Source organism: Rosa rugosa, chromosome 6 (assembly GCF_958449725.1).
Source record: "Rosa rugosa chromosome 6, drRosRugo1.1, whole genome shotgun sequence".
Classification (NCBI taxonomy): Eukaryota; Viridiplantae; Streptophyta; class Magnoliopsida; order Rosales; family Rosaceae; genus Rosa; species Rosa rugosa.
In genome coordinates, this window is record NC_084825.1 from 54,710,946 (window position 1) to 54,831,917 (window position 120,972).

The 120,972-nt window shown below is 41.0% G+C and overlaps 10 protein-coding genes and 3 long non-coding RNA genes across 35 annotated transcripts; 8 read left to right on the forward strand and 5 right to left on the reverse strand.

Moving 5' to 3' along the window:
• Positions 1-8,488: 8,488 nt before the first annotated feature.
• LOC133715307 (origin of replication complex subunit 3) lies at positions 8,489-14,988 on the forward strand. Of its 3 annotated transcripts, none has more exons than XM_062141751.1 (16): positions 8,489-8,745; positions 8,845-9,196; positions 9,274-9,443; positions 9,563-9,693; positions 9,813-10,086; positions 10,211-10,288; positions 10,448-10,503; positions 10,617-10,707; positions 10,985-11,199; positions 11,592-11,661; positions 12,456-12,538; positions 12,670-12,753; positions 13,093-13,168; positions 13,413-13,540; positions 14,202-14,375; positions 14,629-14,988. In XM_062141751.1, exons 1-16 carry the CDS (start codon positions 8,674-8,676, stop codon positions 14,732-14,734), a joined length of 2,160 nt encoding a protein of 719 aa, XP_061997735.1. In that variant the 5' UTR covers positions 8,489-8,673; the 3' UTR covers positions 14,735-14,988. The 3 variants fall into 3 exon arrangements, with proteins under 3 accessions (XP_061997735.1, XP_061997737.1, XP_061997734.1); XM_062141753.1 differs by having other exon boundaries at positions 10,457-10,503; positions 12,667-12,753; XM_062141750.1 differs by having other exon boundaries at positions 8,490-8,745; positions 12,667-12,753.
• A 612-nt stretch (positions 14,989-15,600) lies between these two features.
• LOC133714054 (dual specificity protein kinase YAK1 homolog) lies at positions 15,601-24,103 on the forward strand. 2 transcript variants are annotated; one of them, XM_062140061.1, is made up of 18 exons: positions 15,601-16,355; positions 17,222-17,436; positions 17,826-17,979; positions 18,100-18,209; positions 18,342-18,411; positions 18,519-18,601; positions 18,685-18,763; positions 18,859-18,899; positions 19,620-19,742; positions 19,986-20,136; positions 20,396-20,510; positions 20,621-20,703; positions 20,790-20,864; positions 21,206-21,280; positions 21,359-22,179; positions 22,753-22,905; positions 23,349-23,641; positions 23,815-24,103. In XM_062140061.1, exons 1-18 carry the CDS (start codon positions 16,230-16,232, stop codon positions 23,889-23,891), a joined length of 2,844 nt encoding a protein of 947 aa, XP_061996045.1. In that variant the 5' UTR covers positions 15,601-16,229; the 3' UTR covers positions 23,892-24,103. The 2 variants fall into 2 exon arrangements, with proteins under 2 accessions (XP_061996045.1, XP_061996046.1); XM_062140062.1 differs by having other exon boundaries at positions 15,602-16,355; positions 17,237-17,436.
• Positions 24,104-25,021: 918 nt separating this feature from the next.
• LOC133718740 (RNA polymerase sigma factor sigA) lies at positions 25,022-29,290 on the forward strand. 2 transcript variants are annotated; one of them, XM_062145606.1, is made up of 11 exons: positions 25,022-25,235; positions 25,647-26,465; positions 26,852-27,050; positions 27,161-27,253; positions 27,377-27,505; positions 27,682-27,735; positions 27,818-27,895; positions 28,002-28,064; positions 28,427-28,539; positions 28,939-29,051; positions 29,136-29,290. In XM_062145606.1, exons 2-10 carry the CDS (start codon positions 25,759-25,761, stop codon positions 29,045-29,047), a joined length of 1,545 nt encoding a protein of 514 aa, XP_062001590.1. In that variant the 5' UTR covers positions 25,022-25,235; positions 25,647-25,758; the 3' UTR covers positions 29,048-29,051; positions 29,136-29,290. The 2 variants fall into 2 exon arrangements, with proteins under 2 accessions (XP_062001590.1, XP_062001589.1); XM_062145605.1 differs by having other exon boundaries at positions 28,939-29,290.
• Positions 29,291-30,536: 1,246 nt separating this feature from the next.
• LOC133718742 (maltose excess protein 1, chloroplastic-like) lies at positions 30,537-34,177 on the forward strand. 2 transcript variants are annotated; one of them, XM_062145611.1, is made up of 10 exons: positions 30,741-30,896; positions 31,009-31,042; positions 31,221-31,394; positions 31,716-32,006; positions 32,144-32,233; positions 32,986-33,087; positions 33,155-33,273; positions 33,386-33,448; positions 33,552-33,613; positions 33,791-34,177. In XM_062145611.1, exons 1-10 carry the CDS (start codon positions 30,874-30,876, stop codon positions 33,871-33,873), a joined length of 1,041 nt encoding a protein of 346 aa, XP_062001595.1. In that variant the 5' UTR covers positions 30,741-30,873; the 3' UTR covers positions 33,874-34,177. The 2 variants fall into 2 exon arrangements, with proteins under 2 accessions (XP_062001594.1, XP_062001595.1); XM_062145610.1 differs by lacking the exon at positions 31,009-31,042 and having other exon boundaries at positions 30,537-30,896.
• Positions 34,178-34,312: 135 nt separating this feature from the next.
• On the reverse strand, positions 34,313-39,374 carry LOC133718737 (pentatricopeptide repeat-containing protein At5g14770, mitochondrial). Of its 2 annotated transcripts, XM_062145603.1 has the most exons (3): positions 36,050-39,374; positions 35,364-35,639; positions 34,313-35,129 (listed from the first exon to the last, which is right to left on the reverse strand). In XM_062145603.1, the coding sequence occupies exon 1, from the start codon at positions 39,315-39,317 to the stop codon at positions 36,282-36,284; it is 3,036 nt and encodes a 1,011-aa protein (XP_062001587.1). In that variant the 5' UTR covers positions 39,318-39,374; the 3' UTR covers positions 34,313-35,129; positions 35,364-35,639; positions 36,050-36,281. The 2 variants fall into 2 exon arrangements, with proteins under 2 accessions (XP_062001587.1, XP_062001586.1); XM_062145602.1 differs by lacking the exon at positions 35,364-35,639.
• A 138-nt stretch (positions 39,375-39,512) lies between these two features.
• On the forward strand, positions 39,513-44,241 carry LOC133718741 (small ribosomal subunit protein uS5m). The gene is made up of 8 exons (XM_062145607.1): positions 39,513-40,124; positions 40,819-41,339; positions 41,701-41,751; positions 41,834-41,941; positions 43,436-43,531; positions 43,675-43,773; positions 43,859-43,918; positions 44,005-44,241. Exons 1-8 carry the CDS (start codon positions 39,659-39,661, stop codon positions 44,071-44,073), a joined length of 1,470 nt encoding a protein of 489 aa, XP_062001591.1. The 5' UTR covers positions 39,513-39,658; the 3' UTR covers positions 44,074-44,241.
• Positions 44,242-44,412: 171 nt separating this feature from the next.
• LOC133718738 (probable folate-biopterin transporter 7) lies at positions 44,413-47,578 on the forward strand. Its single transcript, XM_062145604.1, has 4 exons — positions 44,413-44,749; positions 44,842-44,929; positions 45,077-45,583; positions 46,247-47,578. The coding sequence occupies exons 3-4, from the start codon at positions 45,088-45,090 to the stop codon at positions 47,320-47,322; spliced, it is 1,572 nt and encodes a 523-aa protein (XP_062001588.1). The 5' UTR covers positions 44,413-44,749; positions 44,842-44,929; positions 45,077-45,087; the 3' UTR covers positions 47,323-47,578.
• Positions 47,579-54,390: 6,812 nt separating this feature from the next.
• On the reverse strand, positions 54,391-56,529 carry LOC133715893 (uncharacterized). Of its 2 annotated transcripts, XR_009849263.1 has the most exons (3): positions 55,370-56,529; positions 55,185-55,239; positions 54,391-55,055 (listed from the first exon to the last, which is right to left on the reverse strand). It is a non-coding gene; the product is annotated as an uncharacterized LOC133715893 (long non-coding RNA). The 2 variants fall into 2 exon arrangements; XR_009849262.1 differs by having other exon boundaries at positions 55,185-56,529.
• Positions 56,530-57,018: 489 nt separating this feature from the next.
• On the forward strand, positions 57,019-61,935 carry LOC133715918 (uncharacterized). The gene is made up of 2 exons (XM_062142614.1): positions 57,019-57,778; positions 61,134-61,935. Exons 1-2 carry the CDS (start codon positions 57,246-57,248, stop codon positions 61,750-61,752), a joined length of 1,152 nt encoding a protein of 383 aa, XP_061998598.1. The 5' UTR covers positions 57,019-57,245; the 3' UTR covers positions 61,753-61,935.
• Positions 61,936-62,266: 331 nt separating this feature from the next.
• LOC133715919 (uncharacterized) lies at positions 62,267-65,254 on the reverse strand. Of its 4 annotated transcripts, none has more exons than XM_062142618.1 (4): positions 65,100-65,254; positions 64,154-64,415; positions 63,963-64,070; positions 62,267-63,199 (listed from the first exon to the last, which is right to left on the reverse strand). In XM_062142618.1, exons 2-4 carry the CDS (start codon positions 64,320-64,322, stop codon positions 62,454-62,456), a joined length of 1,023 nt encoding a protein of 340 aa, XP_061998602.1. In that variant the 5' UTR covers positions 64,323-64,415; positions 65,100-65,254; the 3' UTR covers positions 62,267-62,453. The 4 variants fall into 4 exon arrangements, with proteins under 4 accessions (XP_061998602.1, XP_061998599.1, XP_061998603.1 ...); XM_062142615.1 differs by having other exon boundaries at positions 64,148-64,415; XM_062142619.1 differs by having other exon boundaries at positions 64,154-64,268; positions 65,100-65,242.
• A 121-nt stretch (positions 65,255-65,375) lies between these two features.
• LOC133715920 (uncharacterized) lies at positions 65,376-70,144 on the forward strand. 10 transcript variants are annotated; one of them, XR_009849273.1, is made up of 9 exons: positions 65,376-65,627; positions 65,766-65,811; positions 67,314-67,475; positions 67,605-67,699; positions 67,889-68,054; positions 68,129-68,205; positions 69,090-69,625; positions 69,725-69,806; positions 69,891-70,144. It is a non-coding gene; the product is annotated as an uncharacterized LOC133715920 (long non-coding RNA). The 10 variants fall into 10 exon arrangements; XR_009849276.1 differs by having other exon boundaries at positions 69,725-69,801; XR_009849274.1 differs by having other exon boundaries at positions 65,378-65,627; positions 69,202-69,625; positions 69,891-70,143.
• Positions 70,145-79,991: 9,847 nt separating this feature from the next.
• On the reverse strand, positions 79,992-81,992 carry LOC133713403 (uncharacterized). Its single transcript, XM_062139410.1, has 4 exons — positions 81,622-81,992; positions 80,856-80,944; positions 80,471-80,528; positions 79,992-80,317 (listed from the first exon to the last, which is right to left on the reverse strand). The coding sequence occupies exons 1-4, from the start codon at positions 81,651-81,653 to the stop codon at positions 80,170-80,172; spliced, it is 327 nt and encodes a 108-aa protein (XP_061995394.1). The 5' UTR covers positions 81,654-81,992; the 3' UTR covers positions 79,992-80,169.
• Positions 81,993-83,102: 1,110 nt separating this feature from the next.
• Positions 83,103-88,320, reverse strand: LOC133718913 (uncharacterized). 4 transcript variants are annotated; one of them, XR_009850654.1, is made up of 8 exons: positions 87,995-88,320; positions 87,439-87,541; positions 86,556-86,643; positions 85,487-86,403; positions 85,343-85,387; positions 83,657-83,794; positions 83,433-83,565; positions 83,103-83,275 (listed from the first exon to the last, which is right to left on the reverse strand). It is a non-coding gene; the product is annotated as an uncharacterized LOC133718913 (long non-coding RNA). The 4 variants fall into 4 exon arrangements; XR_009850655.1 differs by having other exon boundaries at positions 83,747-83,794; positions 85,343-86,403; XR_009850652.1 differs by having other exon boundaries at positions 85,343-86,403.
• Positions 88,321-120,972: the final 32,652 nt, after the last annotated feature.

Below are 120,972 nucleotides of genomic sequence, written 5' to 3' on the forward strand. Positions count from 1 at the left end.
TACAATTAGAATTATCGAAGACATAGCTCAATGTAATACAATTTACTTGCAATAAGTGCGTCAAAAGAATACTGTGTTTAATAGAGTAGAGTGCACATATCCTATATATAATGCAGATCATTTGATCAAGCTATTGTTGATTACTTGATTTATATATGAAGAAGGAAACAAACAACATGTTTAATAGAATAGGGTGCACATATCCTATAATGCAGACCATTTGATCAAGCTATTGTTGATTATTGATTTATATATGAATAAGGAAACAAACAACATGTTTAATACACTAGAGTGCATATATCCGGCCTATATATAATGCAGACCTTTTTTTTTATGGCAAAGAATATAATGCAGACCCTTTGATCAAGCTATTTTTGATTACTTGATTTATATATGAATAAGGAAACAATCAAACTACTGATTCCCTACAAAACAGATCATATATATAGATGATTCCCTACAATCCAGCTGCTGATTTCCTACAATCACGTCAAATAAAAAAGAAAATCAGGCATATAAGAGTAAGAATTACCTCATAATAGAGTACCAATATAATTAGGGACCATCATGAGTATATATCAGTACCAACTACCAACACAAAAATCGCATAAATTGATTAAGAATCTTACCTCAAATGTAAAAGGCAACCCACGAAAGTAACTAAGATAGCTGGAAATTGCATCTCAGAAGCTTGTTCTTTTTTCTTTCTAAACCAGGGATCTCAAAAGTTTACTTTGAGGTAATTAAACTTTTTGGCACGAGAAAATTGAAGCTTTAATTGGCTTGTGGCGGGAATGGAAAGTAGAAGGAGGAGGGTATCTCTGTTTTCCAAAACAGGGGTAGAGATGGAAAAAAATAAATTCAAAGTAGCTTTAATTGTTATTGTGTAATTAAATAGTAGAAAACCATGAGAAGTTGACATTTATCTGAGTGTGGCTCACACACACTCAAGGAGTGTGTAGCACTCCCCAAGGAAAAATCATATGTTACCTACTTACTCATCTGATCACTCAATTGTGGTACGATGAAAGTAGAGAAACTTTGAAAAATGACCAAGTTTGGGTCTTTTATGTTGTTTATTAACCTTGTTTTACAAAATCATAAAAAAAATAACCATATGATGAGTAAAAATTTCTTAATTATCCCTTAATTGTAAATTTTTGTTTGTTCATTCATTTTCTCGTTCAAATAAAAGAAAATATTTAATTCACTTGTAAATTTTTTTTCCTTCATTCATTCGCTCGAAAGTTCATTTGCTTGGATGATGAGGGTGGAAAGTTGAGGAGGATGGAAAGATTGATCCAATGTAATCTAAGAAATCACTGCAAGCTTATGAAATGGAAACATAAAGTTTTGCATTTGAAGGGCGAAAGTTCAGAATGTCTGAAAAATATATTGCTCTTACTTTAGGATGGCCAGAAGGGGGAGACATGTTTCCTTTGCCTAGACAAGGATCATATCATTCAGTTGTTGTGGATAAGTTTCATACGAGGATAAAAAAGTCTAACATTGACACTGCACTGAAGATGGCATTAGTTAATACCCCTAGGCCCCATTTGTTAGCCAGGAAATCAAATCTGGAATGTGAAATAGTTTCTAATTCCATTAAATTGTCGTGTTTGATTAAGTCATAAGTCTGGAAAGGAAAGTAAAATAAATGAATTGAAAATTTACTTGTTTAGCCCTTCATAAAATCTTGTCAATTAATAATTCTTATCTCCACTCATTCATTATCAATTATCTCAAACCATTTTCTAATCTCAAACTTTGAATCCTTCCAAACACCATAAATGGAAATGCTAAATCAATTCAATTCCATCCTTAAAAGGAAAATTAGTACAATTTCTTTTTCCACTGTAACTGACGGGCCCTAGTGATGATGAGGCAGTAAAGGAAAGTGATAAAGATGTGGTTAGGTTAGTTGTGTTAGAGCTCTTTATCACACTACTCTTTCCAAACGGGGGGATCTTTTAGGTTGGGACCATGTAAGACTATGTGAAGATTTGGAGCTGATTGAGATTTATTATTAGGCCAAAGAAGTCGGAAATTTATTAAATAAGTCGATATAAATCCTAAAGAAAAAGGATGGAAGCTCACGTAATATGGGTGGTTGTGCCTTATTAGGTTTAGTAGGTAGAAATTCAGTTAATAAAGATATAAAATTTCTGCTCTAATATGCAATTTTTGGTATTGTAATATGTATCATTTACTGTTTTAAAATTGTTATTACTAATTTTGTGAGATAACAAAACTCATACCGCCAATAACGGGAAGGGAGCATGAAGAGCTCAGAATGACAAAACTCACTCCTCTTTTTCTTTTCATTTGGTAAGTGAAAATGTTTTAACTATCCCTTAATGAATTCATAATCACTCTATATATTTAACATCTTTTTTTTTTTTCCTTTCGACTTATCTTTCTACTTCTGTTACTATTTTTCATATTGATTTACTCCCTATACATTATGAAAAATAAACTTAGGCATACCAGCTTTTAATCCTATTCTTAGCATTCTTGTGCGATTTGACTCCGGTGAGTTATGCTTAGCATTATTAGATAATTTGAATTCTTGTTCAACCCCGTAGTGGCATCCATCTTATGAGTTGAAGGGACTTTGTTTTTTTACCCCTCTTGGCCTCATAGCTAGCCCTCTGTTTGAAGGTAACCTAATTCGGTGAAGTTGGATGTTCTGCATAGGCAGATTCTGGGACTTGAGATTGCAAATAACTTTTCAATCCTAATTAGCTCATTTAGCTTCTTTTCTTCTTGGGAAAATGCTCATTTACCCAATTTTAGCTTAAAATGTGCCCACTTGCCCGACTAAGAGTTTTTAAACCCCATTTACCCAAAACACTCTAAGAGATTATTTCCCCTTTACCCAATTAATTCTTTTTATTAATTTTTGGGACTTTTTTGCCCTCTCCTTCAATCTCTCTACTCTCAGTTTCTCTCTCTCTCTCTCTCTCCCCCTCACCGATTTCTCTCTCCTCCCCCCTCACCGATTTCTCTATCTCTCTCTCTCTCCAGAAGACGTCGGATCTCTCTCTCCCTCCCTCCATCGCTCCGGCAGGTCGCCCACGACGCCTGCTCTAGCCATCGCCGCCCCGAAACTCGTCGTCGTGCTCTCCGCTGCCAGGCTCGACGCCAAGCCGACGGTCCTCGTCGCTGAGAAGCTCGGCGAGGCCGGGGTTGACCTTCTGAAGGAATCGACGACGGACTGAAAATGGCTATCTGCTATTGTGCAGTCATAACCATAAAAGTTGTAACATTAGTGCCCCCCAGTAGACTTTGTATTGGGGGCCAATGATGACTGCTTTATTTATTGACGGACTGAAAACTGCTATTCCAAAGTAAATGTAGTGTTAAATTGCAGTAGTTGATAAATGAAAAAAATTGTGTTGTTTGTGTCAGTCTAGTGGGGGGCAGTAGACAGAATATTGACCCTCATAATGTGGGTTTTTAGACATTATCTGTTGTTTTGAGTGTGAATAACTTGTATAATCTGCGAAACATAGGAAGCGGTGTAATGTTTGATGGTCTATTGGGGGGCAGTAGACACATTAGTGCCACCCAATAATGTCTTTCTTAGGAGACAGTAATCATCTCTTGTTGATTTGTTTGTGATAAAGTGCAATACACTGTGAATCCTTGAAACTGGTGCAAGTTTTAATGGTTTAGTGGGGGGCAGTAGACACATTACTGCCCCCAAATAATGTCTTCATACGAAGTCAGAACCCTTCACTTAACTGGTGCAAGTTTTAATGGTTTAGTGGGGGGCAGTAGACACATTACTGCCCCCAAATAATGTCTTCATACGAAGTCAGAACCCTTCACAAAACTGGGGCAAGTTTTAATGGTTTAGTGGGGGGCAGTAATAATGGTTTAGTGGGGGGCAGTAGACACATTACTGCCCCCAAATAATGTCTTCGTGTTAAGTTTAGGGTTTAGGGGCAGCGTTAGGGGCAGTAGACACATTGCCGATGAACTGCGACGAGGACGTTGGAGTGGCTGGATCGCCGATCAATCGAACGGCGACGAGAACGTTGGATCGCCGACTGGAGCTTCATCGTCGTGTTCAGATTTGGACTGCATCTCCGGCGCGGCGATCAGAGAGAGAGAGACAGACTGGAGGTGGAGATCATGGGGAGGAGAGAGAGAGAGAGAGAGAGAGAGAGAGAGAGAGAGTTTGGGAAGGAGAGAGAGACTGATAAGAGATGGATGGGTTTTAATTTAATTAACAGGGGCTAAAATGTCAATAGATGTAAGATTGGGTAAATGGGGTTAAAAAACTCTTGGTGGAGTAAGTGGGCATTTTTTGGGCTAAAAATGGGTAACTGGTCACAGCCCCTTTCTTCTTTCTATAAAATATACCCACAAAAACACTAAAATAACATAAATGAAATCATAAATAAGGAGAACTGAACATAAATACCAAGAATAAGAGGCGTAGATATCTAGGATAATATGAACACATCATAACCCCCTCAGTCGGTTCCTCCATCGGGACTAATCCTGAGCTGCTTGCGTCCATCACTGACTTTCTGACTGTCAAACTCAACAGGAAGGAGCAAGCTCAGCTGCATCATCAACTCCAAGCTCTAGCTCTAGCAAAATCTTGCTCTTCTGCCACTGGATGACAGCCTGACGACGCTACCTCACCAGAGAGATACTGCTGCAAATAGCTGAGGCAAAGGTAACCTTGATTGGTGAGGAATTATAGGCTATGAAGACTATAGTGAGCATCCATTTAGCAGCTAGTAGGGTTAGGAAACCTTAATTGAGTTGATCCGCACTGCACTTAAATGCCGGATCTATCACCTCCTCCCTCGACAATGCTAGCCCCACACAAGGATTCCCTACATGCGTTAATAGCCCACACCGCAAGCACCACCCCACCAGATTCTCATTATTAAAGCTAAATTGAAGGACCAAGTCATCCTCGATAGTTAAACTATTCTTGATTAAGAGTGGCGCCTAGCCAAGGACGTAGCCATGTATAAGGCAACTTGGGCTGCAGCCGAACCCAACTTTTTTCCAAAAATGTTTTTATATATGAAGTGTACCATACTTGCATGATTTTCTCACAGACTAGTTGGTTAAAGCTTAGGTTTAACACAACTCAAGTCATTGGTTCAATCACCAATAGAATAGGTTTCTTCTATTTTACTTTCTTTTCTTTCTTTCTTCTTTTTCTAATTTTCATTTTCTTTTTCTTTTATGGGTCTATTCTTTTTTACTAATTGTACATCAAAATATTTCTAGCTTTGATTCGCCGGCGGTGGTGTCGAGTCAGGCTTGGCTGGCGTCTGGTATATCTCCTGCTTCCTGGATTGGGCCTTGGTTTTGGGCCCTTTTCTGGGTCCAAGTCTGGGCTGGTTGTTTTATTTCTGGTTTTAGTATTATTAATTTTAGTTGGTTAGTATTGTCTCGCCTTTGGCGAGTAATAAGTCCCTGCAGGTATCTTGTAGGGCTAGTCGGGCTATGTGTCTGTGTGTGCACTCAAAGTGTCTTGTCTGCTCTAGGTAGGCAGCGAGTTCCTTGCTTTGTCAAATGGTCGCTACCGCCTAGTGGTAGGGTGAAGCTAAGTGTCGTCGGATTTATCCTCCGGCGGCAACATAGTAGGAAAGCTGTGCGTATGGTAATTATGCTACGTTGTAATCGGGTTAAATATCGAGTTATCTTTTCGTTATGTCACCGCTATGTCAAAGCAAATAGAGTCGCCAGTAAAGCGCTCTTTGCTAGTTGGTGCCTAGTTGAATACAATTATTTGGTCGAAACTCGTGATAGTATTTCAGGACGTTCTCTCATTGCTTATTGTAATCAGGGGTTTAGGCTCAATGTCCCCCCTTGTATTCGACAGTTTCATTAATCAAGGCTTGAGGGCAGCCGCACCAGCCCTTTATTTCAAAAAAAAAAAAAAAAAAAAATTTCTAGCTTTATCTATTCTTTTTTATGATAGGATTGAGTATTATTTTTTTTTTTTTGGAAAATGAGTTGATTGCATTAGTAATCAAGCCATAATACAGGCCAAAGTCTAACAAAACTTACATAAGCAAGCTGGTCGAACAAACCATAAACCTATCTAAGCCAAAACTAAACTCATTAAAAATCTGAGGGACGCTCACTAAAAGTAAGCCTGCACTAAGCAAGATAACCTCGCTTCCTAAGGCAAAATCAATCAACTAGCCTATTCTTGCCAGCACACAATTGTGGTACAAAAATAAACTAGAAACATCTTAGAGAAGCATATATAGATTAAACCCTACTCAAGAACAAGACTTACATCCAGAATGACTTTTGAGAAAGAACCCTAAAACAGTGCCAACTCCTTCCCCTTAGGGTCAGGATTAGCACCATCTTCAGCAGCTAACAACCTCGGCAACAGGTTGGTCTTCTTGCTATTTTTTAGAGTTTTCTTCTGCTCCTCATCCTTCTTGACTGGTTTATTCTTTACAGCAGTACCATACGGCAGTTTGTTGAGACTGCCTACAGGGCGACCTCGTTTTCTCTTTGGTTGATCAGTAGTGCTAGGAGTCGCCTCAATAAGCCCCATAGTTATTGCATCCAAATTTTTCTTTCCCACAGCCAAACTAAGAAGAAGCTTCTTTGGATAGATAATTACCTCATCCCCATCACGAGGACGACGTAGCCCAGCAATTGGTGGTACCTCCTGTCTTGATTCCCCAATATCCTTGATCTGTATCTGCCTTCGAACCCGACCCATTTGCACCACGGTTTGTGGCAAAAATGTTTCTGAAATAGACCGAGGGACTTGTGCCTTAAAGACTAAGGTTGAACCATGAGGCTGAACCCTAGTTGCCGCGGTGCTTGTTTCCAGCTCTCCACGCAACACCGCCAAAGTAGAGGGCGGCTCCACCATACCAACAAAGCCCTCCTCTTCCTCCAGTAACTCAGGCCCAGAACATGGTAACCCGACATGCGTAACCAGCCCACATCTTCCACACCGACCAAACATCTTATCTTACTTGAAGTTCACCATGAACTGAATGACATCTTCAACCCATAAACGACGCTTGAGCAGCAGTGGCCTTGTATAATCTATCTCGACCCGAATCCGCAACACCCTGGTCCGGAAATCCACCTTATCATACTCCATGAACTCACCAAGCGTGCTTCCAATGAGACGCATGATTCTCTCGGATCGGAAGGTCGGAGGAACCCCCATCAATGTCATCCAATACGATGACTTTTTCAGCGGGACTGACATCACCGGGCTCACACCATTATATTCCGCTAAAGCAATCGGGGCTCGATTGAATCCCCAAGGGCCTCCCTTCCAAACCCTAGTTCGATCCACCGGATCTGAAAACGATATCAGAACACGATCATCCTCCCAGCTTCTTCGACACTCATCGTGCCATTGATCCTCCACGCTGACCTAAACACGCCCAGAAAAAAGCGGCGTGTATACTCCCTAGCAGTTAGGAGCTTTCCAAGCATAAACACTTCCGGCTGTCGAAGTCGCTTGGACGGACGAAGATCCACATGTCGTTTCCCTTTCGCAATGGCAAGGGAGGAGGCAAGCCTGGCTGCCATCGCATCAACAGAGGCCATGCTGCGTTGAAAAGTTCTCACAGACGCAAAAAACCCTAACCCTAGAGGAGAGCAGAGTTTTGCGGCTTCTAGTTTTAGGATTGAGTATAATAAATGAGTTGTATTTCTCTAAATTCATTTATTTACAGTTGATACAATTATTATTAATCGATAAAATGTGTACCATATAACTATTAAAAATAAACTCCATCATTTTTTAAAATTTATATGCTTTTAGCAGAAAAAAAAAGATAACTTATTGTTCTAGCCTATCCGAACTTGACATCCTGAATCCGTCTCTGGCTACAATTAGCCTAACCCATTATCAATTACTGATTACGTCCCTGGGCCTAACAAGGTCCACCAGCATTCATGTACGAATCCTCCAAGTAAACAGCTCTGCTGGATCAGTCTATGTACCTTCCCAGCGCACCACCAACAAGCCGAATCAACCGAGTAGAACGAAAGGCCGGAGTGATTCCTCTAGGGTAATTGGTATAGTAATTGAAACATATGTGTATGACAAGACAATGTCTCACAAGTGCCCTATTTCTTGTGGTATTCATTTATTTTGATGCAAGCGGGTGAGTGCAGAAACTTGAAAGGTATTTTTACAGATTTTTCCTCTTGGGATACAGTATACACAGAGAAATGATTTGAGTGGAGTTTGGGGAGCAAAAAGGTACTAGACTGGGAGAGTAACATTAACATTAACGGGTGGCATGCAGTGGGCAGGGACCACGCAATGTATAAATTCAGGGGCATGTGGAGCCGGGGTCACATGTTGTTGGCGGTGTTGGGTAAAGCCAAGCGAAGGACCAAACGACAAGAGGAATACGTCGGCCTTATTTGCCCATCATTTTCCTTCCTTTTATCCTCCCAAGACAAATGATATTATTACTAATAATTAGGGAGAGGCCCGAACGGATTAGAGCCTAATTAATAAGTAACACACAGATTAAACAGCAATGAAATGAATGAATTGGGAGTCGGTTGGGCCGTTGAGGTGGCATTCAGCCCAACAAGACTCGACTTTCCCGCCAAAATAGTCTAGCGCCAAAGGAAACCCTAAAATTGGGGGCTAGATAGCATAGCAGAATTGAAGAGAAGAAAGCATCAATGGCGCCTTCCTCATCTGCAAGTTCGGGTGAAGATTCATCAACCCCGGACACCACCCAAAGCCACCTCCAGGTCCTTAATTTCCTGTTTTCCTTTTATGATGCTGTGGTTAATTTCTGCTTCTAAATTCAGCTAATGTCTTGGTTGGGTTTCTCTCTAATTTATAAACAGCATAGTTTCCTTCTTCACAAAGCATCTGATAAATTAATTTCAAGTGGCAAAGCCCGGAGGAGGAGGAGGAGGATTGATCTGTCCCCCACAAAGACCGACGACGACAAGAAGCAATCCGATGATGAACGCTGGTTGAGAATGGAAGCTTTTCAGTTAGTTTGGTCAAGAATTGAATCCACTATCAACCATGTTCTGCGGAATATCAATGCTCGGGTTTTCGATCACATACGCCGCTGGGTCTGGGATTCCTTCAATGCTGCTATCAAACCACTTGCCACCATTTCTCCTGGCCCTTTTCCTATTGTCAGCCAAGTTACCTGTACACAGCTCTTCACTGGGCTCCTTCTCACCAGTATGTTCTCAGTCCTCCCTTATCCAATTGGAGTTGAGTTAATTGTAATCAGTGCTATTGCTTGATGAATTGGGCAGATAATATGGAGTTTGTTGATGATATTTCGACATTTCAAGAGCTGGGCCTCTGCTTGAAATCCCATGGATGCCATGTGGCTAACCTTTCCTCCTTCGACTTTTCATCCAAGAATGGGATCGCTGGCTGTCTCACAAGTTTATTGAGACAGTTTCTCATGTCTACTTTTGATGTACGTATATTCATTTCCTTATTCCATCCATATGTATATCGGAAGATTCAGATTACTATTTTATTGTTGTTTATCCAATCTCATTTTTGCTTCCAACCCTTTTCTTTTTTCTTAATCAGGCTGCTGATATGTCCATACTGGCATCATGGTACAGTCGGCAAGGAAACTATGGTTCCCCTGTGGTTGTCATTATAGATGATATGGAACGATGTTGTGGTGCTGTCTTGTCTGATTTCATTCTTATGTTGAGGTATTCTAACCCCAAGGGCCGTACTTGTTCGTTGTACACTGTAATTCTTGATCTTCTTTTTTCTGTTGTTTCACTTACCTTGGGTTGTATCTTGTATCTTGCTTGTGGGTTTCTTACAGTGAATGGGTTGTGAAGATCCCAGTCATCTTAATAATGGGCGTTGCGACAACTCTGGATGCCCCTAGAAAAATACTTTCTTCAAATGTACTGCAGAAGTTGTGCCCTTGCAACTTCAAGTTGGGATCACCTGCTGAGAGGATGGATGCAGTTGTTGAGGCTGCTCTTGTGAGGCAGTGTTCTGGTTTTGCTGTTGGTCATAAGGTGGCTGTTTTTCTGCGGAACTATTTCTTAAATCAGGATGGTACATTGACATCTTTTGTTAGAGCATTGAAGGTTGGTGGTTAAGTTTTTTTTTCAGATATCATTTTACCATTGTATTCTATACCATGTTGTATTCCATCTCATGTGTTCCTGTCAGCACGACTTGGCCTCTGCTGATGTTAATAGTATTTTTCAGATAGCATGTGTTCAACATTTTTCCACGGAGCCTTTAAGCTTCCTGCTTGGATGGTTGCTTGTTAAAGAAGACAGTAAGGTAGCATACATAAAAAATCGCTCCTTATTAATTGCATTAATGTGATGGTGCATATTCATTTATAATTTTACCAAGTCATGGATCCTTGATGATTATCTCCACCCTACCCCCATCTAATCCAAACAAGTGGAACATTCTTACTAAACTGTAACATGGCAGGGAGTTCAGAGTGAGAAAGCGGTCAAGCTTGCTTCTGAGCTTTTATCTCTTGCAAGGTAATCCAGAAAGGTCAATAATATATCCTTATCTATAATTATTTATATGAATGAGCCAAGAATTTATATCAAAATCATAATGTACTGACTTCTGTTGGAAAATTTATCACCAGGAATCAAATAGCTGAACAAACTGAAGTCACTATAGTTCATAGTTTGACAGAGTTGACGAAATTGCAGAAGCTCTGGAGCACCGTTGTTCTGGTAAAGTTTCAGATTCCTTTTTCTTTTTATGTTGCTAGTGATTTTCCATGTTTCAACATTCCAAAGCATAATCATTCTCCAAGCGTGCAACCTCAATAGCATAGTTTGATTTGTCATTAGGGATTTGGGCCACATGCCAAATTTTGCAGCTAATGCCTGATGTTGGGAAGAAACCAAATTATTGTTTCTCTCTTCTTTTTTATTCTAAAGGCATTGTATCTTTCTGGTTTACCATCCAATTGGTCTTTATGTTTCTTGACACAAATGTCTGTTGCAGTGCTTATATGAAGCTGGGAAGTGTAACAAAACTCGATTGATAGACTTATTTTGTGAGGCACTTGATCCAGATACTTACAACTTATTGGCTTCTGATGGTCTTACTGGAACTGGAAAAGGTCTTGTTCAATCTTTGTCAAGTGATCACTGTATGCTTGAGCAGAACTTGAGCTACAGAAAGGGACGCTTTATTTGCCAATTATTAGGTAGAGTGAGGTAAGTGATGAGCTTCTAAGAGTACAGATCGATCGAATTATGTCTCAACTATCCTTGTCTTACTGTTACTGGTTAGAAGAAAGTTCTCACATTCCATGCAGGGTTTAGTTCTTTCGTTTTTTTTATTTATTTTATTTTTTGTTAAAATCTAAAATCTACTCAGCGCTCAAAAAAGAACCTTTTTTTTTTTTTAAAAATTTTTTTATTAGCACCAGGCTACTTTAAAGTCAGTTTAGATGAGTGTCATTTTTTCTGTTCCACTATTTTAGATGTCATTTCAAATGTTTTTCCATTCATTTTCATAATAAGAACTTTATTATTGTAGTTTAGATTTATTTTTTGCTTAATCAGTAGACTCTATTCTCTAAACTGTCTAAACTTCAAACAATCAGGGATCTTCCTGCAGCATTGCTTTGTCAGCTGCTGAATAGTTGGAAAAATCTCACTGTGGATGTTCTTGAGGTACGACTGCATTTTCATGCAGGCTATAAAGTAGCCTCAGGGTTTTGCTTTTTCATGTTGTTTATTCGAGTTTTATTGTATTCTTTTTCTTTGCTTTCTGTAGTCTAGTCCCTGTTAGTTGAGCATGAGTACTAGTCTTGTATAAGATTTGCTTTAGCATATGGGTAAATTACTTCAGTGAGAGATTTTATAAGGGTTATTTCATTACATACTTGTTAAATTCTCCAAATACATGGGTCTCTAAGAAATTTCCATGGGATTCTTTTTCTTAAGAGCTTTTGATAGAGTTCTGTTATTACCTGTGAGCTTGTGGATGATATTTACATTGGTAGAGAATATTGTTTCATAACCTAGGAGATACTTAGATTCTTCGAGTAAAATGGGTAAACAAGAACAGTAGTAGCTTGACGAGTTTGTCTCTGGGAGAAAAGAAGACTACTTTTTGTGAAAGTATTTGAAGGAATTAAATATGGACAGATTCACAGAAGATAATTTGGAATCTGGTGCAGATTTTATCCTTTTGTCTTTCATTTTAACCCAACATATACTTTGTGCCTAACTCTTGTAGAAGAAAGTTTATATATGCTTCTTAACAGTTCTTTTCTACTGGGTGGCCTAAGCGTCTACTACTCTGAATGCCTTGTAGTGGTTGAGTTTTGTTATAAATTTGTTACCTTATTAATTTCATGTTTCTCATCTAGTTGTTGCTCTTACATACTTTAAACTGTGATATTTGTTGATACTAAATTTATATATGATTGGTTGAGTGATCATCATTCATGTGCTTGAAATAGATTCATGCCAAGGTAAAGGAGCTACAGTCAATATTAAAATTAGACGAAGGAAGTTGTAAACCAGATTTGAAGGAGATATCCAGGTATTATTTTCATTTCACCTCTCTCTATCTCTCTCCCCTCTTGGTTTCCACTAAAACATATATGACAAATATGTTTGAGAGTTGGAACTTCTGTTTTTAGTGACGATTTTGCTTTGTTCATTTGACAGAAGACATACATCTCGGAGTCCCTTAAAGATCGGTGAATCACAATCAATAAATGAAAAAGCCGCTATACTAATGGATTGCATGGTTAGGTAATTATTGTAACAAAGCTCGTCTTTTTTGAAACTTACTACTTAAAGTCTTATCTGCTTTACAAGAAAGTTATAAAAGAAAGGGTTTAGTTCAACTCATTTTCACAAGGCATTGCCTGTTTGAGTCAGTACAAGGTTTCTTATACATTATATGTCTATCTTCAGTCATCATGAGAAAATTTTGGGGTCTGTCTTTATATGAACGGACTTTTGGAAGTTGAGGCTAGACCAAAGTTCTGGGCTACCATCTGAGGAAACCAAGTTTCTTTTCAATATTTGTATTTCAACCATGACTGGGATTAATATATTTCTATTTTCTTGTTAAATCCTTCATGATAGGGATTTCATGAAGCCGATTGAGTGTACAGCTTTTCACGAAATTGTTTGCTATAGAAATGTTGAAAACCTTCAATCGGTAAGCATTCTGATGGCTACTCTGACAAGTATATAAGCAACTTGTTATAATGAAAATAGGAATAGGTATCTTTTGGCAGGTTTGTATTTATATCAGGTTCATAAAATTGAATTGATTAGCATTGGCATTTCTTGTATCAATGATCTTGTGTCTTGATCTAGCATGCCTGTACTTCTGTATTTTGTAACTTAGTTCTGAAACTCCAAAAACCTCCTTTCAGTTCTCAATTTCTTACTTATTTCAGGCATTAATTGGAGACTCACGGAAAATGATTCAAGTTGATCTTTTGGAGTTTCATAAAACCCTACAATGCAGTTGCTGCAGGAGGAGTGGCAACATACCATTGCCATCAATGCCTGATACGTCTATTATGTGAGTGATTATAGCTATGAATCCTATGATGCAGCAATTGTTGATGCAGGCTATCAGCCGCAAATTAAATTTGCACAGTACTTTCTGAAAATTGATGGTAGTTTCATTGCATTGCGCTTATAGCCAACTAATTTGTGGTCTAGATGTGGAGGATTTTTCCTACATTATCAGATGAAAAATCAAAATGTTTGCTGCCTTCTTATTGTTAATCGATTATTGTAAATCTTTAGTCTTTCCCTATTCTTCTGTTTGTACCTTACAATATATTTTATCACAAGAATTTCCTTTGTATCAGTGAATTACTTAATAACTTATTATCTCTCTTCGGTAGTTTTTTTTTTTAATTTTTTTAATTTTTTAATTTTTTTTAAACATAGTTTCCTTTTGTGGATAATTTAATCAGTTGAGTACTTAAAGCGGTCTCATTTATGGTATGCCCTGCATCGTGTTCGTGTATATATATGTGTGTGTGTGTGTGACACGAACAGGTCAAAAGCCTACATGTACATAGATATATCTTGCCTTCTCAAATTCTGATACTTTATTACTATGACTTAAAATCCTTAAGATAAATGATTTTCCTTCATTTAGCAGTTAACTTGTGCTCATAATTCAAAGGCTGCATTCTGCACTTGTTGCTAATGTTCACCATATATTTTAGGTACACCCTGGCTCAGGAGCATGGCGATCTTATCAATCTTCATGACTGGTTCCAGTCTTTTAAAACCATTGTCATTCAGTACAGCAGAAAAGGGACAAGCAAACTGAAAAAGTCCCCACTTAAGAAAAGAAAGGAAAGGAATGAATCTGAAAACAAGAGTGAAGCATCCATTCAGTATCCTTTTGATTTTTGATCTGCACAGTACTGATTATCTTTGTATGCAGTTGCAATATGAATATATAATGCATCCAAAGGCGTCATATTTGTAGAGATAATCTATGCTCTAGCTATATATCTGTATGCTGGCTGTAAAAAAGTCCCTGGGAGTCAATTGGTTTTTCTCTGCTGTGTGTTAGTTCTTCCTGCATCAAGAATTGTGTTCAGGCTGTTAATTTTAGCTTAAAGTTCCTTAACCTTAATTTCACAGAGCCAGATTTTGCAGGGCAATCACAGAACTACAGATTACAGGTCTCATTCGGATGCCCAGCAAAAAACGTCGTGATTGTGTGCAGAGAGTGGCCTTTGGGCTGTGACAAGTAATAGAATTTTGGTTTGGTGGGCGCCCTTTTGGTTAGCGACTTGTTGAAGTTGTGTTTATGCGGTTGGGTCGTTCCCTCTTGGGCGTTACAAGGCTACCATGGTTGAAAACTTTACGTCATACGTTCAAGTTTTACTAGTGTAATTACTAAAGTAGACTCGATATTTAAATTGTTTATTAAACTTGTTTGATATAAAGCATAAGTGACGTTTTTTTTTAATTTTTTTTTGGTGCAAACATGAGTGACATTTCACATTTTAGAAAGATAAGTTTTTTTCAACTAAAAATGCCAGCGATAATGGAGTAATTATAATCACTTAGAATGTAAATAGAGTATAGAGTTTGATGAGACGATTTTTTTTATCACATAATAATTGAAAATACACAACTTATCCGTGACGTTCGGAAGGGATTAGTCCGGCTCTGCAGGGATATCTTCCGAAGGGTGTGTGTGTTGCTAATTGTTCTAACGCTAACCTCCTCCAATCAAAAAAAAAAAAAAAAAAAAAGAGACTAAGATCATCTAGTCTAGTGATATCGGGTTTATTCTTAAGCAAAATCTGGACGTTAATAATTGATTTGAGTGTAAACAAACGAGATGATTTTCTGCTTTAAAATTATATCCCGTTAAGAAAAAGATAGAAAGTTATAAATGATTGAGCGGGTCTTAAAATAATTACAGAATGAATGGATGTACCGGTACAGATTACAGAAGGGTGTTTTATTTACTTTGTACTGTTTTTTTTTCTTTCTCCGATGATTTTTACTTTGTACTGTTATTCTATATGAAAAAATATATATAGAAAAAAAAAAAAAAGGGGAAAAAGTAAAATAAATACTCCCAATCGGAGGACGAAAGACGGTGACCCGTGGCTTGTCCCTCACATAACACAATTCCTAATTGGTTCTTATGTATTATTAATTATTTGTATGTATAAGCCCCAAATCGCGGTTTCGTCCGTCTATCTTCAATCCTCGTCTTCTTCTTCCTGAATCGTCATTGGAGCATAATCTATCTATCTATCTATGTTGTGAGAGCTGCTGCTGCTGCTGCTACTGATTATTATTATTTCATCATCAATCATACGACTACGACTACGACAAGTATATAATTATTAGGGTGAGAGCCCTCAATCTCGATTGCTACTAAGAAGAACAATCAGCATCATCATCATCCAATAGTTGGTTCTTATGTTGATCGATCTCCCGCTGATGGTGTCGTAATGCTGTGGGATTGAGAGATGAAGGATGGGATTGGAATCGGTTGGTGGGTTTCCTGGGCTTGATTGGATTGGAGCATCCAGTAGGTCCCTCCCAATCTCTGGTTCATCATCATCATCATCATCATCCTCAGTTCGGTAATCGGTAATAGAAGAAGAAGAAAGTGTGTTTCTTGTTGCTCTTGTTGTTGTACTTGTACTTGTATAGGATCATCTTCATTAATGGAGGCATTGGCCAAGCGCGACTAGCTTGATTTTGGGTTTTGGACCATGGATGAGCTCAGCCCTACTCCTGCCTCTTCGTGGCGTCCCAGCCAGCTGGTCTTTACTCCATATTCCACGCAGGCTGAAGCTGCGAGCAACAAGTCCCAACCTTTACGCGTTATCAGAAGACCGGTGAGTCCCCTTATCCCAGATAGATATAATAACAACTCCATTGCTATGCTATGTTAGCCACCTGCATTTATTTTTTGGGTGCACTGGGGATGCTCTAATACTTCGCCTATTATACCAAATTGAGGGAGTAGAATGCAGAAAAAGAGAAAACTCATATGACATACAGAGGGCTAAGTAGTAGAAAAGATTATGCTTTGCTCCATAGTTTGCGTATCATCGATGGGTCAGAGAAATTGCACAACTTTTTGTGACCTTACATGTCCTACTCCTATAGTTAGAAAATTTGTCCTACTTGCATTCTTGCTTGGTTTGAGTTTGATACTGAAGTTGAGAATGCATCTCAAATTTATCCCCGTAGAAACTTTGAAGTCTGGCCTGATTCTTCAATTACATTAGTTACATTTCACCGGACTATTTGCCTACCAAATCTGATCTTTTGCTTGATTGCAACTTTTAGTAATAATTGCTAAAGAAATTTTATTTTCTGTACTTTGGGGTGATATGTAGCTCTGCACCCACCTAGAGATGTTGATGCAAAAGAATCAGGCTGCTATGTGTGTACAATTACTTAGTTGGACTCTTTATATAATTGTGTAGGTCTGTTATACTGTATCTTAATGAGCATAGCCTCCGCGTTCTGTTTATTCCTGAGTATATGCGTTATCTATGTGGATGCATCTCATATTTCTTTCCATTCAATTACCTACCTTGATATTGTGTGTGCGATCTTCTTGAACTAAAACTTTTGGGGATATCATTTTTTACCTTGATATATGACGTGTTTATGTCATTACATCTCATTCTTTATACATGGACTGATGGACGTAGTGTTGATTATTTCAAGCAGATTTTTCACTGATGCACAGTATTCTGTTATGCAGTTTGTGGCAAGATTAACTAAGGACATAGTTGAAACATACCGAATCTGCAATCCACAGTTTAAGTATTCAGAAGAACTGAATCCAAAGAGATATTTGACCAGCCCGTCAATTGGAGTACTCAATGAAGGCCACGATAATGTTAACTCGGATCTTATTCTGACAGTAAACTTTGTCTTGGTCAATTTAGACACACATCGAAGGTTTGTTATTGTCTGTATTTTCTCTTGATGCTATGTCTACAGGCTCTTTGTAGAATATGTTCAATATACAGTTCATAGTCCCTTTTTAGTCAACTTAAATTGAGGAGGCTATAAGTTCACAAATTAGCATGGTGATACTTCACTTTACATCAAGTTTGTTAGTTACTCTGTTTGCCTGTAACTTTGTCAAGTTTGTCACGTCTCACAGTTAAACGTCGATGGAAAGTTGGAAATGGGAATATATGATAAATTATGAAAAAAATACCAGAGATGTGAATTTTTATTACACATTTATGTTGTAATTTATACTCTCGAACTGTTTCCTGCCATCAGATTAGCTTAGAACTTGGATAGAATTTTATTTTAAGATTTTCGCTTTATTTCTGCAGATACATCGTCAAAGATGTTCTTGGCCATGGGACATTTGGCCAGGTTGCTAAATGCTGGGTTCCAGAGACTAACAGTTTTGTTGCTGTGAAGATCATTAAAAATCAACCAGCATACTATCAACAGGCACTGGTTGAAGTATCCATTTTGACAACGGTAATGCTGTTTATTATTACTATTTTATTGATATTATTATTATTATTATTATTTTTTGGTTAACGTAATATTATTATTTATTATGTCTTTATACTGTTTGACTTGATATTTATTTTGCAGTTAAACAAGAAATATGATCCTGAGGACAAGCATCACATTGTTCGTATTTATGATTACTTTGTATATCATCGTCATTTGTGCATTTGTTTTGAACTGCTTGATACTAATCTGTAAGTCACACTATCTCTTTAGTTGTGAATAAAACTCTCTTTTTTTGTTCCCCCACCATTTTATCCTTAATTAATCTTAGTTGTTTTTATTTTATCCCTGCACACGGGTTTGACATTTATTTATTTATTCAGGTATGAGCTTATCAAGATAAATCAATTCAGGGGGCTGTCCTTGACCATTGTCCAATTGTTCTCTAAACAAGTATGAGACTTCTTGCTTGGAATTGAATTTGGACTTTTTGTTTGTTTGACGACTTAATATCTCAACCCTTCTGTTTTTCTTTCTGGGTTATATATGATATAAAATAGATTCTACATGGGTTAGCCCTGTTAAAGGATGCTGGGATAATTCACTGTGATCTGAAGCCAGAAAACATTCTTTTATGCACAAGGCAAGTTACTTTTTATGATAACTTTTACCTATCTGAGTGATTGTGTTGAGTTAAAATTGAACATTGTCCCTTGAAACCAACAGTGTTAAACCAGCAGAAATTAAAATTATTGACTTTGGATCTGCATGCATGGAAGATCGAACTGTTTACTCCTACATTCAGGTTTGTTTTATTGCATCATGCGTATCCTTTGCCTATCAAATTCTTTATGTGCGGAGGAAGGTCTTATAGATGCATACTTTTCATTTGTTCTGCAGAGTCGTTACTACAGGTCCCCTGAAGTCCTGCTTGGATATCAGTATCCTTGTACATGAAGTGAAAGCTTTGTACTTTTTTACTATATTGTCTCTTTTGTTTTTATTGGTTCCATTAAATATCTCTATCTTGCTTGGAATTCAATCATTCTGACCCCACTTTAGATTGAACTTATTGGAATAACTATGCTACCGCTTGAGATCTAGGTTGGGTTCCTCCTTTTATTTCTCATTTTCTTCGGTAAATAAGGCGAAAATCCCAATCAAAACAGAACTACACCAGAACAAAAGGTGGCCTTGCAGCTCCTCACATTGGGTGTTACTTTAACCAAACCAACAATAACTTGGCCATGGGTTTCTGAAGTCTGGGAAATCCTCAGTTGACTTTTCTTTTGAAGTTAAAGTTGATCTGCATGCAGATTTTTTTGTTATAAAATAAATAAATAATTCTGCAAGCCCCTTGAAAGAGAAAAAAGTGTAAGCCTGTTACCATCACATTAGCATGCAAACGGTGGTTATCTAACCCCAAACTGAACAACTTCTGGAGTTGGCTATGGCTCTGTGCCCCTACAAGTTTGGTCTTCACACTATACGAGTATTTGAGCTGCAGTAGTACTATCTTGCCTTTGTTTTGCATGCTGCAATTTTACTAAGAATATCTACAGTTTGTGCTTTTAAACACCATGAATAATGGTTCTTTTTTAAGTTATGATCCAGATCCTTTGCTTTATTTCATCCTATTAGTTGGTCCTTAACCCTTACAGATATACTACTGCTATCGATATGTGGTCTTTTGGATGCATAGTTGCTGAACTGTTTCTAGGATTGCCATTATTTCCAGGAGCTTCAGAATTTGACCTCTTAAGGAGAATGATTGAAATACTTGGGTATGCTCTTTTCTTCTGTATAGGTTAACTAATTTATATAGCAACCACCTAACTGGAGATATGAAGGGTAATAATTGCTTTTCTGGATATGGCAACCGATAACATGGGGTGGATATTAGCACATCTTTTTTGGGATGATATTCATCGGTTTTCAATCTTAAATTAATTATTTTAAGAAGATAGTTCTTTGCCTTTTGTTTAATTGTTCCAAACAACTTTTTGTGTATGGTTGCAATATTGTAGAGGGCAACCCCCTGATTATGTACTTAAGGAGGCAAAAAACACAAGCAAGTTCTTTAAGTGCATTCGGAGTGTGCACAGTATGGAGAATGGAGAATTTTCTGCAACTGGCAAAAGTTCTTATCAAGCTTTAACAGAGGAAGAATATGAAGCTGTAAGTGCCAATATCATATTCATTAGGGAAACAAATGTGATATCTGAAAAAAAAAAAAAAAAAAAAAGTTGCTATGAAAGATACATTTGAATTTGTAAGGTTCATCTATTTCTCTAATTAATCTCATAAAAGTTCTAGGATTTTTTAATAGTGGAATCATTGTAAGCTTTAGTTGTATACTTTCATTGGGTTTAGTATTCAAGTACTTTGTGTTGTATGTTTTTTGGCTTAGTTCTTATGGTGATTGGTTTCTGTTCAGAGAGAATTGAAAAGACCATCAATTGGGAAGGAGTATTTTAATCATATGAACCTTGAAGAAATTGTTACAAAATATCCATATCGGAAGAACTTACCTAAGGAAGATATGATTAAAGGTTTGGTCAATGCTATTTAAATATTCAATATTGAATACACCGAAACAGTTTTGCTTACTGCGTTTAATGAAGTTACTAATGGCTGCTGTATGGTATTAAATACATGGCAGAAAGTCAGATACGATTAGCTTTGGTTGATTTTTTGAGGGGCCTTGTTGAGTTTGATCCTTCAAAACGCTGGTCACCTTTTCAGGTGGTTAAATTTTCACCACTCGTTGAATTTTGCTGAATTTCATAATAATTACATAGAAAGATTCTGAGTTGTACTTGTACCTGCAGGCTTCAAAACACCCTTTTGTTACGGGGGAACCTTTTACTTGCCCTTATCAACCTCCATCAGAGACTCCTCGCATGGTAAGTGGACCCATACATGAACTTCCATATTTTCTGATGAAGTTTCACTTTTAGCTTTGGAAACATTATGACCTTAATCAACAGTCTGAAAGAGTTTTCGAGCCAGATTCAGATATCAAATGTATAAGTGTTCGGTATAATTCTTAGTTGATGCATCAAATTATGAGTAGGGTTTATCCAGTGTAATTTGTATACATTTGTTTTGCCTAATTACCTGGACTTGGTTATAGTAGTTAGTTATTGCTGCATTTTAATTATGCAGGAGGTAATACTAACTACGTATATTTTCTTTTTCTCTTCTTCATGGTTTTTGTCCTCCTTGCACTCTTCTCTTCTCTTAGCCTGTTGCTCAAAACATAAGGGTAGATCATCATCCTGGTGGTGGGCATTGGTTTGCTGCGGGTCTCTCTCCTAATGTAAGCTCGTTGCTCTAACTGTTTGGTTGTCCACATCTTTAACCTATCTTCACTATAACAATGCTTGCTCCTTTGCAGATTCCAGGCAGAAACAGGGTCTCCATGCATAGCAGCCCACATTTTCAGGTGGTGCCGCCATATGCACATGCTAATAGCTATGGTAGTGTAGGAAGCCATGGCAGTTATAATGATGGTACTGGACTTGGAAGCAGCTATGGGAGCTATGGAGATACTGGTAATATGTTTGCTTATTATTCACCAGTTGGTCCATCTGGGATGAACATGCATGCTCAAGGCAATGCGTCAATGCTTGGAAGTAGTCCCGATGCAAGACGTAGGATTATCCCATATTCACATGGAAATGGACTTGGTATGAGCCCTTCAGCAGGAAGTTTTGCTCCTCTGCCCCTAGGCACTAGTCCTTCACAATTTACTCCACCAAGTTCCTACGGTCAAGTTTCTGCTGGCTCCCCGGGACATTATGGTCCAACTTCTCCAGCAAGAGGCAGTTGTCACGGATCACCTTTAGGAAAGATGGCTGCAGTTAGTCAGTTCAATAGAAGAAAAAGTTGGGGATATCCCGGAGGTTCTCAAACTCAGGAGAGTTCGTCTTCTCATTGGCAAGGGCAAACTACAGATGGCATCAGTTCTGGCAAAGCTGAGGGGAATTCTCAAGTAGTTGGTGGTTCCCCATCACATCTGCCTCTAAGTTCTAGTGCTGGAAGCTGGAAACAGCAGCGAGGAGGCAGTGGAAGTTCTGCTGGCTACTTAGCCACTCCAAACATGCCAAGCTCCTTCAAGGTTGGTTCCAATATCCCAAAGACCACAGGAGTGGCTCATGACAATTCGGAGGCTAGCCTGTCATTGCCTGATCCTGGGGATTGGGATCCCAATTATAGGTATAACTGGACAATACCTTTTAATTGCTACTCAAATATATGCTAATTTTTATGTAATCGTGTTGCATACTTCATTGTCATTTATGAATGCTTGCTGTCAAGATTTAGGTATTAATCATGTTTGCATGCATTTAAATCTTGTTTCATATCTCAAAATAGGAAAATTCTGCTGTTAGTTGCATAACACAGTTTTTTGCTTTCTTCGTGGCCTATAAGATTCCTCCGGCCTTAATTGCTCCAGTAATGGTATATCTCTCACTTCTCCAAGGTCTGTAGAGAGTAAGATAGTTGTTGAGGCGTGCATCAGGGTGGGCTCCACAATTCTAGCCTTTATGTCTTAACTGAAGACATTCTAGTTGGCTGATCAATACATGATCATGACTATGATGGTAGTTTGTACTATGTATCAAGCATGTTAAAGTTTCATGCCAATTTCATTGTCAACTATTCGATGTGCTTCCTCACCTGGAGTTGATTCAATCTCAAGCGGCTTGTTTACTTGTTAAATGCACCTTGGCTTGTTTACAATTTGATGTGTATTCCTTTTCTTTTGTGTTTCTATTCTCATTCCAGCGATGAACTTCTTCTGCAAGAAGATGGTTCGGATACAAGCTGCTTTACTACTGAGTTCAGCAATGGCATGCATCTTAATTCGGCAGAAACTTTGGGTGGGGTTGGAAGATTCAGCAGCATGTCAAGTACAAGCTCCGGTCTTTCCTTACACAGGTAAGTTGTATCATTATCAAATACTTTGAAATCATCTGAGCAGGTCTTGTGTTCGTTAACAAAAAATTAATTATATGTTTTCAAGTATATTCCACACAACTTAATAAAGGTCAATCAATTTGCAAACTGATTTTTTTTTTTTTTTTTTGCTTTTCCTTAACTGAATAATGTCTAAAAGTACAGTGCAGATAGTGGATGTAATCTTATGTAAACTTAAAAAGCTTGTGGATGGATCTGCAAGAAGACTCAAATGTTCCCATTTATATATTTTGGTTTGTAATTTTGCAGTTAAGATTGGAGGTTTTTGGCAGTTAACTTTTTGGCTTTTATCACTGTTAGAATGCTATGATTGACACCTTTGCTGTCTTTTGGAATTGAATTTTGATTAAAATTGTCTACCATTCTCTCCTGATTTTGATTACGTTGTGTACGATCTGCTTCAGACAAAGTGGCCCAATGCAATCATTCTCACATGCAGAGGTGGGTAGCCCTCCAACTGGTGAACCACTTGCTGGATATGTGCGTTTGTCAAAACCTTCTCATTTCATGCCTCATATATCTCAAAATTCTCCTAGCCGTTTGGGCCAGCAATCTCAGCGGTTCAATCACGGAAGACCGAGCAATTCTCGGGGTAATGATTGGAATCATATGAAGGTGCAGCCCCCTCCTCCCAATTTTAACTCTGGAGGCCCACATTCTCCAGGAAATAGCTCATTCAGCAACGGCATGTCATGGGGTACTCTCTGACCAACATCATAAGCCATTACTACCTCAGTTTTCCTTTATTAAGAACAAAAAAAAGAAAAAAAGAAACCTGTCATATAATGTCTATGTAGGAAAATGGGGTTTGAATTGGGGGGGCGCTAGGGAGCTGTGATCAGTAAAACTAATTGTGGCACTCTATTGTAGGGCGTAGAGCCAGTCATCCGGTCATTAGCGTTCCACCTGCATCACGTGGAAGAAAGGACTATGGACGAATTATCTGATGTTGGAATTTTTTTTTCCGCTGTCAAAGATCAGATTCAGATTCTGAGAGTTGGCAAGATCAATGTGCTTGCAAAATATAGTTTGTGGTTAATGAAATTCTTATGCTCGTGTTATGTTGCGTGCAACTATTATTGTTTTTGTGAATGGCCTCCCTTTCCTGTTTATCAAATGCCAGACTTTTAGATTTAGATAATGTGCTGATTCTGAAATTGCTTTTGATGTGTTTGAAGGAATTTAACCTAATTACTGAGATAAGATTGCAGCTGCTGAAAAGAATTGGTTGAGTTCGTGTAAAATCATGAATGGAGTTCAGAATTTGCCTTGGGTTGTACAATAACTTTTCTCTCTTGCTTTTCATTTCAACTGGTTAGAAAATAAAAGAGAGGGAGAGAGGTTCAGGTTGACAAATCAGGTAGTTTAATTGTTGAGTTCTGCTATGCCAGCAATCGGCTTTACAAACCTTGTTGTATGTTACTAGATTTATTTATTTTCATGATATGTTAGTCATGGAGAGAGGCTTAAAAATTTATTAATTCATGTTCCAGCCGCAAAATTTTCTAGGAAATTGTTGTAATTCAGTGACATATAATACACTCTTCAATGGTGTATCATTATTTTCAGTAAATTTATTTTGCTTGTGGAACTTTATGTGCCCTTTGATACGTCCCAACAATCTAGGAGGCTTTGCTACAGTGTATTCTAAGCCAAATGATACATAAGTGTGTTTACGAGGAGGGATGCCTAGGGGTTTTTGTTTGTAGTTTTATATTAGTGGTTTGCATATCAAAATAATAATAGACCCAAAGGAGCACAACCAATCTATGGAACTACTGGTACTGGAGCATATTAAATTCTGATTTTGGGTCCAAATTATAAAAGGGGGGGGGGGGGGGGGGGCAAAAAAAAAATCTAAGAGGAGGACAGAAAAGAACAGACACAAATTTCCCATTTTATGAAAGAAGTTTCTACACAAAAAGGGGAGGCAGGCTTGCAAGCCACACAAAGCTGGACCCAATCTCTTCCAACCAATAGCACCTCTTCTTTCCATTATCTTGTATACCTCTCTGATTTTTGTTTTATTTTCATCTCTATATTTAAAAATATATATATATATATATATATATGAACTTATGAGAACCAAAAAAGATGATAAATAAAATAAAATTAAAAGAAACAAAAACCATTCATTTTCATCCCCGAGTATGAGATTGAGTCGTCAGCCTCTCAGTCTCACCTGTTATGTACCGACTCACTTTGTGTTCAACGACGTCATATTCTCTTCTTGTTTTGCTCAACTAATCGTAACAACATTCTCCTCTTCCCTGCGCCCACTGATTCTCCAGGTACCGTCAATTCTGGACTCTGCTCTTCCCTCCTTTCCCAGTTAGAGATATGCATGCATGTTCAACTCTTGGCTTGTAGTTTTAATTCAATTCCCCATGATTTTTAACACCTCAAAATCTCAAAGGATGTTGTTTTTCTTTTTCATTGGATATATGTATGTGCTATTCATGAGCTTTATCAACTGTTTGTTACGTCAACTTCATATGGCGCCTGGGCTGCTGTTTTCCATTCCTTGCCTGGAATGCTCATACTTATTGTTCACTTTCCTTTCTAATCTGCTTGATTGGATACATTTTACGTGCAAGGATTTGGAATTCCTTTTACTAATTTTGTTTTCTGCTTCTTCTGTACGTCTTATTACTTCTATCTTTTGCAACAATTGAAATTTGAAATGTGTTGTTGGTTGGCAGATCATCCTCTTGGGTTAAATAAGAGAAGCATATGAAGGAGTTGGTTTGTTAAGAATTAATAGGGTAAGAAGGTGTATATGATAATTTTTAAGTGCACGCAACAAGACGCCATATGATGGCCACAGCTGCTGCTGCTGCTGCTGTTGGGCTTAGTAGTACGGGGAAGAGGCTCTTTAGTTCTTCCTTGTATTATTCAGATATCACAGATAAGCTCTTTTATCTCAATGATCATGGCTTTGTAAATTGTCAATTGTCTTCAACAAAGAATGTTGTCACTGCCAGAAAGTCGTCTTCCAATTACAGTAATTCCAGATTTCCATCTTCAAATAGACATCAAGATCAGTCCATCAGGGCTTTAAAAGAGCATGCAGATACCGCATCTGCTCCTTCATCAACCACACATCAATTGCTAGAAGATTACAACGACTTGGAGGAGGAAAGCTCCGATCTTGAATATTCAGTGGAGGCGCTTCTTCTGCTACAGAAGTCTATGCTGGAAAAGCAGTGGAATCTTTCCTTTGAGAAAAAACTGTCAAGAAGAAAAATAACTGATAAGAAGATACCTGTCACTTGTTCTGGGGTATCTGCTCGGCAGAGGAGGATGAGTACTAAGAGGAAAACTTTCAGCAAAAATACTTTAGAAATGCAACCTAGCATCAACAAGCATCTCAGAGCAAGTATCAGTCCGAGGCTGCTGCAGAATCGTATAAAGGGTTATGTGAAGGGCGTTACGAGTGAGCATTTGCTGACTCACACTGAGGTCGTACGCCTGTCAAAGAAAATTAAGATCGGGCTTTCAGTGGAGGAGCATAAATCAAGGTTATATAACTTTGTTTTTCAGTAATATGAATCGTAGGCACTACTTGAATAGGCCAATGTCTAAAAAAAAAATTTAGAGTGATCACATTTCTGAAGCATTGATTCATTGTTTAAGCTAGATGCCCATAGCACTTCAATATGCTGTTTGACAAAAGACTTATATACTTCCTAGTTATGAAACTTCTGCACAGATAGCAGGTGGTTTCTCTTTTTACAGGGTAAGGTAGGTGTGGGGGGTTAAGTAGGGTGGAGTATATCTGTTTCTGAATGTTTTAATTGACTACTCCTTCGGAGTGAGTTTACCCTATGAAGATTGGATACTTAACATTCCAGTTTTGTATGGATGTATTTAATACTTAATTCTAATCCTGGTATTTTATTTCCAGACTGAAGGAGAAACTGGGTTGTGAGCCCTCTGACGAACAACTCGCAACTTCATTGAGGATTTCCCGCACTGAACTACAGTCAAAGTTAATCCAATGTTCTTTGGCAAGAGAGAAGCTGACAATGAGCAATGTTCGTCTGGTCATGTCCATTGCCCAAAGATATGATAACATGGGTGCTGAAATGGCTGACCTTGTCCAGGTGATTTTCTGTTTTCACTTTAAACATGAGATGCCAATATTATATCCGACAAAACAATTATAACTAAAACGGAAATGTAATCCAAATCTCATATGAGAAGCTCATTATAGGGTGGCTTAATTGGACTACTACGCGGGATTGAGAAATTTGATTCATCAAAGGGGTTCAAAATTTCTACTTATGTTTACTGGTGGATACGTCAGGTGAGACCACTCTTTTCAATTTAAGTGGCTAACAACTTAATAAGTAGCAATATGTATCAACTATCATGAAAGATTGATTCCTTGGCATGACTAACACTGATTTACATTTTCCTTGCATTCCAGGGTGTTTCAAGAGCACTGGTTGAAAATTCAAGAACCTTAAGACTGCCTACACATTTGCATGAGAGGTTAGGGTTAATCAGAAATGCAAAAGTTAGATTGGAAGAGAAAGGAATAACTCCGTCTATTGATGTAAGTTTTTTTTTTTTGGTTATCATCAGAAAACAATTACTTTGACCACTAAAGTATATGTGAACATGCCGATGCCAGCAATGTTTCTTTATTTATATACATAATAAAATGTTATGATCCATTTGTCATTTTTTTCTTGCCTGACGTGCATTTCTTTTATTACACTTTGTTTTCAGAGGATTGCAGAAAGCCTGAATATGTCCAAAAAGAAAGTTAAGAATGCTACTGAGGTACTAATTGTTTTATTTCTTCTGTTTTATGGGATTCCTCAGTTGTTCTCTTATACTCACCATACAGTTTCATAATGCGTAGGCAATCAGTAAGGTTTTTTCGCTTGATAGAGATGCATTCCCCTCTTTGAATGGCCTTCCAGGAGAAACTCATCATAGTGTAAGTGCTGACTTCAACTTTCTGCAAGTCCCATTCAGTAAATTATAACCTTGAATGCCAGCTTCTATCTTGTAATTAATGTTTTCCCTTATCATTTTTGTTACAGTACATTGCTGATAATCGCCATGAGAACATCCCATGGCATGGGGTGGATGAGTTGGCACTCAAGGTAAGCAATATATGGAATGGTCTGAACTAACATATAAACTGTTAGAGTCCTAATTACAAGGAAGTAGGTTCAAACATATCACAAAAGTTCCCACCTAACAGTTTACTAGAAGAAAAACCAAACTAGTTTGATCTTCAGAAAAATAAAAATAGAATACTAAAATGCAAACAAGTTTGATCTGCACAAAAAATAAACAAAATAATAAAAGCCTCATGAAAGTGTATATACTCACACACACACACACACACACACACACACACACACACATATATATATATATATTTGGAATCATGCGACAACTGGTAAAGGATTACGAGAGTCAAACTGAGGACCTCCCACTCACAATGTTAATATATTTGCAGGATGAAGTAAACAAGCTCATAAATATGATGCTTGTGGAGCGTGAGCGAGAGATCATACGGCTTTACTATGGTCTGGATAATGAATGTCTTACATGGGAGGACATTAGTAAACGGTAAGTTCAAATAAGTGCTTGAGATAATGGGCATAGCTTATATTCGCAAAAAGAAATGAAGTGGACATTTTTTTTTTCCTGTCGATGAGAAACACCTATGGTGTCCGTATGCGCTAAACTCATAACAGTCAGATAACAGCTTGAATGGCAATCATGGCTGCCATCCATCTAACATTCTAATGAAATGTATGGGAAAGGAGGTGTAGTACGTACCTGGGGTATCTGAATGGTAAACAAAAGTTGGATGGACTAAACACACACACGCGCGCGCATACACACACACGCTCACAAATGCGTGCTTCTATAGTAGATCCAATTTATAGATATCCATTTGTTTCTTCCATTCATCTAATTTTTTCACTCACTTGATTTGACTATGTTGTCATGTCAACTATACAGTATAGGATTGTCCAGAGAAAGAGTTAGGCAAGTCGGACTGGTTGCTCTAGAGAAACTGAAACATGGTGCGAGGAAAAAAGAGATGGAGGCCATGCTAGTCCAACATTAATTTGGTCTGTATCATTTTAGACACCAAACAATGACTGTATATATATACAGAAAAGGAAAAGATAATTGTACCTTCAATTTGTTTTCAGGTCAGTATAGAAGATTATAGGGTCCATGACCCTAAACGTTCTGTAACAAGACCGGAAAACACTCACTAAGAACTCGTTGGTGCCCGTAGCTTGTTGTTTATTTTTATATGTATTCATCTTCAGAGAAACATTTAATGCCACTCGGATTATCTTTAGTTATGAACTTATAAAGTGAACCAAATAATTTTCCCTGTGCTATATAAAGAGAGTATTTAATGTGTACTTGCACCAACAAGAATAGACAGTTGGATAACATCAAGTATATTTTTGTTGTTATTAGAAAAAAAGTTGTTTATAAATATCAATGTTTGATATTTGTTAAATCTGCTGGTTCACTTGCACTGTCGGTGCATAGAAGAATTTTATGGCTATACAAAACATTTCCTCTTTACTTTTTCTCAGTTATGCAGCCCAAGTTTTCCTATCTGATTTTGATGAAGTCGTTTTGGCAGAAGAGCTGGGTTAGCTGTAATGGCTAAGTTCTCTTCTTTTCCCTCTCGTCTTGGGCCTTTTTAGTCCTCCAATGTAACACCCCCTCTGATCTGAATATTGATGACAAGTCTGAAGTGCAAAATTACTCTGACCTAGATATGGTTTTGTACTTTTTTTTTTTTTTTTTGCAGTAAATGTGACTAACGAATCATGTTCTTTCCCTCGGAAGCTTGCAAGTACTCTTGTCTCGAGGGCATTCAATCTTAGAGGAAGTCTTGAGACAAGATTTGTTAACAGGCTTTGCTTTTTGGAGTTTCATTAGGAGCTGAAGTTCTTAGGCCTAAGAGAGTTGAGATTAATTTAAAACTAGCTGTAACTTTTAGTCTATGAAAGCTGCTATTTGCTAACTTTTGTAAGCAACAATTTAATTGTGCAATTTTTAAAACAAATTGTCTTTTTTCAATTTCACCAAACACCTTTTGCACAGCAAAAATTAACTTTGCCAAATTGGGCCTTGATTAGCATAACTAGTCTAATCAGAACATTGTAACTTGGGCCAGAAGACTGAAGACCAGTCCCATAATCTCATCCAAATGCACCGTCAAAGATCTTTGGAAAACACACAAAGATCAGTCCTCACTGAAATTGAAAAAAAGAAGAAGAAAGGAGATACTTGGCAAGGCCGGAAATTTTGGATCGGCGAGGGCTCAGGAGTTTGAGATTGGATCTAACAGGGTCCTCTCGTTCTTGGACTACTACAACCTACGTTACTTGAAATTTACGGTTTGCATTAAAATTTATATCTGAGGCCGGCACATCGGAAAATGGAAAACGGAAAACGGAAGCCAAAAGTCTCATTTCCAAGAAAAGAAAGAAAGAAAGAAAGAAAGAAAGAAACAAAAAAAGAAAAAGGAAAATATCAAGGGCCAGAGAAGAGAAGAGAAGAGATGCTTTCCACGTGTCGTCTAGATATACGCATATCTGACAAACCGCCCAATCTCCACTGCAACTAGTTGATCTCAGTTTCTCACTCCCGACCCCGACCCCGACCCCGAGTGCTGAGAGCACAGAAAATCAAAATCAATGGCCAAGTGCTTAGTGGTGCCCCATTCCTATTCCTATTCCTATTGCTGCTATAGGAGGAACTCTAGCAGCACCAGGAACAGGAAGGCACCTCCGCAACAACATCAGCTCAATTCCTTGGCCGCCGGAGCCGGCACTCTCTTCTCCGTCACCACCTCTTCAAACTCTTACAGTACTCCCCTCAATTTGCAACGCCGCCGAATTCTCAGCGCTCTCGAGTCCGATGTTCCTCACCCTCTTCACCAGGTATCACTCTCTTTCTCTCTCCCTCTTCAATTCAATTCAATTCTCGTTATTAAATTTTATATTTTCTCTTTGCATCAATACTACTACTCCACCATGACGATTGTCAAACAAGAATTGTGCGTGCTACCTCAACAAGTAACTTTTCGGTAAATTGCCTCACTTTTTACAAATTGAAACACAAACCAAACCAATCATTTATTCCATACAAGTTTCTTATCAGCGCTTCACCTCAATCAAACAATCTAATACTTAACTTGATACAAGTTTCTCATCAGCGCTTCATCTCAATCAAACAATCTAATACTTCACTTGTTTCCTTGGAAGGGATCGGCGAAATTGAAGAGTAGTGAGAGTTTTGAGCAATGGGATTCATGGACAGCAAAGTTCTCTGGCGCATCCAATATTCCATTTCTGCTGCTGCAAATGCCTCAGATCATCCTGAATGCTCAAAATCTTATGGCTGGAAATAAAGCTGCTCTTTTGGCAGTCCCTTGGCTGGTAAAGAAACATTACACCGGCTTCAGGTTTTATTGATTTCACTTTTCTTGGCTTTTATTTTTTCTGCCCTTTACTATAATGTTTACAATATTTTTTTGCATCCAATACAAATCCATCTGGCTTTTATGGGATGTTCTATATCGATATTCATCAAGTTGAAAGCTTGTCTTAATAACATAAACCTGCTGTATTCAGCTGACTTGACTAAGCTCTATTCCGCTTCAACTTTATGTGACTCAAAGTTTTAGATTTAAATAAGCAAGTTGTTTCCGTACACTAGTAGCATTTGAAAACCTAAGGGAGGGAATGTTGTAAATGCAGGGAATGTTTACTGGTTTGCTTGGAAACCTTTCGCTGCTTTCATATTTTGCAAAGAAGAGGGAGAAAGAGGCGATTGTGGTGCAAACATTGGGTGTAGTTTCCTTGTATACTGTATTTGCACAGCTCTCCTTGGCAGAAGCAATGCCTCTACCATACTTTGTGATTACCTCCATCGTCGTGGCAACTGGTCTTATTTTGAATTTTTTGAATTACTTTAACTTCCTCAATCCTGGAGTCTGGCTCTTCTGGGAAGATTTTATTACTGTTGGTGGGCTGTCAGTTCTTCCCCAGGTAATCTCTTCTCTCTCTCTCTCTCATAAACACACAAGACACAAATAGAAGTCATTTATTTATTCACCTTGGCTGGTAGGGCATTGAATTTTTGTTCAGTTTTGATTTATTTTCTTGTTTTACAATTTTGGTCGCAGATTATGTGGTCTACATTTGTTCCATATATACCCAGCAGTATCGTGCCTGGAGCATTGGCTTTTGTTTTAGCTGTGGCAGCTGTAATTATGGTAATCTCAACCGCTCATTGAGATATACTTTACCTTTTGGTCATTTTGTGAATGAAGATATGACTCCTCAAATGTGTGATAATTAAGATGTAGATTGTTTTGGTTTTGCATACACCCAAGAACTGACTTCCTTTTTTCAGAGATTATAATATTTGTGATTTGGAGTAAATAAGAAACTTTAAAATGGCTTCTTATATACCTTATAAGTAAAAGGTTTCATTCATAACTTTGTCAGTTGTGCTCGACTTTTAATTGGCAGCCTATTTCTTAACATCAAGATGAAATTTCCTCAAAATAGGAAGACTAAATTAGGAAACTCAGTATGCAGACCTTTTGGTAAATGTTAACAAAGGTTCCTCCAGTAGAGAGGTCACATAGATTTAAGGAGCAAATGATGAGATGCAATAGAATGCATAAGTATCAATGCCATATGCAGCTTTTGCTGTCACTCATTAAGGAAAACAAGGAGTAGGTCTTTGACAACAAACAATAGGTCTTAGAAATTCTTGTTTATTTACTTTTAAATCAGATTCTTTTTCTGTCCCTTGCTCTGGACATAATCCAGTGCTAAAATGGAACTTATTTTGGAACTAACCTCTTTTCTCCTGCATTAGTGATCTGCTTTCAGCATCTGAAATGAAGAGTATTTCCTTTTCAATTTGTATTTCAATTTTTGTTACAAAGTTAAGTTAGAGAAATACAGGTATTTCTATTCTGCACTTGTTAAGAATGCAGTTGTCTAATATTCACAGGCTCGAATGGGGAAACTCTCTTCAGAAGGAACCAAATTTGTTAGATCAATATCTGGATGGACAGCTACACTCCTCTTCATGTGGATGCCTGTTTCCCAAATGGTACTGTTTTAGAATTTGTAAAATCAATCTTGTATGCATCTGACCACTATTGGTTCTTCCTCTTCAGTGGACAAATTTCCTAAATCCTGACAACATCAAAGGCTTATCAGCTGTCTCAATGTTGCTTGCAATGATTGGAAATGGACTTATGATCCCTCGTGCTCTTTTTATTCGTGATTTTATGTGGTAATTTTCTTTTTCATTGCCTTTGTGAATTGCTCTAAGTACCTATGAGAGTTCATTTATCCAGTTACTAGTTCTGTTTTTAGTAAGATTGTTAGCTCAACAATGACTGCAGGTTCACAGGTTCTTCATGGGCTTCTTTCTTTTATGGATATGGGAACATTGTGGCCTTATATTGGTATGGTGTTCCTGATGTATGGTTCTTCATTGGTAGCATTTTGTTCCTAATGTCTTTTTGTTGGCGTTATTAATTTCTTCTTAAGTGGCATCTTATACTACAGGTTTAACAGTATCAGCAAGGAATTCTTCTTAGCAGCGACAGCTGGTTTGTTTTTATGGATAGGTTGTTTTTTTGTCCCAGTACTGTACTACTATCCATTTTTCCCCAGCATTTATAAAGCAAAATGTTAAAATGCTATAAGCATTTTCTTTTCTCCACTTATGCTTTCTGCTGATTAAGCCTTTTTTTTTTTTTTTTTTTTTTTTCTGATGCTTGAATCTGATATGCTTCTCCCAACAGGAATGGCTCTTTGGAGAGATGCTGTGGTGTATGGTTACAGCTCCCCTCTCACATCTTTAAAAGAGCTGGTTTCTGGATCCTAACTCAAAAGATCTTTAAGCAATCCATATCATAATGTCGGGGATGAAACATAACAGCTCTTATTCCAATGAGAAGCCAGCATTTGATTCTTGTTTGCGGCCATTGCAGATCACAACAGTTTTTGTAAGGACAGCTGCTAGGGATTTGCTTTCTGGCAGTTAACATGAAAATGCACGCAGTAGAATATTTTGTTATAGATTACTTAAATTCCAATTCCTGAAATGTACGGAGTAACTCATACTCCATGCCCTGTTACAGTGACCCGCTTGGTGATGTCAGAAGTCAGAACTTCTGTACCTATGCATATATTGTTTGTTTTGGTAGGCATGAAATAATGAAATGGGGTAAGAGCTCACTTTGAAAAGAAACCTAGCTTTCAAGGCTTATCCCATAACCTGCTTGAGTTCGTCAAACACTGCTATTTCTTAAAAAAAAAAAAGATAAAAAAAAAAAGGAAAAAGTTTATTTATGCATTAAAGGGAAAAATCAAAGTAAATGATATGAAGTTTAGTGTTTGGATATCAACTAAAAATGAACTATTCTTCCCCCAAAAAACAAAAATCATAAATTTACAACCTTAAGTTTTACCAAAATAAGTGATAGTTTCAGAAAAAAAAAAAAACACTGATAGTTCTACATAAAAAAACAAAATAAAAATGAAACACCACCCACCACAACCAGTCTTCATTGTCGCCGCCGCCGCCGCCGCCCACATCACTCCAACAATTGACTATCCCCAACCCTACTAAGTCGGAGCAATTGCAGCCCCAACTCCAACTTCCACTACCACCATCACCTAATACCATCGCTGCCAACACCATTATTACCGCCACAATTCAACCGTTATCAATGTCATTGCCTCAGCCACCATCACTGCCATCAACACACCACCAATGCAACCACAACGTTGACATCGTCCACCATCCTCAGAACCCTTGATCACCACAACCTTCATTGTTGCTGCCACCATCCAACACCCACCACCACCAACATACTCCTGCAATCACTGCCCAGAATCAACCGTCACTGTGTTGCTACTACCACCCCCACCCAAACCACCACTATCTTGCTCTCACCACCCTCACTATAACACCCAAACAATTGACTTTGCTGGACTTCACTATATCTAACGAACCATTAATATCGACTTGGAGATTTCCTTGCCTTTATGTCACAACTTGGCGCCTGCACGATCTCAGCATATTACACTTTCTCTCAATCATTAAACTCCTTATTTCTCAGACTCCACAACATTTATCTGCAAAGAAAAAACACAACTCAAATGATCAAAATTACACAACTAAAGCATTTAATCAATAGTCATAAGGACAACAAACATGTATGTTTGAGCTACCATCGTTCTTATACTTACAATGCTCTGTTTTTCATACTCGCAATATTTCTCAAGTCACATTTCACCAAATACTTTTCTACATTACAACGGAACTAATTATTCTCACAACACGATTGAAAATACTTGTTTAAAACTTACTATCTCAAACTACTAACACTTCCTGCAAAACATCTATGGTGCAGCTGTCGTAGAAAGCAGAAAGCCCGCAAGAGATGGATATTGTTAGAACTGGAATTCAAATTGCTCCATAGTCCATACTATGCGAGCCTAGTCCTATTACTAAAGTTCATTCTTTCTTAAAGATAATAAAAGTAACAGGCATGACTTTCTGATAGCACTGATAGCACCTTTAATATCATTTCGTTCCCAAAATTGCCTCATCACCAGCAGTTTGCACAGAAGTGTATGTCATGACTTCCGTAAAGGCAGCAGCGTCAGAGAAATATTCAAGTAATTCAATTATGACTCATCGCAGCAAAGGAAGATATTAAATGGTACGACATTGGCCCTTTACTTTATCCAGCGTAAACTCATCACAAGAAATGAAGCAATTCACATGTCACTAATGGTGCGCATTAGTATAGAATACTAGACTGAAGCAAATCTGAGAAAAAAATACAGGCTTTCAACACTTTACAAGGTTATGTGATAAAGTTACGTTATTAGGTCGCAGTCTCAACAGAAACTTTATTTCAGAAAAGTGAAGCAACAGATTGTGTCATAGATGATCAATGGAATGTTCAATACTAATCCCAATGCTGGAAAGCAATCAATTCAAATGAATTATATTTATTCCTTATGCTAGTAGAAGAAAAGGATGGTACCTGCACGAGAATTCATCAGCTTCTTCAATTGAACACATCGAATGCATCATGTCGAGTCTTTGCCACTGAGGCTAAATGTTAACAGTACATCAATAGCACTCCATGGGGAATGCATATCATAGCATTTCAGGACTCGTTTTCCAATTGAAGAATTGGACTAGCCATAGAATTGATTGAAAAGATGTTATCCCAGGATGGGTATTTCTTGTTTTCTTTCTTTAGAGCCCATGTATCATATGTTCTTGTTGATGTACAGTTCCTTTAATAGCCTCTGAGCATCAGCCTTCTTTCCTGGTCTAGCAAAGGTAGAACTGATAGATGAAAGGGTACTTCCACCTGGAACATACCCTTTCTCATTCATCTCGGCTAATAATCTCTTTGCCTCAGCTCGGTATGACTTTCGCAACTTCTTCTCCACCTCTGGCTGCTTTGATAGCTTACACCAGCCACAGATTAGTATGCTGTATGTTGAAGAATTAGGACAGGCACCCCTTGCCTGCATCTCATTCATAAGCTCCCTAGCTTGGCTCATCTTTCCCACCTTAGCAAAATCACTAATAAGCACATTGTAGGTGCCAGTATTGGGAACAAAACTTTTGCTTACCATTTCACAATAACGCCTTATGGCTTCCTTCTTATTTCCAATCTTACCATAGCCGGAAACCAATATATCATATGTGGAAGCATTAGGAAGAAAGCCTCTATTCTTCATTTCACTAAATAATTCATCTGCCTTTGTCATCAATCCAGCACCTGAAAGGACCCCTAAAAGAATATTGTACGTTTCAATATTTGGAGAAACTCCCTCAGCCAGCATCTTTGAGTGTGTAGCAAAAGCCCTTTTTAGATGGCTGCTCATACCATATCCACGTATAAGGGCATTGTAAGTAATAGTATCAGCTAAAAATCCTCTTCCAGTCATCTCTTCTAATACTGTAGTGGCCTTCCTGGTCATTCCCAGCCTACATAAGATAGTGATGAGATTATTATAAACATCATGATTGAGGTCAAGCCCCATACTTACAAGCTTCTGATGCATTTGCAAAATTGGATCAGCTCTTCTACTCTTTGAAGAAGCATCAAGCAGAAGCCTATGAGTAACTGAGGTAGGGAGAGAACCCACAGCCACCATTTCATTTAAGACATCCATTGCTTTTTCAATCTTATCTTCTTCACAAAGCCCTCCTATCAGAATGTTACAAGTGAATGAATTTAAAATGAACCCTTGACCCTTCATCTCATTCCAAAGTTCAAAAGCATTTTCAGTGTCACCCTCTCTGCAGAATGCAATAATCAGGGTATTGTACGTGACACAGTCGGGAGCCACTCCCAACTCTCTCATTCCAGTATAGACAGATTTGACTTCATATTTCCCAAGCCGCAACAGACCATTTATCAAGACATTGTATGAAACAACATCAAACCCTATATTTTTCTCCGCCATTTCTTGGAACAAGTTAAGAGCAATTGACTCTTTTCCCACTTTAAAGAAGCCATCCATCAGAGATGTGTAGTTAACACGGTCAAGAAACAAGCCCTCAGAAGTCATATCCATAATTAATCCCTCAGCTTGTTCCATCCTTCTGCACTTTTTCATGTTGTTCACAAAAGCATCAAATATGAAACTGTTGTCCTCCAATCCTCTAATTTTCATTTCATTGTAGAGATCAAGGGCAAATTCTTGTTTACCTGCCTTAAAACACCCATCAATTAGTATTGCATACACAAAAACATTTGGCAATACATTTTTTTGCACCATCTTCCTCAATAAACCAATAGCATCACCAATCATTCCTTTCTTCATATAACCCTTTATGAGAGAAGAATAAGTGATAATATTGGGGAAAACATGTTTATCTTCCATTTCTCTGAGTATTGCTTCTGCACCGCCCATGTCTCCTGAATTGCAATGCCCATTTATCAAAGCAGAATAGGTGATACAGTTTGGAACAAAGCTGAGCTTTGAAATTGTTCGAAACAGGTCCTTAGCCTCGCCGACTTTTCCAACTTTAAACAGTCCAGCCATTAAAGCAGTGCAAATTACTAAATCAAAAACTAGGCCGCGAACCACCATTTGGCCTTGAAGGATGAGAGCTTCCCTAGAAGAGCCTGCCTTAAACAAAGAATCCACGAGGGTAGTGAAGGAGACATTATTAGGATTTACACCCATTTTCTCCATCTCCCTTAAGAGCAGTTTGGCTTCTGACAGCCTCCCATGCTTGCAAAGACCATATATAATGGAGCTATAAGTAACAACATCCGGGAAAATGCCATTCATAACCATTTCCTCATACAGAGAAAGAGCCTCTTCAAGTCCTTGATGCTTACTGTAAGCGCTAATGAGAGTGGTGAGAGTTATAACATTTGGTCTAAAATTCATACTGCCAGTCCAGTTCTCATTATGAGGGCCATCTTGGTTTCCTTGAGATGTCAAAATGTTATGTATTGTACTCTTGGCATTTACAAAATCCCCCACGTGACAAAACCCATGAACAAGAGTAACAGTATCAGGAAGAAGACCATCCCTCTCCATTCTCTCAATTAACTCGAGTGCACGGCTAACTTGTCCAGCTTTGCAATATCCAGCAATCAAGGTGTTAAAACCTACAACATCCTGAGTAATTCCACCACTGACCAAATTATCCATAACCCATTCTGCATACTCTACTAGGCCAATTCGGCAAAACCCGTTAACTAGTAAATTGCAAGTATAAGAATCTATGGATATAGCCCTCCGCAGCATTTGAGACAAAAATCCAAAAGCTTGATAAGGCATTCCTTGTTGGGAGAAGCCCCAAATGAGAGTGTTATAGGAAACAGTATCAATTTGAGTATTTCTTAAGAAATGCAGTGCCAGACTCAAGTTTCCGACTTTGCAGAAAGAGTGAATCAATATGTTGCGGGTGAAAACACTAGGCACAACCCCACAGGAGAGCATCTCAGAGTAGAGAAGGGATACCTGAGAAGACAAACCAGAGGCACTGAAATGGTGAAGAAGCCGATTCCAAAGAGGCAGAACAGGAACGAGGCCATGACTTCGCATAGAGAAGAAGGCGTGGGAAGCATCGGAGAATCTGCCGCAGGCCAAGTAGAGGTGTATAAGGGTGCAAAAGAAGGATGAATAGAGGTGAGTCTTGGATGGTGGGATGGAGTAGTAGTTTTGGGGAGCAAAGCCAAATGAGTGGGACGAGGAGGAACTCAAAGATCGAGCCAGGAAAAGTAGACTAGTCTTGGCTTGCTTCTTCAGACGCTGGCGCATCATATTCATATCATTTGGCTCTCTGCCCCTTTTCCTTTTCCTGAATGAATGAAGGGAATGGCTATGTTTTTTTCTGAGAAAGTTTTACTTTTACTGTTTGGGTCTTGGGCTTGGGCCCCCCTTACCAAACACGTGACGTGAGTTAGTTGCTCTCTCTCAGCGGTAAATAAAATAATAATAATATAATACACAGCGGTAAAATTCTCTGCTGCTAAACCCTACGACTCTGCCTCATTTCCACACTCAAGGGGTTCCCTTCCGTCGCCGTCGCCATTCAATTTGTATTTGGGTTCAGGGATGACCAGATTAGAGTAGTTGATGAACAAACAATCCAATCAAACAAACAAACAATGTCCAAATCGCAAGCGTTCTCGTGGTCGCGTCTCATCTTCAATCAAGCAATCAACAAAACCCGCAACGCCCCACTCCCCTTCATCTCCTCCACCTTTCCACACTTGCTCAGGTCCTCTGGGCACTATTCCACAGTATCAGACAGAGTAGTCCGTGACCTTCTGGCCGAGGTCGAGAGAGAAAAGCAGAGAGAAAGAGAGCAGAGGAAAAGGGCTGGTCTCGACACCAAAGACATTGACCAAGAAGATGAGGAGGACTACATGCGTGTCACTCCATTGATAGAGAAGCTTGAGAAGGAGGAGCTCAAGGCCACTGGGGATCTCAATTCCTATGAGGAGCCCACCGATTCGGATAGTGACGACGACGACGAGCGCTTTACTCCCGATGCCGTCAAGAAGAGGTTTGATGAGTTTCAGAGGAAGTTCACGCGACACGAGGAATTGCTCAAGAATTTCACACAGGCTGGTACTGCTCTTCTTCATTCCTTCTGTCTTTTTTTATTTTATTTTTCATAAGATTCATCTTTCGTATTCTTGTATTGGCATTGCTTGATTGATTGAATGCCAAGATTTTCTGGGGAGAAAACCGCTCATCTTCTTCTTTTTCATTTTCCGTCTAAATGGCATGCTTTGATTAACTTGTTTTGTTTGTGTACATAAAAGAATGAAATTTTAGAAATGATCCCACAGCTGCCTGAGAATTAAATTATGGTGATGCTGTTTAGGTTTCAAAGAGTTCCATAACACTCCCACTAACTAATTCAAATGGCAAAGCGGCATAAACTTTTTTCTGTTGCAAATAACTTTGAGCTATCAAATCTCATGGGATTGTTTTTGTTTTTCTGAAGAACAGTGCTTATAATAAGCAAAACTTGCAAGCATTCAATTTGCTTGGTTTTCATATAGAATTTTTGTTCCTCAAGTTTAGTGTGTGTGTATAACATTGTGCTCCTCGCAGTTTCTGAAATACACTGAACAAGATTTCATGATTGACAACTGATTTAGCTTTGTTTCTTCAGAAATCAATGCAATACTTTTGAAATTTGCAATGTATTTGACTATTTGTACATCTTTGAGATGGATTTTCGTGTAAAAGAATGTCATACATTGTAATTATATATGTATTATAACACGTCTACATGTGTATAACGTTTTGACAGAGACACTTGATGATGCTTTTAAATGGATGAATAAAATTGACAAGTTTGAGCAAAAGCATTTCCGGCTTCGCCCTGAATATAGAGTCATTGGTGAATTGATGAACCGTCTAAAAGTAGCTGAGGGCAAGGATAAATTCATTCTGCAGCACAAACTAAACAGGGCTATGCGATTGGTGCAGTGGAAGGAAGCCTATGATCCAAACGATCCTGCCAACTATGGAGTCATTCAGGAACAACTGGAGCCCTCATTTGATGTTCTAGAAGATGCTGGATTTGAAAAAGAAAAAAAAATTATTCGAGGAGTTGATGATGATGATGATGAAGAATTCAATGACATGAAGGAGAAAGATGACATACTATTAGAGAAGCTAAATGCTATTGACAAGAAACTTGAAGAGAAGCTAGCAGAGTTGGATCATACTTTTGGAAAGAAGGGAAAGGTTCTAGAGGAAGAGATCAGAGATCTAGCAGAGGAAAGAAATGATTTGACGGAGAAGAAGAGAAGACCTCTCTATAGGAAAGTAAGTAGACATATCCTCTGGTTTTTATTCTAGTCGTTATGCAGAGGTTGAGAAACTGTTGTGGGCTAATTTTGATGCATTTTTTTCCTCTGTTATATCTAGTGTTTTATTCCGTTATATCATTCACTTCTGCTCTTTTATGTTTTGACTTGCAAGTATCCAATAATACTTGTAGAAGAAACATTATTAGTTCTTTTTCTGTATCTTTTCAATCGGTCTTACTGAAGTCTGTTTTTTGGAGTACAATTGAACTTGAATTATCTTGTTTTGATCTACGTAGGGTTTTCCTTCAGCTTCTGCTTTTCGTTTTGGGTATACATACTCACACCTTTTTGCCATTTTGTTCATTGATTGCTGGCAGGGTTTTGATGTTAGATTAATTGATGTGAACCGGACTTGTAAAGTTACAAAGGTACTACTAATCATGTTCTTTTAATTTCTTTTAACATCGATCGATGCTTTCATGTTTTTATTTGCACCTATTGGTTTTATAGGGAGGACAAGTGGTCAAATACACTGCTATATTAGTTTGTGGGAACTATCATGGTGTTGTAGGTTATGCTAAAGCAAAAGGTCCAGCTGTCCCCCTCGCCCTCCAGAAGGTATGTGTTGCGTGCTTATGTATTCTGCAGAATTCATATATTTACATAGATACAGCAATATATTTTGGTATGTCAATTTGATAATGATTCAGATTACATGTGGTGGCAAGGCGTAATGCCTTAAGAGAAAAAAAAAATTATTACAATTGATTAGATTTATCATATTGAGTAGTATAGAGGAAATAAGAAGTATTAATTGGGGAGTAAGCAGAGTATTCTTGTCCTTGTCTTCGGTTGTGAACTTGTTCACAGCTTTTGTAATTTTTCTTTCTCTATCAGTAAAGGGTGTTCTGTTTAAAATGGAAGAAAATTTTTGACCCCTATTGTTGTTTAATGAATCACGACTACTTATGGGGTATTTGAATACTCCCCAACCCATGATACATTTAGAAAACAGGTCAAGTCCATATGCAGTTGACTTGTGACAAATTTGACTCTGGATGCAATATGGAGACGTATCTCCAGGTATTGGTTGAACCATAACCGGTCGTTTTGACAGTTAAAGATGGAGGCCAGGAAGAGGAAAAAGAAGATATGCGGGTGAAGGAAAGAAGAAAGTATGTGGCTTAGGGTATATTTAGCCTGGTTGTTCGGGTTAAACTGCTGATTCCTACATCTTAGATCGTGAAGTTCTTGAGCCTGTTCTGTTGGGTTGTTGTTAAGGTTGCAGGGGTGTATACAGACTAAGTGTGTGAAGGAAATGCCACATAGGAATAGGAAATACGACAATTAAAAGTATATAAGTGTGTTACTATTAGTATTGTGCCTTGGTTAGAAAATACCCCACATCTGAATAGGGTCTTGAGCTAACTTCGGTGGTGGATCTAGGTGGCTAAGTTGGGGGCAGTCTCTGTGCTATGGTGCCAGTAGTTGTGGGCAGCCCACGCAAATCCGTTGCATTACATTTATATGGACTGAAATTCATAACGAATAGAAAGAAAACCATATCAAACTGGACTAGTTAGACTGGTTTTGGTTTACCACCTGTAAGGTCGGTCATTTTGTCTCATCTTGATGATGAAAAGCTTCTTTTTGAAGATAGGCATATGTGAACAACACTTGTTCAGGGAGTATGACCAAGTTTGTCTACTGCCTAGAATGATATGAGGGGCATACAATTGGAGATTAAATGCAAATAAAAACCTAAAGCTTATATGAAAAGAAAAAATTATCCTTGTTGCTTTGTCAGGTTGGTGACTGTTTTCACTCTTGTTTGCTCATTCAGGTAAACAAATTACAAATTATTGCCTGAAAAAAAAAAAAGTGAATAGTATCAACTGAGCCAAGTTCTTTGTCTCGTATGTCAGGAGTTTGAGTTTAATCTAAGAGGCCTCCTTTTATTTGAATTGCGGACAAAGTTGGTTTCTTAAGTGTTTTCATTTAAGCATAGTTTTCCATAAGTTTTCTCTCTATTTATCTTACTAGAATTGTCTTTGTGATATTCTTCTTTTATATTTCTCTTTTGGTGGGTACTGATTGATTTTACTACAACAGGCATATGAGAAATGCTTTCAGAATCTCCACTATGTAGAACGACATGAGGAGCATACAATTGCGCATGCAATACAAACTACATATAAAAAAACAAAGGTAATAGCCTCATCTTGCATTGGTTTTTCTTTTGGTTGTATCATTTCTTCTGCTCTGCCCTATGGTTTTGGTTTTTTAGTAAATACACAGCCTGTTGTGTTTATTCTTTCACTCCCTATCTCTTAAGTTTTAATTCTTGTTAGGTTTATCTCTGGCCTGCACCCACTAGGACGGGTATGAAAGCAGGAAGAACTGTCGAAACCATTCTAAACTTGGCAGGTTTCAATAATGTCAAGTCTAAGGTAATTGACCGTCAAACTGAATCCATTTCACAAGGGTGGTGTATGCAATTTGGATTATTGCTCTAACTTCCAACACTACTGTCAGGTTGTTGGTTCAAGGAATCCTCATAATACAGTGAAGGCTGTTTTCAAAGCCCTTAATGCGGTAAGGAAACTGTCCAGCTGGTATATAAGAATTTTTCCTGCATTCGCTGACTTTATGTATATTCACTGCATCTGTACATTTTGCAGATTGAAACGCCCAAGGATGTTCAAGAAAAGTTTGGACGCACTGTTGTTGAGAAGTCCCTCGTATCGTAGATGATAGATTTGGTTATGTGCCCTGTGTTATGGTTTGTCAGATTAGACTATAAAAATCCAAATTTTCTTGTAAGTGAACATTCCTTGTTTTGTTGTCGATAAAAAGTCCATCCAGACCGAAAAGAAAGCATCTTTTTGGAATCAGTATGGGAGCTATTTCTGCCACCACTGTAATTCTTAAATCTGAAGGAGCTGCCAACTTTTGCAGTTTAACTAGAAGTATATTCTCTGTTTTTGGAAACTAACAGTTCACCGACAAGAATCTTCATATCCCCAATCAAAAGCTACGTCCGGTGCTCGGTGAAACATCACCAATGGACTCATGTGTTGTTAGAGCACGTCAATGCTACGAGTGCAACTCAAATTATACCTCTATAAAAGATGGGTTAACTGTTCATTAAAAGGCGACTTTGCCCTCATTCGAATTTTGTTTACGGCTCTGCCACTGACCTATTTTTTCCTCTCTCTTCTCCTCCTCCTCCTGCCTCCTAAACCGAACAGCAGCAGCTGCCTCTCGCTCTCAACTTCACAAAACAATCAATTTATTTGACGGTGAATATGATTAAGAATGCCATGTTCGACACAGAGAGAGAGAGAGAGAGAGTGAAGAATCAAATCGTAGGTTTTGCGCAGAAGGAAAGAAGAACTGGAAAAGTTGAGGCATCTGATTAATAAGGTTATCTTCTTCTCTGAATGATGAGTTGGTAATTCAATTCCCATAATTGAAAGAGCTGGAGTCATTTGTTTGGTAATATATGAAATTAACAGGGGAAGAAGGTAGATAAGATAACTCGGAGAAAAGGAAGAGGGGGACGGGAAGCTGTCACGGTTTCGTTTTGATTTCGCACAACAATCGGTATTTTTCTTTCTTTCTCCAGAATCGCAACTCGATCTGTTTGTGGGGTATTTGTAATTTTTTTTTTTTTCCCTTGAGTTTTTGGGTTTGCATGGTTTTTGGGATCATTGATTGTATGGGATTCTTTCCCACCTATTATGATGCAAGTGATGTGATACATGGATAATGGAATTGGTACCACCTCCGATGTCGGTCAGAGAAATGAGAGAGAATCAGAAGTTTTGAAAAAAAGAGGAGAAAATAAAAAGAGCCAGGGACACGTTAGCAAGGGCACGTGTCCTGACACCGCTGGTCACAGGTTACTATATAAAAGGTGTTGCTTGCTTGCTTGCTTGCCGGCTACTCGAAAAAATCTCACTGCACATACGTCGATTATCAATCTGGGTGAGAAACTGAGAATGGTATTGGTGACGTCGTCGGAGGCGAAGATCCGGAAGGTGTTGGGATTGGGATACTGGGTGCAGGGCTTCAGGTGCTTCCCATGGTTGGCCGTCAACTTCTTCCTTAAGGACGGACTCCAAGTGGACTCCTCCACTCTCCAGCTCCTCCAGAACTCCGCCAACCTACCCATGGTCGGAAAGCCCCTTTACGGTCTCGTTTCCGACGCCATCTACATTGCTGGCCAGCACCGCATTCCCTATCTCGCCCTTGGCGGTACGCCTTTCATCTCTCTTTGCTTTTCGATCTGTTTCTTAATTACGTACCGGCAATTTTCTTGTGATTGATGAATGATCCTGGTTCGAGTCCCTAGAGTCACCTACCATGGGGTAGGAGTGAAATTCTTTAATCTCTCTTTAAAAAGTTACAAAAAAAAAAAAAAAAGAGCAACAATTATTCAGTTTGGAATCCAACCCCATTGTTACATACAGAATTTATGAGTCTAGATATTCAAGCTAGGATGTTAAAGTCTGGCAATTTCAAATGAGAACGTACAGCAAGGATCTACGTACTTGCCCATTTTTATCAAAATATCAGATGCAAATCATTATTGTTGTAATTGATGCCGTTTCCCAACACATCCGCTATAACTTTTCTCAGAGTTTCAATGTCAGTTGATGTCTTATATATCATTTTAATATCAGTTGATGTCTCATATATCATTTTAATACTGTGCCTTTAAGTTTTTATTAGTTAGTTCAAGTCGGTAAGATAGGGTTGCAATACACCTTTTCGGTTACAATCCTTCGTCTTGTTCATTGGTATAATTATTATTCTATTTCATGAAGTTTCCATTCTCATACTTCTTAGTTTGGTTCATGAATCCACCTAATGTACTTATTCTTGTAGTTGATTTCTAACATAATTCATTTGTTGCAGCGTTCTTACAAGCAGTGTCATGGTTGGCTATAGCAATCCTCTCCCAATCAGGCATCTCAATTAGCGCTATGACCCTATATCTCCTCCTCAGTAATTTGGGCGCTTCAATTGCTGAGGTTGCCAATGATGCCATTGTTGCAGAGGCAGGAAAACAGCCTGCTTCCTCCAAAAGTCCACAACCATCATCCTCGGGCGAGCTTCAGTCTTTTGTTTGGATGTCTTCAGCAGTGGGTGGAATCCTAGGATTTCTCCTAGGTGGTATTGCCATCGACAGATATGGTCCCCAAAAGATGTTCCTGTTCTACGGCTTTCTCCTCGGTGTTCAGTTTTTCATTAGCATTCTTGTCAAGGAGAGCTCTATGAACCTTCCCAAGAGAAGATCTGATGTTGGAATTCGAGAGAAGCTTTCCGAGCTGTCAATTGCATTAAGAAAACCTGAGATTGCTTACTCAATTACATGGTTTGCAGCATCATATGCCATCATTCCATCATTGACAGGCACGATGTTCTTTTACCAGACACAATATTTGAATATTGACTCATCGGTGTTGGGAATCTCAAAGGTGTTTGGCCAGGCGGCAATGCTTCTATGGAGTGTCATCTATAATCGTCACCTGAAACCGGTAACACCGAGGAAACTAATTTCAGCCATTCAGGTTACCATGGCTTTATTTATGATTTCTGATGCGTTGTTTGCAAATGGGTTTTACCGGAATATGGGGCTGTCAGACAATTTTTACATCGTAATATTTTCTGGCCTCTCAGAGGTTCTCTTGTTTATTAAGATTCTGCCCTTCAGCATTCTTGTAGCCAAGCTCTGCCCACCGGGATGCGAGGGATCTCTAATGGCATTTGTAATGTCTGCAATAGCAGTTGCGTTGATTATGAGCGGATATCTAGGTATTGCGCTTGCTTCTTATGTTGGGATCACAGGAAATGATTTTTCAGGGCTTCCGCTTGCCTTCCTAATACAAGCATTTCTCACACTCTTGCCACTCTATTGGTCATCATGTATCCCTATCCTTGAATCGGAACCCGATCATGTAAAAGCAAAACCCAGTAGCAAGAAGGAATAGCGGAATCGCGGTTGTGCCCCTACTCATGTTTGGTTTGGTATTTTAGGCTTTTCTACATTATGCAAGGGCTCGTCCTTACCACTAGATAATCTGTATAACTTATAGAGGACACTTTCAAATTTGGCAGGATCTTTCTTGTACTTAAGAATACTAGTTTTGTTTTGCACATGAATCTACAAAATAAGTAGTTTATGTTTTAGGGAAAGAGATTCGGGAGAATTTTGATGTATTCATTGATAATATGAGGTTCTTTATATAGAGGATTACAAGTACAAAATCTGAATTATCTAAGGAAAACTTAATCGAACATTAGATATCCTAATCTAGAATATTCTACCCTATTACAACTGAAACAAGTAATCGGGATTTGGGCCAGACAAATATAAATTGTGTATCCTTAAACACTCCACCTTTGTCAGCCAAACGTCGGTGCTCCTCTCGTTTCCTCGTTGTGAGGGAGTTTTTGCGTTTTGGATCTTTTGCAGCAAGGCCCTCTTGATTAAGCGAGACTAGGCCCAAGATTGATCAAAGGTTGGACCTGAGAACAACCTCGTTGTGACCAGCTAGATGATAATGGCAGTGATTGCACTAGATAATAACAGCAGTGATTGGATTGGATGATAACAACAGCGATTGGATTAGATTTCACGAGAACAGAACTTACAGGTAGATGTGGTGTGGGAGCTCGATGCATGAGAGTTTAGCAGAGAGGGAGAATTCAAGCAGTAACATGATTTCTGGATTTTGGGTTAAGGTTGGTTGGGAAGAATTGATGGCTAGGGATTAAGAGATAAAGCTTGATCTCTTGCTTGATGTTTCTGGGCTGTTGTGGCTTGGTTTTCTACGACAATGAACTCGCCTTTTATAGCGGTGATAGACGGGGAGGATTTGTGCCAAGAACCAGAGGTTTTGAAAGGGTATTCTCAGTTTTGGTGGGATCATTCTAAAACTTTCAGCTTTTGTTTTACCCATGAAATCAAAAGAGTGAAAGCTTGCTTTGGCTCTGAGGGTGAAAACCAGTGGCACAGGTATAGGACGGTGATGGGGATCCAGATTTTGTGCTGCTGTGATCTTTGAGAGATCCTAATCCCCTAATTTGTGCTATTGTAAATCGTGATCACAAAAATCTAAGAGTTATTAGAAATCGAGGCAGGATTTCGGGGGATGCGAGTTGGGAAGCTTTTGCATAGATTTGGGTTTCTTACCAGAAAAGGGTGGAGTAGTAATCCCAGCAACAACTTGATGGAACAGCGTTCCTGATTTGGGGAAGACGACTCCAACGCGTTTTTTTGGGCTACAGACTCTGGTGTAATGGACTTTGGGTAGGGGAGTGACTCTAGTGGGCTCTAAGTCTTGTTTGGGCTTGCTTTCATCTCTCCACTAGCCCATGTTAAGATGTTGGCCCTCAAAGCATGAATTTTGGTTCCCAAGTCCAAAATTATCGACGGGCTTTATCATAACAATGGGCCTCGCATGATCCGTTACCTTCCACACCACATCCCGCCGTATAAGCCCTAAACGTAGCTTGGGTCTACGCCTATCGCATGGTAAATAAGCGTGTTGGCTCCTTTGGAAATACCTGTCAATCGCTTGAGTATTTAGGCATCTCGTATTGCTTATTAAATAGAGAACTTCATTTTGACGTGAAATGGGCTTGCTTGAAGGCTTAATTAGGTTACGAGGTCAATGACCCGTTTTCATTGCTTGTCATTAGTTAAATTCGAACTTGTGGAAATTTGGGTATTAACACTCGTCAAAAACCTTACCGAGTAATAAAAATCTAGTGGGATAGAATTAACCTCTGTCGAAGGAAAAAAAAGAATACAACATACATTTCACATTTCGAGATCAAAACATGTAGACATCTCCCCCTAACGTCTGCGTCTCGCCTTGATGACTACGATCATGGGAGTTCAGATAAATCCGTAGACCAATGCTTTTTAACATGTTTCTCGAAAGTGGATTTAGGCAATGACTTAGCAAATAAGTCTGCCACATTGTCCTCAAATCAAACTTGGTTCAAAATGGAAAAAGAGGACACTGGCTGGCGGTAGAAGAGGCGGCTGTGGCGGTTTGAATCCATCATGTCATCCACCATTTTCTCTTTGTAGGGATAGAAAAAGCTTATAACAAGTTCATAACATATGAGATGTCCTGTTTTGTGCATTGTGCTAAGTACAATAATGAGTCTATTGCACTTAGGTACGGCACTTCTGCCTCTAGCCTGTCTTCGTCATCATCCTTGGAACGAAACAGATCATTTTTAGGGTCAAGACTACAGACGACCATGGGAGGGCTTACAGGCTTGAAAAAACGCCTTAGTATCCATCGACACAGTGCACATATTCCAAACCAAGACAAAACCATGTTCTTCCAAGGTCCTTCATCTCAAACTCGGACTTCAAATGTTCAGCAGTTTCCCTTAACTCATCATGAGTTCTAATGATGTTTATTTCATTAACATAAACCACGACAATGGCAAATCCGGAACTTGTTATCTTAATGAAAACACGTGGGCATAGTTGACATATCCCTTCCCAATCAAGTAGTCACTCAGACTGTTATACCACATCCGTCCGGATTATTTCAATCCATATAGTGAGCGTTTCAACCTTATTGCAAACGCGCTCCATGGTTTACAGCCACTTGATTTGGGTAACTGAAGTCTATCAGGAACCTTAATGTATATTTTTGTATCTAGAACCCTATCAGGAACTGCAACGCCGGTGTTGTGCGTGTGCGATGCGTGTGCTGTGCATAGTAGGCGGGTTATGCAGGGTAGTAGGGACGTAGGCAAGCAGGGATGGGCGCAAGGCTAGGGCGCTGGGCTATTGCGTGGGCTAAGCTGATAGCAGGCCAGCGAGCGGCGTGCTGGGGGGCAGGGGGGCTGCAAGCATGCAAGCGAGGATCTACGCGAAGTAGCAGTGAGGTAGTAGCAGGGTTCTAAAAAATGGGCTAGGCGCTAGGCGCTGGGTGTCCGATCCGATTTCGGGCTAGTCGATTGAATTGGGCGTTTGGTTTCTCAGCGGCCGCCTAGACGGTCTAGGCGGAGGTTAGGCGGTCTAGGCGCCGGGGCTGGGCGCTAGGCGCTGGATTCTGGAATTTTTTTTCCTCCTCTGGTGTATGCTGTAAGCAACTCACTTCGTTCTCCATCATGAAACTCAAATCCGGAATCGACGACCATGATTCAAAAACAAACCTACCCAACAGATTAATTCCACTAATCGACAAATCCATCATAACAAAGATCTCAAATTCAAATCCTAACAAATTCAATCTTGAACCCAATCAACCAAACTTGACAATTCGATTCGCGATCGGATTGCATCTGTGGTGGCACGAAGAGCTTCTTGACCGGGATTTCGAGTTGGGTATCGCTCTTCGAGAGGCGAGATGGGATGGGCTCTGAGATTGAGAGAGAGGATTTGGGGGAGGAGAAGAGCGTGGAGATGAAGATGGGTTTAGCTTTGTTGGGGGTTTGGGTTTTGAGAAGTGGGTGAAGTCGGTGAAGAGGTGAGATGTGGCTTCTGGGATTCTGGGAAGATGAAGCAGAACCATTAATCTTGAACCTTTACTTCGAAGCTTTCTGAGATTTTGATATGAGGCAGTGGTTTCACCTTTAGTGGTTTGTGGGCTAGCATTGTTTATTATTTTAACCCTTTTATTTTATCATTTTTTATAACCGTTCTTGGTCATGACTCATGAGTCTCATGACATTGGTCTTTTACTTTTTTTATACAAATTAAGCTATCAAATGTGTATCAATCATATCCCTTCTGGGAAGAGAGTCACTTGTTATAAAAATTATAATAAATATATATTTATATTTATATAATTATATGTTATCAAAATAAAAATAAAAATAAAAAATAAAAATCCGCCTAGTCCCCGACTAGGCTCCCGCCTAGTCCCCTAGGCGCTAGGCTCCGGGTTACCGCCCGACTAGCGCCTAGCGTTTTTTAGAACCTTGGGTAGTAGGCAGGGGCCGTAGGCTGTTGGGCTGCTGGGTTGATGCTAGTAGGCAGAAAGTAGCTAACGAGGCTAACCTAGCGACAAGGGCAAGGCTAGCGAGGCTAACCAGAAGCTTGTGAGGCTATCCTAGCGAGGCTAAGACAGATTTTGGGATTTTTGATTTTCTTTGGGTTTTGGCTTTTGATTCAGGTTTAGGGCTTAATGCTGATAACGTGTTTTAGGAAAAGAGATTTGGGAGAATAATTGATGTATTCATTGATAATAAGGGCCTCTTTATATAGAAGATTACAAGTACATAATCTCAATCATACAAGGAAAACCTAATCGAATATTGATTAGGATATCTAGAAGATTCTACCCTATTACAACTGAAACAAATAATCAAGGTTTGGGCACTAGACACATAGTTTGTATATCCTTAAAACTCCCATTTGTGTCTCCCAAACGTCAGTGCTCCTCCGGTTGCCATGTCAAAAACCTTGATGAGTAACGAGAGAAGCTTGAGGCAATTTAGGTTATCTCTTTTTCGTTTGCTCATATTAAGAACTAGTCTGCAATCACATGCTTTGCATGTGTAAGAAAAACTTTCGTTGTAAAAAAGAAAAAAGAAAAAAAAAGTTATCTGCAGATAATGGGTGGTTATTTGCAGAAAAAATGGATTCAATGGATAGTTATTCATGGGGTTGGTAGTTTTCCTACGTATTTATCTATTTCCCTATTTTTTTCTTTTCTTATTTTTCTGTTTCTCTTGTAATTTGACTATATTATCCCTATATGTTTTATGAGTATGAAAGTTTATTAATAGGGTTTTTGTCAATTAACCCCATTTTTAGAAATTTTTTTCCCACTTACCGTATTAAGTTTTTTTTTAATTCTCTCTTACCCATAACACTCTAAAGAGGTCTTCCCTAATACCCCATTAAGATTTTTTTTTTTTTTTTTTGGATTCCGGTCACCGGCCGCCGCCCACCGGACTTTTCTGAAAACCTCATCGGAAAGGTTTATTGCTCCCAATAGACATCTATTATCCCCAAAAAGAAGGGCAATAGACGTCTATGGCCCCTAATAAACGTCTATTGCCCCCCAATAGACGTCTATTAGCCATGTATTGCCCCTAATAGACGTCTATTGCCCCCCAACAAATAAAACTTTGATTAAAGAAAAAAAATGAAGAGATTATATCAATTCAAAACGTCTATTGCTCTCCAGTAAATGTCTATTGCCCTCCAATAGACGTCTATTGCCCCTCCAATAGACATTCATAACTTTTTTTTTTCTTTCCTTCTGTCCCATTACTTAAAAAAAAAAAAACAAAGAAATTGATTTGGGCACCCAATTGGAGTTCAAGGAGTTCAACCGTGAGACATGAACGACGGCACCATCGACGACGCCGCCGATCTTCTCACCACCACCAGTAAATTCTGATTGGCATCTGTTTGCAAAGCTTCGCGCGTCCACCCGAAACAAGGTGATGGACTAGGTACGTGGTTTCCGGGAACTGGTCTAAGATCAAGGAACATTCGCAATCGGAGCCTCCGTCGTGGAGTTGATCGGAATTGGAGGCGTTGGGTTCAGATTTGGGGCTGGGCCTTGTTGATTGGAATCAGAGGAGTGAGGGAATGGAACTCGATTTCGAATCTGATCTCGACGGCGGTGATCGGAGTTCATGAGCGAACTGCGACAAATTCTCTCTCAACTCGACGACGTACTCCTCCGGAGTAAAAGCTATTTGCTGGCGCCGTCGTCGGTAACCTCTCTTGCTGGAGGTGGAGCTGTGATGTCGGAGTTCGGGTTTAGGGCCACGCCGGAGGTGGAGATCGGGGAGAGAGAGAGAGAGGGGAGAGAGAAAGAGAAACCGGCAGTGTGGAGAGAGGAAAGAGTGGCGTGGAGGCAATTTCTTAATTATACTAAGGGCAAAATTGTCATTTAATTATAATCTGGGTAAGTGGGAATAAAAATCTGTTGGTGGGGTAAGTGGGATAATTTTGTCCAATTTTAGTGCTTTGGGTCAAGGGCCCTTATTAATATTTCAGGGTTATTTTGGTACAATTTTTCAATTTTGGCTAACAAATCCGCTTCTCTTAATAATAACTAGCCTTTCTGCACGCGCATAGCGCGTGCGAAAGGGCCGCGCTCGCGCGTGCGATTTATTTTTATTTTACACATTTTTCTTTTTCAAATTGAAGACACTCATATCTAGGATAGAGACTTCAAAAAAAAAAAAAAAAAAAAAAAAAAGAGAGAGAGAAGAAGAAAAACTAATCGCATATATGGCAGACGTTCATCTAGTTTCCGCGTGTGAATTTATTTTCTTTTACACATCCGTTAAAATTTATTTTTACATGGTGTTTAGATAGTAAGTGAGACAGTACTATGACCAACTATTTACAATTATAATTGCATAAAACAAATAAAATTATTTGAACAATATCTATTTAGACTTACAATAATACTTATATTAATTTTGATTTTCAACGGCTCATAACCTTACACAAAACTTTAGATTATCCTCAAATGCCATACTATGGAGGATAGCCCTCTAACTAATTTTGCCTATTGTGGATCCATTTCCTTCAACTTTGCCTTCAGCCCTGCCCCCACTGGGAGAGGATTTCCCCTATCTGCACTTTAGCCGGCCAGCCCTCAAAATTGAGATTGTGTGTCTGAGTCCTTTCATCTTTAAGATTAAGGACTCATGCCCAGCTGTAGCTCGAAGCATCATTCTCTTGCACTATCGTGAACTACTACGTTGTATTCACCTTGAATGCTACTTCTCTGTACACTTTTGAGTCCCCAAGACAGACATTGATTTAAGAAATTTCATATAGTAATGGTGCCACTAACTCTAAAACTAATTCTTCATCACCTTGAATTGTTAGTACAGAGCCAAACTTAAAAGGAAAAAAAAGAAAGAAAAAAAAAAAAGAGAGAGAAAAAAGGAGAAATATAAACAACAGAATTATTTTAAATTGATTTGAGACAACTGCATAATCATAAATCAAGAGTCCGAGAGCAAACAGTACAATATCATCACTACAACTCATCTAAAACAAAAGTTAAAGATTTAAGTGCATGTTCCAGATTCTCACTTTCGAATAGTGAAACAATAGTATAGTTTATTGTACTTAATAAAAACAACAACTAATGAATAAAAAGGTTTAAGTGAGCAGGATAAAAGAATAAGAAAAAAAAAAACGTAATGGGCATCAAATTAAGCAAGTCATGAACCGAACAGAAATCCCGAACTCCTGCATCTGTACTCCAATAAAAGAAAAGAAATAAAAGGAAAGAGGAAGTATCAATATATACGTTCACCTAGCCTGAAGAACAATAAGGAGCAAATATTAGATATACAACAAAAAGTAATTGAGTAATTCATACATTGATTGAAACTTTCATTAAAACTGTAAGTCAAAAAAAAAAAGCATCAAATATGTCTGAAATCAAGCAAAAAGGCAATAGAGAAAAACAAACAGACATACATTGCCAGGAACTGAACTAATGCTTTCATTGAAAAAACCTACCAATTGGTTGTTTTTCGGGAATTTAATCTTCCTCTGAAATGCAGACACAACTAAAAGAATGGATGCATTCTCAAAATAAATAAATAAATAAATAATAAAAAAAAATGGATGTGTAAGTTCAATTGGTCAAAGCCTTATATAAATGAAATGATAAAAAAAAAATCAAGAATTACCACTACTGAAACTCTAGAAACAACCATGGGTCATCGACTCCAGTTGCATGAACGTAAATAGCACCTGCAGCCCCCTTTGCAAGATTAAAAAATGAGTGGCAAAAGGCAAGGACACCCAATCACACAATTTCCTATGCATACTTAAGGTAATACTAAAAAATCAAACAAACAAACAACAATATGATAAACTTACCAGCTATGTGTTTCTTGAATATTTATTTCTCTAATCTGCAGTCCAGTCTTGAGCACTGTAACATGAAATAGCAATCAACTTATATCAATCATGAAGGAGAGAAAGAACCTTCTTTCAGTACATAAGTCCCCATAAGACCTATATATAAACACCCCCACAGAATAATATTGGCTGAGATTGCTTACCAAACGGATCACTGAATAGAACCAAGCCTCTTGAAGCAAATCCACAGAAAGCACAGAGCTTTAGTTTTACCAAATATCAATCATCATAATCATCACTATTATAGAAGCAATGCAAGGCATAATGGTATGTGTCTTTAATCATATTTATCAAACAACAGAAAGAAAGAAAGCAATGTAATCCCACACGTTACACTACCTAATGAAAGAATATCAGACAAATTTCATTGAGGGACATAATGATATTCAAAAACAGGAACAACATATCTTGAGATGAGATGAGTTGATGGGTTGATCTGGTTGCACAGTCAATTTTCTCTAGTTGCATGGCTGATCACTCCTGAAATGAGATTTCCATTCAAACTAAACATGGTGTTAATCACTCCTGGCTGTTTGAAACAGAAGAATCAAGAGATAAAAAAAAATAAAAAAAAATAAAGAGCATCAAATACGTCTGAATAAATATAAATGAAAAGAAAAGTTAAAACTCAGTAATGAACTTAATGAAACCCAGATAATAGATTTAGGCATAACTCTGTTCTCCAGACTCTTTAATGGGTGCCAAATAACCACAGAAAAAACAAACGAAGCGCTTTCTGCAGCCCAAGAGAAAATTGAATAACACAAATAATAGAATCATCACTACAAACCCATAGAATCACTTAACTCAACAAAAAGGGTGGACCTGTAAAGTGAAGTTCGAAAGTCCCTTCTTCCAATCCACCGGTATCCCTTCAAGCATTGTGTTTAACCAAACAAATCATGCTATCTTCAAACACGTTTGAACTAAAATTCAAAACTAAAAATTGGTATTTCAAATAATAATCAACAGAATGAAACAATAGGAAGCCTATCCAAAAGCCAAAATTGAAATTGATGACGAAAAGAGAAGTGTAATTAAAACCAAACCAGTGAAACACCCACCTGTCAATACAAAATCTCAAAAATAGGAACCAAATAACGTTTCGATTGGAGATTTGGGTGTATTCGAATTTTCTCTTTTCCCCTTTATATGTTGGTCATCACCTTTCTCGTATTATATAGATCATATCTGGTAGTTGTAACTGAGATGGGAATGGTCGTGAGTTCATCTCTCCTTGATCGACTCCCACGTTCCGTCGTGCGGTTTTCTTTTCCTCTTCGGTTGTGTGTATGTAGTGGGATGTAACTGTTCTGTTCGTTTCACACGTCTCTTTTTCACATACTTCTTTTTATTTATTTTATTTTTTGTTTTACTATACTACCCCTCTAGATTTGTTTGTCTGACATAGCTTAACAGGGTTAATTGTGGTAGTTCAAATTTTGGTGAAGCTTTTGGAGGCTTCGCTTTATTGTAGTAGAGATATAGATATAGATATAGATTAGGCCATTGAGCTTAAATTTTGGTTCTAAGTCCAAAATTACTAACAAGCCTAAAATTAATAATGGGCCTCATGCATTTCCGTTATCTTCCACAACACACCTGTTCTTATAAGCCCTAAATGCGTGAATGTGGCTTGAGTCCACGTGCATGGCATGATGGATTGTGTACAACTCGGCTTTATTTTTTATTGGGTTGAAATATAAATTGGGCCTGCTAGCTGGAACCACACTACACGGGGTGATTTTGTTTGGGCCGGTTCCTAATCTCACATATGCCTATTTTATCTTGTCCAAGGGAGGGCAGCATTGGTGTGCGGTCGAGTACATGATTAAAATCTTCATGACCTGTATGATCTGCCTCAGCGGAAAGAGGGATCGTATCTTCTTTCTCCTTCTCTTTTCTTTCTCTGACATGTCACTCAGAGAGCAGCAACAGACATAGTAGTAGTCTTCACTCTTCAGCGAGATTGAGAGAGATCTTGTAATCAAATTGATTAATTTGCTTTAGAAGAAAAAGATGGAAGAAGCGAAAGCAATGGCTCAACATCAGCAGCAGCAGCAGCTATTGTTACAGCAGCAACAACAGCACCAGCAACAGCAGCAGCAGCAGCAACACCAGCAACAGCATCAGCAGCAGCAGCAGCAGCAGCAACAACAACAACAGTTATTGCTTTTACATCAATTACAAAGACAACAGCAACAGGCGCAACAGGCCGCTGCCATTTCTCGTTTCCCTTCCAACATCGACGCTCATTTGCGCCCACTCCGAGCCCTCAATCTCCAACCTAACCAAATCTCCAACCCCAACCCTAACCCTAACCCCAACCCCAACCCCAACCCCAACCCTAACCCTAACCCCAATTCTGTTCTTCCCAATCTCCAACAAAATCCTAATGAGAACCCGCAGCAACAGCCCCAACAGCAGCAGCAACAGAGGGCGATCCGTCCGGGTAACCAGGCCGAGCTGCAAATGGCGTACCAGGACGCCTGGCGGGTCTGCCATCCGGATTTCAAGCGTCCCTTCTCTTCTCTCGAAGACGCATGTGAAAGGTTAGTTCTTTAACTACCTTGGGTTTCCATTTCATGAAAATCGTAACACTTCTTTATCTAATTACTTTACATTTCTCTTGCATTTCCTAGGCTTCCTTTACTTTTTTTCTTTCTTTCTTTCTCTGTTTAGTAAAAACATTATTGATATCTGCAAGGCTACATGACCAGTTTGCATTTTATTCAATTGTAAATTCGACTTAATTGAATTAGGCTCACTCATCATGATATACCAGCTGCATTGTTCGGGCAACTGCTAAAAAGGATAGATTCAGACAGACAAGCCTGTTATTCCAAATTTTGTTTGAAATGAAACTGTATCTGCACATACATCATCTCAGTACTTATAGTCAATTGCATTAATGTGGCCTATTGGCCTACCGCTGCCACAACTTTATCATGTTTCTGCTGTGTAAAGGCCTTGATATGTTAGTGGAGACAGAATGCCTGTTCTTGCAATACCTTGATGTGCTCAATACTTTATTGATACATGAGTAAGAGTTGGAGAAGCTCCTTCAATCTCTCTCTCTCTCCCTCCCTCCCTCAGATTGTTCCTGAATATTAGGAAACAAAATTAGCATTTTCTTTTTCTTCGATAAGGGAAACAAAATCAGTATGAAGTGAACACATATATTGTTCTCTGGAATCATTAACCACATGTCTGAAATCCTTCTGGCTGATTTGAGCGTTTTCTGAACTGCCATGTCAGTTTTCCCATATATTTTTGTTGATTCTGCCACAAAAGGAGAGTTCCTCCTCTAAATGCTTTAGATTGTAACTTCATCCCATATTAGTCTACGAGGTTGTTCTTGTATGTTATACACATCCATGTTTATGTAGAACATACCTATGAAGTAGGGTGTCTATGTATACCAGACAGTTTAGTAACATGTTTTGTCATCTATTATGAGAGCTTGTATGCCATAGTAACTAAACCTTAATGCAATGTAGATATATAATATCCTTTTCTGTATGGAAAAATAATTATAGTGATGAAGGACTTGATGAAAGGATAAAAAGTGTTTTTTATGTTAACACCCTAAGTAGTAGCTATATACTTTTAAATGACAGTTCTTGTTAATGCCGTAGTGGACATGTGTAGACAGAATGTAGCTTATACAAAGTTTCTGGAGTAACAAATCTCATACCTAAAAGACTTTGAACCTGCATTTTGATCTTTTGTGTTTCTCTTTTCCTTTTATGCATTTTATCTGACATCTACTACCACTGTCTGGCTGTGTGCAAACAAACATCAGTAGTTTCCATGCTTGTTATGTGTTCTAAACTTCTAAAATATTGGATGAGGAAGTCATATGACGTCCATGGATCAGTAAGAAGTAATGTTAGTAATTCAGCATGCCTGAGTTAAGAATACTGCAAAGGTCTTCTACTATTCAGTCCTGTGGATGTTTCTGTGGAAAGATTTTTGATTGTTGAGCACTGTGTCTAGAATGATGTCACACACAATAAATGGTTCCCAAAATGCTCTGCATGTATCTTTCCTTGAGGTTTTCTCTGCCTTAGTGCCATTATGACCTAGGGCCCTTCTAATTCGTGACAGAGTCGAAGCTTGGATTCATTTAAATGTGGGAGGCCTAAAATTTGTCACAGTCTACCACTAGAGTATAAACTATTTCATGCAGGGTTCTCTGTTGTGTAGGAATTATCCTTGATGGCAGTACCTTACATGAATTATTCTGTCGGGTAATAATTCCATTTGGTAGTTTGCATGCTCTACTGTTAGTTGATGAAATACCATGAGGAGTCAAAGTGGTTGGTTGTGAATATGAATATATTAGAAGAACTCCTTACCTTCCTTTAGGTTGAGGTGAAAGTGTCAGAGTGAACCACAAGTCAACTTTGAGTATGCAAAGATGTTTGGAAACAATAGCAGCTTGCATTTCTCTTGCTGCAATCTCCCTAGCAAGGAACCCTGCAAAATCCATGTAAACTTGCTACCCTGGGGGTTTAGCGCTGTGTTACCTGCCAATAACCTCTGATGGCCAAGACAAAAGGGGAATATTTGAATTTCAAATTTGGAGAATTTTCAAAGGAAGTCAGTAAAGTACCTTGAATGTGTGTGAAGGCAATGCACTAAATCTGAAGAAACTAGTAAACTAGGAACCTCTTGTTTTCATTTTTTCAGAGTTGACTTTGTTTGAGTCTGTGATGTGCCTTAACCCCAAACCACAAGCTAGACAATAGCTGACAGTCAGTGCTGTATCAATTGTAGGCCGACACCTTTCTCTTCTAGAAGCCTAGATGCAGTACCTGTGTTTGGTCCGCTCTTCCCACCTATACTGCCACAAGGTTTTATGATATTGCCGGGGTTTTATGACAAGAAAAGTACCGAGCAGCCAGTGCAATGAATCTGTTCCAAGCTTACTTGATAGGGTAGATAAAGAGGAATCCTTGGTCAGCCTGACTGGACATGTCTCATGTCCAGTGTCCCTGTGAAGGATCCAAAAGAGGTTGGCAGGTGGACGTGGCTTTAGGGCCTGAATCTGTGATTTGTGATATCACAATATCGACCCAGTTTCGAATGGTATTCTGCGACTGTTTCCCTTTCATTGTCTGTTCTGGCCATACGACACTTAGCTCTGCTTGATACATATTTGGTACTAACAACCATGATATCTGGACTCTGGAGTTGGTCGCAAATGAATTCTTCTCTCTTCTTTAGAATCTAAAGTTAATTTGGTTTGTTTTACATGCGTTAAAATATTTTGAAGGAGTGTAGCGTGAGTACTTAATCCTGCTACTATATGCATATTTTTATTTTTTCAATTATTTACATATAGTTCCAACTTACATACTTCATAAATATTTTAATACAAAATCTTAGCAGTCAGCATTCCAGGTATTCATAATGTGAGGAGAAAATCATGTCAATATAAAGCGTGTTTGGTGATTCTGAACCAAAGTGGTTTTGGATTTCGACCAGAAAAAAAAGAGTATGTGTTTTTGGCTAGATGGTAGAATATCCAGAGTATGGTGGTGTTAATCCAATGTCAACCTTTAGAAAGCAGTAGGCCACAACTGTTTGCCTATCTTGTTAACAGTTGTCTGATTTGTTTGAAGTTATTAACCACGTACCCCCCAACTCGAGTTTGTGCGATTTGGCATTAAAGTTATTATATTTAGATGGTGTGATTTATAGTACAATGTTTCTTAAAGAAATACCTAAGTTTCTGTAATGACAAATTTGTATGCCATGTTACCTTACTTCTCACTTGACTTGATGAAATTTGAAAGCAACATGCTGTATCTCCAGCTTTTTGTTTGACTTGAGCGTTTTTTTTTTTTTTTGTGTGGCACTTCCGGTTTTCTTATATTCTTTCTATTCTTTAATTGGCAGGTTACTGCCTTACCATGTGGTGGCAGATTATGAGGCTGAAGAGGATGACCGAATCCTTGACTCTGACACTACAGGCATGATGCCATCTCGCTCTCAGCAGTGGGATCACAACATTTCTGCAAAAGTTGCTGAGTTTACAGCAACGTTTGAGAAACAGGCACTGGCCTTCAACATTATCTCCCGCAAGCGTGCTTTTGGGGAATTTAGATCAGAAGAGAGACTTATGATTGAGCAGGCTCTTTGCCAAGAAGAAAAACGAGCATGTCTGGAATTAAGAGCAGAGCTTGATTCAAGAGAAAAAGCTCGAATGGCAGCGATTGTTCAGGCAGAGCAAGCTCGGGTTGAGTCACAAACACATGCCGAAATGTTGGCTCGGGCCCCAATAAGGGCAAGTGCACTTGGGGCTCAAGGCAATGATGTCCCGATTGGTCATGATATGAGAGTACAGGAACACGGGGCTAACCCAGAAGAGATGATAAATGGATGGGGAAATAGTATGCAAAGAGATGAGAAAGAACCATCTGAAGATTTTCTAAATGACGAGGAGACTGAGAATGGATCTACTGGCATGCAGGATGGCTGGCGTGAAGTTGGAGAATTTGATTTGAACACACGTTAAACATTCCAACTCTAGTCTAACATACCAACTGGGATGTTGATAAACGAAACAAATGCACATTACGTGGAAGATTAGTTGGCTGAAGCTCTCTTTGAATAATTGTGTATTTAGTGAGGCATGAAAATTTGAGAAATACTTACTGTTGAGAGTACGATTATTAGTGCGGTTTCTTAGTTTCAATCATTTTACTTGTGCTTGCCATTTTTCTTTTAGTTTGGAAGTGGGAAGAAACTCTACCGAAAGCTATAGCTCCCTACAGAATCATAACAGTTGATGTATATGGTTGTATCCTATCCATGCGCAAAGAATGGTTATTATCTATACTTCCACATTACAGTCTAGTCTGGTTATTTGCATTTGCTTGGCAGAGGGATAATTCACTTGCCATATTCAAAATCACAAACGCTTTTATTTTTCAGATTCAAAATCACAAAAGCTTTTGACATAACAAGGCTTTCACGTATTCAAACAGAAAAGAAATGAAAGAAAAAACAAACAAAACAAATCACAAAAGCAACCCGCCACAATATGCAAGCTTTTGCCTGTCCAAACCCCCTCTCATTCATTACCAAGTTGCATACAAGCACATCAAAGAATTAAGCTAAACTAGGTATGGTGAGGAGAGAAAGGAGGAAATAGAAGCTTCTGAGCTGGAGACCTCAAACCAAAGAAAATGAGCAAGAATACACAACTATAAGTGCCTACAAAATATTGGGAAGTTGAGAATCTAGTCTCTGCTGCAACTCTTTGATTTTCAGTGAGAGCTCTGCTTTCTGCTCCTTGTAGCTCTGCAGCAAGTACTCCTTTCCATCTATCACTTCCTTCAATTCTCCTACTTCCCTCCTCAGCATTTCAATCCTCCCTCCATCCCCCCCTCTTCCTTTTTCTGAGGCATCAAGATTGTTTTCCCCATCAAGACATCCATTTCCATGACCGTTTCTTACTTCAGATTGCCATATAGTGGCCGGGGCTAGTTTGTCGTTGGAGCTCACATGTCCCACACAGTGATCTGCAATCGCCTTCCTAAGCCTTTGGATTTCTCTCTCAGAATCAAAAAAGTCCCTATTTGCTGCATCAAGCTGCGATTGCAAATGGGCAGAATGTGCCAGCTGAGCATTCAGTGAATTCTGCAACTCTACAATCTGATCCTGCATCTCTAGGATCATGTCATCTCTTCTCTTCAATTGTTGCCTAAGTTTTTGTATTACTTCCCGCTTACTGAAGATGTCAGAGCCAGAGTCTGAAACACATGGAGAATCTGAGCAATTTGAATGGTGTAGGAAGGGCTTTGGAGGCATCTCAAGGCGATCAGGAGAAGATGCCCAGATGATGCCATTCTCCTTGTTAAATTGAGGGGCTGGAACCGTCACCAAAGGCAAGGTTCCATCAGATTCAGTCAGCATCTGGCCATTAGGCAGGCACTTCATCTCCATCATGCTCTCAGTTCCTATTCAAACAGCAAGTTCATTATCACAAACACTTTTTCTATTCTGTTCTTTTTTTCTCAAGCTATGTCAGGTCGAAACACAAAAGAAGTGAACTAAGCAATGAGGAGAACCAAAGCAACTTATGCTAATGTTTTCAATAAGGACTTTGAATGGTATGCCCACATTACACTAGAGTAAAAGTTTTTAACAAAACTGAGTATGTAGTAGAGCGGTGTATAATTCTTATGCTTGTGTTCAAGTTATCCCTTTTTCCACATTACTATTAATATTTCTTTTACTTGAGGGCTCTCACTTTTTCACCAACTACCCATGCTTAATGTCAGACCAAAAGACAAAAAAACTACTCAGGCTTAATGATTGGAGACATAAGAGAAAACTGCAACTTAGACTGCAACAAAGATTATAAAAGCCAAATCAAACTCAACTAGACCCAATCCAAATACAAACACTTGTTTCACCATCATACTCTTTATACAGATAATCATCTAGTAGGTCATGCCAATCTAACAATATACTGAACTTTCAGATCCCCACTCCTTAAAGAAGAGGCACGTGCTGTATTTGAAGAAAAAACCAGGTTCAATTGGGGTGTTCCCTCAATACAGTTGTATCTCACCACATATCACACAAGCACCAACAGCCAAAGCAAAGCTAGCAAAAAGAAGGTAATCAATGACCAGCCAAAAACTAGTTTCAAAATCTGATGTCCTGGACTTTTAAATCTCATACATACTGAAACAACGTGGATTAGAGATTTCAGACCTGAAATGCAATTAAAGCAACTGCCATCATCTTGTTGTGTAAAGGAATAAACATTTGAGTGCATGTGGCAACCTGCAGGCATCCTTCTGTCAGAGGATTTTCCACTTCCTGAAATTGCAAATAATGTCAAAAATCAGAACAGCCATTAAAAGAGAATGAATTTAATGCATACTTGAGGACCAAACCATTACTAGCATTCTCCTGCTGTTTTATGTCAAGTGCTTGCTTCAGCTTGTAGCCAAGACGTATCGATAACGTACTTAATAAGGCACCGCCGGCAATAAGAACCCAATTAGGTCCATCACCCTGAAAAGGTTTCGACTTCTGAGATCTAGGCACACCAGTAGTTTTTGGTTTCATTTTAAGAGCTAGTTTGGTGTCTGCTGGAAAAAAATCTTAATCATCCAAGGATGCTAAATCAACAATATACCAAAAGGCACATCTGAAGTAAAACTGCATCAGGAAAGAGAAGTTTAGTTGATCTTCAAACAACTGATAGAGACAGCTGCTGTATCATTACCAAACAATAAATTACAGAAAAGATTTCCAACGTGGAACACTTGGAATTACCATGACGAGCAGATAAAGAAATCAACTATGTGATTGATTTCACTGATCACAGAGATTATACCATGTGTGCTTAATCTCAATTTTTTTGAGCAACATGGAGCATCTCTTACATCATAAAAGTTGCCCATATATCTTTGCACATTTTATTTCTATGGTTCCGATTCATCAATTCTAGTAAAATTGGAAACAAATAGGCCCAGAGATCAGCCTGGAAGACTCTTGCATACTTTCATTTTGAGAAAGCTTTGTTTCAATGAATCCCAGACGTCAAAGTCGTAGCCATGACCCCAATATTATCCCGACAATCAAATTTATACCTCAAAACTAACAGAAACCCTTACACGAAAAGCTAAAACCTAAATTGAAATGAAATCCATCAACATAGCAAAATAATCGATTACGTATTCCATATATAATCACACAAAAAACGAAACCAAAGACTGAAGCTCACCAACAAGAAAATACAGAAACTGACTTCTATTTTTCCGGTTAACTGGAACCCTGAAAACAAATAAACTAGCTAACAACTAGTAGAAATTACTATTATTCGAAGCAAAACAAACCTACCTCGTTCTGCTTTCGTCCATTAATGGCAGCGATTAAGGGTTTCTGATATTCGGTCTCTCAACTCAGAGAACTGACCGAGTCAATCCGGCATTCCTTTTTTCTCTCGCTGTTTATAACCAAAACAGAAGAAAATACAGGTTACGGGCTAGTGAGGGCTTTAGTGGCGAAACGTCGGTTTACTATTCACACCTGTTCATTGGGTGTGGAAAAGGCGGTTTTGCCCTTGCCTTTGCTTTACAATTTCACGCTGCCAATGCCTTCGGTTTTTTGACCTCCACTGACCTTTCCAGAAGTTCCACGACTTCCAGACTTCTACTGACCTACATCTACAGAGAGAGAGGAACGATCCGGAGAGAGATAGAGAGATCGGGTCTGAGAGAGAGCAATCCAGAGAGATATCAAGGACGATCCACAGAGAGATAGAGAGATCGGGTGCGTGTTTTTTGCTTTGTACAGAGAGAGAGAGAGAGAGAGAGAGATAGCTGATAGTCACAAAAGGGGATTTTCACCTCATCATCTGAGTACGAAGTTAGTTCTTTCTAAGCCAATTTGCCTTATAATTTCTGGGTTCTTTCTGCTTTTCACCGAAAATCCTAGACCCTATTTTTTGACTTCATTTCCGCTTCTGACTCCATTTTTAACAGTTTGGTTTATCTTTGGTTTCAGGATAATTGTGCTTGGGTTTTGAAGATAATCGTGCTAGATCAACCAGGTGAGGGGTTTTTTGATTGAGTTTTGTTTAAAATTCAGCTGGCCTTCTGCTCCTCTTCACGGAATCAAGTTTCAATTTTTATATGCTTATGCTTATTGGTTATGTATCAAAATGGTGCTAATTGCTTAGTTTCCAGTGCTGGGTTTTGAATTTTGATCAAGAATTGATATTCTAGGAAAAGACATTTTCACTTTACAATCACAGACAAATTGAAATCAAAATGTAACCAAAAAAAAAAAAAAACAATGTTTCGATTGCTTCTTTGCTTCTTGCGTCTACGTTTCTTTGAACTGGGTAATTGATGCATGATAGCCATCGTGTTTCCTATTCTTCTATGAGATACTTATTATGCAGTCTTAAATGAGCTTTGTTCATCATCCCTTTGATTCTCTTGGGATGCTTCATTTCAGCTTTATGTCTTATATTTATTTTTCAACCTTTTTTCGCGTTGGATAACCCTGGTGTTTAATCTCAGATTCAAACACCCTTTAAAAGCTTCTCAATAAAAAATTCTGAAGTTTTAATCTGGACTCATTGTAACAGCTTTATGTCTTATATTTATCATAATCATTACCACATAACAAACTCTATTCCAGTTTCCAATTTATATGATGGAATCAAAATTTCAGCCTCTTTTTATCCTCATTTGGATTGCTGTTGGTGTTCTATCTGTTTGTTCACTGTGTATGCTGGAACAATGACATACTCTTTGCTCCTTCCCCTTTGATTATACTTAATTAGCTATCTGAAAATGTTTGCAGATCAACGCTTGAATTTTGGCTCTCTGTTATCTCACATTTTGTCCATATCCAATCAACCACTCTCCTTTTCAATATTTGCATGTCATCATCAAAAGTTTACAAGTTAGTTGTAGTAAAGGATCTTACTGCATGGCCTGACAATTGAAGCTTTAAATAAATTATGTTTGTCGTTTGTAGGAATTTTGCATACCTACTTTCTTCTACTGATTTGGGGAAGTTGTGAGGTGAGATATAGATAACTATCGAATGAGTTCTTTCTAAAGAAAATAATAGTTGAATTGAACTGGGTGGAGTCTTTATTAATCTAATTTTTACTCTTGCCCTCATGTGAATAGGAATGAAATTACAGCCTAGCTGAAAAAGAAAGCTACTCAAGTCAAAAGCCAAGGCAGGAGCAATTTTTCTGCTTTTTTGAGAAAGAAAAAAAAAAAAAAAAAGACTAACCGGCGGCATCGCAAATTTGTTTGTCTTTTTTTTTTTTTTTTTTTTACTGGTATCAAATTCGATTCTGAATAATGTGATTAATGATTCTCTGATTGGTTATTTGTTGATTGAATTTGGTATTAACAGGAAATGTTTTTGTTGTGGCATGAAATAATGATTATGATTAGTATGTACATTATTTGTTACTTAAGAAGCTGGATACTGCTATGAAATGCTTGCATAATTAAATGTTCCCAAAATATGTGAGCCATGTAGACTATGTGCATCTGGGTATAAACTATCTAAATATATATGCAGACCATGGAGTAAGAAGGAAGCTAGAGACCAGAATGATCACATACTGTGCAAGTTAAGCTAAGGACAAATACAGATCTTATGGTCAGCAGACAGCAGTCAATTTGAGTGCCTCCAACATGGATGATGCTAAAGCCCGTGCTGCAAGTGCGCTTGAGGTCTCTGGTAATTTTCTCACGCGATTCTCAGGTCGGATTGCAGCTGCATGTGAATATTGTGTTTATTCAAGTTCTTCTGAGTTTGGTTATTTGGGGTTTTGTTTAAAGCTGGTTTTGAGTTTGATCTGTTATTCAGCTGTCATTCACAGTTCTAAGTGTTGTCAACTGGAGTATCTGCCTGTTTTTGCTTAGTTGATTGGGTGTTGCTGTGTCTAGCGTGAGGGTAATCAGGTACTAGCTTTTGTTCTTATTGTAGGTTTTTGATTAATTGCTATGTACTTTTGATTCCTTCAGTTGAAAAAATTATGCTTTTGTTCAATTACAATATGGTTCAGCTATCTTAAGCTTTTGCTGCTTTTCTTCATTTGACAGACAAACCATTTTTTTTTATGCACATGTGTATTATGTATTTGTGAACAGTCATACGAAGGACCACTAGAAGTATGAGGAAAAAGCAGATGACCCTTCAACATGCACAGGGAAAAATCAGCATTGTTCAGTATCACAGTTAATGCTGGTATGAGAATATATCTAGCATAATATATTCAGAAATTTGAGGACATTCGGAAAGAATTTACATCAGCAGGTGATAATTCAACAAAGTCTATTGATTCTATATTATCATATCAATTATTTAACCTCAATGCAATTTTTTTGCAGACTGACTTCAACTGAATCATATCATTCACAAGATTTTGTTGACAGACAAGCTATGTAATACATGGATTCCACTTATGGTAATGTACTACTTCATCTCATACCCTCGCTTTATAATTCTGTAGTAGCATTAAATTAATTCAAAGTAGTTCTGGTGTTTAATATCAACTTCCAAAAATCAAAGAAGACAATGCTCTAGCTCTTGCTATAATTCAATATCAGATTGAGAAAATTTGTCAAATATGCATTGTGGAATTTAATGATCAACTATTTTACCTTGCAGAGATTGAAATTGGTAGAACTTAAAAATGGTAATGATGCATTGAACCTCAGGAGAGATCCAAGATTTTGGTCAATTTTTGAAGGAAGCTTTAGCTTTGTTTCAGAAGAAGTAGCTGCTAAAATTCAGTTATCTAAAATTCTGCTCTCGAGTGTTTTTCTTTCTAAATTTTGTGTATTAGTATATTAACATCTGAATGAAAATAATTAGGAATGAAGATCAAACTAATGATGTCCCCTGATACTAAGATCTATTTTAGCTCAATCAAGGCTTCTAATTTATAAAACTAAATCCCGCCGCAAAGCGCGGGCATAATTTCTAGTTTATTCCGAAACAAAAAAGAATAGCAGTACTCCTCACTTCGATTTACGTAGGCCTCATCATCCTTGGGCCCTAAGCCCGCGCGGCCCGGGCCTTCCATTAGGGCGGGCCGGCCCAACCCTTTCTAAAATAAGGTAGGGTACAGGTCATACAAATGAAACCCGGCCCTACCCTACGGCCCGGTCCGATTGAGCCCGTAAGGGCTAGCTCTGACCCGGCCCTAAAATTTAATACTATATTTTTGTTACTTTCTATTACAATATTACATGTGTGAAAAACTATAGAAGTTTTGATTTCATATTTGAATCTGTCATATTACAAAATTGGTCTCTTATGATGAGTCTGCGTGTTTGAGGCCTAAAGGCGAAGCCCAACTGTCCAAGTCCAACTCAAGTAGCAATAGGGCAAAAGCAAAAGTGCAAAACCTAGACAACGTCATCCCACTATCGAGTCTCTCACTCTCTCTCAAACGTAGGTCGCCTCTCTCTCAAAGACTCAAACACTCTTTCAGACCCTCTCTTCCTTCAGAGTCCAGACTGCCTCTCGCTCAGCCACCGCCTCCGGCGGTTTTGGACCTGCAGATCAAGTGGTAGACTGGGTAGAGTCGTAGAGATTGTTCCGGTAGGCTTGCGACGAGTCGGATTGAAGATCGAGGAGGAGTAGACGAAGTAGGCGACGCGAGATTGCGACGCGAGCTGAGGCTGTGAGAATAGATCCGTGGGTGGGGGAGCTGAGGTTGTGAGAATAGATCCGTGGGTGGGTGAGCTGAGGCTGTGAGAATAGATCCGTGGGTGAGGCAAATTGTGACGCGAGCTGAGGCAGTGGAGTAGGCAACGTCGACGCAGAAGGTGTGGACTTCGTTCCTGGTCTTCGGCATGCATCCACCGCCGACGCATAAGGTGAGGACCTCGTTCCCGATTTTTGTTTGTTTTGGGTTTGAATCTCTCTCTCTCTCTCTCTCTCAAACTCACAGTTCTTCCTTGATTAATAATTCTCAGAGCGAAAACAGAGATCGGTGATCTCCTTAGAGCTATAAAAATGGTGACGTCGTCGGCGGTCAACACTTATCCACTTGGTGAGGTAATCTCTCATTCCCGCTTAGTCATGCAATTGTTGATGTCGGTCAGTCGGTGAATCGGTGATATTTTATATGTTTTTGTGCAGGTTCTTTGTTTGGTGAAAACTTGATTGTGCAAAGCTTTGCAAGTGTTGAATTACATTCAACTTTTTGGGAATTGATACAATTTTTGTATCAAACATTACAACTTTTTGGGAATTGATGAGGACTTGATCAGTTCTTGTATCAAATCAGTTTTTGTAGTTTTGGTAGCCTTAGTGGCTTAGTGCCTCAGTGCAATTAATCAGTCAGAATGTGAGTTTCAGATTTTTTATGTGGGATTTGTAATTAACTCAGGTTCTGAAATATCAAAGTGTTCAGTGAATGTGTTTTTTTTTTTTTTAATAGTTAGCAAAATTTGGTTTTATGTGAGTTAGACAAAAGCTCGGCCCGACCCTATTTGGAAAGGCCGGCCAGGCCCGGTCCTTTTGGCCCTTGCGGAATGGGCCTTAAGGGCGGGTAAGGGTTTGCATTTTGAGCCTCGGCCCAGCCCTAATCTCTGTTGACTTGGTCAAAGCCCAGCCCGGCCCATGATGAGGCCTAGATTTACGGATTAATAATTATATATTATTAATAAAAATTATTTTAAAAAAAAAAAAAAAAAGTTATCAATAGTGAAAGTGAGTAGTTTTTTTTATATCGGGTAGTTTTTCTCACGTACTTTTTTGTTATATTTTTCTGTTTCTTATATAATTTGACTATATTATTTATTTATTTATTTTTTTGAATAAAGGGCTGTGTAGCTGCATTCAAGTTTTGATTAATAAAACTGTAGGATACAAGGAGAGACATTGAGCCTAAACCCCTGATTACAATAAGCATCTAGAGAACATCCTGAAATACTATTAGGAGTCTCTACCAAACAACTTTATTCAACTAGACACCAACTAGTAAAGAGAACTCTACTGGCGATTCTATTTGCTTTGACATAACGGTGACATAATGGAAAGATAACTCGATATGTAATCCGATTACAACGTAGCATACTTAAGATCCACACAACTTTCCTACTATGTTGCCACTAAAAAATAAATTCAGTGACACTTAGTTTCACCCTGCCACTAGGAGACTGCGACTATTTGACCAAGCAAGGAACTCGCCGCCTATCTAGAGTAGACACATTACTGCCACTAGGAGGTTGCGACCATTTGCCAATGTAAGGAACTCGCCGCCTAGAGTAGACACTTACTACCCTAAACTCGCCGCCTACCTAGAGCAGACAAGGCACACTAGGTGCATAAACCGACACGAAGCCTATCTCGTCCTACCAACCTATGACATAGACTCATTATAAACAATAATCAAACAACAAAATAACAACTATTATTTAAACAACTAAAGCAAACAGCCCACCAGCAAGGGCCCAATTCCAGGCCCCATGCCTAAGATCCGTCCCAAAGTGTGAGAAGTCTACGCTAGACCCAAAAGTTCTCTTGCATCCTCCATACCGTCGTACCACCACCAACATTAAGCCGTTGACGCTGCCCGCCCGTCACCGCCTTCACAGCACCACTAGCAATACCAGCCCATTCGTCTGACCGGAGATAACGACCCCATTTAGCCAGAAAAGAAATATGGTCAGGGTTCGACGTCACCAACCTACTCGGATAAGATCGATCTCGCTCGGAAATAAACCGGATTAGATTGAATTTTGATCTCAGCCGCACCCCAATGATCCCATCTCCAAGTAGGCATCTACCATCTCGATTCGCATCGCTACATAACGGTGAAGTCTGACCTCCCTCACTGTCCACCTCCTTCCACCACCATCGACTCTGAAACAACTTCTGCCCAACATCTCCCTTCCCCATCTTTATGAATACTAAAATTTATTAATATTTCAGGGTTAATTTGGTACATTTTTTTTCGTTTCGGCTAACAACACATCTTCTCTTAATAATAGTATATATTATAAAAAATAAAAAATAAGAGAATAATTGAGAGTGCTCAAAGCACTATTACTTCCTTTCGGGTTACCTTGCAATGACTACGTTTGTCTCTATTTTCCCTCATATAAGAACGACAGTGGTACCAGAAGCTAGTTTTAGGCGGTGGAGTGATAAATTTGGGTTCTAAACTATAGCTTAGGTAGCTATTTTGCATATCATGAAGCATAAGTAACAGCTATTTAGAAGGCTCACACGACATGGTGGGACTCATCCACGACATGCATCACCTAGCTTGAACCTCATCATGGTGGAAGCCAACCAAGACCTCATCGGAGATGCTTCGCGATAAACATATGTATGCTTAGCATTTAGCATCCAACATGGGGGACATGTACGTAAAAGGAGATGATGAGGTTTGTGAAATCGATTGGGTGATGGATTTGGGTTCCACACTACATCTTAAATTGCGCAGGTAGCTATTTCACATGTACATTCCGCTAGTATTACATAACATTAAGCATAAGTAATATCCTCTTAGAAGTCCCACACGACATGGTAGGTACTAACCATAACATGTAACACGTAGCTTGAACCTCATCATGTTGGAAGCCAGTCAAGACTAGGGATGGCATTAAAACCCACGGGTATGGGTATTCACGGGCACCCGTTTCATTTGGGTAAAAATATTTGGGTATGGGTAGCAAAAAATTACCCATGGGTAAATGGGTGATGGGTATTAGATACCCACTCGGGTATGGGTATTTCCGCGGGTACCCATACCCATGTAACTTATTAAACTTTTTTCTTTTTATATCCAAACTTCCTACAAATTTTTTTTTTTTTTTTTTTAACAATTTTCCCGAGTCATCGACTTCGTCGGCTCCGGCATCATCCACATGGTCGGAGGCATCGCCGGCCTCTGGGAAGCTTATATCGGCGGCGACTCCGTCCTCAACACCTGCGCCGACGAGATTGCATGCACCACGCCGGAGTCGCTGACGTCGGATCTGGATGGGCTCGTCGGACTGTATCCGCTGCCAAACACCGAAACCGTCGCCGATTTCTTCTCTGGCCTGAGGTGGTGGTGATAATGCTCCTCTATCGAACAGCATCCTCCGCCGACGAAGCCGTCTTCCGCCATGGACGAGTACTTGGAATGCGCCGCAGCGATTCTCTCGTCCTCCTCCGCCGTGAACGTCCGGTGCTTCACCTCCGGGTTGAACCCGTACCACCCGAACCAGAGAAGAAAAGTGTCCAAAACGACGATTCTCGGACCTTCCATATAAGCTTCCCAGAGGCCAGCGATGCCTCCGACCATGTGGATGATGCCGGAGCCGACGAAGTCGATGACTCCGGAAAATTGTAAAAAAAAAAAAAGTTTTCTTTTTCTTAATTAAGATTAGAAATCAAGAAATCAGATGATGGGTACCCAATTACCCAATGGGTGGGTATGGAAATACCCGTGAAATATAAACTGGGTAATGGGTATCATGGGTAATACCCATTTTGGTTGCTGGGTGGGTATATTACCCGCGGGTTTTACCCAATGGAAAAAATGCCAACTTGAGTCAAGACCTTATCGACCATTCTCCCAACATGGCCTAGACCTTATTGATTGCCCAACGCAAATGCTAGGAGCTAAAGGCGGAGAAAGCAACACTTGTGTGCACACTAACTCTGAGGCAAGACCAGAACAACGTGTAGACGCGCAATGAAAACCCTTAACGCTACCGTGGAGCCATAAAGTACACTGGCTCTGGGTCATGTACTTACATAAACATTTGCCAAGCATAATTTGCTAGACATTGGGGTCAGCTCCAGGCTATCGCCACAGGTAACAGCGCCGGCATAGGTGTGACCTTCGAGAACACCACTAGGTGGGCTCTTGCTTGAGCTCAGGTTCAGGCCAAGATCGCCCCTGACGAGCCTTCACGCGCTACGTCAAGATGACCTCGCTGAAGCATGAAAAGGCACAAACTGATCCCTATCAGTCCCACATTGGAAACCAAATGGAGTTCACAATCCTCTTCACCTATAAAAGGTCAATTCCTCTCTCTTCATTGATTACACATTTATTTTAATTGACAGGTGACGCTATCGCTATCCATCATCTGCAAAAGGTCTAGACTTGGGTCTGCATTAGCAAGGCCTGACTACTGTCTGATCTTGAGCATTAAAATTGGCACCGTTTGTGGGAACCTTGAGCTAAAGGTCACTCACTCGTAACTACCATGACAAAAGGTAATGAGGAGGGCACAACCAATCAGTTGGACCAAACTGCCAACCTCTAACCTGCAAATCCCACGACTACCGTGGCACATACATTATTCAACACCTCGGCTAACGCTGGCGGTTAACCTTAATCCACCCTGAAGAATCCCCAAACCCACTTTGGGGTAGAGGTGGCAAACAGGCCGCTAAGCACGAGCACGGCACGGGCCCGACAAGCTTAAAAGTGGCCCGGCACGGCCCAAGCCCGTTAGTGGCCCGGCACGACCCAAGCACGTTAGAATAACGGGCCGGGTTGGGCCTAGGAATATTAGCCCATTGGCCCGGCCAGACCCGAGCCCGGCACAGCCCGAGCACGACATATTTGGGCCGGCCCGTTTCAAACACAAAATTTCATTTTGTTTTTAAAAATATTAAAAAACCACAATGATGAGATTTGAATATTAGACCTCCTTATTTAAAATCTCATGACAATTCCACCAATGCTATTTCTTTTATGTTGTCAAAATAGTGAAAAAAAAAACATTATATCCTTGTTTTGACATAAAGTATTTTTTCTAAATATTAAATATATGTTTATGAATAAAGACTAATCTCATAATAATACAACTATAGAATGAAGGAAAGAATAATATGACACTAAATCTTCATTATATTAATAAAGATTAATCTCACAATAATATACTAAAAGCAATATATTTTGAGTTATTTTTTCTTTCTTGTAGTGGAATATAAAAAATTATTAGAAAACTAATCTTAAAAAGCTAAGATTGAGAAAAACATTGTAGAACTTAATTTATTTGAATTTTCTAAATAGTTAAATAAAATTATTTTTTATTTATTCAAATTAAGATTTTAAAATCGTGTTTTATAGTGGGTAGGCACGAGCACGGCCCGTTTATTGGCCCGGCACGAGCACGGCCCGGCACGATATGGGCTCGGGCCATGGGCCGGACCGAGCTTAATGTTTAAGTAAATGGGCTGGCACGAGCCCGACACGATAATAAATGGGCCGGCCCAAGCACGGCACGAAGCACGACTAGGCCCGCTTAAAATGGGCCGGGCCGGGCCGGCCCGTTTGCCACCTCTACTTTGGGGTGGAGGATCAGCTTTGCGGCAGCCACCAGGCACCAGGCACCAGGCCAAGATCTTGCCGTGCACTGGCAGACTTGCATAAGGCTAACAGAGAACGAGAGCATGAACGAATAGAGAAGGCGGTAGCTCTGAACCAAGTGGCATTGCTATTGGCAAAGTTTGAAGAGCTAAAACAGGCATTAGGAGGCAACGCCAACCTAGCACAGAGCGAACACTAGCAAAGTGCAGGACCTAGGAAACTCTGGAAACAAAATAATACCAACGCCAGTCGTGCACATGGGAGTCTCATTAAACCCACCTGAGCTGGTGGGACTAGGACCAACACCTTCGCCATGATTTGTTCATGAGCAGGTAGCAGACTCGCACCCACTTGACAATTCCTTCAGCGCAGGCTAGCGTTAAACCTACAAAACCCCGTCAGCTGCCACCTCCAATCCTAAATCAAGCATACCCTAGGCCTATCGTTGACGTCACCGCCTTGATCCTTGACAAGGTGCGAGAGTTAGAAGAAAGGTTACTCCGGGCAGAAACATGTGCCCCAACGCCAATCACCAACCCATTTTTTGCTGCGCGCCCAGGCCATTCACTGTCAGAATCCTGCAAACAATCAGGCCGACATATGAAAAAATGTCAAAAGATCGCTCAGTACAGTGGCCTGAAGGATCCCTTTGTCCACATGGACACATTCAAGAAGGTAACAAACAACAAGAGTTTTGATGATGCAACCTTGTGCCATATGTTCAGTGAGACACTAAACGGTGTGGCAATGAGTTGGTTCTTCGAGTGCCCGCCAGGCTACATCGACTCCTTCATAGCCTTGTCAAACGCCTTCTTGTCATGATTCATTCTCATGACGGAAGAACACCACAACTCCAGTTAGTTATTCAATGTCAAACAAGGCCCTGACGAATCCCTTAGAGCGTTCGTCATAAGGTGGCGAACTGCCACATCAAGGTGTCGAGATTTCGACAAAATAATGGCACTGGCCGCCTTCAAGTAGGGGCTCATCAAGGGACACTTCTTGTACCATCTGAATTACAACTGCCCAAATGCAACTTAGATCACATCATGGGTGAGGTAGCTTTGCATGCGCAGGCAGAATACAGCACTTACGGTGCCACATCGCCATCACCACAAACTTCTGCCAAAAGTACCCAACCTTCATCTTCCCAAAAAACTGTCACTAATAATCATCCCACCACCACCACCACACAGCCAAACGACAAGAAAAAGGAATGACAACAAGGCAATTACCAAGACAAGCGCCAAAAGGACTACCAGAACCACAACAACAATGACTGCCACGACAACCGCAATAACAGGCCAGCAGTAGCTCGGCCAAGGTATGAAGTATTCACGGTTCTGACAACATAATACAAGGAGATCAATAATCATGCAAGGATCAAATTCCTCCGCCACGCCAAGAAAATACCCAACGATGGGCAAACCAAGACATACTGGCAAGTGGTGCATGTACTTACATGAACATTTGCCCAAGCATAATTAGCTACAATGAGCCACGCTCATACTGCCGCCAGCGGTACCAACAACTATCGAGGGTGTTACTTGCGGAAACACAGCCAAGCAGGCTATCACCTGAGCCTAGGCTCATCCCTAGATCGTCGCTGACGCGCCGCCACGCGTCTCACCAAGTTCACCTCGCTGAAGCATCAGAATCTGGGAACTAAAGCATATCAGTCCCACATTGAAAACAAGGAAGAGATCAGTCTCTTCCCCACCTATAAAAGGTCTACTCCTCTCTCCTCATTAATTACACATTTACTACTTACCTAACGTTATTCTGTCAACATAAATACATTGACTAACTTAGGCATCGGAGAAGAGAAGACCGCCAACCGCGGTCTGCCTCTGAAGCCCTTTATATTTCATTTGACAAATACTGGAAGCAACAAGAATATCACAAGTAGCAGTTCGCCCTTCGAACCAGCATTAACCAAGGTTCGGCTACCGTTGAATCTTAGACATTAACATTGGCGCCGTCTGTGGGAATCCTTGAGCAAAAGGTCACCCCACCACAACAATCACCATGACTAACGGTAGCGGAGGAAACGCTGAAGAGCAAGCGGACCAATTTGCCAATCCCCAACCCACCAACCCAGCGACTAACGTTAACTCAGCAGCTAACATTAACCACGCACTATTCAACACTCCGGTCAACCCTAGCATGGAACCCCAGATCCCACGAACCGAAACTATAGCAGAGGCTCACCCAGGCAGCAGTCACTGCCCTTCGGGCCAGGACCTCGCCGCTATGTATGAGCTGGCATTGGCGGATCGCCATAAGGCAAACAGAGAGAGTGAACAAGAGCGCAAGGAAAAGGCCGAGGCCCAGAAACAGGTGGCCACGCTGATGTCAAAATTCGACGAGCTGAAGAAGGCACTGGAAGCGAATGCTAACCCAGCGCAGAGCGAACAATCACAGAGTACCAGACGTAGTCGACCCAACGGCGGAAGATTGGTGCCCGCACCAGTAATACAGATGCAAGTCCCGCTGAACCCATCCGAACTGTTGGGAATGGGTCCCCCACCCCCACCACGATTGATGATGGAACATGAAGCGGAGTCACAACCGCGTACCAACTGCTCCTCAACCAGAGCAAGAATGGAGGGCAACCCGCCTGCCCCCAGGCGGGAGTTGGTTCAGCGGAATCTTTAGACTGGACCCGTTGGCAACGTAACCGCCCTAATCTTGGAAAGGATGCAGCAACTGGAGCAAATATTGATCCGGGCCGAGACAGGCGTCCCAGCGCAAATCCCAAATCCGCTATTTGCGCGCGTCAAGGCTGGGACCGTTCACTACCAGGATCCTGCAGGCCGTCAGGCCAGTACATGCAAAAACACCAAAAATGCCACAGTACAACGGCCTGACTGACCCCTTCGTCCATATGACACCTTCAAGAAAGTCACCAACAATAAGGGATTCGATGACGCTACCCTCTGCCACTTATTCAGTGAGACATTGGACAGTGAGGCGATGAGCTGGTTCTTCGAATGTCCGCCGGGCTCCATCGATTCATTCCATGCACTATCGAACGCTTTCATGTCACGGTTTATCTTGCTGGCCTCCGGACATCACAACACAAGCCAGTTGTTCAGCGTCAAGCAGGGTGCAGAGGAAACATTGAAGGCATTCGTCACTAGGTGGAGAGCAGCGGCATCTCGGTGCCGCGACCTTGACAAAACGATGGCATTGATAGCCTTTAAACAAGGACTTCTAAAGGGACCATTTCTCTATCATCTCAACTACAATCATGCAAACGCCACGTATGAGCACGTCATGAGTGAGGCCGTCCTCCACGCACAGGCATAATTCATTACATACGGAGAAACCCCACCACCTCCGCCAACGCCAGCAAAGTCCAGTCAGCCTTCCTCCAGCCAGCAAGAGACCGTTAATAAAACCTCTGCTAAGCCACCGACTGACAAAAAAAGAGAGTGGCAATGACAAGGCAACTACCAAAGCAAGCGGCAAAAGGCCGTCCTCCACGCACAGGCATAATTCATTATTCGGAGAAACCCCACCACCTCCGCCAACGCCAGCAAAGTCCAGTCAGCCTTCCTCCAGCCAGCAAGAGACGGTTAATAAAACCTCTGCTAAGCCACCGACTGACAAAAAAAGAGAGTGGCAATGACAAGGCAACTACCAAAGCAAGCGGCAAAAGGACCAGCATTACCACAAGGGCAACCGCTTGTCCCACGGGGATAACTGTAACAAGCAGAAGGAGTCCTCCCAGCGGTACGCAGTGTTCACAGTCCTCACAGCCTCGTATGAAGAAATATACGATCAGTGCAAAGACCAGATCCCACCGCCACCTCCAAGAAAATACCCAAGGGTGGGCAAACCAAGGAACACCGGCAAGTGGTGCAAGTACCACGAGGACAGCGGTCACAACACTAATAACTGCAACACTCTTAAAACGACGATCGAGACTTTATATCGTGATGGCTAGTTGGAACAGTTCACGGTGCGGCAGCCACCGCCAGTGGTCGCCAATATTGAGCCCATGCGCCGTATCAACACCATCGACGACGGTGCTCCTATCACCAACATGTCTTATAGGGCAAGAAAGCGTTATGCACGCGCCAACCACCCCAAAGAAGTTTGCAACATCCGTTATGAAAGGTCCTCTAAGCTACCAAGATTTGGGTGGGAACCCATAACCTTCTCCGATGAAGAAGAGCACGGAGTACATCTCCCCCACGACGATCAATTCTTGATCGACGCCATGCTCGATAAATGGTCAGCGGGAAGAGTCCTCGTTGACAGCGGATCCGCTGTCAATGTCATCTTTAATGGCTACTACACACTGCACCAATTTTGTTATCAGACAACGGCAGAAAACCGTTGTGGGATTTGGAGACCCACCGTTGTAGAGTGAGCCGTTGTCTGATGAAAAATCAGACAACGGTGGAACACAGTTGTGTGATAAACACACAGACAACAGGTATGTGCTATAACTGTTGTGTGATAGCTCGGCAGATGGCTCGGCAGATGCCAAGCGCGCAGCTGCGCAGCAGTTGAGGGGCGTCTTCAGACAACAGTGCAAGTTTGCAACCGTTGTATGTTAAGCATGTCAGACAACATTTTTTTAATTTGTCTGTTGTCTGATTGCTCTTCAAACTTCAGTTCTTAGACTATATCTGTTGTGTGATTAACTTTAGGACAACAGAGTTCAATTGCTTCCGTTGTGTGAATATAAATTAGAAGACACTAATTTGTTAAAAACCGATGTGTGATATGAATGATTGCAGTATATTTGTCCCAATTTTGGCCATTCGTGCAGTCGCCATTATATCTATTCTGTTGTCTGATCATTTGAACATCCCATTCTTGAATTAAATTGTGCATTCATTTGGTCCATTTACCAAATGAACAGTAGTTTATCAAATGTTAACATTGCAAACCATCAAATGAGTAATCTAACCAATGTTTTAAACTTCAAAAGCAAAAGAGGTGCATTTCCCAATCATTCAAGCCAACATTTAAACTATAAAAGCATTCTAGCACATGCCCATCTACTTGGGACATCAAAAGTGTGTATTTATATTGTTCCAAAACATGGCACATATATGATGCATGAAAATGTATCATCTACTTGGGTCTCTTTGGGTTTTGTGATTCTTCTTCACGATCTGCAACTGTTGCAGTAAAGAAGCTTGCTTTTTGAAAATGGAGTACATGGGTTGTTAAAGACTTGAGCTTTGAGGCGGTTTTGCTCATCTGGGGAAGTATTCCATACCTTGCCACCACATATGAAAAAAGAAGAACAAAAAAATTATGTAGATAGAAAAAAATACAAATTGTAAAGCACCATAGTCTCCAATGTAACAGAAATGTAAAAACAAAAATTGAAACAAAAAAAATATAGACATTTGCTGGAAAAATTGCATACCTTGCCACCATAGTTCCTATTCCGTGAATTATACATTCTTTCAAGTCCAGTAGAGCACCTGATATCAAAGACTTACAAAACTTTTCAATTGCTAGAACATTATATACCAGCAATATAACTAGAGGCGACAAAGACTATAAATATTATAGCAACATATTTAAACAAGTTTATACAGCATACTATGAATTGATGCCAGCTGAACTTCCAATTCATGAAATTTTATGGGTATGGAGACACATATACCATTTGTGAAAAATGAAATGAACATAAAACCAATGAAAATCATGCTGCCAATCATAACTGAGGCACAAGATTGGGGGAAAATATATGTGAAAGCTATGTGTAGAAATACAACAGAAGAAAAGGATTAGAAAATTGTGCTTACCCCAAAAGTGACAAGACCAGGCCCTCTTGCATTTGGTTTCAGACCCTCTACACCATCTTTTCTGTAGGATCAGACCTGAATACATAGACCTACATGCACATAAGATAGTAGCACAAACAAGAAAAGATTTTAATAAAAGCCCAAATGAAAAGGTAGATGAATGCAGATGGCTGGAATATCATGTATGAATGTAAAAGAAATCAACAAATGTAAATCTCCAGGAAAGTTATGTTAAATTCAAAACCATATTAATATTTCTGGAACACATATTATAAATTAAATCCTGAAGTTAGAGGATGAACACACATGACGATGTAGTAGCCCTCTTGACAAGTAGCATGTTATACACTCTTTAACATTAATTTATTTGATTTCATTTTGCCCTTCTTTTGATTTCATTTTCTTTAGACTACAAACGCATGGCAAATGTTATAGGCTTCCCAGCAAAGATGGTGAGTTTGTTCAACCAAACTTTAGGCATAAACATGAACACTTATTCCAGCAAGAGAGACCATTATTTATGTAAAAGCGCATTTAAAAATAGCAAAATTGTAAGAAACGTGAACAAGCCAACTTAGAACACAATCATAGGATTCTGGTTCACGTACTTTATCTTGATGGTTGTAGCAAAATTAATCATGGAGGCTGACTCGGTGGTGACTGGGACACAGAGAAAGTCAAGCTTCAGAAAGTAAAGGCTAAATAACCAATTTCTCCTAGGTTCCTAGCATTAAAACAAAGAGAAATGATTCTTAGATTAAATTACCTCACTTGTGCTTTCTTGCTCTCTTCTTTCATCCTATCCAGCGATTCAAAGGCTGCATTCCCAACTACCACTCTTAAAGTGGGATACTGCTTCAATATGGCATGAACCTGAAATCACGAGGAAAGAATATCAAGCAAAATGATTTGAAGCAGACACAGAGTGCATTTTATGACGTTATTCCAGCAGCAGCAGTAACACTGAGAGTCTGAGAGAATGATAAACATAAACATATGGTTCACAAAGGCTAAAGTCTAGCAGCTTCTCTAAGGCATTTTCACAAACACCTGGTGGGCAAAACAAAAATGCAGCTCTCCATTAAATCTGCCAGCTGTTTCAGACTCTTTTAGCTGCATCTCTCTAATTGACCAAAGCTCTTCTAGCTCCAACTCAAACTATTCTTTCTTCTTCAGTCCTAAACAACAAACAGTTAAACCACATCCAAAATAACCCAACAAAAATTCAAATGAAAATAAGGCAAAAAACAAAGACAAAACCAACCTTCAACTTTTTTACTATCCCATTGTTTTGATCTAGCTTCCATTCCTCCACTGGTACCTCCAATCATTGTGCCAGATTTTCACAGCATAATTCCATCAATAGTTCACTACAACAAAACTGGGTATTAATGACCACTGTATTGGTCACTGAAACTAGCAAATTTGGTCACTAAATATGGTTAGTGACCAAATTTAGGTGGTCACTAGGTGGTCACTATAGGTCCCTCACTAATTCTATTTAGTGACCAACTTACAACTGTTGGTCACTAATTCAAAAAGTCTTTAGTGACCACAATTTTATGGTCACAAATAATAATAGCATTAGTGACCTACATGTTTATCACTAAAGGTGTTATCAATGGTCACTAAATTACAAAATCTGGTCATTAAAAACCATTCACTTGCATGGTTTTAGTGACCATACTGCTAGGTCATTAAAAACCATTCACTGACGAATCAAAATATTTTCAATATGTAGACATTGTCCAATTTTTCATGCAGTAACCTACTCCAAGTAGCTTTCTATATTCCAACACAACAAAATGAAACATACTCTGAAACTAGTTATCTATATTAAACCGATCCAATCCAATAAGACATGAACTACATCATGAAATAATAACTTCGCAAATCCAAAATATACAACTGTCAATATCCATCCTTCATAGCAATTTCAAAATAAACAGAAATACATATAAGTCTTTCTAGAAGTTCAACAAGCCTTCAATGATAGTTTGCAACATGTACTTGCTTGACCATCTGCAATATAACAAAACATACAGCAAGTTATAATCTTTATCCTATTGTAGGTAAGAGTTGCATCTAAGAAAGGTCTAGTATTCACTATATGCACTATAATTATGTTTTATGATAATATAATTGCAACAACAAAAGTGAATCATATATGCATAGCTTCAGTTTTGGGAGGAAAATTGTGCCATCAGTTTAAGTAAAAGTGTCAGTATGATTTTGTCTTGCCTTTAGTGCCTCTAACTCTTCATTTTGTTGAGCGGCTCTAGCCTTCATTGCCACTATCTCTTGTCTTTCTTATCAGTATCCATCAATTGAAATGCCTTGCCTTTCTTGCCAGTATCTATCAGTTGAAATGCCTCCCTTATGCCCGCTACTTCCTCAACTGAGAAATGCTAGGCTATGACCTGCATATAAGACACTCAAAAAGTTCAAACATCAAGTGACAAAAATTATAAGAAGAAATGCCAACTTCAAAACAATATACAAGTGACACAACATAAACTCCTTCCATAATTATGGGGGACATCAATAATATTGAAAAGGATAATAAAAAATACTTACCCCAAGAGCTCTTCTTCTTTTTCTTTTTCTTTTTCAGTTTGTTCATTACAGAAAATTGTTTTAGCCTTTTGTCTCACAGTCTCACCAAGTGGAACATCTGGGGTCTTCTTGGCAGTTTGTATCCAAGGATGATCTGCATGAAAAGAATTGAGTGGAAGTTGTAATGTAAAGTAATAAACATTTGCAACAATATATCTTTGGCATTATATAACAAATCAGATTACTCTAATTAGCAAGTAATTCTTGAGCTGTCAGCCGCTTCTTGGGGTCAGGATCAAGCTTTATTTTTTGTTTACCAGGTCCTTCGCATTTACCCTTTGAGCAAATATTTGGTACAGTTTTCTTGCTGGTACAATAAACTCCTGCACCAAGAAGAAAAGCCCTGCTAATTTCATTCACCACTTCTTAATGGTACTATCAATAAAAAGTTGAAATTGAAATGTACAGCAAACAAAACAGACTCCAAGTCTTTCAACTTTTACAAAAATAGAATCTGTTAATAACATACATTTAAACCCTTAATATGATTGACCACTTCTTAATGGTGTTACCAATAAAAAATTGAAAATGCACAGCATATAAAGTAGACGACTAGCTACTTTAGTAATTTTTTTACCAGGTCCTTCGCATTATCATATCAGAGACTCTAGGCAAAGGGTCCCTCTTGAAATCATGATAAAGCGGATAATTTCTTGTGCTACTCCTTATTCAGTTTCTACAGGCTTGTACTATCATAGCAAGCTCTAGTTTTAGACAACAGTTTTCATTTAAAACTTTCACCCCAAACATAGGGCTGCAGGGGATTATTTCTTCAACCATGTACGCATTTCCGCCTTATAGCAAAAGCAATCATTTTGAACATCAAAACATAATACTTTTCCAGACCAAAGACTCTGGTTACTTTTCCATTAATTTCTTCTATAACTAATGTGAGATTTCAACTCTTTGAACCAGTCCCAAACAATAAAGTTTTGTCAGCCCAAGCGACACAAAAGTTTAATCTTTACTTTAGTCTCTAGACCTCTATGAACTACTTACCAGTACTATACTGCTCAAACGTTTTAATACAATTAGCTTACCTAGTTATAGGAACTTCATTGAAGCACCATAGTAGTTCATGCTTTATTATATCTTATTATAGCCATAGTTATATGATCAAACATTCAATCATGAAAAGATATAGCTACCTCAGAAATCACTGAAAAGACAACGCGAGTAGCACGTGAAACTTAATCAAGTGAAAAAATTGCAGAGCAACAATTAAAAAAAGAAAAAAAAAAGAATGAAATTAACACTGTATGGAGGATATACAACCAGTAAAAACAAAAAACTGTCTCTGATCTATTTGATTGCTCAAGCTACTCATTAGGAGAAGCAGAAGCAAAAAGGGTAAGAAAGAACAAATGACCATATCTAACAATTTCTTTTGTGGTAATGCAATCACATAATAACTGATAAATTCATCACTCACTAGAATATATGGCTTATCAAGAGGTCTTCCAACCACCAATATATAATTCAAACTAGTCCGTATTACAACAATGTCTCATTAATATATACAATTGCAACAGAAGAATGAAAAAAAAAAAATCAATTAGAGAGACATTTGAATTCAAATAGAAAAAATCCAGTCACAAATCCTTGAAAGACACAAGACCCAGTTCACAAACGGTACAAAGATATAACAGACTATTAAACAAAAAGATAAATCCCTAGAAATCCTTTTTTGATGAAGTCTCAATTCAGAAAATTTCCTCAACTTACAACAAAGGGTACCCACACTTGTGACTCCTTATTACGATACCAAAACAAAAGAAAAGACTATGCATACTTCTGTCAAACAGACAAACAGACACATGAATCAAAATAAATAAAGAAATAAAGCTTCAGACTCAACTGTTGATGCATACCTCAGCTTCGCATAACAATTGATTTCTCAGCTTCCTCTATATGGTCTTGCAACAAAAATCGATGAAGCAGCAAAAAATTCAAATTCTCAAAAAATTCCCAATTCTCAAATCCAACCACAAAATCAAATCTCCAAGCTTGCTCACCAAAAACAAACCTATAATCCAGGATATTGAAACCGAATCGTAATTTGCTCAGCTCGAAGCTGAGAAATCAGGGATCTCTGTCCAGTAAATTGAGGTCGAGTGACACGGTCACCGACTCCTATAGGCTGTCCAAGGTGGTCGGAATTCAGGGCTCGACCCACCATGACTCGGGAACAGAAGAGAGGAGTGAGGGAGAAGCCGAGAAGGACGATGAAGATCTGGGTCTGACGTCTGAGAAATGTGAACTAGGGATTTTAATTTTTTTTGGGTCTTCACTTAAAAATAGACCCTTTAGCATGCCGCGCTTGGAAAAGAGTTTGATTTTTTAAATGCCCGCCTACTCCAAGGTTTAAGAGAAAAAATCCCTCCAACTGAAAAGTTTTGGTCACTAAAAGGAAACCACGCATTATGAAGTTCAAAAATATCAGTGACCCAACATGAATGGTCACTACTATTAAAACTTTTGGTCATTAAAGTTTGAATAATGGGCGGGTAAATGAATTTAGTTGGTCCTAAAAGTGTTAGTGACCAACTGGTAGCATTGGTCATTAATTCAATAGTACTAGATAGATAGCCCGCGCTTTGCTGCGGGTATTTTTATTATCGATATGTGTTTTCAGTTGATTAGAGTATATAAACAATTGTTATCTTTTGGTAGTTAAACGCTAAATGAGGCTACATAGCCCACGCTTTCTTTCTGGATTCTATGAACCCAAAGAGCAAGAGTAGGTTTCACTCCAAAATCAGTGGCAACTGTAACTATAATCTCCTAAGGCGCGAACATTGATACAAAACTATTACAGATCATTAATGGTGTTGATGTACTCTTGAAACATATAGAACTCCTTCCAATCTCTGTAGATCTTGTAGGTGCATCATTTTATAGTCATTGTAGAAGCTATCGATAGATGTCCAAGCTGGTAATATATAGAAACATATAGAGAATTATTTGACTTGAGAATTATTTGAATTATTTATCTGGTTGACAAACTCAGATGCCAAAGTTGGAAATTAGAGAAGGGAATAAAAAAAAAAATTGAGATAGATATAGAAATAGATAGACAATTACCTGATTTGTTGAAGCGCACCATTCACTTATTTCTCCACTAAAAACGCTTTAGGCTTGCTAATTCATAAGAAGCAACCAGCCATAGTTCCTGTAATCAACGAAGTTGAAACATTAAGTGACAGAAAGAATACAACTAATGAGATTTTGTGTAATTAAGTGACATAAAGAATACAACTAATGAGATTTTGTGTAACCCCTAGCATTGTAAAGTCATTCATTTTTTACCTGGATTTAGAAAGAGAAATCGATTTAATCAGAAAATGAAAGAGATGAGACAAATGCCACAAAGAAAGATTGAAAATCAAAGGAAAGACAGAGACAGAGACATCAGAAGTAATCTTTCATTTAAAATTGAAAATCAAAGGAAAGACAGAGACAAATAAAAGGCTACTTTCCAAAACTTTCTACTTTCCTTTTGGGTAGACTGTTAATTAGTGCTTGAGGGCGAAAGCTTCTGCCTTTAGATTTTCTTATGTTGAATATTGAGAACATTAGATGATCTGTGGGTTGGGTTTGGACGTTTGGTGAATAGATTGTGTTCAGGGTTGTTGAGTTTGAAGCAGATTTAGGTTGAAGTTAGGCTGCCATACTGTGGCATTCCCTTTTTATGTTCTAGATTCAGCTGAGGGGAATTTGCATTTGATGTTTCGTATTAGCTACTGCAAAATAATGTATAGATTGGCTGAAATTTTTTTTCTCTCCAATACTTAGGGCATTTATTTTGTTTTGAAAATTCTGGTATTAGTTTTGCCTAACAGTAACTAAACCAAGGTAAAGAAGTGCCTATTAGGGAAAAGAGCTAACATAAGGAATGAAGTAGATGTATTTGATCAGCCATACCTGCTTTATAACCAAATGAAATAAAATTGAACGTTTTAATTACCTGGTTGAAGCTCAACAATAATTGATGAAAGTGTAAGGTTCTGCAAGCCTTAATCCAATTTCAAACTGTGGTTGATGAATTGATGCATGACAATTCTGAACACCTGAAAAGAATTTATCAGTCAAACTACAAATCCACATGCAATAGCTAAATATCTGTAGTTTTAGTGTATTTCAGAAAAACAAAAGAAAGATTCAAACGCAACTGCTGTTGTTGTAAACCAACTTAATAACCGCAATCAAATTCGGAGAACAAACGTTACAGATTCTTAACAACTGTGGAATTACTAAAAGACAATGATTTATCAATCAACTTATACACTTGTATACAGTAATCTAAAAGACATTGATCTATTTGAGTAAGAAGTTGACTACTATCATCCCAAATTTCAATTTGTAAACCAAATTCGAATTTTTCTTTCTAATTGAAAATATGTGTTTCTGGGTTTACAAATCATTCAAGCTTAAATTCAATTGAAATAAGAGACCCACAGTTTATCAGATGCATAATTTAAAGAGAAAAAGCCGAAAGAAAGTGATTGATTGATGATACTAACTCAGTTTTTATGGAGGTTGACGTTGATCGAAGATCGCAAACAGTGGAGGAGCTGGAGTCGACGTAAATGGAGAGTTCCCGAAGCCACTCGTGAGTCAATCTGATGGCTTATATGCTCAGATTATGAATAGTACAAAGGTAAATTGCCAGAACAGTGATTAGATAGATCTAGAATCTGATAGATATTCTCGGCGTTTCCAGTCTCTTCTACTCAAAAATTCTGAAAATATAGAAAGACCAACGCATAAGAAGAAAAACAAACGATGGCCGACTGTAATTCACGTAAGCACCAAGGGCAAAAGCGTCATTTACTTCGGGCTCGAATGAACAGTGACGCGCCTGTGAACAGTCCACGCCCTTTAGATTATAGATAATTTGTGACCAATATTGAAGTAGTCACTAATACCCGATTTTGTTGTAGTGGTTACAACTAATTTAAGAGGGATAGACAAAAAAAGATATCTAGCTAAATATAAACAAGTCCGACACAAAATACTTATCCATAACAAAGTAGAACTCATTACCTTTGAACCTCTCACCAATCCAGCTTAGGCGCTTAGCCTCATCAAGTTCGTCACAAACAAGAGTATTGCCAACCGCAAAAAGAATAGCCTTCTAGAGTTACTTCTTTTATACTATCAATTGCCATTCCAAGTTGAATATCAACACCCTACATTAGAAATTAGAAAGAGTACGTAAGTCTAAAAAAATCAAAGTAAACAAGAAAGAGAGTAACCATCATGATATATCATAGATGAAAAAGTAGGGCCTGGAAAACAACAGCCTTGAGAGTCCCGTAACTTGTAGAGCTAGAGTCAAGTACAAAACCAATTAAGCCACTAAAAAGTTGAGTACAAACTTTAATACTTCATTAATAAGAAATCTTACCTTGTATCAAGTTATTGACGAATCACAATATATCTTGTAACTAACATTTTATATCTACAATTCAATACAGATTTGAATACTAACCAAGCAATCACATACCAAACACCAAAACTTAATCAGACTTGTATCAGACAAATTTCATAAACTAAAGCACAAAAACTTACTAGGCTGCCAGTGGCTTAGTAAGAAGGAGAATAAAGAGGACCATGCCGATTCTAGATTTTATCACAGAACATTAAAATGAAAGACAACACATTGAATCGATCTAGCCTAATTACACTACTACCACCACAATCAGGTCTCAATCACATAGTTAATGCCAAAAAAAAAAAGGTAAACAGTAACCAAAACATCTTCATATTTTCAATTCCACAAAACCCAATTACAAATTCAATTCGAAAAGGAACTTCATTAACAAAAAGAACTCAATCAAAACAGTAACAGGTTTCCAATCCCACAAGCCCCATTTCACCTTCATCAACTGGAACCATAAAACTTATAGAATTGCCGTGCAACAAATCAAGGGCTCGTTCTTTTCCATAGAATTTACAAAATTTAAGCTAAAAGAGAATTAAAACCTGAATTCAATTAATACTATTGTTGACTTGGTCGCTGTCTCCGGGGTGAGCTTGTAGTGATAAAACCCAATCCGCAACTGCGTCCTTGTTAATATGAAAATCCAAACTTCTAATTAGTGAATGAAAAAACTGAACTCCCTAACGGCAACGTATTGAAGAGGGATGACGTACGCGGTGGAGAGCATGGAGGAGGTCAAGGCCGGAGACGACGAAGTAGGCGAGAGTGAGGCGGTTGATCTCTTGCATCTGGTATTAGTGTGGGAGGAGCTGGTACATCATCCCCAGAAAAGTCACGTTCTTTTCTCTCTCAAAAGGCTCGGAATCCATGGTCGGAGATGGAGATCCGAGTCTCTGTTAAACTCCGGTGACTAGAGTGCACAATTTTAAGATCTGCTTATGAATATCAGAACCTTAAATTTTGCATCTCAGTGAATTGAAACAGTAACGAAGAGCGAAAGCTGACAAATCCAAATCAAAATTGAATCAAAACAGTGAAGGAGACGACGAGAACTTACCAAGTTCGAGACAAATCGAATCAAAAGCGTGAATCGAAGTTCGAGATGACGAAATTGTTTAGGGCTCCGGTGTGAATCCAAGTCTAAGGCTGCTTCGGTGTGAAATCAAAATGACGAGAGGACGAGAAACAAGAAACCCCAAATTTTAGGGCTTACCGGATTCTAAGAGAAATCTCCCATTTAGGGCTTCGAAAGCTTCGCTTCGGAGGCGGTGGATTTAGGGTTTAGGATTGTGGAGTGAGTCGGAGTGAGAGTCGGACAACGATGGAGTCAGAGAGAGAGTCGGTGTGAGTCGGGGTCAGCTGTGGAGTGAATGCCGTGTCGGGTTTAGTTGTGGGCATTAGTTTGGTCTGAATGGATTTTTTCTGAAGTGTTCTAATAGTTTGGTCTGAATAGATCGATGCTATTGTGTAGTTGTCTAGCGCTAGGACACATGGCCACATAAGCCATTAATTTCATCATGCAGGCATCAGACCATGGTTTTCCACATATCTGTTGTCTGAATGCCACTTAAAAATTTTCAGTTTTGCCGCCTCTTGTTGCCTGTTGAGAGGGAATCGAATTTTGGGGGAGAGAATGCAGGGAAATGTTGGAGGGAATAAGTGCCATTTTGAGGCAAATCTACACACATCCAAACTTTCCCAATACATCTCCCTTTATCAGACAACAGAAAGTAAAAAAACAGTTGTATGATATTTTGCAAGCTACACTCATACAACAGATATAACTATTCTGTTGTACTTTAGAGTATCAATTTGGAGCCAAATTTGAGTCAGAGGCTAGGAGGGAAATCTGCAGCTATTTTTTGTTTCATTCAGACAACAGAATTTTCTTGTAACTGTTGTGCGATGACCTTCTACCTAAAAAGTTCAGAATTTTAACCGCCTTATACAATGCAAGTTTTGTAAACGCGTTGTGTGATTCACTTTCCTTCATCACACAACACTTTTTTTTTTTTCGTTGTGCAAAAAGTGTCGTCTGATAAGGTTTTTGGTGTAGTGACAACTAGCTTCAGCGGAACAGAAAACTACTGCAAGATCACGAACCGCTGCTCAGCTTCTCCGGCGATGTTCCACAACCATTGGGTTCTGACTACATGCGCCTAGCCATCGGCGCCAGTGACAAGACCCGCCCTAGATTTCATCCTGAAATCCGAAGTGGCCTTGCGGGGCCCACCTTAAGAAATTCTACCAAAAATTTGGCGGAACTTCCTCTAAAAATGGACTATCGAAAACCTGTAGAAAGACATTTACACTTCTAAACCATCCATCCTTATTCTCCTGGAGCCACCATGCTCCCCAAATCTCAACATCTCCCATTTATTTACAAGTACAAATCTCAACTTAATAACATTAATTCCACGGTTATCAGAGCAATTCTAAAACAAAAGGTGTAATAGAATAAAAAGTAAAGAGGGTAAGGATCGATAAATCCTACAATGCGGAAGCAGTGACAACTATGCCTCAACTCCATGTACGCCCGACCTCAACTAATCTAGCCTGCAAACTAGGCATTTGAAACCGAAGGGCCCGGGGAAAAGTATTGAAAAACACATTAGTGTGAGTGGACAAAAATAAATAAATAAGATAATTTTAAAGAAGCAAACTTGAATACTTTCCCACGTATTTAAACTTATAAAACCTCGATGCATGCAACGTTTAAAAAAACGTATTTCTTTAAACTCAAAATCTCGTGAAAACATATCAGTCCCGCTGGTTAAGAGAAATCTGAATAACCCCGCTAGTCAAGTAATAATAGGATATGGGGAAGAAGAAATCACCATACGGGTAAAGGAGCCCCTTAGGCTCTACCTACCCTCGACTGCCACTCACACATAGATTGTGTGAGGAGGAGAACTAATAACCTCGACTACCACTCACGTGAGGAGGAGAATCCTCGACTGCCACTCACAAACACAAAGTAAGTGAGGAGGAGACACTATAGAACGACCCCAGTATGGTGAAGAAAATAATCGAAAACCAGTAAATCCATAAATCCATAAAACTTCCCCAATATCTCATGAGAAAAAGATATCTTCCAAGGACATGGCCCCGCAAGCCAAAACATTCTCGAAGTCATAAACAAATAGGTGAGAAATAATAAATATAACAATCCTTACAAAAACCTCAAGTCCGATAATATGGCAGAAATCTCAAAATCGACGAATAAAATATATTACTAAATTCCAGAAATCACCTCGGAAAATAATTCGTCGAGAATCACATAAATCATGATTTCAATTGAAAACATATATTGGAGATAAACTATCGAAGGCTCAAAATCCATTTCCGAAACATAATTGAAATAAATCATAATTAATCTCCGAAAATTAAATCATATTCCCGAAAATAAATCAGAACTCCAAATCCGAGCATAATAAATTCGTATCCAAAATTCATAAGGAAAACAATGCCAAAATTATAATCCAAAGCAAAATTTTATGCTCGAAAAATAAAATGATAAATAAATTATTATTTCAGGAAAAAAAATAAAGGCATGCATATTTCTTAATTTGAAAATAAAAGTCCACTCACAGTACTATTTAGGCGATTACGCATACGAGTCCATTCATTGAGCAATAGCTTGGTACGTCACTCCGTACACAATTATATTCCGTGAATATCTATTCAACAATTAAATATGATTCGCAAAATCAAATCTCATAAATCATCTCTCCACTTCTTCTCGGATTCAACACATATTTTACCACTAATGCCAATTCGTTAATTTAAAGGTTCCAAGGTAGAACCGAGAGATATCTGACGGTCGGATTCTCATAAGTCGATAATTGAATTCAAAATTCCGGAAATTGATAATCAACACAAAACTTCTCCAATTTTCAACCAAATTCACATCTACAAGTTCTACAACAATTATAGGATTTAAATGGGCTAAAACAGGAATTGAAAACTTGCCATACGCGCCTCCACGCGCCATATCTACAGTCCGCCGGCCCCCAAATTTTGGCAACACCACCTACTCAACAAACCCAACATTTTTCCCAACTACAATAAGTTCCAATTTTACCTTGAAGGCCTCCAATTTGGCTGGTGAACACAAGCCCAGAAATTTCAAAACCCTAGTTTCGAAATTTCTTTGATTCTCTCTCCACACTGCAAATTGAGGCAAGAGGCTCGGGGGGAAATGATCCACAGCTCAAGGCGCTCCGATTAGACCCGGTTTCATCGCCGGAGATGGCCGGAAATTGACGAATTGCTACAGTGATCTTCCACAGCTTGTATCTCACTTCTCCGGCCAAATCGTCGTGAACCATGACTACTAGCGTGTGCAGGAGGAGGAGGCGCGTCGATGACGACTGGTGGCTCGTCGTTTGGTAGTCGGATGGCGGAGAATCGACGGAAACAAAGGAGGAGACCGAAGGGAAGGAGGGAGAGATTGGGGGAGAGGAGAGAGAAAGAGCTCGGTAAGTTTCCGAAAATGGAAACTTACCACAGTAGTTCCCACCTTTTATAAAAACTTATTATGAACAGTAACTTTGTATTTCGCTCATAACTTTCGTATACGAACTCTGATTTTTACGTACCACATATGCACGCGCTCGGTTTAACGTCCTCTACGATTTTCATGAAGAAATTTTCCTCAAATTTTGATCCGATCAAAAAGTCGACTTTTAAGGCCACTAAAAGTACCAAAACGACAGCAAAAGTGAAAGTAAAGGTCGTTTACCGTCCAAATGACTATAAACCGGTAAGTTCAGGTTCAGGATGTTACAGCTAGCCCATGCACGACATAGGTACACACAGAATTCATAGTTGTTGATTGCTTCAGTTCTTACAATGCCATCATCGGCCGACCGGCGCTCAACAAGCTGAAGTGCATCATTGCCGGATATATGCTTCTCATGAAGTTCCCTACACCCAACGGCATGGGCTGTGTGAAAGGAAGCCAACAGCTAGCGCGAGAATGTTATTCAATGACTGTGGTGCGGTCAGCATGCCGCCATGAGATCCTAACGGTGGGAAATCAAGTGCCGCTGACAGACACAATTGAAGAGCCTAGGGACGGTGAGGAGAAGTATGTAAAAAAAGAACCTGTCAACCTAGAAACATCCTTGCAGGTTATCAACATCTCTGACGAACACCTTGAGTGAACGGTCTTCATCGGCGCTCAACTCGCCCCTGAGATAACGGTTGAACTCACCCAATTTCTGCGAGACAACGCCGCTGTGTTCGCTTGGTCCTATATATGTCGACATGCCAGGCATCTCCCCTGAAATCATCACGCACAAGCTAAGCATTGAACCATCTTTCTATCCAATAAAAAAAAAGTGCAGGGCCTTTGACGAAGAAAGATATCGTGCAATTGGGGAAGAAGTCGCCAAGCTACAAGACATCGGGTTCATCCGCCAGGTCAATTATCCCCAATGGATTTCCAACTTGGTCATGGTAAAGAAGCCTAGTGGGAAGTGGCGAATGTGTGTGGACTTCAAGGGTCTCAACAAGGCATGCCCCAAGGATAGTATCCCACTACCCCGCATTGACCAATTGGTCGACGCAACAATGGGACACGAGCTGCTTAGCATGATGGACGCTTTCTCCGGCTACAACTGACAGGACCCGCCCCGGATTTCCCCCCGAAATCCAAAGTGGCCCTGCGAGGCCCAGCTTAGAAGAAATTCTACCAAAAATTTAGCGGAACTTCCTCTAAAAATGGACTACCCAAAACCTGTAGAGAGACATTTACACTTCTAAACCATCCATCATTATACTCCTGGAGCCGCCATGCTCCCCAAATCTCAACATCTCCCATTTCAATAGTACAAGTTTCAACTTAATAACATTCATCTCACAGGTTATCAGAGCAATTCTAATATAGATGGTAAACAAGGAAAACATGGATAAAATGGTTACGCGGAAGCTGTGCTATTGACTATGCCTTAACTCCATGTACGCCCGACCTCAACTAATCTAGCCTGCAAACTGGGCATTTGAAACCGAATGGCCCAGGGGAAAGTAATTGAAAAACACGTTAGTGTGAGTCGACAAAAATAAATAATCAAGATAATTTAAATGAAGCAAACTTGAATACTTTCCCACTTATTTAAATTTATAAAACCTCGATGCATGCAACGTTATAAAACATATTTCTTTAAACTCAAAATCTCGTGAAAACATACCAGCCCCGCTGGTTAAGAGAAATCGGACTAGCCCCGCTAGTCAAGTAATAATAAGATCCAACCGACAAGGTCGAAGCGCGGCAACTCAAGCGAAGAGCAACCCGCTATAACATACAGAATGGCAAGCTTTACCGCCAAGGGTTCACCCATCCCAACCTCCGATGTCTGACCCCAGAGGAGGGAATTAAGGTCGTTCTGGCAATGATACACGCCGGGGAATGTGGAAATCACTCAGGTACTAGGTCTCTGGCAAATCGTACCATGCGGCAGGGGTACTTTTGGCCCACGCTTGGCAACGACGCCAGAGAAGTCTCCAAGTCCTGCCACAAGTGTCAACAATACGCTGACCTCCCTCATGCCCCAGCAGAGCCCCTCTCGATAATCATCGGCCCATGGATTCACTCCACTTAGGGCCTCGACCTAGTTGGTAAATTACCAACCGCTACGAGACAGTTCAAGTACATCATCGTCGCCATCGACTACAACAGCAAGTGGATCGAGGCTGAGCTGCAGAAGGCAATTACTACCGCCAAGGTAACCCACTTCTTCTGGAAGAACATCTATTGCCGGCACGGCGTCCCCCATACCATCATCACAGACAACGGGGCATAGTTCAACAACAAGGAGATCATAACTTTGCATCTGTGGCTCACCCCCAAACCAACGGACAAGTTGAAGGGACAAACAAGATAATCAAAAAGCTGCTAAAAAAGAAACTTGACGACGCTAAGGGTTTGTGGGCAGAGAAGCTCCTGAAAGTTTTGTGGGCCATCAGGACAACCCCAACATCCGCTAACGGTGAAACACCGTTTTGCATGATGTTTGGGACTGAGGCCGTCCTACCCATCGAGGTCACCCAACCTACCGCTAAGGTCGAAGGCTACTGTTCCGAGACCAGCGCCGAGGGTATCAACCTCGACAAAGATCTCCTCGAGGAAAAATGCCACAAGGCCCATTTGCACAACTTGCAAAACAAGCAACGGGTATCGTGTTTCTACAACACCAGAGTCAAAGCCCGCAACCTCCAACTTGGAGACTGGGTAATGAAGGAAGTCATTCCACCACCAATGGCACTCCGGCCCACTTGGGAAGGACCATACCAAATTGTAGACGTCATCAGCCCCGACACTTTCTACTTAAAGGACAATGATGGCGTCACAACGACCCACCCTTGGAATACCGAACACCTCCGGTATTACTACAAGTAATTATACCGCTGAACCAAGAGCATCTTGACTTAGCTAAATTTTTGTACAATATTTAGCTAAGGGAAGCTACCCAACGAGTACTCTCCCTCTTTTGTAAAAGCTGATCTCTTAGCTATCAATGAAACGAGGAATTATTCAAACCATTGTTCTCCGTAGCACAACGTTAACTGGCAATGCCAACAACATTCAGCGAACCACGTCCGCTACATCGTTCACTCAGAACAATTTTAATTCCTTTAATGTTTCATTGATTAACAAAAGCTTAAGTCAGGCTCTAGCCGTATACTAGCACTGAGGCAACACAAATATTTGGCAACGGCAAACCCACACTTTAGAAAAAAAAATTTCTTCAGAAAGTGAAATTCATTATATATCCAGGTTGGGACTCCCCAACCAAAAATTTTATCCAATTACAAATGTAAAATGCCTGAGCGGCAAAAAAAAAAAAAAAAAAAAAACAGAGAGGAGCTAAGAAACTAAGGCAGTGTCTTCACGGATGGCTTTGGGTGGCGGCAACCTTTTCACTGTCAACCTACGCGGGTTGGACGACTGTACGGCTTGTCTGGTCAGACCCAGGAGCGGTGGGGCTCGGCGTTACTATGGTGCCATCCGCCCTTGTGTGAGCCGCCAGGAAGTCGGCACGGGACACGTCTGAGGGAGTAGGCATCGGCGTCTGCTGAGACCCGTCCACCGCACGTTGACCGCTCTCACCACTGCTAGAGCGTACACCCTCCGATTCTTTGGCGGCCGGCCCGGCTACAGATACCTGAGGCTCGCTCGACGTCCCGGTTGGCCGGGGCGCTTTGTCCCAGTTGATGACGCCCTTCTGGTCCAACATTTTGAAGTTAGCAGCGGCACCAGCCTTTGCTGCCTCTGTTAGAGCATGCTTGAACTCAGGCGACCGCTTGTAGACCTCTACAGCAGCGGCATCTGCCTGGTCCCTCTCAACTCTCAGTCGGGTGACCTCGCCTTCCAACCGCTTTAACTCCGCAGCCTTGGTGGCGACCTCTTGCTGAAGGACCTCGGCACGCCTACCCTTTGCCACTACCTTCTCCTGCAGCAGGGCCATGTCTTTCTCTAGCTGCGCTACCCGGTTGTTCCGCTCAACATCTCGGTCGATGGCGACATCCAGCTTGCCCCGAACATCCACCAGGTCCAGCTCTGCCTTTGAAAGGCAGCCCTCGGTGTCCGCCAGCTTCTTGGACATCTCCCCTAGCTCCTTACGGAGACCCTCGACTTCGTCCCTCAGCTGCGGCTCAATAGGCGATGACTTCGACGCCTCCAGAAATAGCTCATGCAGCCCGACCGATAAGTGCCCAAAGGTCGAGCTAAATGACAATTGTTGCAGGGCCGTCGGATGCACCGTCCCGTCCATCCTGCCGAACCAGAGCTGCTCACAAAGGTGGAAGAGAAACTCCCGCTCGGGATCGGTCAAAAACTCGGCGTACGAGGCAAAGGAGTCCAACTCGCTCGTCGGCACCTCCCCAGCAGCGGCCACGGTCACCGTCTGAGAGCCTTGCTTCGCCCTCTTCTGTTGGCGGACCCCAATGGGCATCGAGTCATCCGCCTCATCACCTTCGTAGGTGTCGTTTTGCCGCCGCTTCTTCTGGAGACGACCCTGGGCGGCACCCACAGAGATAGGCCTCGGCGGGTCCTGAGGCTCCATGAAGGAATTGTGTCCTAAAACAATCATTTTGATGTAATTATTATTGTAATTATTATTATTCAAAAGGGCAAGTTTATTGTTCATTGCTTGTATTTAATATTTGATTGAACAAGGTCCAAGGAATATGAGTTAAAGAGAAAGTAATCTAAAGAGTTAGATGTGTGAGACCTTTACTCTTTCACACTCTTATCCTAAAAGGTTCCTAGTCATAGGATTATCACTTGGACATTGATAATCCGGAAAGACTAGCACATACTATGTATGCTCAATATGGAGGATGATATGTCTCTTGTCATTTGTGTAGAGACACTAATACAAGTATGTGGGTGCTCTTAACTTAAAGAGTACACTGAACGCGATCATTAGAGTTCTTGTATGGAGTCTTACTTACATGTCAAACTTGAACTCAAAATTGCAATAATACAAATTAGTCCTTTGACCTGAGACACCATAGTTGTCTTATGAGTGAATGGATTATCTCTTGATGATGCAATAACATTGTGTCCCTTAATGGATATAATAGATGCATTCATTGGTATAATCAATTCGGTCATGGAGACATGTGAGTGTACAATAAGGAATCTCTATCCTTAAGTAAATAAGGTGTATGTTCAAAGATGTGATTCAATGAGTCTTTGGCCAAAGCATTGAATGAGATTTAAAAAGGAGTTTTTAATCACATTCTAGGAATCACATAAGAATGAAAATCACATTAGGGGATTGACATATCAATTCCATACCCCGATGATGTGATTTAGAACATCGTGTTAGAGAAGGACCGTATTGTATTGTAATTCCAATTGAATAGGTTCTTTGTCATTCTACATTAACTAGGGTAGTCATGATATGTTGCAAGACGTCACTCATGACTTGTGAAGTCCCCGAGGATTAATAAACATTTATTATCCTAATAACAAGGGAGAATCAAAAATGGAGTTTTTGATTCGTAAACAAAATAGAATGGTTTCTATAAACTTCACTGCCTTGTTAATTAGAACCTAAGAGATCGCACACCATATAAGTGGATCCTTGAGATTGTATATGAAGAAGATTAAACAAGAGTTGGTTATGACCAAATAATTAATTAGATTTATTATTTGGACATAATTAGAATTTTCGGGTAAAACCGAACCTATTGGGCCTAAACGATTGTCGGGTTTTTGGTGTGGACTTGGGCTTCACTAAATGAGATTTAAATGAAAGCCCAAGACACATTTTTAGTGCCCAATAACATGTATGGACCAGCCAAAATATTGGCTTTATGAAAGTCAATATTTTCTTTTAGTAATTGGAGTTATTTCCTATTATATAAAAGTGAAAGCATAGACATAATAATGGTAGCATCTCTACACCATTATTTTCAGATTAGAGAGAGAGAAAGAGAGTTCTCTTTTGGTCCATTTTTCAGAAATTAAAGGAAAGAAGAACACTTGCATAATTTCTTCTTTTCTTTCATCTTTCTTCATCTCTTGATTCACTTGGTGAAGATCCTTAGAGGCCATATATTTTTGTGGCTTTACTTGTTACATCAAGGAGGAGATTACAAGCACAAGAAGGAGTACAAGAAGGAGTTCTTAATTCAAGGTGCTTCAAGGTGGAGGAAACACACACAAGGAGAGATCAAGGAGAGGAACTTTGGTGGTTCACTTGGATCGGATTAAAATCACGCTCCAAGGGTGAGTAGAACATAAACTCCCTCTTTGTTCTTCCTTACTATGCATGCTATGTTTATATACATATCACAATAAGCTAAGATCATGGGTTAAAGGAATGGATTTTATGTTTAGTTAGTAGTTTAATTGTTAAACTTATTCCGCACTAATTAAAAAGTTTTGAAATCCATCCATTCCTTCACTCCAAACCCGCAATGGTAACGGGCTCATTCAGAGCCACCGTTCTGTCCCTCTGGATCCCACGCCGTTGAGCGGATACTCTTTCCCTGCCTTTCTCCGGGGCAGCACCGGCCCTGCTCCCTCCAGCAGCCCCACGCTCGGCGCGGGACTCAGGTAAAACAAAAGACTGCTCGGCAACTGCAAGATGGGAATGGTAAGGCATCAACATCACAACCTCCACTTTTGATTGGCTTAGCGCTTGGGATTGCGGGTCGACGACAGTCTTCCGCACATTCAGACTGTTTCTGTTGTCTCGAGAGGGGTTCGATCCAGCTGAGCACGAGTTGTATCGGTCTGCTACTACCACTATCGGTCTCGCTTATCTGCAAAACAGACGAAGGTCAGAGGGAAGACCGGGTGTGCCGGCCTTCAACGCTCCGATGCCGAAGTAAGTATCGTATAAGATAATGATAATGGAAAGTGATAGTAAACAGTTACCTCTTTAGGTTGTTGGAGATGACCTTAATGTAGCAGGTTTGTGGGAGCTTGGTTCCGTTTCTTTCGGTGTGGGATGCTCGGGGTCCCGATATCTCCTGAGGGGTATCGGAACCCTCGGCTGGGAGCTTACCTTGCTGGTGTATTGGCGGTACGAGTCTTGTGCTTCTGATACTTGTGCTTAGGAGGTATGTGCATACCAACACAGACCAGCGGCGTACATGCCTTCCAGATAATTTTGAAGCTTGGCATTATCCATGGCTCTATTAAACACCTCGCAACTTGCCTTGTTACCGGGAAGGGGATTTGCATAGGCAAACCAAGAAAACAAGTCAGCGTCAAGCAGTCTACTCAAAAGGCAGGTCGGCGTAGGACACTTACCAGGGGTGCGGGTCAACTTCAAGTCAGCCAACAGCTCCCAGCTGGTCAGCAGACGTAGATCAAGCATGTTGCGGTTCCGCCAACACCCAGTAATCCTTGCTACACGACACTGCTCCTCGCGCATCAGTGTAAAACGCAGGCCCGCTACCAAAAAAAAAAAACACAGGCGGTGTTAATGACAACGACAGAAGCTAGTGCAAAAATTTTTCTAGAGTTTTTCTAAAACAACTCGCAGAATGAAGAAGAGGAACATAGGTTTTCCCTCTTAAATTCAACTCATGCGCAATCGCAACAGTTGGCAGTGAAGGGTTGCCAACCGTCAGATCGCGCCACTTGTCCCAATATCTCTCTTCGCTCCTTGGATACGTAAACCGTCAAAGTTGAAGCGACGGGCATTTATTACCCTCTCCGGATTCTACGCGCCATGTGCCTTGCACGCACTGCCAACCCCAACGGGTACCAGAGGCTCAAGCCCTCACTCCAACCCTAATGGGTAGAGGCTCAAGCCCTCACTCCAACCCCAATGGGCACAGGAGGCTCAAGCCCTCACTCCAACCCCAATGGGTACCAGAGGCTCAAGCCGTCCCTCCAACCCTAATGGGTACACGAAGCTTTATCCAACCCCAACGGGTTACGTTGGGTGCGCTGTGGAGTAGCTACCTGCAGGGCAACCCGCTCAAGACATCTCTTGCACGCGAACTTGGGGGACTCCCTACGTGCACAGTAGTGCCAAACCTTGTGCCTAAATTTATTAAGTCCCTACCCAAGAAACATCTTGAACGGGAACTTGGGGGACTTGTACATACCAATTGATATTTCACTAGGTTTTGGCACTCAGCTGGGGCCCGTAGGAATACTCAAGTACCATACCATAGGCCGGGTTCACAACCCACCATGATGGTGCTTATCAGGGACGACACCTCGGACACCAAGGACCTTAGATCTGGCCAACACAGTCTATCCAAGCACACACTAGAAAGTTGATATAACTACAAAGGGACAACTTGCGTCCCACATCGAAGAGATGGGAAACACCTTTCCCATGCTCGAGTATTAGAGATCAACACAACCACCTTTTCTGGGTAATAACTCCTTCCCTTTTACTATTACTCGATCCATTTGTATATTAAGAACCTCACTCTAGCATCGGAGAGGTATAAACCGTCTGGTACGGTTTATTCCTCTAACGTTGTGTTATCAGTACAAGATTCAGGAGTTGGATCGGTACCCCGAGCGGTATAGCATTTTACGTGAAGTACCTGGAGAAATCCACCAGAAATGACAAGCACATGATGCATGCCTGAGCAAGCAAGCTGATGCACGTACACCAGCTCGTAGAAGTGTAGCACCTCCGCCACGGGTTGACCCTCACAATCGGACAAGCGCCAAAGAGAGTTGATCGAGCGCCATCAATAACCGCCACATGTTAGGGCAAATTTTCCCAAAGGCGACGCCGAATTCGTAGACCAGAATCTGGAGATTTGGCACCAGCGGGAATGTCACCCCTTGACGGAAGATCGCCTCGTGAATGGCGGCGTGCCCCGCTGACAGGAACGACGCTCTCTCGTCCTTCAGTGGCGGCCGCAACTTAACTACACCTGGCAAGCGGAACACCCGCTTCACACGGTTGACGGTGGCCACCGTCATTGGCCCTCCCGCTTCGTCAACCGCTGTGCCGTCACCAAGCACCCATGCTGACTCAACTTCTTCCCTGCCAGCCTCTTTCGCCCTGTCTGCGGAGCCGCTAGCGGCGCTATTACTCGCCAGCCTCTCCTCCCGCCTTTTACGAGTAGCGGCATCTTCTCTTGCCCTAGAACTCTCGGGACGACCAGCTCGACCCATGGCAACCTCCCAATGTATGGTCTGTAGCGGCACAACGTCTAGCGGTTCGGACGGTGAGGTTCCTGCAGGGGCAGACGGACGCAACGAGTCAATAAACACCCTATCCGCCACGTTGAGCGACTCGTCAGACCTGGTCTAAACTCACACTTCTCTGTTCGCATCCAAGAACACCTATCCCAGAATACCCAGAAAATGCCAAAACAGAAAAAACACGAATCCACATTCAAACCCAGATTCGACCATCTAGCAAACCCCAAAGCCCCAATTCCCTATCAAACACCAAATCCCATCCCCAAAGCTCTTTTTTACACCCTCAGAAAACGCTGGAGAGGAACAGAACACCCCAAATCAAAGAATCCCATAAACTGACAAGCAAACATACAAAAAACCAATGAAACAGGAGTGAGATTCAAGATACCAACCTCAAGGACGAAGGCTCTGTGCGATCGAAGGCGCTTATCGTCACTACAAGGGATCTTCGTGCTTCAAAGAGCGAGAACTTCACGGAATTGCCGCAATCTTTTGTTCGGATCTCAGAGCAAAGCTAGAAGACGACGATAATGGGCAAAGTATACGAAGTGTTAAACCCCCAGGTTTCCCTCCTTTTTATGTCAACATCAGGTCAATCTCGGCAGTCCGCTAAAAAACGAAATTGCACTGTCACCGTACACGTGCCCCACGCTCACACTTACTCTCCAGATTAACCGAGACGACGCCTCGGTTACAAAATCAATAATTACTGGCATTAATGGCGAGGAGACGGGCGTGCTGCGGGGACGTCACTCCACACGCTAACCCAATACATGTAGGCCACGTGTCAGGCACCTTCAGACGAAGCGTCTGCACGAAGTTATTCCACAAGGGCAAGAATACGAACCGCCAAAGCGAGATAGTCTCCGCTAAGCGCAACACCGCTAGCGGAACTTCTCCCTTTCCATCTTGCAAGCGAGATAGTCTCCGCTAAGCGCAACACCGCTAGCGGAACTTCTCACTTTCCATCTTGCAAGCGAGATAGTCTCCGCTAAGCGCAACACCGCTAGCGAAACTTCTCACTTTCCATCTTGCAAGCGAGATAGTCTCCGCTAAGCGCAACACCGCTAGCGGAACTACTCACTTTCCATCTTGCAAGCGATAGTCTCCACTAAGCGCAACACCGCTAGCGGAACTTCGCCCCTTGCCATCTTGCAAGCGAAGCCGTGGCTACTAACCGCAACTCCATTCACTGGACCATCGCTGGGATCCCGCCACACAGCGGACCGCTTGCTAACAGCTGGGGAATTTCCGCCAACGGCGATTCCCGAGGCAACGCCTCACTTTGACAACGACCGCTGCGCGGCGTTGCAGTCAAACCAAGGTCCTCTGGGACAGCGGGGACGTATCAACAGTCTTCGACGGCCCTGATCAGGCACGCTTGACCCCCGCCACTTGGGTATCAAAGATTGGGTTCGCTACCCAACACCCTCTGCTCAGCGCAGCTCCCCTCAACAAACAATACACCGGCCAAACGGAGGTCTATCTTAGCCGGGGAGTGGGGGACTCCCTGGGGGGCCTAGTAGGGCCCACCCGGAAGGGTATAAAGCGTTTGCTCAGTAAGTCCATGGTTGACAACGTACTGACGCTAATTATGCTTTTGCAAGACTGGCGGAAGCAACGCTTCGTACAGCTAGACAACTCCCCAACCAAGATTGCCTTCTTTGACTGGGGACTTGGGGGACTTGTACTTACATAGGCATTTGCAAGCATAATTAGCTATAATGAGCCACGCTCATGCTACCGCCAGCGGTATCAACTCCCACCAAATGTGTGACCTACGGAAACACAGCCAGGCGGGCTACCTTCTGAGCCCCGACTCACCCCCAGATCACCGCTAACGCCCCGCCACGCGCAGCACCAAGACAGCGGTAGAAGCTCCAGAAGCTGGGGACTGAAGCACATCAGTCCCACATCAAAAATATGGAGAAGCTCGACTCTCTCCTCACCTATAAAAGGTTCTCTCTTCTCTCCTCATTAATTACGCATTTAATACTTACCTACTATTACTTTGTCAACATAAATACATTGACTAACTTAGGCATCGAAGAGTTGAAGACCGCCCAGCGTGGTCTCCCTCTGACGCCTTCTGTATTTTACTTGACAGGTAGCGGTGACTTTGAGAACATCACAAGTATCGATCCGCCCATCGGATCAGCGTTAACATAGGTTCAGCTACCACTGAACTTTTAGACATTAACAGACCTATTTCGGCTTAAGCAACGACCAAACGAGCGATTGCGAGACTTTGTTCGCTGATGGCAGAAGCAGGCCACTCAGTGCCTCTCCCTCGCCCCGGCCCTAGCGGCATCGGCGTTCAAGCAAGCTCTCCAGCCTGGATACTTCTTGCTGCAGATTAACACCAATCCCCCTGCAACATATGATGACCTCCTCGATGCCGCTACCGCCTTCGTTCAGGCCAAATACTATACCTTTGGTCTCGATACCAACGCCAACGCGCACCCGGTCACCGTACCTCAAGTGAACAACCCCGATACCAGGAACAAAGACACCAGCCGAGACAAACCGGCCCAGCAAAACGACAGGGCCCCACGAGAGAGACAAGGCTACAGCGATAGGAGAGACAAGCAATACGGCAAAAGCCCCGAGAAGCCAAAGTACAACTCCTCAAGCAGCCGACATCGCGATATGATGCACCATACAGCGGCACCTGGCACAGGGGTGACCAGCGTCTCGCGGCACCCAGATACGAGATTTACACCACCCTCACTGCCTCTTATGAGGATATCTGGAATAACCACAAGGACATCATCCCACGCTCACCACGGCGCAAACCCGGCCAGGCAAAATTGTGAGATAACGGTAAATACTGCACATATCACGAGGAGTCCGGCCACCCCACAAATATCTGCTGGGCACTGAAAAATGCCATCGAGCACCTCATCCAGAGCGGCTAGCTCTTGCAATATCGCACTCTCGCCACTGGCGCCAATGCATCGAAGTCTACGGCAAGATCCTAACGATTAGACCTGTAAATGGACCGGATTTGGATCGGATCGACCTAAATCCAAATCCGTTTACTTAAAAATTTTTTTGATCCAAACCCGCTCCGTTAACCCGGCGGATCATTGATAGCTCGATCCAAATCCGTATCCGCCGGGTTAACGGATACCCGATCCGCTAATCCGACCTGTTATAATTTCAAATATTTTAAAATTTTAAATAGTAATATTAAATTTATATCATAATACCTCATAAGATATTAATAAAATATTAAAACAACATGAAAAGTATCACCAAAAGTAGAATTACATTATCAAAATTCTTAATGCTTCTTGGAATCTTGGGTGATAGACTGTCCCTTAGATTTATGCAAAAAAATTGTATTAGAAATTCTTCATATTTTATATTTTATATTTTTTTTAAAAAATAATATATTAATAAAAAAATAATATTTTATTATTACAAAAACGGGCCGGATCATTAACGGATCGGATCGACCTAGATCCGTATTTGATCCGTTAAATAAACGGATTAACGGATTCGGATCATTAACGGATCAACGGATCAAAACTTTCGATCCAAATCCGTCCAATAGTCACGGATATGGAGCGGGTCCGGATCAAAATCCGGTCCATTTACAGGTCTACTAACGATACACGGCGGCGCCCCACGAGTACTTGAGACCTACCATGCACAGAAGAGCCAATGCCCTCGGGGCCTGGAGATATTGGGACTCAGCCATGGCTGCCACACCCCCCAGGTCGAATGGAACTCGATAGCCTTTAATCGCAGCGAGGACACCATCCAGAAGCACCACAACGACCCACTCCTAATCACCATGGTCATAGACCACTATCGATGCCACAGGGTCTTGGTCGATAGCGGTGCAGCGGTCAGCGTCATGTTCGGCAGCTGCTACGAAGGCCTCAACCGAGATAGGAAGAAACTCACCCTAGACCATGAGCCCCTAATCAGCTTCGCAGGAGAAATCACACAGCCCTTAGGATCAGATAATTTGCGGATCACACTGCCGGGCAGCACTATCGCCACCATGGCAGCACACTTCATCGTCGTCGACTGCCCCTCCTCCTACAACGTCATTCTGGGTCGCGATGCCATATGGGGACTCCAATGCTTTGTGGCAGGTCATATGCTCATGATGAAGATACCTACCCCGGGTGGCATTCTCACCGTCAGAGGCGATCAAGAACTCGCGAGACAATGCAACTCCTTGACTGTCGGTAGGGGACACGGCAGGCGAGAGGAACTTCTAACTTCAGACTTACCCTCTCCATCCGACAAGCCCGATGACCCAAGGGAAGATCCCGAGACTCCAGACGACCGCGATACATGCAGCAAAAAGAAGGATGATAAGCGCAAGCTCAAGCACCCGAGACCAGATGCTTTGGAAGACCTGATATCGGTCTCAATTTCCGATACACACCCAAAAAGAAAAGTTAAGATCGGGTCCAAAACGGATCAACAGTTCCAAGCGGAGCTAATCGCCTTCCTCAAGACCCGACAGGAGGTGTTCGCATGGTCGTACGCCGATATGCCAGGAATTTCACCAGAACTGTTGACCCACAAACTCACCATCTCACCAATTCGCCAAAAAAGAAGGGCCTTCACGAAGGAAAAATACAAGGCCATCCAGGCCAAGGTCAAGAAACTCCAAGACATCGGGTTTGTCAGGGAAGTCTCCTACCCGACATGGCTTTCCAATGTTGTAATGGTAAAGAAACCAAACGGAAAATGGTGCATGTGTGTCGATTACACCAACGTGAACAAAGCTTGCCCAAAGGACAATTTTCCCCTGCCACGAATCGATCAGCTAGTTGACTCCACTGCAGGTCACAGGCTCCTCAGTTTTATGGACGCTTTCTCGGGCTACAACTAAATCGCCATGGAACCCTCCGATCAGGAGCACACATCCTTCACCACCGATAAGGGGTTGTACTGTTACAAGGTAATGCCATTTAGCCTAAAGAATGCCGGGGCCACGTACCAGAGACTGGTTAATGCCATGTTCGCAGATCATATCGGTAAGATCATGGAGGTATATGTGGACGACATGCTCGTCAAAAGCGTCACCATTGAGGATCACATCAAGAACCTGGGCATCGTCTTCGACATCCTACTCCAATACGGTATGCGACTCAACCCAGACAAGTGCGTGTTTGGCGTACTGGGAGGCAAATTCTTAGGTTTTGTAGTCAACGAGAGGGGCATTGAGGCCAACCCCGAGAAGGTACAGGCAATCCTCGATATGGCACCACCAACAACCAGGAATGAAGTCCAGTCCCTCATCGGGAAGGTTATCGCTCTCGCCCGATTTATATCGCGTTTAACCGACAAGTGCACCCCATTCTTCAAGCTCCTCAAAACTCACCAAACCGAGGAGATCAATTGGGGACCAGAACACGACAAGGCTTTTCAAGGCCCCCGAAACTATCTGGCGTCAGTACCCACTCTTTCAAAACCTATCCCAGGAGAGGTCCTGTACATCTACCTCGCCGTATCAGTCACAGCGATCAGCGCTGCCCTGGTCAGGCTAGAGGACAACAACAAGCTACCAACCTATTACACCGGTAAAGGGTTCAACGATGCCGAGTCCAGATACTCAGACATCGAGAAATTCGCCCTCGCACTCCTCACGGCCGCCCGACGATTGCGGCAATATTTCCAGGCGCACACCATACACGTCTTGACCAACCAACCTTTGAAGCAAGTTCTCCAGAAATCAGAATCTTCGGGAAGACTGGTAAAGTGGTCCATCGAACTCGGCGAATTCGACATTCACTACACCCCACGTATGGCCATCAAGGGGCAAGCCGCCGCAGATTTCATCACTGAGTTCATACCCCGAGAAGATATCATACCCTCGGACAAGATTGTCTTGGAACCTCACGCCACGCCCGCATGGACTCTCCACGTGGACGGATCCTCCAACAGTAAGCTCAGCCAAGTACGAAGTACTGATCGCTGGCATCCAGCTGGCCAAGGAATTAGGAGTCACGAAATTGGCAATCTTTAGTGATTCCCAACTCGTCGTCAACCAAGTCGGCGGCGATTTTCAGGTCAAGGAACCGCATCTATCCTACTACCAATCTCACGCCAAGACTTTACTCCAGCGGTGTCTCACCAACCATACAATCGCCCTGATCCCTCGGGCACAGAACAGCAAAGCAGACGCTGTTGCGAGGTTGGCAACATCGCCCCCAAACACCGATATGAGAGACCTCAAGTTGGAAATCCTAGACAAACCGAGCATCGATAAGCCATTCTCAGAGATATTCCTGACCGAGAGCGAGTGTCCACCTTCATGGATGGACCCATTTCTCGACTACCTCTCTCAGGGTATCGAGCCCCAGGACAAGATTATTGCCACCAGGCTACACAGAAGAGCAACGCTGTACACTGTACGAGGAGGCAAACTATACAGGAAGGGCAGGTCCTTCCCCTTGCTAAAGTGCATCTCCCTCGAAGAGGGACAGCGAGTCTTACTATCGCTGCATAGCGGAGTTTGCGGCAATCATGCGGGTGCGAGAAACCTGGCGTTTAAGGCACTGCGTACAGGGTATTATTGGCCTACAAATCTACAATTGAACAAGACGCGAAACGTATCGCCAACGCCTGCCTTAAGTGCTACCAGTTCGCCAACTCCCCTCTTGCACCATCGGTACCACTCTCGATCATCATTGCTCCCTGGGCATACTGCCAGTGGGGTCTGGACTTCATCGGTAAGTTCCTAACAGCACCGGGACAACTCAAATTCGCCATCGTCGCAGTGGACTACAGCACCAAGTGGGTCGAGGCCGTGGCTTTAGCCACGATCACAGTTGCCAAGGTCATTAACTTCCGGTGGAAGAACATATACTGCCGATTCGGAATCCCCGAGACCATCATCACTGATAATGGTGCCCAATTCGATAACGATACTCTCAGGGACTTCGTGGGCCAGTATGGCACGCAGATCCGATATGCCTCCCCTGCACACCCACAAACAAATGGCCAAGTCGAAGCTGTCAATAAGATAATCAAGCAGAACTTGAAAAAGAGACTCGACGACGCTAAGGGCTTGTGGGTCGAAAAACTCTCCGAGGTGCTATGGGCGATAAGAACGACCCCGACAGAAGCCAATGGCAAGTCCTCTTTCTGCTTGTCCTTCAGCACCGAGGCAGTAATCCTTGTCGAGCAGGAGGTACGTAGCGAGAGGGTCGCATGTTTTGACCCATTCACCAACTCGGAAGGGTTGAACCTCAACTCCGATCTCTTGGAAGAGCGCCGTGAGCGGGCCCACCTTAGGAATATCAACAACAAGCAGTGTATCGCTCGATATTATAACGCCAGAGTCCTGCCTCGCCTCCTCTCCGTCGGGGATTGGGTGATGAAGGGAAAGATGCCAACCCGAACAGGGCTCAAGGCCACCTGGGAAGGGCCGTACGAAATCATCGAGGCCGTCGGACCCGCTACCTTCTACTTGAGAGGAGCAGATGGTATCACCCTCCCACATCCATGGAACGCTCAGCATCTCCGATACTACCCCAAGTAGGGAAGGGGATCCACGTTCGCCTCCGCGGCGCTATCGCACCCCCCTCCATACTTGTAAGCATCAATATTATCTCCTTCTACCTTTCTTAATCAAATGTATTTTACAGCTGCCTTCGCGCGGCATTATATGCTATGATATTTCCTATATATCAAGTGCTCTCGTAATAAATCTAACGCTCCTAATCGCCACACCCACCCAACGTATCAATAGAATGTTAATGCTTATCGTCTCCCGACCTATGATCGGTCACCTCTACCATCATTATCGCCATAGGCCTTACGATGGCCACCACACCACGCAACAGGCAAGGGCACACTGTACAGCAATCCCAACTTACTGCCTACGCGCTTAAGAATGAATGTTAATGAGATATCGCCCACGACCGGTCCCGCTGACACAACACAATGTTGTCCCTGGCGAACCCTTGTGCTGCCAGGTGCGATCAAATGAATGAATGAATGTTACGCCAATGAATGAACAAATGTTACGCGATACGCCAATGATTGAATGAATGAATGTTAACGCGATATCACCCATGGCCGGTCTCGCTGACATAGCAAAATGTTGTCCCTCGCGCACCCTTGCGCTGCCAGGTGCGATCAAATGAATGAATGAATATTACGCCAATGAATGAACGAATGTTACGCGATACGCCAATGATTGAATGAATGAATGTTAACGTGATATCGCCATGGCCGGTCTCTCTGACACAGCAAAATGATGTCCCTCGCGCACCCTTGCGCTGCCAGTGGCGATCCAACGAATGAATTAATGAATGTTACGCTATACGCCAACCAATGACAGAATGTAATGCGATATCGCCCACGGCCGGTGCCGCTGACACGTACAACACAATGCTGTCCCTCGCGAACCCTTGCGCTGCCAGTGGCGATCCAACGAATGAATAAATGTTAACGCGATATTGCCCACGGCCGGTCCCGCTGACACAACACAATGCTGTCCCTCGCGAACCCTTGCGCTGCCAGGTGAGATCCAATGAATGAATGAACGAATGCTATGCAAAACGCCAATGAATGAATGCATTAATACGCAATATCGCCCACGGTCGGTCTCGCTGACACAGCACAATGTTGTCCCTCGTGGACCCTTGCGCTGCCAGGTGCGATCCAACGAATGAATGAATGAATGTTACGCGATACGCCAACGAATGAATGAACGAATGCTACGCGAAACGCCAATGAATGAATGAATGTTAACGCAATATCGCCCACGGCCGGTCTCGCTGACACAGCACAATGCTGTCCCACACGGACCCTTGCGCTGCCAGGTGCGAACCAATGAATGAGTGAATTAATGTTACGAGATACGCCAATCAACAAATGAATGTTACGCGATATGCTAATCAGTGCGATATCGCTCACGGCCGGTTTCACTGATACAGCACAATGTTGTCCCTCGCGAACCTTTGCGCTGCCAATTGCAATCAAGTGAATGCATGGATACACGATACGCGATACGCCTCCATGAATGAACGCATGAATGCTACGCTATACTCCGCCATGAATCAACTGAATGAACAAAGTTATCACTACACGACACATCGCGATCCATGAGCCACTCAAACACCACAACGATAAGCGATGTAAGGCCACAACGGCCAATGCCAGCGCGACACCACGCCAAACGAAATCACCTAATATCAACGCCTCGCCACTCGCTCTCGCCTCTAGCACTGATTATATTGCCTCAGAAATATGGCGCCTACACTCACATTCCACTATAGCGATAAGCGATACATAATAAAAGCTCATACTGAAATAAAAGGCGCTAGAACAACGAAAAGCGATACATACTCCAAAAAGAATATTCATTGCAAAGGGCTTTGCGGCCAATAGCGATACATCAATTGCTACTTCGCACAAGTGCGATACACAATAAAATCATTACATGATTCATACAAACGCGATAGACATGCCACTATCCTCACATGTACTCCCGAGTCCGATACAGGCTGGCTCCGACCAAGTCTGATTCTTTGGAATTTGAGGAGCTTCAGAAGAAGATTGCAGAGGATTGATAGGTTGGCCGGGCAATTGTGGGAAAGACTGGGGGGCAGTACCGGCTCACCACTCTCCGCCGTATCACCACCCGATCTCCATCATTGTAGCCCGCCGCACCTCCAACAATCTTGGTCCTTGGGTTTCTCACTCGAACGACTTTAGTTTCGCAGGGGCACAGATTGCGCAATCCCCAAGCGGGTGATGAAGCCAAGTCCTTGTGAGATTAGGCTATAAAGCCCATAACCCAAGATGAGATTAAGCTATAAAGCCCAGAAATCTGGAAACGCATATTGCCTAAAGAGAAGAGAAGATTTCAGAAGCAAGAGCACAATGAAAAACAAAGAAAACGCCATGTTGAAAATATGATCAACCCATCTCCTTACCCTTGCCTATTTATAGGGGAACGCCATCGCCACCAACCGACTCCAGACGACCAATCGTTGCGTCGCCTTAATGACCTGCATTAATGACAAGACAACCAATCGACAAAGCAATAAATATATTCAACGCACGGGGGACTATCGCCCAACACTATCAATTCCCCATAAACTTTACGTCTCCCAATACCAAGCAGACATTCTAAAAGTCAGACCACTCTGTCAATTGTCTTGACAAAATCCAAAACATTTTCAAAGAAGCGAACCCCTATCGCTAGCAAAAAAAACAAAACAAACACGGAAGCTAGGTCTCGCCCTCAGCACTATGTGTCTGCTCCTCTACCCGATCTCGCCCCTCCACTCCGTCTCGCTCTCCAACATTCTAGCCTTGTACCTCGCCCCCGATATCCGTGAGGGCGTCCTACTAGCCAACAACACCCTCCACATCGAGATCACCAGCTTGTCCCAATGCACGCTCCGGTACAGCCGGCTCTCGGATCACGATCCCAGAACTCCGACCACCACTGTTAATGCTCAGAATACCGCCGTATGGAGTCGGCTTCCGATAACTTGGACAGGAGTCCAATCTTCTGATATGTGTATGTTTCTGAAACTCCCGCTAACCTGTCAAGAGAAATACAACGGCGTCAAGAGGGGAGACCGCGGTTGGCGGTCTTCGCTCCTCCGATGCTGAAGTTAAGCAATGTACTTGTATTGACAAATGTAGTGGTGAATAGTTATCGAATGTGTGTGTTTAATGAAGAGAGAGAAGTGGACCTTTTATAGGTGAAATAGTGAGTTACCTCACTCTTGTTTTCGATGTGTGACTGATATACTTCAGTTTGCTGGGTTTCTGTTCTTTCTGCAAAGCCGACTTTGGGTGGCGCGTGTCGGCGCGTCGAGGCATGTTTCGGCCTGGAGTTGGCTTGTCGGTGGAGGTTGTCTTGCTGTGTTTCCGGGGGTTACACCATATAAACCATTCCGACAGTGTGACATGGTCAAGTCTTAAATGCTGATTATGGCCGGCAGATGCTATGCATGTACAAGTCCCCCAAGTCCCCAGTCAAGGAGGGATTTCTAGGTTGGGGAGTTATCGCAACTAAGGCGAAGTCTTTAGTTACATGTCGGGCATAATCAGTGCGAGTGCGTCGTCAACCATGGATTTTGTTTGAACGAGCGCTTTTGCCCTTTGCCCTCCAGGGAGTCCCCCACTCCCCGATTAAGAAAGACCTCCGTTTGGTCGGGTGATTGTTTGTTGAGGGGAGCTGTGTGACAGCATTAGGCGGTGGGTAGCTATCCCACTCTTTCAATGCCTTAGCGTCGGGAAGTTTTACTGCCGGATCAATGGCTGCCGTAAGCTGTGTAAACAGTTCCCGTACTCTTTCCCAGAGGAGAAAAACTTGACTGCACCGCCTCGTTAAGGTCGGTGTACAGATGAAAAAATGGAATATCCTTGGTTAGGAATGTTCCGCTAAATGTAAAATGTGTCGGGTGAGTAATCATCAATTTTCAGCAGGAGTAACGATGTCGGAGGCGTGTTGGTTTGTCGAGGGATGACATGATTGCCTTGAAAGTTTAGTGGATCAAAGTACATGCTAGCGGTGAACCGATATTGTTGACGGTAGGACTGGCGTTGTGGCGGGTCGTTCATTCGTTGCTTGATGATATGTAGCGGGACATTAGGCTAAGTAGCGGAGGAGAAGGATAATTAGCGGTAGATGGGGCTACTTAGCGGCAGAAGGGTGTTCATGGCGGTGTTGTTTTCAAAACTTGGGGTTATTTGGCCAGATTTTGCGTGATCTTCTGACACTCCAGCTGACACGTGGGGGCTGCTGATAGGAATGGCGTGTGCGGCAACGTCGCCGCGCAACCGTTGTCGCTTCATCATAAATGTTGCATTTATGATTACGTCATTTTTACCGAGGCGTCGTCTCAATTAGTGGGGGTACGTGGCGTGATCATGGCGGACGGTTGCTTTTTAGAGACGGCCGAGATTTGTCGCCAGAGTTTGTATTTAAGGGGGAAACGAAATCGACTTCCCTCACTTTGCTCTATTCTGTTCCATTGCGTTCTTTTTTGAGTGAGAGAACCACAGAAAGGATCTGCAAACTGAGTTGATTGAGTGGAGGACATAGAGAAGAGAAGGGTTTGAAGGGGAGAAAAAAGTGGTTGAATTCCTCCTGCGGTTGGTTTGTTTCGTCGCTCGTTGGCGTTTGCTCCTGCGAATTTGAGGTATGTTCTGATTCTGGGTTTTTTTTTTTTTTTTTTTTGTTCTTGTTTTGGTTTGGTTTGTGTGAATGTCTGCGCTCTGTTTGTACGGGTTTTTTTTTTTGTATCTGAGGGTTTGGGAGTTTTTGGCCTTTCTGGGATCTTTCGGGTACGTTCCGGGATTTGGAGGTGACTGTTCTTGAATGAGTTCTTATTGTTGATGGCTTGGGGTAGGTTTAGATCTGACCTGACTGCCAACTTCTAGGTTTAGGTTGTTTTCGTGGTATGCCGGACGTTATCGATATCTCAAGTAGTGAAGAATCGGACGTGTCGTCGCTTAATTTGTCGGAGAAGGGTTTTATTGATTCGTTGCGTCGTCCTTCCTTTGTAGGGGATAGTTCCGAAGAACCGTTGGATCTTGTCCCCCTCCAGATCATTTGGCCGTCACCTATGGCAGCGCGTCAGAGTGAGGAGCATGAAGTTGTTCGTCGTACTAGGGAGGAGGAGGTATCCGACAGTAGCGAAGAAAGTGTCGGCGCCTCTGGACAAAGTGACGATGGGGTTGAGATTGGGGATGAAGGTCGGAGTTCTGGGCCTACCAGCTTTTTGTGGGTTCTTAGTGATGGTGTCGGAGTAGACGAACCTCCTTCCATTATGTCGTGGCGAAAGATACAGAAAATGAAAGATAGGTTTCGGTTGCCCCAGATTGTGAAGTTGCGGCCGTTAGAGAAAGGTGAGAGGGCCACTGACTTGTCGGAGGGTTATGCCGCCATTCATGAGGCCATACTGAATCATGGAGTGAAGCTGCCGTTACTTCCCAGCCTTCAGTATCTGCTGCATGAACTGAATGTTAAGGTGGGTCAAGTGTCGATAAACATGTGGAAGATGTTATTGGCTTTGACCGCTTTGTGGGATTTGTCGGGGTGTGAATTTCAGACAGTGGCCGAAGTATTATTCTTTTACGAGTTGACCTATAACGAGAGAAAAAAATGTGGAGGGACCGTTAGGTTAACTCATCGACCTGGAGCCCCGAAACTTTTGGAACATATGCCCGATTCTTCTACAACATGGCGGGCCGCTGTGTGTGTTGCCACAGATGGTTGGGAGTATGACACGAGGCCAGATGGGTCGAAGGTTCTGCGGTTCCGGGTTCCTTCGAAGTTCCAAGCCATAAAAGGTTGTTGTCTGTGCTTGAGGCTTTGTTTTGTGTTGGGTGTGATACTTGTTTTGCTTGTTGTTTATGCCGCCATGTTGTATTATTACGTTTGTGTCGTTATGTGATAATTTTGTCTCTGCCTGCAGAGGGTTGGAGACCGAAGTTGACGGACGTTGAACGACAGCGTGTGTGTCGGGTGCACTATTGTTGGGAACACAAAAGCTGCTTAGATCTTCGCATCCTCTCACACTGGTCGCTACTTATCCGCTTGCGCTTAACCCGGGAGCCTGGTAAGTGTAGTTAATTTTTGAGATTGTGATTTGACTTTGTTGTTTGTCTGAAAAATGACGGTGGATACGCCTTCTTTTGTAGTCAATATTCGTACAAACAAAAGAACTACCAAAGTTCTTAAAAAAGCGATGGCTGACATTGGCGGGATTAAGGATTATGTCAATTTTATGATTGACGAGGCGGCCAAAGTGCAGAAACAGACTGTTGATCCGCAAACGAGGGAGATAACGACGACGGCAGAGGCGAGGATCTTGGCGGCACCGTTACATTCGAATCGCGCCAATATGAAGAAGAAAACAGGGGCCAAAGGAAAAAATGTGGCGGGGGAGAGTGAGCAAGAGGATGAGGATACGGGGTTTGCCTTGGAAGTACCCGCTGATAAGTCACAGGAGAAGGTGACAACTGTTGTCGGGGAAACAGATGTGACGGAGGGTGACGGTGAGAGGGAGAGGAGGACGAAAGCTGGGGCCGACATCGGAGGGTCCAAATATGTCGGTCCAAGGGTGGTTGGTGGTACCGGTAGGGATGTCGGTGGTCCAACAGCAGGGGGGTCCGGCGTACTTCAGAAGAGGAAGATTGTCGCTTCTACCTTTCCGTCAGATCCCTCAAAGAAGATGTAGGTTGGAGAGAGAAATGTGGCGGAGAAACATGTTGCGGTTGGCCATAGAGATGTCGGAGGAAAATTTGTTTCCGACAAGCCTGTCGTAGGTTTAGTGCAAAGTGCACCCGCCAGTCAACAGGCCTTCCTGCACAAGGTCTGCGAGCGTCTTGGCTTTGGTTGTGACGCGAGGGTTCCTTGGCCAGCGGCGTCGTCAAAGCTGGAGAAATCCATGGATCTGATTTTGAAGGGTGCCCACGAGCTTTACCTTCACCAGGGTTCAGTGGAGGAGCGCAAAATGAAAGAAGAGCTTCTGCAGGCACAGCGTGATTTGGCGGCCGAGAGGGAGAATAATATAGCCACCACTGGGGACATTGCCAAACTTGACGGTGCGCTTCTCGACGTCAAAGAGAAGTTCAAGTGTGCCGTGGATAAGACCATCGTTGATACCGCCACGATTGCCAATCTCAATGCCGAGTTGGCGGTCCTGAAGAAGGAGAAAGCTGAGAGAGAAGATACTATCGCTCAGTTGCAAGAGGCGCTTACCGCCAAAGAGAAAGAGTTGGCGGATTTCCAATCGGCTAGGCAGGAGGAGATGGCTAAACTGGCGGAGGAAGAAAAAGAGATGGTGCGCTAGAGGCGATTGATGCTTTCTAGAATTCAGCAGAGTTCAGGGCACTTTTAACGGATGCTGGTAAACAGGGTGCGGCCGCCAACTTTAAGGAACTCAAAGATAGCGGCTATTTGAATTTTGACAAGATATTAGCCGATCGAGCTCCCTCAAAGTCAACGCCTAACGAGGATGTCGCCGTTGAAGATGTTGCGGAATCTGAAGATGGCGATTCATCAGAAAGTGGCTCCTCTGATAGCAGCGAAGAGAGTGGTTCGTCTGGAGAAGATGGTATGAGGTCTGATGGTAATCCTGAGACTCTGACGCTGACAAGTAAAGCTGTGAAGAAAAAGATGGCTTCTCATTCGCCTGTGGAGAAACGTCGTCGTGGTGATCGTGCTTTAGGGTCCGCCTCCCCGGACGGTCAAAGTTAAAATATGTTGACGCGGGATTTTTAATGTAACTGCCTTCCCAAGTACCGTGGTGTCTTGGTTGAAATTTTGTAAGCAACATAGTGCTTTGTTTGGGTAGCCCCGAAACTTTATATATGTAATGCTTGCTTGATTTTTCTTTTGTTGCGGTAGATGTTTGTCTGCAAAAACCTTTGCGATTGTGGCGGACATATTTTTGAACGTCAATGAAACATGAAAGGGATTAAGATTGACCCGTTACATGTTTATATATCGCCCTTGCCCTGAGGCGCGAGGGTGTTGGCTTGGCCAGACTTGATATTTTTTTTTTTTTTTTTTTTTTTTTTTTTTTTTTTTGCATGTATGGGACAATGGTTTGAATAATTCCTTGTTTCATTGACGACTGGGCGGACCCAGCTTCTTACAAAAAATGTACCCGTAGGGTAGCTTGTCGTAGCTAAACTTTTGCAAAAATTAGCTAAGTGAAGATGCTCGCGGGCATGTTGCGGCGCTATTTGTAGTAGTAGCGGAGATGTTGAGTGTTCCACGGGTGGGTGGATGTGACGCCTTCCTTGTTTTTCAAGTAAAATTTGCCGGGGCTTACCACTTCTATGATTTGATAAGGTCCTTCCCAGGTTGGGCGAAGTGCTTTTGGCGGTGGTATGACTTCTTTCATAACCCAGTCACAAAGTTGTAGGTTTCTGGCCATCACATGATTGTTGTAAAAACGTGACACTCACCGTTTGTTTTGCAAGTTGTGCAGGTGGGCCTTGTCTCGTTTTTCCTCTAATAGATCTTTGTCGAGGTTCACGCTGGCGATGTTTGTTGTGGCGTTATGTCCGTCAATCCTAGCCGTAGGTTGGGTTACCTCAACGGGGAGGACTGTCTCTGTGCCAAACATCATGTAGAATTGAGTTTCGCCGTTGGCGGACGTTGGCGTTGTCCGGATGGCCCAAAGCACTTCTAGGAGCTTTTTAGCCCACAAGCCTTTCTTGTCTTCCAATTTCTTTTTTAGCAGCTTTTTTTATAATTTTGTTGGCGGATTCCACTTGGCCATTGGTCTGGGGGTGTGCCACTGAAGCGAAACGCATCTTGGTGCCTAGTTTGGCGGTGAAGCTGATGAGTTCCTCGTTGTTGAATTGCGTTCCGTTGTCGGTAATGATTGTGTCGGGCACTCCATAACGACAGTAAATATTCTTCCACAAGAAGTGCTGGACTTTAGCGGTTGTGATGGCCGTTAATGGTTTAGGGTTTAGGGTTTAGTAAAGAGATCTACATTTTCAGACAACACAACTCCATTTATATGTTGTCTGATTCATGAATACAAAATAAAAAGAGCCAAATGCTTCCTTTTCATAACTTAATTAGCACTAGCGACTTTGTCTCCCGCCTAGACAAAATTGCTATTTCCAATACTTGGGCAGTCTTTTCTTCGCATCTCCTCAAAACCATCGATTTCTCCTGAAAACACCATCGATGGCATAGAGTTAGGCTGGCTTGGAGTCCTTTTCAACAATTTTGTTCGACCTATCATGACAGGACCCGCCCCGGATTTCACCCTGAAATCCGAAGTGGACCTGCGGGGCCCACCTTAGAAGAAATTTTGCCAAAAATTTGGCAGAACTTCCCCTAAAGTGGACAACCCAAAACCTGTAGAAAGAAAATTTACACTTCTAAATCATCCATCCTTATTCTCCTGGAGCCACCCTGCTCCCCCAAACAACATCAACCAAAATCATATGACACAAAACACAACTTAAATAACATTAATTTCCTCAGGTAGTCAGAGCAAATCTAATAGCAAGGGTGATCAAGGAAAACCTAAATCAAATAAAAACGCGGAAGCCACGCTGTTGTCTATGCCTTAACTCCAATGTACGCCCGACCTCAACTAATTTCGCCTGCAAACTGGGCATTTGAAACCGAAGGGCCCAGGGGAAAGTACATAAAAACGTTAGCGTGAGTGGACAAAAATAAATAATTGTAAAAACATAAGAGTTTATACTTTCCCACATTTATCTTTTTAAAACCCGATGCATGCAACAATTTAAAGAAACACAACAATTTTAGTTCAGCTCAAGAAAACCGACTAGCCCCGCTAGCCACAACCAAGCAAAGAGGAAAGAACTCTGATACTCATGAAAATGAGACCAGCCCCGCTGGTTAAGGGAATCGGACTAGACCCCGCTAGCCCAGCAATAATATAATGAGTAGGGGAAGATGATAGCCATACGAATAAGCCACTCAGGCTTAGTTGGGTGATAGCCTCCCAGGCTAAAGAACTCCCATAACTCCCGTAATATACCCTTACGCCACTAAGTGTAGCGATAGGATACTGGGCTACAGAATTACTGTCACAGAGACAGTAACCTGCGCCACAAAGGCGGAAGGGCTACGGTGATCCCATCACCGCGCCACAAAGGCGGAAAATCAATGCTAGCATGATAAAATCACCCCTCAGTATGGCACAGGGTAACATAACCGAAAATCCAGTAAATCCAAAATACATAAGGCTTCCCCCATCTCTCGTAAAAGAATTTCCAACGACGTGTCCCACACGCCAAAAGTATCTCCAAATTAATAGCAAAAGCGAGAAATAATAATAAATCGTAATCCCCGTAAACCGAAACAAAACAAATTCTAAAATCATCATCAAGGCATTCCCAATGTCAAAATCGAAAGTCAATAAATAACAAGAAATATAATTCCATCGAAATCTCATTTCGAAAAATATTCCAGAAATCTCAAAACAACGAATAGAAATATAATTAATTCCGGAAATCACCTCGGAAAAATAATTCGTCCAAATTCAACATCAATTATAAATTCGAATCCGAGCATAACAAATTAATAACCGAAACTCACAACCGGTATAAATCATAATACTTCACAAAAATCATCATTGGAAACAAATCCACGAGATAAATCGTAATCAAATTCCAAAATCAATTCATATGCTCGGAAAATAATAGGTTAATTAAATAGAAAATACTTTAGTAAATAAATGCATGCATCACTTATTTAAAAACAAAAGTCCACTCACAGTACTATTCCGACGATCACGCATTCGTGTTCCGTCATCGAGCAATAGCTCGGTACGTCGTCCTGTACACAATTATATTCCGTGAATAATTCTTCAATAATTTAATACAACTCCTAAAATCAACTCCTCATAATTTCACCTCCCAATTCTCCTCGGATTTAGCCCAAATTATACCAC

Coding starts and splice junctions, on each gene's coding strand:
- LOC133715307 (XM_062141750.1), top strand. CDS start 8,674: ATGGCGCCTTCCTCATCTGCAAGTTCGGGTGAAGATTCATCAACCCCG. Junction 12,539..12,666: donor GATTTGAAGGAGATATCCAG/GTATTATTTTCA, acceptor TTCATTTGACAG/AAGACATACATCTCGGAGTC. Junction 13,169..13,412: donor ATGTTGAAAACCTTCAATCG/GTAAGCATTCTG, acceptor TACTTATTTCAG/GCATTAATTGGAGACTCACG.
- LOC133714054 (XM_062140061.1), top strand. CDS start 16,230: ATGGATGAGCTCAGCCCTACTCCTGCCTCTTCGTGGCGTCCCAGCCAG. Junction 20,704..20,789: donor AACGCTGGTCACCTTTTCAG/GTGGTTAAATTT, acceptor TTGTACCTGCAG/GCTTCAAAACACCCTTTTGT. Junction 20,865..21,205: donor CATCAGAGACTCCTCGCATG/GTAAGTGGACCC, acceptor CTCTTCTCTTAG/CCTGTTGCTCAAAACATAAG.
- LOC133718740 (XM_062145605.1), top strand. CDS start 25,759: ATGATGGCCACAGCTGCTGCTGCTGCTGCTGTTGGGCTTAGTAGTACG. Junction 27,506..27,681: donor GAATAACTCCGTCTATTGAT/GTAAGTTTTTTT, acceptor CTTTGTTTTCAG/AGGATTGCAGAAAGCCTGAA. Junction 28,065..28,426: donor TGGATGAGTTGGCACTCAAG/GTAAGCAATATA, acceptor ATATATTTGCAG/GATGAAGTAAACAAGCTCAT.
- LOC133718742 (XM_062145610.1), top strand. CDS start 30,651: ATGGCCAAGTGCTTAGTGGTGCCCCATTCCTATTCCTATTCCTATTGC. Junction 31,395..31,715: donor TTTTGGCAGTCCCTTGGCTG/GTAAAGAAACAT, acceptor TTGTAAATGCAG/GGAATGTTTACTGGTTTGCT. Junction 33,274..33,385: donor TTTATTCGTGATTTTATGTG/GTAATTTTCTTT, acceptor CAATGACTGCAG/GTTCACAGGTTCTTCATGGG.
- LOC133718737 (XM_062145602.1), bottom strand. CDS start 39,317: ATGAATATGATGCGCCAGCGTCTGAAGAAGCAAGCCAAGACTAGTCTA.
- LOC133718741 (XM_062145607.1), top strand. CDS start 39,659: ATGTCCAAATCGCAAGCGTTCTCGTGGTCGCGTCTCATCTTCAATCAA. Junction 40,125..40,818: donor CAAGAATTTCACACAGGCTG/GTACTGCTCTTC, acceptor ACGTTTTGACAG/AGACACTTGATGATGCTTTT. Junction 43,919..44,004: donor TTTTCAAAGCCCTTAATGCG/GTAAGGAAACTG, acceptor TACATTTTGCAG/ATTGAAACGCCCAAGGATGT.
- LOC133718738 (XM_062145604.1), top strand. CDS start 45,088: ATGGATAATGGAATTGGTACCACCTCCGATGTCGGTCAGAGAAATGAG. Junction 45,584..46,246: donor TCCCTATCTCGCCCTTGGCG/GTACGCCTTTCA, acceptor CATTTGTTGCAG/CGTTCTTACAAGCAGTGTCA.
- LOC133715918 (XM_062142614.1), top strand. CDS start 57,246: ATGGAAGAAGCGAAAGCAATGGCTCAACATCAGCAGCAGCAGCAGCTA. Junction 57,779..61,133: donor CTCGAAGACGCATGTGAAAG/GTTAGTTCTTTA, acceptor TTTAATTGGCAG/GTTACTGCCTTACCATGTGG.
- LOC133715919 (XM_062142615.1), bottom strand. CDS start 64,322: ATGAAACCAAAAACTACTGGTGTGCCTAGATCTCAGAAGTCGAAACCT. Junction 64,071..64,147: donor GCAGGAGAATGCTAGTAATG/GTTTGGTCCTCA, acceptor TTGCAATTTCAG/GAAGTGGAAAATCCTCTGAC. Junction 63,200..63,962: donor TTGCTTTAATTGCATTTCAG/GTCTGAAATCTC, acceptor CTGTTTGAATAG/GAACTGAGAGCATGATGGAG.
- LOC133713403 (XM_062139410.1), bottom strand. CDS start 81,653: ATGAAAGAAGAGAGCAAGAAAGCACAAGTGAG. Junction 80,945..81,621: donor AGCAAGAAAGCACAAGTGAG/GTAATTTAATCT, acceptor ATGTGCATGTAG/GTCTATGTATTCAGGTCTGA. Junction 80,529..80,855: donor CTGGTCTTGTCACTTTTGGG/GTAAGCACAATT, acceptor CTTTGATATCAG/GTGCTCTACTGGACTTGAAA.